We start from the raw sequence: 144,179 nt of genomic DNA, 5'->3' as shown, positions 1-144,179 counted from the left end.
CTCCCAGGGTCTGCTACGAGGCTGAAGTTGGCTTCTTATTCGCCAGCTTCTTATGCGTGTTTTTCGTTCCACCTTAAATGCTGCTGCTGTGATGTTATGTCGCCTTTCGCCTGTAGATGGCTCTCTTCGATCAGTACTAATCCGGCTGGAAAACTGTAGACATCTTCACTGAAAGGGAATATCCAAATAGCGACTGTCCAAACTATATTTTTGTATGGAATATATTTCAAAAAATCGCAAACCAATTTTAAAAACTCACCATAACACGGACTTACACTGGGAAAAGTGATTGCACTTTCTGCTTATTTCTACGGCCTCCCCCCGATTATGAAAATGTCTCACAGTTCTGACACTGACGTGTGAAAGACAATGTAACAGACTATCAAAATCCTGAAGTACAAACAATTTTAATGCACCAGTTTTTTAAATATGACCCTCTGATCTTGGCATGTCAGAATACATTGGGAAAAAGTATGGCACGAATTGCAATGGCACGCATTGTTGAGAATATCACTGACCTTGCCGATATTTGCAGGGGATACGAATGTTTTGCACATGTTGAACTACAACATGTAAAAATTGAGCTCCTTAGTCAATATCACTGGGAATGTCCAATAATGAAGTACATCAGTAGCCTCAAAGAAACTTAGACTCACACATGGAGTTTTATCTTTGTATGGAGATTGGGAGAATTAATTTATACTCTCGTTGCTCATTAGCTAAATTATTTTAAAAATATGACACAGATTTGTTTGAGAAACTTGTAATTGCCTTAAAGAGAGTCTTCTTGAAGATGTGCACCAGCTAGCTCTCCACTGTCAATTGACAGGACTTGAGAAGAAACTGTTCTCATACAACCAACATACAAATTACACATCTTAAGGAACATGAAGAGAAATCCGTGTACTAAATAACATAAAACTGTCGCTGCAAATTATCACCAAGCTGTTTTATGTATCTGACCACCTCTTTCCTACTTTGCAGCGAGCACAATTCTTTCTGTTTCTTCATTGCTATTTTACTGTCTCTTTCCCCCATGGGGAGATGGATCCACAGCCGAAACTTTAGGTCGGTTCCTGTTACTCTGTCCGATTGAAAGAGCTGTATGAAAGGCACTCCCATCTCTGCAGGAAAGTTATTGCTGCTCTCAACACAATATACTGCAGCCAAATGTGATAGCGATACTGTCACTGCCTGTGGGCCACGTGTTCCTGCTGTCAGCCTATTATGTCATGTTCATCCACACCCATAAACATTACTGCTGTAGCACAAGAGTTATAGGTGCTGTTGATAGAGCATGAATCTCTTAATCTCAGAACTGTGGGTTCAGTCCCCACATTGGGTCCCTCTGTGTCAGTTTGATCCCCCAAATCCTCCTAGCATGACCTGATGGTGTAACAGTGATACCCAGTACCCAGTGTAATTCAGCTTTCTTTCCACTTGATTCAGATTTTGATCTGAAATCATCGGCCGAACAAAAGTTTGTCTAAATCGAGGGAGATCTGCTCTCAATCAAGTATTAAACACTTCAGCATTTACTGTTTGAATACCGCACTTTGTCAAAACACTGCCGCTTCTTAAGCTAATAAGTAACGGTTTTTGAGCACGCATTGTATTGTTAATGCTTATATTAAAAAAGCATAAATTCACATAATGGAATTTGGACTGAACAAAGTAGTCCAGCCCCTTTACAACATTACATACCCACTGATTAAAGCTTAAAACTACAGTAGCAGGAGTAATAATAATGGCAAGAACATGTTTGGAGTTCGGCATTTCATTTATTCTGCGGAAACATCGTATCGGAATGAACTGCCCAAGATAAAAGAGTAATTGCGGCTTCAGATCATATTTTCCAGAGCATTGCGTTGTTCTGTTCATGCTGACTACACGCTTTAAATTTGTCATTTACTGCAAGCATTGCTTTTCCAGATTTTTCTGAAATTCCTCGCATTTGACTTGACTTGAACTTTATTGCCATATGTAACCGGTGCTGGTACAATGGAATTCTTACTTACAGAAAGTCTCTCAATTGTAAAACAAGTGTAAAAAAAACAAAACAAAGTGCAAACAGTGCATCAAGACAATGTACAAACAAACAATAGACAATGTGCAAGTAAACATGCAGACAGTTTGAATATAAACAATACAGACGTGTAAACAATGACTGGAGATGTGCAATAGATAAGAAATCATAAAGAGGTAGATGGTGATGGTGTAGGTGTGGTCCAAGGGGGATGGCTTAATGTGTTCGCCAGTCTCACTGCTTGTGGATAGAAGCTGTTGAAGAATCTAGTGGTAATTGTCCGTATGCTCTTATATCTCTTGTCTGAGGGCAGTGGGGTGAAGAGCTCATGCCCTGGGTGGTGACTGTCCTCTGTGATGGCCAGAATTCTACCACGGCAGCGGTCCTCATAGAGCTGTTTAATCTCGGTGAGACTGCAGTCGATGATCTTCTGGGCCATATTTACCATTCTCTGCAGTGCCTTTCTTTCTCGCGAAGAGGTGTTGCCATACCACACGGTGATCCCGTTGGTGAGGACGCTCTCGATAGTGCAGCGGTAGAAGTTCACCAACACATGTATTGGCATCCCCCATCGCTTGAGGCACCTCAAGAAATAAAGGCGCTGCTGAGCCTTCTTCATGATAGAGTCAGTGTTCACAGTCCAGGTTAGATCTTTAGAGATGTGAATTCCCAAAAACCTAAAGCTGGTGACTGTTTCCACTTCCGTTCCATCAATACTGAGTGGGCTGTGAGTGTGTGGCCTGTGTCTCCGAAAGTCCACTATTAGCTCTTTCGTTTTCTTTATGTTCAAGTCCAGGTTATTGCTATGACACCACCTAAGCAGCTGTACAACTTCATCCCTGTAAGTGGACTCGTCATCATCACTGATCAGTCCTATTATAGTGGTGTCATCGGCAAACTTAATGATGTGGTTGTTGCTGTGTCTTGCTGTGCAGTCGTGAGTAAATAGGGAGTACAACCTTGGACTCAGATAGCAGCCTTGTGGGGTTCCAGTGCTCAGGGTGAGTGGTGTTGATGTTTTATTGCCTATCCGCACCACCTGTGGTCTCTCGATAAGAAAGTCCAGCAGCCAGTTGCAGACAGAGTTGCACAGACCTAATCCCCTGAGCTTTGTCACCAGTTGACTGGGTATGATGGAATTGAATGCTGAACTGTAGTCCAAAAACAGCATTCTCACATACGAGTTCTTAGTGTCCAGGTGTTCCAAGGCTGTATGCAGAGCCAGGGAGACAGCATCATCCACTGATCTGTTGCTCTGGTAGGCGAACTGCAGGGGGTCCAGGGACTCTGTGATGGAGGAGTTGATGTGTGACAACACCAGCTTCTCCAGGCATTTCATCACCACAGATGTTAATGCTACTGGGCGGTAATCATTCAGGCATGCCACTTTTGTATTTTTGGGGGTTGGAACAATAGTGTTTTTTTTAAAGCAGAGCCAGCACTAAAATATTTCATTCCCGTCGCTGAATACATAGTGGAAACGGTATTTACAGCGGAATGCTGTCACACATGAAACCTTTTTGTTTTTCGGTTCTGAAGTTTGAAAATGAAAATAAAACGGGGGTCACCTCATAGGCTTGAAAGAACTCCAAGCAGCATAAAAACCCGCGAATTCTCACAAATTGTGCTGCATTGTGCTGCACCTTTCTTCTGCTGCTTTTTTAAATCAGCCTTAAACATTTGAATGCATACCTTACTGCTGCTAATCACATTCACGTGTTTACGAAGCTTTTTTCTGTCCGTTATGTTTTTGCTAAGCAGTTTCTCCGTTTTCCTCGTACTGTGATTGTCAGCGAGCACAACAACACTGAAACAGTGTAAAGACAGATAAAAAAGTCAGGGTAAAACGCCTGACTGTCGGGAGTGGGATTTGAACCCGTGCCTCTATTTGGAGAGCGAAACACAAAGCTTAAAAGACACAAAGCTGTGAATTTGCTGTTTTAAACCGCTTGGCTATTCTGAAAAATGCGTGCTGATTGTACCAATCGCATCCGATTTTCCGTAACTTTAGAACGATTGATATGACTGGACGAACACAATTTATGGCGTTTAGCATGACATGTAAAACGGTACTGGAGCATTCGGGTCCGGACTACCAGACCCAGAAACAGTCTTTACCCCCGCAATATCAAACTATTAAACTCCCAGCCTCTCTCACTCTCTCCTCACCTCTCACCTATGATCTGAACCTCACAGTGCCTTCTTTCTTACCAAAAACCCAAACACACATTGAAAATCTATCTCTACCATACATGTCAAAAGCTCACTCCCCATCATTTCTATCCCTTTATTTCATTCTTTTGATGCATGTTTTTGCACATAACCTGTTACCTTTTTGTTGTTTTGCACACTGCCTGTTGTTGTTTTTTGCACATCGGCTGTTGTCTCTTTCTTTTGTTATACAATTGTATTGTTGTTGTGTTTTTTTCTTTGTACTACTTATGTCCGAGAGCTAGCTAAATACCATTTCGTTATTCCATGTACCTGCGTATGAGTATAATGACAATAAACTTGAACTTGAACTTTTAACTTGAATTTGAACTTGAACTTGACATAGTCTTGCAGGCAGTATATTATATATCATATAAAAAAACCATGGTCTTCTCGTTCCTAAGTCAGATTTTTAGTGCTTTCGAACGTTACTTCCAACCTGGACTGACGGCTTACCAGATCTGTTTGTGATCAGACCATGGAGTCGGGGGCTGTACCAAGCGCAGGTTCCTTCCCAATGCTGAGGCGATCATTCAGAAGATGGGTGTGAAGAGGGACAAGCTTTGTCGACTAAAAAAAGAAGGCAGGATATGCACGAATACTAATCACTGGCGACAGTTATGCTCTCTTACTATTGAGATCCCTACATTGCGAGTTTTTTTAAGACTTTGAAACTAAAGGAAAGTGGTGACAAATGAAACAGGCACAAGTGGGGTTTGAACCCACGCTCTTCGGTTTACAAGACCGACACCTTACCACTTGGCCAACGCGCTTTTGAGTAAGCATGGGAATAAGGTTGTTCAAATTATTTTTTTCTGAATCTGGTTCACATCGCCTGGATGCAGCAAAAACAGTAAAAGGTATACTTGTCCTTAAACTTGGACGTGATGTTCTGCAGACATGTGCACAATGTCCTGTTTTCTTGCAGTGTAGACATTTTGCTGTTCACGCTCCGCATTCATCTGCTTTGTGAGTTGTTAGTCCGCACCTGTAACATGTAATGTCAGCCGTCCCCTGTTCTTCTATTTCTCTAGCATGACTGTGTCCTGCTGCTCGGCTTTTGTTTGTAAAGTTTGAGCGAGCGCCCCGTTCAGTGTCACTTTGTCACTGTGGTCAGAAAGCATTCTTGATTCTGCTTGAGCTGCTTCATGAATTCTAGCGACTGTAAGAGCTCTTTTTAAAGTCAGCCCTTCCTCCTGCAGCAATTTATAGTCTCTTATGTGCACATTTTTCCACAAGTTGATCTCTTAACGTGGAGATCAACGTGGAGTAGAGTGACAAGATCTACTTGAACATTTTCGGTTTGTGAAATGAAACACTAAATACACTACTGTAAATACAAGTAATGGACATTTAAAATAACCACAGTACAGCTAGAAGAGTGAAAGATAAAAGACTACTTAGAATGACATTCACAATAGACTTATGAATAGCACAACCGCCCGAACAGGGACTTGAACCCTGGGCCCTCAGATTAAAAGTCTGAGCTACCGACTGAGCTATCCGGGCTCCGAAAAAAAGTCAACACTGTTGGGATCCTCACAAGTCACGTGTACCATTCCCAGTAGAATGAGTGAGAAATACAGCATGACATGGGTAGTTAAGGGGCTCCCACAGTCCATCTTTCCTCACATTACTGATTTTTTTCAATAGCATTTTGACCTTTTTTCACATTCAGATTTTTTTCACATTTAATAAAATCTTTTAATCAACAACATTAAAAAGAAAACAAATGGAACATTTTTTGGAACAATAATTTAAAAAAAAAACTTTCAATGCCTTGGTTGTATACGTGTGCACACCCTTTATAAAGGGAGTTGCAACAGTGCTGAAATTTAAAGAGCATTTCTGTAGAGAAAACAGCCTTGATGTTAAGCTTAGGGAGCCTGTCTTTTAGAAATTCTATTTCTTAACACCTTGCACAGCCTCCCGCCAGACTAACAAATATTTTTTTGGAGAAATTGACTCACACACCGGAAGACACTAACGTTTATTTACGTTAGAGCATGTGAATAACAGTTTAACCGAAAAAGTTTGTAATTGTGATTTTGTTAAAATTCAATAAATCGTCTATCAACAGTTAGAATTCATTAAAAAATTGTTTTATTTCATAAACTATAAGACAATTAAGAGAGTTTATAGGTCATATCCGTCGCTTATGTTCTTTTAACTCTAGAGTTCAGGATCCAAACCCAGCTGCCGACGATTGTGTTTCTTGAATCTCTTGTAATCATCAAAAGTCGATGTGTAGTCCTTCAGTACTTTCTCGAGTTGTGCCATGGATATTTTATACGATCAATACTTGTCATGCTCTTTTGCATTTTCCTTAACAAACGGAAAAAGTTCAAGGTGTGTTTACGGCTGTGCTTCACATCTACACGAGAGCAGTACAGGACACGGAGTGAGGAGTTCGTGAAGCTTTCAGTTTAGTGCGGAGTTCAGAAGGAGGATTCGCTCGCTGAATGATCAATCAAGAAATCCCGGGTGAGATTCAACAGGTGTTTTCTGCAACAGCCACGACAAGTGTGAAGCAATCTCTGGATTTCCTGACTTTGAACTAAATTATTAGTTCAAATAATTTAGGATTTAACAGAACTAAAAGAGGTACATTTAAAATAGCAGCGCAACTCTGCAGCACGTCGATTGTGCCTGCATTTAATTTTGTAAACCTGGCTCTCTCTGAACACGAGCAAAGAGTTCTCACTCAACAGAAGATTGCGATGTGAGTACTCTAATATAAAAGCACCTGGAGATACCAGGGATTGAACCCGTGACCTAATACATGCAAAGCATGCGCTCTACCACTGAGCTACATCCCAGATGGCAAAGTTTATGGAACAGACTTAGAGATGCAAATGCTCACTGATTACACCACTCATGAAGAATGCCTGCAGTTTCCCACTTTCGCGTTTCTTCTACTACAGAGTAAATTCATAGGAATGAAGAAATAAGGAAGGAAAAATAATCGCATCGAAGCTTCAAGAGACTGGGCACAAATTAATCTGTTATTTTTGCATCCAGTTACATGGGCGACGGTGGTTGATTCCCAGACGGGGGAGTGCTTTTTTTCTACCTCCTTACTCGACTGTCTTTCAATTCTATTTTATTTGAAAGCTTTTTGCAACCTTTAAATGCTCTTGATTAAACTATCCATGGAAAAACAGCAGTACTGATGATTTAATGCAAAAGGGTGAAACAACGCCCCAACCACAGGAATGGTAACAGGAAGGATCGTGTTCTTATTTAATATGTCCTTTTGAGATGTCTTGTCAATGCTCACAGGCGGTGGAGCTGAATAATTTACTTTTAGTGGTGTTTTTAAACAAAGATGGAACACGTTCTTTCTATACCAGGAGAAAAGGAGCAGACTTTACCTTTAAGTGGCAAAAATGACACATTATCAAAGCTAATATTAATTAAAATGATATCACAACAAATGATTTGAGCCTTGAGCTTTCATTGGACGTCTGTGTCTCCATAACTTTGTAGGTGAGAGAGAGGATTGTGTTAATTTGTAGGTGCTTCTCGGAAGTGCGTTGGTGGTACAGGCGCCTTCCAAATAATTGAGTCAGGTTGAATCCCAGCCAGTGCAAACCCAAATCTTTTCAAGATAATCTGTGGTCCGCTAACACATCTTTTGAAACACTACAATAGGTAACACCCCATGTGAAACATCATGAGCATCTGTTAAACCTCTCTACCTACCCGTTCCTCACAGAGACATGACGAGGGTCTAAAGGGACATTTTGAGCCGTAGAAACATTTTATCATTCTGTACTTTCCTGTGCGGTCAGGCCAGTTCCACTTTAACTGCGCCTGACAACGGAGGTCGTTTTGAAAACAACGAGAGTAAAGGGACACTGCACGTCTGCAGAACATCACGTCCGAGTTTAAGGACAGCAAGAGATTGGAAGCTAGGGAGATTTGTGTCTGTGTTTTTATTATAGGTTCAAGAAAATCTGAATACCTTTTCAAGACGTATTTCAGAATCCCAGTCAAATCCAGTACGAATGCCGCATAGATCTGCATTGTACAATTAGTATACTGTTTGTCCGTTGAATCAAACATGCCTTATGAAGCATTTCTAAAACAGGAGAGATCGTTAGGGAATGCGTCTTCCTGTAAAAATAAAATGACTTCAATGGCACTATAAGCAGAGGTGCTCTACAGAAAAACTATAGCCAGAGATGCCAAAGAGGTCGAGATTTCACCACGTGAGAGAAAGTATCTCAGAAAACGAAGTTGCGGTCGTTTCCACGCGTTATAAAACCACTAGCTCAAACAACAAGAGCTGAAGAGCCGCTGTTGAGAGTAACACTGCCGAGCGCTCTAAGGAGCTGGCTTAAACCTCCAGTCTCTTCAGGAGCATCTGTCGGAGTCGCACTGCTACAGCGCATCTCCTTGTTAAGTATCCCTTTTATTGTTGTTGCTGCCTCCAGGCGATGTAAACCAGGTTCAGAAAAAAATAATTTGAACAACATTATTCTCCTGTTTATTTGAAGGCAAGGTGGCCAAGTGGTAAGGTGTCAGTCTTGTAAACCGAAGATTGTGGGTTCAATCCCCACCTGTACCTGTTTCGTTTGTCTCCGCTTACCTTTAGTTTCAAAGTCTTCAAAAAAAATGTAGGAGTCTCAATAGTAAGAGAGCATAACTGTCGCCTGTGATTAGAATTCATGCATATCCTGCCTTGTTTTTTAGTCAACAAAGCTTGTCCCTCTTCACACCCATCTTTCGAATGATCGCCTCAGCATTGGGAAGGAACGTGCGCTTGGTACAGTCCCCCACTCCATGGTCTGATCACAAACAGATCGGGTGAGCTGCCAGTCCAGGTTGGAAGTAACGTTCGAAAGCACTGAAAATCTGACTTAGGTACGAAAAGACCATGTTTTTTTAAATGAGTAAACGATAAAATAATATACTGCCTGCAAGACTAAGTCAAGTTCAAGTTTAAAGTTCAAGTTCAAGTTTATTGTCATTATACTCATACACAGGTATATGGTATAACGAAATGCTATTTAGCTAGCTCTCGGACATAAGTAGTACAAAGAAAAAAACACAACAACAATACAATTGTATAACAAAAGAAAGACAGAGACAACAGCCGATGTGCAAAAAACAACAACAGGCAGTGTGCAAAACAACAAAAAGGTAACAGGTTATGTGCAAAAACATGCATCAAAAGAATGAAATAAAGGGATAGAAATGATGGGGAGTGAGCTTTTGACATGTATGGTAGAGGTAGATTTTCAATGTGTGTTTGGGTTTTTGGTAAGAAAGAAGGCACTGTGAGGTTCAGATCATAGGTGAGAGGTGAGGAGAGAGTGAGAGAGGCTGGGAGTTTAATAGTTTGATAGTGCGGGGCAAAAACTGTTTCTGAGTCTGGTAGTCCGGACCCGAATGCAACGGTACCATTTTCCATATCGAACTTGAACTTGAACTTTATTGCCATATGTAACCGGTACTGGTACAATGGAATTCTTACTTACAGAAAGTCTCTCGATTATAAAACAAGTGTAAAAAACAAAACAAAGTGCAAACAGTGCATCAAGACAATGTACAAACAAACAATAGACAATGTGCAAGTAAACATGCAGACAGTTTGAATGTAAACAATACAGACGTGTAAACAATGACTGGAGATGTACAATTAATAAATTACAATGACGTAGATGGTGATGGTGTAGGTGTGGTCCGAGGGGGATGGCGAAATGTGTTTGCCAGTCTCACTGCTTGTGGATAGAAGCTGTTGAAGAATCTAGTGGTAATTGTCCGTATGCTCTTATATCTCTTGCCTAAGGGCAGTGGGGTGAAGAGCTCATGCCCTGGGTGGTGACTGTCCTCTGTGATGGCCAGAATTCTACCACGGCAGCGGTCCTCATAGAGCTGTTTAATCTTGGTGAGACCGCAGCCGATGATCTTCTGGGCCATATTGACCATTCTCTGCAGTGCCTTTCTTTCTCGCGAAGAGGTGTTGCCATACCACACGGTGATCCCGTTGGTGAGGACGCTCTCGATAGTGCAGCGGTAGAAGTTCACCAACACATGTATTGGCATCCCCCATCGCTTGAGGCACCTCAAGAAATAAAGGCGCTGCTGAGCCTTCTTCATGATAGAGTCAGTGTTCACAGTCCAGGTTAGATCTTTAGAGATGTGAATTCCCAAAAACCTAAAGCTGGTGACTGTTTCCACTTCCGTTCCATCAATACTGAGTGGGCTGTGAGTGTGTGGCCTGTGTCTCCGAAAGTCCTATCATGCTAAACGCCACAAATTGTGTTGGTCCAGTCGTATCAATCGTCCTAAAGTTACGGAAAATCGCATGCAACTAGTGCAAGCAGCACACATTTGTTCAGGATAGTCGAGCGGTTAAAAACAGCAAATTCAGATTTGTGTCTTTTAAGCTTTGTGTTTCGCTCTCCAAATAGAGGCACGGGTTCAAATCCCACTCCCGACAATCAGGCGTTTTACCCTGTCTTTTTTACCTGCCTTTACACTGTTTCAGTCTTGTTGTGCTCGCTGACAATCACAGTACGAGGGAAACGGAGAAACTATTTAGCAAAAACATAACGGACAGAAAAAAGCTTTGTAAACACGTGAATGTGGTTAGCAGCAGTAATGTATGCATTCAAATGTTTAAGGCTGATTTATAAAAGCAGCAGAAGAAAGGTGCAGCCTTTGTGAGAATTTGCGGGTTTTTATGCTGCTTGGACTTCTTTCAAGCCTATGAGGTGACCCCCGTTTTATTTTCATTTTCAAACTTCAGAACCGAATAACAAAAAGGTTTCATGTGTGACAGCATTCGGTTGCAAATACCATTTCCACGATGTATTCAGCGACGGGAATGAAATATTTTAGTGCTGGCTCAAATGCGAGGAATTTCAGAAAAACCCAGATAAGCAATGCTTGCAGTAAATGACAAATTTAAAGCGTGTAGTCAGCATGAACAGAACAAAGCAATGCTCCTTAAAAACGATCTGAAGCCGCAATTACTCTTTTATCTCGGGCAGTTCATTCCGATACGATGTTTCCGCAGAATAAATGAAATGCCGAACTCCAAACATGTTGTTGCCATTATTGTTACTCCTGCTGCTGTAGTTTTAAGCTTTAATCAGTGGGTATGTAATGTTGTAAAGGGGCTGGACTACTTTGTTCCATCAAAATTCCATTATGTGAATTTATGCTTTTTTAATATAAGCATTAACAATACAATGCGTGCTCAAAAACCGTTACTTATTAGCTTAAGAAGCAGCAATGTTTTGACAAAGTGTGGTATTCGAACAGTAAATGCTGAAGTGTTTAATACTTGCTTGTGAGCAGATCTCCCTCGATTTAGACAAACTCTTGTTCGGCCGATGTGGAAAGAAAGCTGAATTTCGCTGGGTACTGGGTATCACTGTTACGCCATCAGGTCATGCTAGAAGGATTGGGGGATCAAATTGACACAGAGGGACCCAATGTGGGGGCTGAACCCACAGTTCTGAGATTAAGAGATTCTTGCTCTATGGACTGCGCCTATATAACTCCAGCAGTAATGTTTCTGGGTGTGGATGAACATGACATAATAGACTGACAGTAGGAACACGTGGCCCACAGGCAGTGACAGTATCGCTATATTTGGCTGCAGTATATTGTGTTGAGAGCAGCAATAACTTTCCTGCAGAGATGGGAGTGCCTTTAATACAGCTCTTTCAATCAGACAGAGTAACAGGAATTGACCTAAAGTTTCGGCTGTGGATCCATGTCCACATGGGGGAAAGAGACAGTAAAATAGCGATGAAGAAAGAAAAAGATTTGTGCTCGCTGCAAAGTAGGAAAGAGGTGGTCAGACACATAAAACAGCTTGGTGATAATTTGCAGCGACAGTTTTATGTTATTTAGTACACGGATTTGTTCCTTAAGATGTGTAATTTGTATGTTGGTTGTATGAGAACAGTTTCTTCTCAATACTGTCAATTGACAGTGGAGAGCTAGCTGGTGCACATCTTCAAGAAGACTCTCTTTAAGGCGATTAGAAGTTTCTCGAACAAATCTGAGTCATATTTTTAAAATAGTTTAGCTAATGAGCAACGAAAGTATAAATTAATTCTCCCACCCTCCATTCGAATATAAAACTCCATGTGCGAGTCTAAGTTTCCTTGAAGCTACTGATGTTCGTCATTATTGGACAATCCCGGTGATATTGACTAAGAAGCTCAATTTTTACGTGTTGTAGTTCAACATGTGCAAAACATTCGTATCCCCTGCAAATATCGGCAAATATTCTCAACAATTTGTGCCATTGCAATTCGTGCAATTTGTGCCATACTTTTTCGAAATGTATTCTGACATCCCAGGATCAGAGGGTCATATTTAAAAAACTGGTGCATTAAAATTTCTTGTACTTCAGGATTTTGATAGTCTGTTACATTGTCTTTCACACATCGGTGTCAGAACTGTGAGACATTTTCATAATGGGGGGAAGGCCGTAGCAATAAGCAGAAAATGAATTCACCTTTTCTCAGTGTAAGTCCATGTTGTGGTGAGTTTTTAAAATTGGTTTGCGATTTTCTGAAATCTATTCCATACAAAAATATAATTTGGACAGTCGCTATTTATTTGGATATTCCCTTTAAGAGAAGATGTCTACAGTACTCCAGCCGGATTAGTACTGATCGAAGAGAGCCATCTACAGGCGAAAGGCGACATAACATCACAGCAGCAGCATTTAAGGTGGAACGAAAAACGGGAATAAGAAGCTGGCGAATAAGAAGCCAACTTCAGCCTCGTAGCAGACCCTGGGAGGCACGCTCAAAATAATCGCCTTTCCCAGTACTTCAGAGTCTTATTTAGACCGCTTCACTGCAATTTTATTTGATTGATGGGAGTTGTGAAGCCATAGAGCCTGAACTGCGCTTCACATTGAAATTGAAGCCATTTCTCATGTTCTCTCAGTGTCGAGGAAGCAATTGCGTGTAAAGGAGGCGACTTGAAAATGAAACGTGTAATCACCTTACAGAGGGTCTTCACAACGGGGTGCGTCAGCTAGTTCTCCATTATTGTCACTTTACTGGACGTCTGAAGAAACCTATCTACAATGAAAATACAAACTGCACAGTTTAAGGCACATGAAGAGAAATCCGTGTGCTGATTGACTCAAAAAATGTCGCTACAAATAAGCCGGGTTGATTTAATTTTCCGACCACCTCCCTCCGTCCCCTTTGCTGTTAGCACAATTCTTTCAGTGTGTTTTCTTGTATTTTCCTTGCTATTTTACTGTTCCTTTTCCCCATGTGGAGATGGATCCACCACCGAAACCGTTTTCACCCTGTGTTTCTGCACCATCAGTCTGTATGAGGAGCACAACTGCACAGCTCCAGTGGCGCAATCGGTCAGCGCGCGGTACTTATACAGCTGTGCACAGCGGAATGATGCCAAGGTTGTGAGTTCGAGCCTCACCTGGAGCAGTATAGCCTGTGTCTTTAGCTATTGAAAGCAACTGTCAAGTTTAGATACTCTTAGGTATTTGATGGAAATATATTAACATCAAACGAACAAGTAAAAGTTTATTTCGAGTCACAATCAAAGAAGGCTCCACAGCTGAAACGTTGTGTTTACTTCTATTTTCAGCATGGAATAAACCTATACTTTTCCATTTGCAACCCACGCATGCTGACGCAGCTCCCTACTTAAATTACTATCAGCTGTGTACCTCCAGTTGACCTGTACACAAATATATGAGAGGTCTACTGAGACGAGAGGAGCACTGAAGACTTGATAAAGCTCTCGCATTAGATTCTGTGTTTTTGCTGTTCCCCAGATTTGTTTTTAATGTTCTTTTTCTTTTAAAGTTGTTGCATTTGGTTGTTTTTTTTATAGTTGCTAGACTACTACAGGGATTTACCTAGGTTCCTGGAAGACTTCTTGTTTTGTGTTTGTTGTGTTTTCGGGTTACAATTTTTTTTTCTATTTATAGGACCCCACGCATTACTATGGGAGTAGATAACTTTAGTTCTTACATTGTACCTGAAATTACCACATAAACTACTACTCGGTTTTCCTTTTTTTTTATAAAAAAAGGCAAAACTAATGTTTGTTTCTCCTTGCTGCTGATTGGTAGCTACAACGGGTCAGTTGCAACAAACTGGCTGCTGAAATTTGTCAGCAGCTCTGTAGAAAACCTGTTCTCAATTGCAACGAACCTAAAATAACAGCTGCTGCCCATTAGACATTACTAAAGTAGGAGACTAAGCAGAGTAAGCGGAACAATAGATTACATTGGAACTGTCCTGAATGTAGTGGAAATAATATCGTCATTAAGTAATGAACAATTGCTTTCCAGACACTACAATTATTCACAAGGAATTTTATCAATACATATTGTATTAATAAAAGTGTAATATCGTAATAATGAAGTTTAATGCTATTTGTATTAGTAGCTGTATTACAGGTAATGCATGCACAGACTTTATTATACTATAATGAATTTTCAGGTATCCCGGGGAGAGAACTGAAATGAAGGTAATACATATTTAAAGGGGTGTAAGTCTTAAATGTGTTCTGTCACATAGGGGTGTTAATTGAATAGATTTGTTGTATTATTTAATATGATTTGACTCTACACTTGTGTTTCTCAGGAGACAGCATTAATATTGGGGATTTGCGGATACAGATAAGAAGTTGTACTATACAGGCAAATGTATGGTTACCTTAATGAAAAAAACTCTTATCATTACCCTTTTCAACATTATTATTTAAGACAGTCTTTCAGAACAGTATTCTCGTATTAGTGGCTATAATCTAATGATAAAGGTGGTGAAACAGGTGAAATGTGCGGAAAGAATTGGAGATGGAACAGGAGACTCATCCACTCGATAGAGAGCTTGGGTAGGACTGCACAAACACCGTGTCAGTGTTTAGTGGCATAATTTAAAAACAATACGTGGTTTAACAATATCAACTGCTCTACTGTGAGCTCAGCTCCACAACTAGTAATACATTGCCCACATTTTCAAATTAGATACATGTGTTTTCTACATGTATGTAATTAGTTCTTTTTTTGTTTTAACTGATTTAAAATAGAATATTTATAAAACAGACAAAGGGTTTATGTGTCGCGCTGAAATTCACACACAAGTAAGGAAAGATATCGCGCTTAGGAAGAAATCCAGAGTGGAGACGCCGGCGGTTGAAAATAGCCACATACATGCGAGGTACTGTACTGTATGTGCTCTACCACTGAACTAAACTCCCGACAACTACTGTATCTTTATCTGCGGCACTTTGTTTTAGGAAGAGTGAGGAGTCTAGAAAATGTTAGAAGAATTCAAAACAAGAGGCTCTGCTTCACTGTTTACTCAGCTTTCGTTGGACAACTAAGTAAATGACAAATATTCACTTTTTGATTAAAGAACATAAAAACACCTTTCTTCCAGCCAGATTCAAACCAGAGAACAAAGAGTTCCCAGCTGTTTCCACTATATTTCTCCGCTCTTACAGCTGAGTTATCGAAAACACAGGAAGCCCACCTTTTGTCTTACATAAAGCACAATGTAGTGCAGCGTCCTTATTTATTTAAATCCCAGTTCGAAATCAAATCTCATTCCCATAGTCCTGTTTAGTTTGAATTTAAGCAGTTAACCAGGCTTCTACTCTATACACTCCCAGAGATATTACAAAATGTTTGAGGGACATCATTAGATATAGAAATTGACTCTTTTTTTCTAGTGGGATCACATTAAACCTTTCTTTTGGATTGAGAACAGGATCATCGTGAGATTCAAAACACATCTGCCTTTTCTTCTTTCAATGACGAATGGATTATTGAGGTGCAAACATCGGTTCAAATCAAAACAAAATTGTACTATACAGTACTTCTGTTTCAGCTACCAAAATTTAGCCTTAGTTGTAAAATTCCATATTAATATTCAATATTAAGTGGATTTAAACATGCACAGTAGAGAAACAGATTAAATCTCTTCCTCCCTGGGCCACTTGCTCGCTTCTCTCACTAAACCAGCATTCCGTCTCTTTACAGCTGTTCCAAGACCCTCTTTCTGTCACAACTTTCTACATCTATTCTGACTTCACACCTCTTGATTGGCCTCTCTTTCTGTCCCCTGCTCCTGCCTCTCACTCCTCCTCCCAGCCTTTGTTCTCCCACTACTTTACCTTTGCCTACTGCCCTGTCTCTCTTACACCCGAAGAAGGCTCTACGGCCAAAACATTGTGTTATTTTTCTTCTTTTTTTCAGCATGGAATAATCCTATCTGTCAGAAGTGTTTGACTGACAATTGAGCAATATGTGATTATCTCTTATAATTATTTTTACTTATTTAATGAACAGCAGTATTGCCACTCTTATAAGTGTAATATGATTATCAGCAGCAGCAGACTGATGGTCGTGTCTACAATAGTGACCAGCTGACCAGTCTGTAGCTCTGAGCAGTGGGACTCAGATCACACAGAAGACCTGTCTGTGTGTGATTCCACACACAAGAGGCTCTGCTCTGCTGGGATTCAGCGTCTCCCACACATCTCTCGCAGACAGTCTTATAAATATAGAGTTAAACAGAGTCTGATAACAGTTATACAGTTAATTAAATCATCAAACCCGCAGAGGAACTGAGAGATCGAGTGAAAATAAAACCGAGAGCTGCTCTTCAACCTCCAGGATCAGGAGTCTGATCCTCCTGGCTTCTATTCTATAGAGATTCATTTAAAACGCTTAAAAGCACTTGTTATAGAGACCTGTGCTCCTTCTCTTTCTCTTCTGCTCCACAGGAGTATGCTTTATAACGCATTATTCTGTGAAGTAAACATTGTTTTTTTCTGTTAGTGTTTAATGAATTTCATTTCTCGGTTTGTCATTCTCCTCCTCCTGCTGTTATGAATCGCTTCTCTTAATAGCCCGGTGTGTTTTGTTTTTGGGGATGTTATATCTGTAAGAAAAGCCCCCCGGGCTCCGGACAGGAGTCTCCTCCAGCGGAGACGCACTCTGCTCTGTCAGAAAGAACGCTGTGATGTCACAGACACCAGGCAGAGCGCCGGAATCGGAGAGCGAGACCGCGGGAGACGCGCAGAGCGCACAAGGAGAGTTATTGATCACTTATATATCGACAAGCAATTAATTCAACTAAAAAAACGTAGAATAATCGATTAAGTTCACCGATTGGTGAGCACTGATTCTTTTCCCGTTCTTGACCCATTTTAAAATCTAAAAAAGAGTCAATATTTATGAATTAACATGCGTTTAGTGTTAATAATGTTCAATCTGAAATTAAAGAATGATTTGTTCAAATTATTATTTAGGAATTGTATCGTAGAGCTAGAAAATTATATTCAAAGTTAATAAATTTGTGTAAGTAACAGTTTAAATGCATTTTCCATTTGTTTACAAATCATAAGTATGGTAACCATGGCGACACGCGGCAGGTCACTGTGCCTGGCTAGATGTCTCGCCTTCGTCACAAAGTGTGGTGTGACGTCACGGACAGCAACTAATACTAATGCTAGTGCATTTATGTTAATATTAGTGAGAGTACAACTGGTAGTTTTAATACTAATGCTAGTGTTCATGTGAGTATTAATGATGATAGCACTACTGATAATTTTAGTTTTAATGGTCATATTAATGTTAATATTAAATGTAATTATAGAGTTACTGTTACAGTATTAACAGTAGCAGTAGTGTTAGTTTTAGTGATAGCATTACTGTTATTATAAGTATAAGTGTTTGTAGAGTGTATGTGAGTTTGTGGTGCTTGTGAGTGTGTGGTGTTTGTCAGTGTGTGAATGTATGTCAGTCAGTGTGATCTGTCTGTCATTGTGCAGGTGTGTGTCTGTTAGTATGTGGGTGTGTGTCTGCAAGTGTGTGGTGTCTATCAGTGTGTATGTGTGTGTCTGTGAATGTGTGCGAGTACTGTATGTGTGTGAGTGTCTGATTGTGTGTATAAATGTGCGTGGTGCCTGTGAGTGTGTGCTGTGTCTATGTGTGTGTCTGTGAATGTGTGTCTGTGAGTTTGTATCTGTGAGTGTGTGTAATGTTTGTGTGAATGTGTGTGAGTGTGTGGTTGTGTGTCTGTCGGTATGTCATAATGTGTGTGAATGTGTGGGTGTATATCTGTCAGTGTGTGTGTAGGTGGGCTTGGGCTCCATGCTGTGTCTGACAGAAGTGACCCTTCAACAGGTGTTGAGGTCCAGAGTCGCTTGAAAATTTCTAGAGCAATTTATAACTTTCTAGAGTCCAGACCAACGAACAGAAATCTGTGAGTGCTGTGTTTTTATCACTATTAGCGTATGTGGTGTCTGTGGGTGTGTGGGTGTTTGATGTGTGTGGGTGTGTGTCTATGAGTATGTGTAGTGTCTGTGTGTCTATGTGAGTATTAATGATGATAGCACTACTGAATACTAGTATTCATGTGAGAATTATTGATGATAGAGCTACTTTTAATTTTAGTTTTAATGTTAGTATTCATGTTAATATTAGTGATAATCATAGTGTTAGTGTCAGAATATTAATACTCATTGTCATGTTAGTTCTGTTATTATTGGTATTATTAGTGTACTACTAAGTTTGTGTTATTGTTAGTAATAATGATACTGTAAGCCTTAATTGCAGTGTTACTGTTGTAATATTGGCAGTATTTGTGTAAGTGTTAGTTAAAGTGTAACTGTAGGTAAGAGTGTAGGTAAGGCCCCAGCTGCCCTGTGGTGGCTCAGGGAGGGCCTGTGGGTCGAACTGGAGGGGCTGCTCTAGATTGAGGAGAGCCGGGTGCGGACCTGGGCTCAGAATGCGATGTCTTCCATCCAGCTGGACTGCCTGGAGTTGTACGATGAGGTTCTGGCCAAGTTTGGATTGGAGGCAGCATATAGATGCAGCCATTCAAAGTGCGCGGTACAGACACATACCGGAGGTAATTGGCTACGGCGTCGTGCTTGTGACGCGTGATGACGCAAAATACCGCAGTACGTGATTGGTTGACCGACAGGGGCACTCGTGGTCTGTTGGTCTGTCGTAGAAAGACTTACTGTAAACATCTTTACTGTGCCCGTTGTAGATATTGAATTTTACCACTGAAGGGAAATCTTAGTAGCTGAGCATAAAAAGAATAGGAGCATACTGTAACGCGTGTGAAGGCCATAAACGATATTAATTTTGGAACATAAACATACAGTATATAGCTGGTCTTGGTACTTTAAAGAAAAAAATACACACCAGTATTCCATTTCTCCCTAAAGATTGTAAGCTTCGAAGTCTTTAACGTGATACTGGAGTCAACAAGCATACTTTTAGAATTTGATTAAAAGGGAATATAATATGGAATCGCGTATCTCAAGAATTTAATAACGGTATGATTATATCCATGTACTGCGGCAGGGCTGTGTAGGGCTGTTTCGCCTGCCTGCTCATGCAAGCTGTCTTGTAGCCTACTGGTCTAAGTGCGTGACTACCAACTGACAGGTTGTGTGTGTTCAAATCCAGCTGGTACTGGACTTTCCATTTTTATTTATGTATTTTTTAATCGCATAACATAAACATATTACCATATGCAAACTGTACTGTATACAGTATGTATATGTATATTTAATGTCTTAACTGTGCACGTTTAATTGAATTTAAAAAAATATTTAACACGAACATTAAGCTGTTTACATCTTCCGCCTGAGAACAGTCACCCGTTGCTACCCAACGCAGAAACACAGCCACTGACTAGCAAAGAGAGGACATTAGCTACCCAATATGATAAAGAAATAAATGATTATTTTGTTTATTTCTTTTGCACATTTATTTGAACATTTCCATCGATTGTACAAGCACTTGGAAACTGTCCAATCCCTAGTTCATCAGGCATTTTACCGGTCTGGCGCCGGTCTGTGTCTTCCAGGATATAATGCCAGCGAACTCTTGTTTTTATGTCCACTATAACAGACAATCTCCTTTGCTTTTAACCGAGCGTTTAATAATTTCCTAAAATGAAAATGATTTACTTTATTTCCCTCACGGGATCAATAAAAGTATCTATCATCTGTCTAATCTATGGGACAGAATTCTGGGGTCTCCCCATACCAGAGATTATGGTAGGGCTTCAGAATGGTGATTGGCTGACACCATCTGACACCCCTCTGATTGGAGAAAAAAGATGTGCTGGTTTGCTATACATACTGTACCAGGAAGAGGATTTCTTTCTATTCAAAACGTGTATTTTAAAAGTTTAAGAAGTAAAAACCTTACAGCGTACACAGATTTCTAAACTGATCAGGATCGTTATCTTTGTCTTATGCATAATAATGTTCACCGCTCTGTCTAGCAAATTAATAATAAACTTTATTTTATATAGCGTTTTAAACAAATAAGTAATTAGATTGCTCATAAACCTAATCACTTGCTTTTTCTTTTTATTTAGGCTCAGATTTCAACTATAGATCGTATTATTAATAACCATAATAACAACCAACCAACAAAAACAACCATATAAACATAATACCAACCAAAAACATAGATAACAACCACAATACAAAATCAAATAATCAAACCATTTTACTCTCGCAAAGTCCTCCAATTATCATAATCCCGCCCCTTATGCAAAACCAAACCTTCCTCCCATCCCAGTTTATCCTGTTTATCATAAACAAAATCCACCTCAATTTTCAACATAAAGCATTACACAAAATCAATACCTCAACACTCCATACTCAACAACGATAATTCACAAACAGCCAGAACATGTAACTACACATTCCCAAACAGACCTAATTTCCATAGCCCCGCCCCTTATGCAAAACCAACATCCCTCCCCTGTTCTCTCTCTCCCCTGGCGGTTGTAATTGTTTTTATTTTCAAATAAATTTTAGCAAAGTCATGTATTTTAAAAATCTTAAGATTTTTATATTTATGTCTTTATTTAGTGGTTTCATTAGTGACAAAGGCTAAACTTTCTTGGAAAAATGTCTTTTATGTAAACCATGTTTGCTTTTAATTCATTCAGGGCTAAAATATGTTCATTGTCTTCTAATGAAAGAAGGGTTCCTTTCGCCGTAGTCGGGAGCCTAGCCTTTAACTAGTAAGTACTGTACTTACTGGGTTTTTGATGGGGGGAGGTGTCTTTCGCTGGAAATCTCGCCTCCTACTTTGAAAATACCCGTGAAACCGGTTCAATTCGTCACAGCCAGCACTCCTGCAGAGAGGGGGGTTGTACTTGCAGTGTATACAGTACACGCGTTATGCTCTTCGTTAATGTCTGTGAAGTTTTATTTAATCTCTGAGCCATACTGATTCTTCTGGAAGCCAGTTTCCGCCAGGGAGTAAAAAAAAACACACACTATGGTATTCTCTCCAGTGCAGTGCAGTTAAAAACATACCTCTGATGCTGCTCCTAAATGAATATAATTTATGACCATCAGAAGCTTTATGCTCCTTTTCTTTTTTCCAGTGGATTGAACAGGGAGAGGCATTTCATGATGTACTTTTCACTGATGAAACAACAGTGGTTCTGGAACAGTTTTCAACCAAGTCGGTTTATAAAAAGGGGAGATATGTACACGTTATTGAAGCTAAAAGTTTAGCCTTTGTCACTGATGTAACCACTAAATAAAGACATATAGAAATCCCTACGTTACAGACTGTATATGGCTGGTATTGGTAGTTTAAAGAAAAAATACACACCAGTATTCCACTTTCTCCCTAAACATTTTAAGCATCAGTCTTACATGTGGTTATTTCGGAAACGTTTGTACGTGCTCCTTCTGACCATGTTACTGTTTACTGTTACTGACCATATTAAGTTTAAGTGCCTGTGGGCACTTTTCCTGTCCTTTCATTAGAATCTTTCATTAGAAGGTTAGTCTGTTCTACTCTGAGAATGTAGAGGGGGTGAAAAGTGCCCGCGGTCATTTAATTAGTATTAAAATTCACACTGATTCCCTTGCGAAGATACGGACATAGGAATATTCGTGCGTGGTCAAAAAATGGCATAAAAACGACAAAGTGAAGGCTGTGAAAAAATTCACAATGTACTTTATACACAAAGCAAATATACCCCCCCCCACCTCTCAATTCAATTCAAGCTGCTTTATTAGCATGACAGATGGGTACAATCAGTGTTGGGTATTTACTTTGCTTTGAGATGCCACTTTTAAAGGTGATATATAAAATCAAGGCTTTAACTTGCTTTAACTCCGCAAGTCTGAGTTCTTGTGTCTGTCCTATCCGAACCCGAAAGTATTACAATATGTATCTTTATAGCAGGTGGTGTACAGCTTTTTAGTATAGATTACACTTTTCTAAAATGTATTTAAAAAATAAAATCGATTACAATCTAATCTTTCCACGTTTGATCCCAAAATAAATCTAAACGGGGAGAAAGCTATGCTGAAAGTTTATTAAGATACTTAGAAGACAAAAATATCAATTTATGTTGCAAAATTCGATCATGTTGTGATATTTAGAAATATAAATTTGTTTGGTGCGAGTGAGGTTTTATTTAATCTCTGACTCAGTGATGGCCTGACACGGTGAGGTGCGCTGACAGCTGTGTGGTGTGGCGCAGTTGTGGCCTGGCACGGTGAAGTGCGCTGGCAGCTGTGTGATGCAGTGGTGGCCGGACACGGTGAGGTGCCCTGGCAGCTGTATGATGTGCCAGGCCACAACTGCGCCACACCACACAGCTGCCAGCGCACCTCACGGTGCCAGGCCACCACTGCATCACCCACCTGCCAGCGCACCTCACCGTGCCCGGCCACCACTGCATCACACAGCTGCCAGCGCACTTCACCGTGCCAGGCCACAACTGCGCCACACCACACAGCTGTCAGCGCACCTCACCGTGCCAGGCCACCACTGCATCACACAGCTGCCAGGGCATCTCACCGTGCCAGGCCACCACTGCGTCATACAGCTGCCAGCACACCTCACTGTACCAGGCCACCACTGCATCACACAGCTGCCAGCGCACCTCACCATGCCAGGCCACCACTGCGTCACAACACACAGCTGCCAGTGCACCTCTACATACCCGACCACCACTGCATCACACAGCTGCCAGCGCACCTCACCGTGCCAGGCCACCACTGCGTCATACAGCTGCCAGCACACCTCACTGTACCAGGCCACCACTGCATCACACAGCTGCCAGCGCACCTCACCGTGCCAGGCCACCACTGCGTCACAACACACAGCTGCCAGTGCACCTCTACATACCCGACCACCACTGCATCACACAGCTGCCAGCGCACCTCACCGTGCCAGGCCACCACTGCGTCACATAGCTGCAAGCGCACCTCACCGTGCCAGGCCACCATTGCGTCACATAGCTGCAAGCGCACCTCACCGTGTCAGGCCACCACTGCATCACACAGCTGCCAGCGCACTTCACCGTGCCAGGCCACAACTGCGCCACACATATTTCAGCGCCATATATTTCATGGATATTATGGAATATAATGGATGGATATCTTAGTTATCTTTCTAGTTCACAGGTTTGCATGCATAATTTAATTTTGAAAGCCACTGAGACATCAGGTACTACTGTTGTATTTATGAAAAAGAAACAAAACAAAAACATACTAATAACTGTGCCATCCTACTCCTTAGTTAATACATTTTATTATTCATAAACAATTAACATTGTAAGCAAAATATTTTGAATTATATTTAACCCTATTTTTTCTTTAGTTTTGCATTTAACTTATTATATGATAGTCAGACTTAATGTATATTTGAACAATGAAAATATATTTTTACAAGATTTTACATTAAGCACTTAAAATTAATATGGTTAATAATAGTAAACTGTAACATGCTGTAACAAGATCGGTTAAACTGCGAAGAAAATGCTTTCAGAGAAAAGGTTACAGGTGTGAAGAACATAGATCTCCAATGCAATTTCAACCAAAACTGTTCCCACACACCCTGCCCCCACTACCATTAGAATATACACAAACATTTTAGCGTTTCATTCTGAGCAGAAGACCCTCACACCTGAAGAGTGCTGGCTGTGACGAATTAAACCGGTTTTACAGGTTTCAATCACAGACCATGTGACATGGGAGTCAGGAAACTACAGTAACACCGTATTTGATAAAGCTATAAAAACGCTATAAAATAATGTGACTTGGCACAGAACAAGTTTACAGCACAGTACAAAAATAAATGCTGACCATGACTTTAGAAGCATAAATTGCCTTAAACTCAACTTAAACACAAGCTGTCTTTAGCCCTCTAAGCTGGTTCATACAGAAATGTAGAGATCCAGGCTCAGATCACACAGCTTCATTAGCGAATACATATGCAGGACAACTAGAGAAGACGTTTTACAGAGGATGGATTTTTAGAAACATCCCATCAGACATCCCATCATATTCACAACGTGAAATCTAGAAAATAATATTATGTAACCAAAATCCGCAATATGGAAACAGAACCTGTGTAATTGTTGATAGATGACGTACTCGTAACATTTTTTCAAGACGAACTACAACATTTAAAAAATGACTTGTATGTACTTGATATCTCTAATCAATCCACGGGTCCCAGCACAAAACGAAACTAAAACACATACCGTTTTGCGCTTCTTATTAGTTGCTCAAAAGTAATTCTAAAAGTATGCTTGTTGACTCCGGTATCACGTTAGTTAAAGACTTCGAAGCTTACAATGTTTAGGGAGAAATGGAATACTGGTGTGTATTTTTTTCTTTAAAGTACCGAGACCAGCCATATACTGTATGTTTATGTTCCAAAATTAATATCGTTTATGGCCTTCACACGCGTTACAGTATGCTCCTATTTTTTTATGCTCAGCTACTAAGATTTCCCTTCAGTGGTAAAATTAGATATGAATATTCAATACTTAAACGGGCACAGTTAAGACATTAAATATACATATACATACTGTATACAGTACAGTTTGCATACGGTAATATGTTTATGTTACGCGATTAAAAAATAAATAAATAAAAATTCAAAGTCCAGCACCAGTTGGATTCAAACACACAACCTGCCAATTGGCAGTCACGCACCTAGACCAGTAGGCTACAAGACAGCTCGCATGAACAGGCAGGCAAAACAGCTCTACACAGCCCTGCTGCAGTACACGGATATAATCATGCCGTTATTAAATTCTTGAGATACGCGATTCCATATTATATTCCCTTTTAATCAAATTCTAAAAGTATGCTTGTTGACTCCGGTATCACGTTAGTTAAAGACTTCGAATCTTACAATGTTTAGGGAGAAATGGAATACTGGTGTGTATTTTTTTCTTTAAAGTGCCGATTCCTGGAACACCCCTCTGAAGTGGTTCCATAAAATCTGGTATACGGAAAAGAAAGCGTTCATAAATACAAGTGTCTTTTAATACACTCTTTGCTGTGCTCTTGAGGATCCTTGTGATATTTTAAGCTCTAGTTGAATGATAGGTGTCGCATTTTAAATATTTTTCGTAGTTAGAAATTATGAAACGCCCTGTTAAAAGCAAGGAAGTTTTTATGCCCGTTGAAGTAAAACAAAATGCCTGACAAAGTATGGCTTGGACAGATTCCAAGTGCTTGTACAAATGTGCTAAAGAAATTATACTTTGAGTATACAGCTTGTCCAAAGTCATCCATTATTAATACTATTAGTAATATCTTCAGTAAAGGCTTTGATGCATAAATATTTCTGATAAAGGTAGGTTGTGTACTTTTGTCCAACTGAGCAATCTTGCTTTCATAAAACATACCAACATTTTAATGACTGATGATTAACATGCTGTAATACACAGTTCAAAATTAAAGGCTCAAATGCTGTACATGAGAGGTTACACTCCCCCTGGCGGTTTTACAAGGCGAAGCCGGATAGTTAGTCACGTGACACACGTGAACTGCGTGATACCCCGGTGGGCGTGTCGCAGTATGCCGCGAAATACCTCACCCATTTTGAATGGCTGCATCTGTATGTGGGATTAGTGAGTCACTGAAACCCCTCCCCTTGTCCAGCTTACACCGTGGTATCGGGGCGGTACAGGGGCTGGGGCGACTCTCCTGACTCCCTCAGCTTTCCAAGATATCTGCGTCACCCCACTCAACCTGGATATCTCCCAGATCCAAGGGGAGAGAGACAGGAGCTGGGCTGGGACACCAGCCTGCTGTTATTTCAGGTGGGTGGCTGAAAAAGACACCGCTTACAGATCCATCATCCTTGCAGGTCAGCTCCTCCCATTCCTTCACCAAGATGCTGTGCTGTTCCGGGGTCGATGAGGATAAGAGCAACACTACAGAGCTGAAGAGATGGAAGGAGCCGCAAGGGGGCAAAAGGACAGCGGCACCAGTGGAGAAAGTCAGGAATGTCCGGGTTGGGAGGCACCGGTCCCTGAACACCCAGGAGCGGGATAAGGAGAGGAGGCGGAAGCTGGAAGGGTGGTTGATGGATCGGAGACAGGAGGTGCAGGAGGAGAAGGAGAGGAGGAAGCTGGAGGAGGACAGGATGAAGGTGGAGGAGAAGAGGAGGAAGGAGAGAAGATGGGAGAAGGAGGGAGAGGACAGGAGGCAGATGCTGGAGAAGGAGAAGAGGAGACGGGAGAAGGAGGAGGAGCAGAGGAGGAAGACTGAGGAGAAGCAGGAGAGGAGACACACCAAGGCAGCAGATGCAATTAGGAGGACCATGAACAAGGAGGAGCGGAGACATGCCCAGGAGGCGGAGGAGAACAGGAGGGAGGAGCAGAAGCAGGAGGTGAGATGGGAGAAGAAGGAGCAGAAGAGGTGGAAGGCCTACGCTCGGGGGCTGGAGAAACGCCTGCAGCAGGAGGAGGAGAGGAGGCAGAAGGAGAAGGAGGAATGGAGGTGAGCTCAGGAGGAGGAGAGGAGGAAGCAGCTGAAGGAGGAGAATAAGAAACAAGCAAAGGAGGAAAAGGAGAGAAGGAGATTTTGGGAAGAGGAGGAGAGGCAACAAGCAAAGGAGAAGAAGGAGAGGAAGAAACTGTTGGAGAAGCAGGAGAAGAAACAAGCAAAAGAGGAGAAGGAGAGGAGGAGAGTTTGTGAATAGGAGGTAAAGAAATAGCTGAAGAAGGAGGAAGAAAGGAGGAGAGTTTTAGAGAAGCAACAATTGAAGGAGAAGATGGAGAGGTGGAGAGTTTTGGAAAAAGAGTGTGCCCCAGAGTCCAGTATTGTACAAAATGGTATGATCTGAAGAAACGCCAGAGCACAATGTATCAATTTGGGTGACACTAACAGAAGAGGGACACAACATGTAAATTCACAAGGTTTATTTTCAACAACAAAAATGTGCTTGAAAATAATTTGACAAGGAGGAAAACTTTCATGTATGGATACAAGTATTTCCCCACTAGGTTTAAATGCAGCAGGGAACAGTATAACAGAAGGTCAGTGTCACTTGATATTGCATCACAGAGGCTGATCTCTTCTACATCATAAGCCAGTACACATAATTGTGAGGGTTTAAATTCAGAGGGAAAATAATTCTCTAAATTAAATTTTATGCTGCACAGAGAGTCTCACGTGTATGTGTAGCTCAGTTGGATCGATTGTCGTTCTAATAACTCCACGGTTGTAGGTTTGATCCCTTACAGGCCAGGAGATCTCCTTATCTTTTGCCAAAACCATTTGACCTTTCAGTCCATGGTGAAATATATTGTGTTGAAAAGATGCCACAAACTGTAGACAAATGCTAGTGCTGCAAGTGAAGAGGAAAGCATTCAAAGATTAATGAGTTTCTTATGTGGAGCGAAGATAAAGTGTCACCATTTGCATATGTGAGGCTTCCAAATCGGCTCTCTGTAAAGACGCTCAAATCCAGCCTGTTAAGTTAAAAATATTTTAGCTGGGGATCCTCAAATCAGGCGTGTAGAAAAGAGCACCGTTAAACACCATCAGGAGTGCAGAACATGTGATAAAAGTGTTCTTTAACCAAAAAGTGAAAATAGTGAATTTGTCTTTCACTTAGACGTTCATCGAAAGCTCAGTAAACGATAAAGCGTGTTTACTGAGCGAGAGACTTGTGTTCTGAATTCTCATCAGATTAACCGGTAATATAGCTACTAATAAAGGTTTACATTAATCTTAATTATTAATAAATTACACTACGTGAGTGGTGAATACTGTATGTTCGTTACTTTGTGACCATATTATTTCCACTACATTCAGAACAGTTCAAAAGCGATCAACTGTTCCACTACTGAGCTACAGATGCAGCCATTCAAAGTGAGCGGTACAGACACGTACCGCAGGTAAGATGACACGGGGTACCGCGGTGCGTGATTGGTTGACCGACAGGGGCACTCATGGTCCGTTGGTCTGTCGTAGAAAGACTTACTGTAAACGTCTTTACTGTGCCCGTTGTAGATATTGAATTTTACCACTGAAGGGAAATCTTAGTAGCTGAGCATAAAAAGAATAGGAGCATACTGTAACGCGTGTGAAGGCCATAAATGATATTAATTTTGGAACATAAACATACAGTATATAGCTGGTCTTGGTACTTTAAAGAAAAAAATACACACCAGTATTCCATTTCTCCCTAAACATTGTAAGCTTCGAAGTCTTTAACTAACGTCAACAAGCATACTTTTAGAATTTGATTAAAAGGGAATATAATATGGAATCGCGTATCTCAAGAATTTAATAACGGTATGATTATATCCGTGTACTGCGACAGGGCTGTGTAGGGCTGTTTCGCCTGCCTGTTCATGCAAGCTGTCTTGTAGCCTACTGGTCTAGGTGTGTGACTACCAACTAGCAGGTTGTGTGTTTGAATCCAGCTGGTGCTGGACTTTTCTTTTAACAAACATTTCTTCGAAAAAATAGGTAAGCGTTATTATGGACAAAAAATTGACTTTTATATTTCAAAATATCGCAACATGATCGATATTTGCGATATTTTGAACATATCTTCCCTTCTGACAGCGGTTCCTGCTTCTAGTGTGTGTGTGTGCAACAGAGTAAATTTTTATAGAGAAATGGAGGCTGGACAGTATGCGTTACAATATAAACATTTTTATTGATTTAAATCATGTTCTGATTTAAATTGCAAAAGCGTGTTTAATTATGTGTTTTTTAATCATAATCAGGCTAATGCATTTCTACATTTTCTGTATGAACCAGCTTAGAGGTTCATACAGAAAGACAGCTTGTGTTTAAATTGAGTGTAAGGTAATTTATGCTTCTAAAGTCATGGTCAGCATTTATTATTGTACTGTGCTGTAAACTTTTTCTGTGCCTAGTCACATTATGTTATAGCGCTTTTATTGCGTTATTAAATCCGGTGGCGCTGTGTGTTAGTTTCCTGACTCCCATTATTTAAACTGCGACACTGATCATTCATCTCTAAATAAACTTTATTTTATATAGCGTTTTAAGCGAATAGGTAATTAGATTGCTCATAAACCTAATCGCTTTTTCTACATAAACACACCGTGATTGCTCTCTGAAAATGCTTTTCCTTTATTTTTAAAGTAGGCTCAGATTTCAACTATAGATAGTATTATTATAAACTTTCTTGGAAAAATGTATTTTTTTTGTATTAACTAAGGAGTAGGATGGCACAGTTATTAGTATGTTTTTGTTTTGTTTCTTTTTCATAAATACAACAGTAGTACCTGATGTCTCAGTGGCTTTCAAAATTAAATTATGCATGCAAACCTGTGAACTAGAAAGATAACTAAGATATCCATCCTTTTCTAATGGTGGCAAAGTGGTTAGCATTGCTATCTTGCAGCACTGGGGTCCTAGGTTCAATTCCTGCCGTTTTCTGTGCTTTCTCTATCCTGCTAGATTTGCAATTATTCTGAAAATTTTCATCTTGAAATAACTCATTTCTAAATACCTTTTTCACTGTTAACATCTTGCAGCAACTCTGCGACAAAATATACACTCTGACAGTTCATCCTGCTACCAACATTAAATAAAACAAATCTTAAGATTTCTATATTTATGTGTTTATTTAGTGGTTTCATTAGTGACAAAGGCTAAACTTTCTTGGAAAAATGTATTTTATGTGTTGCGGAAAAAACTGACTTTCTTTAACAAAATATGTTTACAAATCCTTTCAACTGGCATTTTCGTAGTTAAAAATTATGGAACGCTCTGTTAAAAGCAAGGGAGTTTTTATGTCCATTGCAGTTCTTTTGCAACATGAATATAATTATATCGTTATTAATTTCTTGAGATACGCGATTCCATATTATATTCCCTTTTAATCAAATTCTAAAAGTATGCTTGTTGACTCCGGTATCACGTTAGTTAAAGACTTCGAAGCTTACAATGTTTAGGGAGAAATGGAATACTGGTGTGTATTTTTTTCTTTAAAGTACCAAGACCAGCTATATACTGTATGTTTATGTTCCAAAATTAATATCGTTTATGGCCTTCACACGCGTTACAGTATGCTCCTATTCTTTTTATGCTCAGCTACTAAAATTTCCCTTCAGTGGTAAAATTCAATATCTACAACGGGCACAGTAAAGACGTTTACAGTAAGTCTTTCTACGACAGACCAACGGACCACGAGTGCCCCTGTCGGTCAACCAATCACGCACCGCGGTATTTTGCGTCATCGCACGTCACGATGCACGACGCCGTAGCCAATTACCTCTGGTACGTGTCTGTACCGCGCTCTTTGAATGGCTGCATCTGTATACGTTGCCGCGACATATAATTAACGTCGAATTGCAACCATAAAATTGCCGACATTAATAAACGCATATATATTACGTTGAAAACACATCTAACACAGTATCTGAGGCTTTTTACTGTTAATGTCTTGTGTACCGCAACTAGGAGTATACGGCAATCTGCATAGTGTACAAAGTAAATTATTTTAGCAGTAATTACTTTATTTACGCGTGTATACTAAATATAGTAAATATACTCCCACCCTACATCGACATTAAAAGAAATAAAGGAGCACAAAATGCGTTACTTGAAGAATGCATATGCAAGGCAGGGGGCCAGGAGATCTGGACCCTGAAAATAATACGTTTCTGGTTCTAACTGTTAGGACAATTAGACAGGGTTTGCAAATGGTGGACAAAAATCGTCTTAACTTCCATTGTAATTTTTTTTTTTTCTTGGAAATGCAGAAGTTGTGCATTTTAGAATTTATATTTGAATCAAAATGTGGTTTTGTGCGTTAATGTAATTAGTTTGTGTTTGTCATTACTATACTGTATATTGCCATGTTACCAGAATTTGTAGCTGAAGTTTAAGACTAGTTGTGTTTTTTATGATTATTGCCCATATGTTGATTGTTGATCGATTGTATACAATGTATAATTTGAAATACATATTTTTCAGGTGTGAATGTGTATTTTCTGAATAAATTTCTAAACCAAATCATTGGCTTGATTTACTAGTTTCTACACCTGTAAAACCTATCTTTGATGTATAATAGACCTCTAAAGTTATCCGTATAATAGACCTCTAACCATATACGTATAATAATCCTCTAAAGTTATCCGTATAATAGACCTCTAAATTTATCCATATAATAGAACTCCAACCATTTATGTATAATGAACATCTAATCATAGACGTATAATTGACGTATAACAATAGACGTATATTAGAATTTCATTCTAGACGAATTGCAGACCACATTTATACGTCTAAGGTATGCATTTAAGACATATATTATACGTCTTTTGCCCACTGGGGTGTATCAGGCTCCGCTGCACAGCAGCGTAAGTATAAGTGTATAGATGAAACCTTTAATGTATTGTTCAGTTTCAATCAAAATGCTTTACTACTACAAGAGAGAAGTATAGTAAGAAGGATGGAACAAAATGTATGATTTATTGGAAGAAAACGTTTTTTTTTATTTATAAGCTCATGTCATCCAGCTCTAATACAAAAGCGACTCGCATCTTCAGGCCTTTTTTTGTTTGTGATCATTAATTTCTTTAGTTATAATCAACATTGAACTTTTTTAAAAATTAAACGACAACAATCAAACACGCAGACAAATTTTTAAAAAGTATTAGGAGTTGACAGGGTGCCCCTTCGGAATAGTCATCAGAAAATGTGAGAAAAGGAGAGTTACGTACAGTAAGCTCTCATACACAGTATTCGACATTGGAATCTGATTACAAAAAAAACTACCTGTCTCCCCAGCATTTATCGGTGCTGTTGTTCTCTGAGTTCTCTTAAGAAATACCAAATTATCTCCTAATTGCGACTCGCTCGCTGAATGATCTCTCAAGAGATCCAGAGTGAGATTCAACAGGTGTTTCCTGCAACAGCCACTGCAAGTGTGAAGACGTTCTCTGGATTTCCCGAATATGACGTTAAATTAGTTCAAATCATTTACCAGGCTTCCCAAGTACAAAAAGGCCCAAGGACTCCAGCAGTCTTACAACCACTGTCCTGTTTGCCTCACCAGACACGATCTCTATTCTGTTGTAATCCACGATGACCCCATTCTTCAGGTGATTTATCATGTCCTTCCTCGCCTGTTGAGAGGCCATCCTGATCACCTCTGCCAAGGCGTGCTTCATACACGCCCTCTTCAAGTGAGCAGGAAGCTGATCAAAAGTATTCAGGCACATCTTGCACACCAGAGGAATCCTTGCAGGTTTCCTTTGAAAATAAATAATATAATTTGTGTATAGAAACAAGCTAAGACTGATTTCTTAAATTATCCTTAATTTTCTCTCTCATAGTTTGAGCATAATGATTTTATTGTATTTATATCAGAATTGCTCATTGCTCCAAACAAAATAATGGCTTAATATAAAAAAGTGAACTCTTACTTGGTCTCAGTCACAGACTTTCCAATAGGAGCCATTGTGGAGTTCAAAAACTGCTGGTCCTAGAAGTGGGGTAGGAATTTTATGAGATAAATTGAATTACAACAGAAGGACTGGCTGAGGGAACACTGGAATATATACAAATTCCAACTAGTGAGGAGTCCATATAGACACAGGTACCTTTCATATTCAGTATAAGATGGAGAGATGAATTGGCCCTGAAAATTCACTGCAATGAGAGACTGCTCCTGCCACTGTATATGAACAAACATACATGCTCATATTCATTTGCAGTTACATTATTGCAATGAATCTGTATCCAAAAAAAGATGTGCTCCATCTCGTCAGTAGATTGGATTCCAAAACTGATTTGGGTCAATATACATTACCTTAGAAGATAAGGTACAGTCTACTGTAGGGAACCATCAACTTAGAAAGCATCGGCCTTCCCTGGGGGGCAGGTAGGTGCAAAAGATAAACCTTTATCCTATCTTTATCTTAAGATAAGTGGCCAAGCAGTATTTTTCCAAATTTCACCAAGCTCATCGTGTTGCCATAGTAGACAAAGTTCTATAAAATGTTAAATAACTTTAAAAAAGCATCTTGGTCTTTCAATGCTGTACAAGGTGAATTAAACTGTCCCTGGTAATGCAAAGTAATGAGAAGCATCCCAGAAACTTTATCTCTAGAAACATTAGCTGTTTTATATCATGTAATTTAGTGTGATGTTGTCAGAATTAAAGGACATTATCACAGACAGAAATTGGTTCAGTTGAATCTAAAAAACACAGCTAAACATGGGTTTAAATGTAAAATAGAAGTCTTACCTCTTGTCAAAAGATTTAATTCAAGAAGTGAACCTCAGATCCTTCTTTGAAAAAAGTAAGTTAAAATGAAAATGATTGTTAAAAACTGGGCTTTCAATAAATGACAAGTTTAATCTAATACTGCTCTGATCATGGTAGCAGGAAGGTGTGTAAATTACTCTGTACCTTCTCCCCAGCTGTCTGAAAGACTGACCATTTCCAGAGATGGCTGTTGAAAGCCACTTTCTACTAAAGTTAAAGTTCTACTAAATAATCCATGTAAGCCATGTTACACCTCATTCACCTTGTTTTTTTTATTTTAACCCTGAGATTATAGAGGTGTAATACCTATGGTACCCATATTCACCCTTTATTTAATACGCCATAAATTTAATATGCATTCTTAAATACTAGAAAGAGCTCTCAATAAATTAAATGCCCCATTGAACTGGCCCTGATTATACAATGCAAGGAGAAGTCTTCTAAGCCAATACTTGTAACCAGAAAGAGGCTTTATTTCAATTGTACAATATACAAAACAATACCATTTAACACAAAGATATATTCCACACCTCAGCATGCACATGATGAGATTCTTGATATTAGATTAGAAAACAAATATCAATGCACTGAGAGAGGCTTATTAATAAAGATGCATCTGCCTGACTGCATATTAGTTTTAAAAGGTTATCAGATGTAAAGTCTTACCTCTTGATCGTAGTGGTGATTCAATATCCAGGACCTTAGTCAAGTCTCAGAGTTACTGTACCTCCTGTCTCGATTGCAGGTGAAAAGTGAAAGGTATATTGCACTCAGCAGAAAGTTACCCCGAGCAAAGACTCCACCCCTCCCAGAAAACAGCACTCCCCTTTGGCAAAGCAGTGGGTGGAGGAAGCCTTTGCTACCATTATCAAACACAGAAATTGCATTAAAATTGCAGAAAAGCATTAACATCCAAAGTACCTGTCTTAGCTGGGGCAGGAAGTTTACCAAGCCACCTGAAAGAATTACCATTTCCAAAGATGTCTGTTGTAATTTACACACCTTGCCCCAAGGTCCAGTCAGTCAAAAGCATCTTTATTAATAAGCCTCAGTGCCTTGGTATTTTTTACTAATCTAATATCAAGAATCTCACCATGTGCATGCTGAACTGTGGAATATATGTATTGTTTTATATACTGTAAAATCGAAATACCACCTCTTTCTGGTTACTTATAATTTATTGCATAATCAGGGCCAAATAAAACTAAATCAGTGTCACCTGCTGGGTTCAAAATGCCTTCGGGGGACACCAAATAGGAGGCACTGGACTATAAATACCCATCCATGTTATAACACACTCACCAAGGGTTTTTTAGTTTAACTCTGAGCTTTGAGAGATTTACTACCTATGGTACCCATATTCATCCTTTATTTAAGGGAAGTACACATCCTAGACACACAGGAAACTCCCTTGCCCCAAGGGAAGACCGATACTTTGGATGGTAATGATTGAACCTGGCTTACAACAGACATCTTTGGAAATGGTAATTCTTTCAGATGGCTAGGCAAACTACCTGCCCCAGCTAAGACAGGTACTTTGGATGTTAATGCTTGAAACTAGACATCTTTGGAAATGGTAATTCTTTCCGAGGGCTTGGGAAAATCGATTTCTTTTGATGCACCTGCACTGTTGAATATACTTTAAACCCATGCTTAGCCATGTTTTTAAAATTAAATTATAACGATTTATGTGTTTGATAATGGTAGCAAAGGCTTCCTCCACCCACTGCTTTGCCAAAGGGGAGTCCTGTTTTCTGGGAGGGGTGGAGTCTTTGCTCGGGGTAACTTTCTGCTGAGTGCAATATACTTTTCACTTTTCACCTGCAATCGAGACAGGAGATACAGTAACTCTGAGACTTGACTAAGGTCCTGGATATTGAATCACCAATACGATCAAGAGGTAAGACTTTACATTTTTACTTTTAAATGCATTTGCTGATAACCTTTTAAAACTAATATGCAGTCAGGCAGATGCATCTTTATTCTTAAGCGTCTCTCGGTGCATTGATATTGTTTTTACTAATCTAATATCAAGAATCTCATCATGTGCATGCTGAGGTGTGGAATATATCTTTGTGTTAAATGGTATTGTTTTGTATATTGTATAATTGAAATACAGCCTCTTTCTGGTGACAAGTATTGGCTTAGAAGACTTCTCCTTGCATTGTATAATCAGGGCCAGTTCAATGGGGCATTTAATTAATTGAGAGCTCTTTCTTGTAGATATGAATGCAGAATGGATACAGATTAATTGCAATAGTGTAACTGCAAATGAATATAGATGAGAATGTTCACTTTTTTATGAAACCATTATTTATTTTGGAGCAATGAGCAATACAATAAAATCATTATGCTCAAACTATGAGAGAGAAAATTAAGGATAATTTAAGAAATCAGTCTTAGCTTGTTTCTATACACAAATTATATTATTTATTTTAAAAGGAAACCCGCGAGGATTCCCCTGGTGTGCAAGATGTGCCTGAATACTTTTGATCAGCTTCCTGCTCACTTGAAGAGGGCGTGTATGAAGCACACCTTGGCAGAGGAGATCACGATGGCCTCTCAACAGGCGAGGAAGGACATGATGAATCACCTGAAGAACGGGGTCATCGTGGATTACAACAGAATAGAGATCGTGTCTGGTGAGGCAAACAGGATAGCGGTTGTAAGACTGCTAGAGTCCTTGGGCCTTTTTGTACATGGGAAGCCTGAAGACACATTGGCAAGGTGAGATATTTTTAATTTGTAAGGCTTCTGTAGTTTCTTTTTGAAATCATTGTTACAACATATTATGTAAAAGCATCTACCTGTATTCCAGTGGCCCTGAGCAAGAGGCCGCTGTCCAGGAGGAAGAGATGCCAGAGGCTGCTCCAGAAACTGAAGCAGAAGCGGAGGAGGAAGGGGAAGATGGGGAACAGTAAGACTCTCTGCTCAATAGGGTTTCTAGTGCTTTATTTTTTATTTGCGCGTTGTATGTATAAAAATTGATTTTGTTTCACAGAGGCAAAAAAAAATGTAGCCTTAATTGGGATGTCAGTGAATTGGTAGATATACATAGTCACACGGGGCCACAATTAAAGCTATTTTCTCCCAGAAGCCAACTAAGAAAACGGAAACACTTATAATACATGTAATTGTCCATGTGTCTTATATCTACAGGGTGTCAGTTAAAGGTAATCTAAAAGCTCTCCGAAAAAAGAGTTGCCCTGGCTGGACTTTACAGAAAACACTCTTGATTCTCCTCTCCTGGCTGGCTTTAAACAATACCTTATCCAGGGCCTGGGAATGGTAAACTGCTCCAAGGAGGTAGGTATTTGGTACATGGGTTTTACTCGGCTTAAACTTCACATACCATGGATGTTGGTCATAAAAATAATGACTTTCTCTATATATGTTTTTCAGGTTGAAAATGTCTCCAGGTTCCTGTTTTTTATGGATCCATCGGAAGTTTCCTTAAGTTTTCTGAAGGACATTCCCAAAATGCAGACATTTGTTTCCCAGTTGAAGATGACTGGGCTGTCTCACCAGACCATTGCAGATTATATCATTAATATCATCAGATTCCTGCTCTTCATCCTAAAAAACACTAACCTGCAAGTGGAGGATCCCAGTCTAGCTAAGAGTTTAATAGACTTACATTTCTTCTCCATCTATATCAACAGCGTCATCGCTACTGAGCGCTAAAGGCAGGTCCTGGCAATACAATATTCTTTAGAAAACATTTTTCAAACTATTGCCACTACCATACGTAAAGTAAAAGATACCGATTGCACGCAACTAATAAAATCTCTTTTCCAGGGACGTTGTAGCTAGATGCAAATTACAACCGAAAATGTATCAGCTTTAAAATTTTCTTTTGGATCCACAGGACGATCAGCACGAGACTCAAAATATACCCATGTTTGATTGTACAGCATAGATTGTACAGCATTTATGTTTATATTTATGTTAAAATGAAGGTAAATATCTCAAAATATCAACATCCAACTTCACAGTGCTAACGTAACAATGCTTGTCAAATTCTCAAACAAATCCGCGTTGTATTTCTAAACGATTTTAGCAGAGGACGCAACAGGAGTATAAATGATATCTCCCGCCAGCCCTTTAAAGATACTTTTCCATGGGTGAATATGGTTGTCTAGGGAGTTGCGGTGTTGATCATTACTGTACTTACCCGGTCTCAAGTGTTGTTGTTGGACACGGGCAAAATACTCGCATTTTCGGCCAAAATAAAGAGGGTTAAGGTTTCAGCTTTAGCGGAGGCAGTGTTTACATTGACAATAATAAGACTACCGTCCCTGGGTGGGGTTGAACCACCAACCTTTCAGTTAACAGCCGAACGCGCTCGCCGATTGCGCCACAGAGACTGATGAGTGCGACTTTTCTCCATTCGCACCTTTCCGGTCAAAAAATAAACATTGCTTGCATTTTCTTGCCAGTCGGCAATATTCCTTCTGCTCTGATAGCCAAGAATTCAATTTCATTTTTCACAAGCTGTATGAATTTCTTGAAAAACAAGTTGTTGCAGAAAGGAAATGCATTCATGCTTTAAACTAAATCAAGCCCTATGCGGTTGTCCAAGATGGTAGTTTCTGCACAAAAAGACAGGAAGAAAGGCACAGCTGGGATGTGGAGCCAGGATCTCCAGTTAACGAGACAGGTACTTAAATCGACTCAGCTACGGTGCCGGCAGAATTCTCCTCTTTTATAGCCGCTTGGACACACCGCTCTGAGCCATTTGCGTTCACGAAGCCCTGAGTCTGCCGGCTGAGCAAGCTGCCTCCTTTACACGGAACAGGAGCCCTGACCGTAAGAGAAATGAAGAGAAATGGCTTTTATTGGGCACTTTTCATGTCCAATGCTCTTGACATCTCCCAAGGGGGACAGAGTTCATTAACGACACTTTTCCTTTCTTTCTTCTTTGTGTACACTTTGATGAAACAAAACGAGAAATCATGTAAGGGAAAATGTCTTTTTTCATGGAGAAAACATGCACCAGGAAATGTTGTGTTTAGAAGAAGTGAGTTAACATGAAACGTGACCTAATTTACCGGAGCAAATGCTCACCAAGCAAGATCTGCTTTACTACTAGAGAGAAGTAGAGTGAAAGACGTGATCATTTCACGCCGCTGTGGAACGAAACGCTTTTGTCTTGGAATTCTAAATCAATTAGAAATTCAGAGCGACACATAAAGGCTTTGTCTGCTTAAAAGTGATGATTTTTTAAAACTAAAAAAAAATGTAGAAAACACGTTTCTCACTTAGAAATTTAAGATGGGGGTGGGGTATTACTAGTAGTGGCACTGAACTCACCATGGTGCAATTCATTTACGTGATGGGCTAGTGGTTTAATGGATAACGCGTCTGATTTCGGTTTATAAGATTGTCGATTCGACTTCTACCGGGGTTGTGTGATTCAAATCAGGCTCCTCAGAAATAGATGTCTGTTATGTAAATGAACCCCATCTGAAAGCAAACGTTGGGTCTGGGTTCCTTTTTTTCCTGCTTGAAATAGCAAATCGTTACAAAAAAAAAAACACCAACTAATGTCCAATAGTCCAATAGTTAGTCATTTAAGTAAACATGAATATACTGTAAGGTCTTGGTACATGGGAGTGGATTTCAACCACAATTAAAAGAAGGGCAAATTATAATTACAGGCTTCAGACACTTTTTCATACAAAAGTGACCAAACACTCCCTAACTTTCAGGTTGGCTTGAACCTGTAACAGAAAAGCGGTTGAAACTTCCATTCTCTGATGTCACTGTCTCTAAAGTCGGATGTGATGTTTCGCGGATGTGCAGTGTGCCTTTTCTCTTGTCGTGTTCAAGATGAAATGCTGCATAAGATCTTGACTGGGTGTTCTGTACTGTTCTGTTACTTCATTTGGATTACCTAGGTGGTGTACAGCTAAAACCCAACTGCATGGTGTAAATTCCAGGTTCGGCACCAGCAGCACATCAGCTGACCTCAACATGATTTGAACACGCAACCTTCTGATCTGGAATCAGACACGCTACCATTGCGCCACGAGGTCACTTGCAACAAGTGCTTTTAATTCACCCAAAGAGAAAAATCAGCGTCCCTGAAAAAGATTGTTTTCATTCTCTCCTGTGAGGAGCGCCGCTCTTCCAACGAGGGTCTCTTCTTCCCAGACCACAGATTATTCTTCCCGCCCGGCTCTCTCACAGAGAGCAGACACACCGTCTCCACTAATGTGTTTACTACATCTATAGATCTGACCCCCTACAGCCCCGATATTCCTGGACAGGATATTTACCACCAGCCTGGTGAACTTCTCATCTTGACCTCTCCCAGGAGGAGCACAATTAACACAGAATCCTCTCTCCATTTAGCAAATAACACAAAACACTGTTTACCTGTCAAGACAGAAAACCAGGCTGCTCCAGGTGAGGCTTAAACTCACAACCTCGGCATGAGTCCACTGAATATGTCATTTTACATGGCCTGAACCAGGAAAGAGATTGGAAGTCAAGAAGTTATGGTTTTGTTTTAATACTTGCCTACTCTTTTAATTTTTCGGTCAAATCTTTTATTTGGGAGTACTTTCAATGGATGTTAATCTTTGTCCCGATGCACGATTCTGGGCCATGGTGTGTCTTGAATAATGTTCTTATAGGCTTCAGTTTGGAAAAGTGCGGTCTTAAGAAGCTACCGAAACCGCTAATGGTTACATAACACTTAATGCAAAAGCAATGTTCGGGTTTGAAAAAAAATATTACTTGCTATGAATACAAACACTGTTACAGGAGGCGTGTTAGGGCTATTTTAGCTTAGATCATCAATTCATCTTACATTTCTTCTCCATCTATATCAACAGCTCTCCATCTATATCATCGCTACTGAGCGCTAAAGGCAGGCCCTGTCAATACAATCTTCTTTAGAAAACATTTTTAAAACTATTTCCACTACCATACGTAAAGTAAAAGATTCTAATTGCACGCAACTAATAAATTATCTTTTCCAGGGACGTTGTAGCTAGATGCAAATTACAATCAAAAAAATCAGTATCAGCTTTAATATTTTCTTTTGGATCCACAGGATGATCAGCATGAGCCATCAAAGAGCCTGTAGCCGCAAGAAGTTTAAAAGCGCACAAGTGATCTGTCTTTGGTCAAAGGAATTGCTGGAGCAGTAGGACGCAGAGCAATATCTAGCAGCTGTAGACAATGTTTGGGGAAGAGATAATTCTGTTTTCAGCACAGGGAGTGAGAATGAGCTCAGTCCGGCTCCCAGCAGAATCCATTCTGGTTTGGTTACTGTCAGACTGTGCGTCTGAGGCTCTTTGGATCGCAACGTGAAAAAAAAAAAAAAAAAAAACATTTGCTCACATCTTGTGATTTCCACGAGAGGAAGAGAAGAAAGCCTTTGTTAGCATTTGTTTAAAAAATAAGTTCACAATATGATAAAAAACACAGAAAGCACAAACGTAATAATATAATGATACAAAATCAATACCAAATCATAAAGCCAATTAAGTACCTATCCTTTGAAAACAGTGACATTTGTATCTACTTTTGAATTACAAATCAGACAGCGTAGTCCCTTAATTCAAAAATCAGATCTTGGCCAAAACAAGACAACCAGATGTTAGCTGAATTCGGAACAAGAGCCTCTGCTTCATCGTTTATTGAGCTTTTGATCAACGTCTGAGTGAAAAAGATTCGCTGTTTTAACTATTTGATTAAAGTTCACAAAAGCACCTTCCTTCGAGCTGGAGTCGAAACAGCAACTTAAGAATTCCTAACTGTTTCTAATCCAGTCAACCGCGCTACCAACTGAGCTATCGAAGGGATTTAAAGTGCTCCTCTCTGGCACATATTGCCCAATGTAATGAAATATTCCGGGTACTTAAATTCCAGTTCGACATCAAGTTTCCAACTCGTTTCCTTAGTCTTGTTTACCTTGAATTTAAGCCACTGAAGTGGCGAGGCTTATTAATAAGGCAGAATTAAGTGTTTCTGAGCTTTCCCAAATTAGGCCTCATTTCTCTGTTCATCTCTGTGGTGCAGCCACAGAGAAACTATTCATGCAGGCTGATTTAAGGTTTCCTTTAATAAGGGACAGCTCCCAAAGGGGGATGCACTTAGCTAAGCCTGGCTATCATGATCAATGGTCATCCATTGGCGCCTATCTGTCTAGGGAGTGCGAGATGGACATCTGGATTGCATTCCTAAGTGTCAGGAGTAAGTGACTCATATCTCACCTTGATCAACCAATCAGGGACTGGTAGGGCCGAGTAACCCACGTGGGACTCTGATGCCCATGGAACTTTCAGCCAATCAATGAGCTGAAGTTCCTCCAGGTAAAAACAGGCAACACAGAGATTCAGACAAGATTGAGATTCAGATTCAACAACTCTAAAGGGAATTCAAAGGAGAATCCCAAGGGCAGGACATTCTCGCAGCGTGCCTCCTGACCATCCTGAGACTCAGCCCGGACAACCACGGAACGGCCAGTGTGTCCGAGTGACAGAACTTTCCTTTGTTCTAAGAGTCTAGAGTGGAGGTTGCCAGAGAGTAACCAGCAGCAGGCCTCGTGAACAGGTCGGAACTGTGGACAGCTGAATCACTATTCAGAACTAGCTCTTCATCAGGAACGAACCAGTCCTCTTCCTGACTTGCTGGGACCCACAGTCATCTTTTCTCCTGTGCACAAACTTTGCTAGTTAAAGCCAACAGTGAGCATCAGCAGCGCACCGTCGCAAGCCGCACAGCACAGCCTGGCACCGAGCCAGAGAGCGCGGATTGGACAGCAACAGCCTGCAACTGTTTCTTTGTGCCCGCAGGAGATCTGAATCCCCAAAAATTGGATGAGTATTCAACTTCAATGCATTACAGCTCGAGAATTCAATTGTTATCCAAACCAGTTGATATCAATTTAATTCCTAAGAGTTATGTACTTGTTTTGAGTATCTAATGTAGAAGTTGTAACCAAGTTCACTTTACGAAACGGTCTTAATGAATGATATACTGAACGTATGTCCTCTTGATATGTGTAACACTTTGTAACTGATTGAATATATACCTTTTGTATTCTGATAACCCTCTCGATAAGATCTGTTAGGTTTATATGCATATTCTATGTATTAATAAATGTATCCTCGTGTATTAGTACCTGTGTGTGTGCGTTGTTTGAGTTATGTCGCATGGTTGGACTCTAAAGCCATCAAAAGAATCAACTTTGTGATTTACTGCTACAATTAATAATTGTCTCAGTAAATGCCCAAACCCTACAGAACTGGTGCCTTCAGAGAGCCACTTTTCTTACATATTTGGCGTCCCTGAACCGGTCTTAATCTACACCACAAACCAGAATTCTACTGTATAATCTTCCGGGGATGTTACAAAATGTTTGATGGGGCATCAATCATTACAGGCGGAAATTCACTCCTTTTCTTTTCTCGAGGCATCATATTAAATGATCCATTTCATTTGGATCAAGAAGAGGATCACCATGAGAAATAGAACAAACTGTTTGATTCTGTCTTTATTGGGAGCTGTATCACAGCTAATGCATGTAAAGCCTTCAGTATGTGATAGTGAGAGCTCAGTTATGCCAGGGAGTGGGAGTGAAGAGAACTGAACTGAAATTTAGTAAATTCATATATAAATAGAGTGTAAATCATCAAAGTGTTCTGTCACTTAAAGCTTATTACAACACTACCAGGAGTGGGGATTGAACCCATGTGGGCATTTGTCCATTGGATCTTAAGTCCAACGCCTTAACCACTCGGTCACCCTGGTCTACAGCGATATGCTTTTCAGTTGTTTAACATTTAAATATGATTCAACAATTAAAAAAAATTAAACCACGAAACCTCTTAGAGTTGCGAGAATAATTCATTTGTGTATAAAATACATTGTGAATGCTTTCTCAGCCTTTACTTTTTCGTTTTTATGACATTTTTTCATAAAAATGTCATAAACATTTTTTCAACGTCAATATATATCGTTCGGTTACCAAATCGCTAACCAGTGTTATTACCCACTGTTACTCTGAACTCGGAAGTAAATACATTATTCATGAATTAAATTGATAAATTGATAAATTGATTGTTGAGGTACAATTGAATTCTCGAGACGCAATGTAGAACATGGGGTTTACTTATCCACTGTGTATGGATTTGGAATCTCCCGGCACGAACACCAAACCAGTTGACAGGCTCTGTTGCAGCCTCTGTTGCAGCGGTTGTCCAATGGGCGTTGTGTCAGTGTCCTCTGGCTACCGGCCAACCAGTCAAGGTGCAGCTCGGAGTAGGACGGACGGAGGAATCTGACTGCGGCGCGCAGGGCAGTCATTGCTCCGAGGGCATCTACCAGGAGTCCTGCTGGCTAGTAGAAAGTCTCTACGCACAGAGTGTGACCGCGAGTCCTCACAAGTCACTCTTTTGCCTGGGAAGAAGCTGGTTCGTTCCCGGTCCAGCGCTGCTTTTGAATAAGCTATTCAGGTTGTCGACGAGGGTCCAACTGTAGGCTGCCGTTGATCAAGCGGAGCATTCATGTTGGTAGAATTCTGAGTACGTACGGGATCCTCGGCCTCGCCCTTAGAACAAAGTCCAAGTCCTTTTGCAGACAACAGCAGTTGACACGTGATTGTCTCTGAGGATGCGCGAAAATGGCCAAGGAGAGCCCCGATCTGAGCTTGCGCTCCCTTTTTGACCAAGACACAGATGTGTGCTGATTGGTTGAGAGTTTGGCGGGCATTGGAGACCCACATGGTATTACCACGCCCTGCCAGTCCCTGATTGGTTGGTCAAGATGAGATATAATTCACTTACTCTTGACACTTAGGAATGCAGTCCAGATTTCCATTCGGCACTCCCTAGACTGATAGGCGCCAATGGATGACCATTGATCATGATAGCCAGGCTTAGCTAAGTGCATCCCCGTCTGGGAGCTTGTTCCTTATCAAAAGAAAACATCTTAAATCAGCCTGCATGAATACTTTCTCTGTGGCTGCACCACAGAGATGGAGGGTGAGATGGGACCTCCTTTAGGACAGCATACCAACGCTTAATTCTGTCTTATTAACAAGCATTGCCGCTACAATAGCAATTCAAATACAACAGCCACACTGCTGAAACCATATGTTTTACACACCAGACAGGCCCCCTAACCTCATACAACCTTGCTGTGGCTGTGACCCCTTTCTTTATTTTTTTATGATTTTCTGAAGGTAACACTACAGGTAATACATTGGGATAGGTGGGTCTTCTTCATGGCTCAATAGAAATTCAAATACAACAGCCACACTGCTGAAACCATATGTTTTACACACCAGACAGGCCCCCTAACCTTATACAACCTTGCTGTGGCTGCGGCCCCTTTATTTATTTTGTAATGGTTTTTTTCAATTTGGCACCATTAGACAGCCTGTACATGGGGATAGGAGGGTGCTATTCACGAGTCAATAGCTCTTCAAGCACAACAGCCACAGTGCTGCAACCAGGTGTTTTACACATCAGACAGCTCCCCTAACCTTATACATGCTTGCTTTGAGTTGTGGAACATTTCTTTATTTTTTAATGATTTTTTTACTGTAATCAAGTGTTGTGCTCATTAATAATAATAATAATTGCTTACACTTATATAGCGCTTTTCTGCACACTCCACTCAAAGCGCTTTACAGGTAATGGGGACTCCCCTCCACCACCACCAATGTGCAGCATCCAGCTGGATGATGCGATGGCAGCCATAGTGCGCCAGAACACTCACCACTATCAGTGAGGAGGAGAGAAGAGAAATGTAGCCAATTCAAAGAGGGGGATTATTAGGAGACCATGATTGGTAAGGGCCAATGGGGAAATTTGGCCAGGATGCCAGGGTTACACCCCTACTCTTTTCAAGAAACGCCATGGGATTTTTAATGACCACAGAGTGTCAGGACCTCAGTTTTACATCTCATTCGAAGGAAGGCGCCTGTTTACAGTATAGTGTCCCCGTCACTATACTAGGGCATTAGGACCCACATGGACCGCAGGGTGAGCCTGGTCAGTACCTGGATGGGAGACCTCCTGGGAAAAACTAAGGTTGCTGCTGGAAGAGGTGCTAGTGGGGCCAGCACCACCATTAGGCAGGCCTCCTGACCTTTCACAGTCATGCTTTGTTGTGTGAAACTTTAATGATCTTTTTAGGATTTTTTGAACATGGCAACTTCCACCGAGATGGGTGGGGGGTGTCGGGGTGCTCTTCAATAGCTTTTTCATCTATACACACAAACGGATGTAACGAAGATGCTCAGAACCTGTCACGCAGGGGCTGACTGCTGAGGATAGGGATCCAATGCGGTGCCCTTGGTAGGGTTGGCGCGAGACACAGGCGTAGTCGGAGCAAACAGGCAGGGGTCCGAGTCCGGGAAGGCGTATGTCGAAGAAAACTCAGTCTTCACTCAGGTTGGGAGATTGTCAACAGAGATCTTTAATACAATCAGCTGAAGGGGAGCATATCACAGAGAAAGGGTTTCCCCTAGCACTCAAGACATGCTCACTGGACTGAAGTTATACTTTCCTTTTTTATACATTAAAAGTAGGCAATCTGTTTCAATTTTCTCTGGTTGAATGGGTGTGAGGAGTCACAGGCTTTAGTTTGCACCTAAGACAGTGGTCTTAGGTGCGAACAGAAAACCTTTCCCACGCATAGTCACTGTCCTGACCTTTTGGCTCGGTCTTCCACACGTAGCACAGGCGTAGGCACAGAATCGACAGGCGAAAGTGTAGTCGAGGGACTGGCAGGGGTCGGAGTCCGGGAAGGCGTAGAAGTTGCGTCGGTGTGGATTCAGAAGTCAGAGGCGTAAACGAAGAGACAGGCTGGGGTCAGGATCCGAGAAAGCATAAAACAGGCGAAGGTACAAAATCGAGTGGCTAAAGCGGTAGTCGGAAAAGCGGGGTCGAGGTCCAGGGGAGAAGTCGTAGTAAGGCAAAGGTGTAGTTAGTACGTAAGCTCCTGGAGAAAATCTCAATCGTGAGCAATGACCGGGGGGCAGATGAGGGTTTAAGTAGAGGACTGATTGACACGTGCACGTTTGGTACGGGGAGAGCTCGTAAGAATGCGGGAGCGCTTGCCTGCGTGAGGGAGATTCGTGGCAAAACCAACAGAATCAACCTGAACTCACAGAAAAACAAGAATGCCCCCGAGACACCTGCACCCCCCCCGGACCACTCTGGTATTAACACCCCCAAACCCATCCATAACAGCTAACAAGACACAGAATTGGTGCAACCCTCCAACCTGGACCAAGAGCAGGATGGGACAAGAACCTGCACCACACTACGCACCCCTCATCCAGACCAGCAGGACAGCCAGACCACAGACAGCACCATCATGTAACCCCCCTGTTCATTCCAACAGAAAAGCCGAACTGACCCCCACCAGCATGGCGACGCTGCAGCTCTGGTCACACCAGCAGGCCCAATGGGCTCAGAGCTGGGGGACATACAGATGCAGCCATTCAAAATGCGTGGGCGATACCGCATTATTTTCCGGTATGCTGTACGCAGTCTACCGCAAGCTACCGGTAAATACTGCGAGTTACCGGTAAATACCGCTAGTTACCGTAAATTCTCCTATAATATGACAAGCAAAATAATAGTATCCGGAATTTCGGCAAGGTGGAGCTAATAAAGCTCAACCTCTCATGTTTGAGCTGTGGCCATCAAAGTCTTTAACGAAGATATTACTAATAGTATTAATAATGAATGACCTTGGACAAGCTGTAAGTGTAAACTCAAAGTATTGCCCTGGTCAACATTCTTTTTTTCATTGACCGTCTTTGTAAAAGTAACACCACAGCATTTCGCAATCACGCATTTGTTTCCAATCATGCAAAGTACAGTAATTTTTGAGAATCGATTCACCATGCCTTTCACATGCTCATAAAAGAGATTGATTTAGGAACATAAACATATTACTGTATGAAAACTGTACTGTATACAGTATGTATATGTATATTTAATTTCTTAACTGTGCCCGTTTAAGTATTGAATATTCATATCTAATTTTACCACTGAAGGGAAATCTTAGTAGCTGAGCATAAAAAGAATAGGAGCATACTGCAACGCGTATGAAGGCCATAAACGATATTAATTTTGGAACATAAACATACAGTATATGGCTGGTCTCGGTACTTTAAAGAAAACATACACGAAACATGGTTTCATTATGACCAGAATCGGTCTTGAGATATTTTTAACTTGATTTACAGTATTTGAGAGGTATGTCTTAACACCGATACTACAGTACGTAAATACTGCTCACGTATATGTTTCTAGGTTTATATTATGCATTTCATATGGTCAAATTACTTTTGAGCAACTAATAAGAAGCGCGAAACGGTATGCGCAGGGCGTTTTAGTTTCGTTTTACTGGGACTCTGCTTTAACAATGTCGCCGTGGATTGATTAGAGATATCAAGTACATACAAGTCATTTTTTAAATGTTGTAGTTCGTCTTGTAAAAATGTTACGAGTACATCATCTATCAACAATTACACAGGTTCTGTTTCCATATTGCGGATTTTGGTTACGTAATATTATTTTCTAAATTTCACGTTGTGAATATATGATTTGGGCAAACAGAGCCGCAAAGAAGTACATTATGGGTTGTTGTTTTTTTTTTTTGCAGTTTTATCTAGAACAAGAGATGCTTAAACCTTTGTCTGATTCTTGTGAAACTATCCACACGACAGTTACAGTACCTAGGAGTTGACTTCAGTGATGTCACTGATGGGATGTTTCTAAAAATCCATCCTCTGTAAAACGTCTTCTCTAGTTGTCCTGCATATGTATTCGCTAATGAAGCTGTGTGTTCTGAGCCTGGATCTCTACATTTCTGTATGAACCAGCTTAGAGGGCTAAAGACAGCTTGTGTTTAAATTGAGTGTAAGGCAATTTATGCTTCTAAAGTCATGGTCAGCATTTATTATTGTACTGTGCTGTAAACTTGTTCGGTGCCTAGTCACATTATTTTATAGCGTTTACTACTAACTACTAACTACTAACTAATACTAGCTAATTAAAACAAACCAGAAACGTGTTGTTCTGTCTAATGACATTACAAGTGGAAAGATTACAGATTTTAATCGTCTTTAATTTTGTTACGTTATACATTTTAGAAACATTTCATCCATACAAACACCACAAAACTATTTTCGATTGTATTTCTGAATAGTATGTTACACTTAGTTCACTGTTTTAAATACATCTAATTAAGAAAGTTAGGTGTTAGCATAAACTATTAGCAATCAATAATATTAAATTAAGCACTGTAATAAGCTGTTGCACTTTCCCCCGCATCTTTATATATATTTAAGTATATTTAAGTATATAATAAGTCTGACTATCATATAATAAGTTAAATACAAAACTAAAGAAAAAATAGGGTTAAATATAATTCAAAATATTTTGCTAACAATGTTAACTGTTTATGAATAATAAAATGTATTAACTAAGAAGTAGGATGGCACAGTTGTTAGTATGTTTTTTGTTTTGTTTCTTTTTCATAAATACAACAGTAGTACCTGATGTCTCAGTGGCTTTCAAAATTAAATTATGCATGCATACCTGTGAACTAGAAAGATAACTAAGATATCCATCCATTTATAATGGTGGCGAAGTGGTTAGCATTGCTATCTTGCAGTACTGGGGTCCTAGGTTCAATTCCTGCCATCCTGTGTGTGTGGGGTTTACATGTTCTCTCTGGGTTACATGGTTTTTCTCCATATGTGTGATATGACTCCCTCTCGCACTCCAAAACATACTGGTAAGTTAATTGGTTTATGGGAAAACTGGCCCTGGTGTGTGTGTGTTTGTGTCTGTCTGTCCTGTGATGGACTGGCGCTATAGCCAGGGTGTATTCTGCCTTGTGTCCGTTGCTTACTGGGATAGGCTCCAAATCCTCTGTACTGGATAAAGAGATTAGAAATGGATGGAAGTAAAGGCACTGGGTGGATGGAACTATACACAGGGTTAGAAACCCACTATGAAATGGCAGCATCTCACTGAGAATAAAATATCTTATAGTGCTGGCTTAACGAAAAAGCCTTTCCACCTCTCTTGCACATCAGTATCCATACCTAGTTATTTAAACAAATTGCCTCTAATTATAAACATCTTAATATGCTGGCTCTGTGGATCCGCATCAGCTATGTTTGCCCATTCCTTCAATTCATGTGCATCCAACACACAGTTCAATGCCAGCAACTACACATAATCTAAAATACAATCCTTATTTCAGTATCTATGTAAACATATAGTCTGTTAACTTCATCATCTTCATCAAAAGTATGCCTAACCCCATTAGGAAGTGTTCTTGTTATAAGTGTATTCCTCAGCTTTCCCCAAATTATCTTCTTCTTGCCAACATCTCTAGTCTTTTATCCTGCAATAACTCAGCCAACACTTAAATCTCCAAAAGCTGCTTGTGTTAATTTCTTTAAATCACAAATATCATGTGTAAATACTGGCCATGTAATACTCTGCATTGTGGAATAATAGTTTATTTTAAAGGGAACTAGAGAAATCAAGAAAGGCTTTTTTTCTAGAATTAATAAATGCACATCCTGTTCACTGGGGAAATTAAATCCACACTGAGCAATCTTCAATATGTTCAGAATATGACAGCAAGAATCCTATCAGGGATGCATTATACCTGTTTTCAAGTCCTTGCACTGGTTACCTATCAGATTTCGAGTCAACTTCAAAATCCTTATCCTCCTTATATACTGTCCTACAACTGTTATTATTGATCACCGAATTATTGTACTTGACATGACTTCATCCAGCCTTTCCTGAACGTCTATGACAGGCAGAGAGAGTGCTGTTTCTGGTCCGATCTTTTGCAGCTGAAATTTCACTGTTTTAAACGAACAAGAAATTAGATTGCTCAAAAATCAGTTATTCTATATAAACACAGCGTAATTGCCCTCCGAAAATCCTCTTTTTCTTGTTCGTTTTAGAGACCTTGATTGAAACTGATTTTAGATGTCAGAAAGGATTTATTTTCTCTGTATTTCCTACATTGCTTTGTCGAGATTTTAACTTTATATCTAACTTTATATCTAGGCTCAGATTTCAACTATAAATCGTACAGTAATTAATAGCAGAAAATACTGATGTTTTCCGCCCTCCTACCACAAAAATATGTTTTGTAGTTGGGATTAACTTTATTTCGTACGCGTAGCTACTCCGATTCGGACACCGAACAGTTAAAGATGGCGGCAAATCAGACACCCAGAGAGGGGGGGGGGGCGTCTTCTCGCCTCCATAACTAAAATGCCAAATAGGAATGGCTTAAGCGACATACACAGTTGTGTAACTGACAGTTTGAGGTAGCCTATCGTGTAAATTTCGCTGTCTGCCCCAAAGTCATGTGACTGATTTTTCGCCCTGTTTCGTTGGTTAAACGCAATGATCACAAGCACCACCATGGTAACTGGGATGTGTAGTTTTTAATTCCGTTTGAATTATAACTGTACGTACTGTCTTCATATTTGGCCAGGGCTTTAAAGAGAAGGCGCGCCAAAAAATTTTGGTGCCGTCGTCTCAACTTTAAAGGTACCCCCGTGCTGGAAGAATTTGACCTCGGAACGTTTGCCCAGCGTAGTTATAGTGGACATAAAAACAAGAGTTCGCTGGCATTATATCCTAGAAGACACAGACCGGCGCCAGACCGGTAAATGCTTGATGAACTAGGGATTGGACAGTTTCCAAGTGCTTGTACAATCGATGGAAATGTTCAAATAAATGTACAAAAGAAATAAACAAAATAATCATTTATTTATTTATCATATTGGCTAGCTAATGTCCTCTCTTTGCTAGTTAGTGGCTGTGTTTCTGCGTTGGGTAGTTTCTGAGACTGTTCTCAGGCGGAAGATGTAAACAGCTTAATTTTCGTGTTAAATAATTTTAAAAAATTAAAATTCATTCTATACAGCAATCACATATTTGGGTACCGTTTCATAAAACTTTCATGCTTAAAATGTTAAGGGAGAAATGGAAGACTGGTGTGTATTTTTTCTTTAAACTATCAAGACCAGCCATACACAGTACAGTTTATGTACATACAGTAATGTTTATGTTCCTAAATTAATATCGTTTATGACCTTCAGATGCGTTATGCTCCTCTTCTTTTTATGCTCAGCTACTAAAATTTCCCTTTAGTGGTAAAATTCCATATAAATATTCAAAACTAAGCGGATTGAAACGTGCACAGTAAAGACATTAAATTATTAAATCTTTTCACTACCAACCAATGCACCACGAGTGCCCCTGTCGGTCATTTTGGCCAGCCAATCACTTACCGCGGTGCCCTACGGTGCCCTGCGGGTTGGTTACTGTACCGCGGGTTTTTAACGCTCATTTTGAATGGCTGCATCTGTATTTCACTTCAGCCTTTCACTCTTGCTTCCTTCCAATGAGGACGGAGCTGCGGGAGAAAGGGCGCTATAGAGAATCGCTATGGAGAGCTGCTGCTGTGCATTGACATCTGAGCTATGTGGAAAACGATCTCAATACAATTCTGAAAAACGCGACACCCTGAACGCCAGCCGAACAAGTCTCCACAGCCGAAGCGCTGTGTCTCTTTTCAGCTGGCGATAAACCTTTCCTCGATCCTTTGCGGACTTGTAAAACTGTTCCTGATCAGAATAAAAAACGCTCACGCTAATACACAAGCACCCGTGTCTCGCCAAAGCTGACAAATAAACAGACGGACAAGCCGCACTGCACGTGTGAACAGGGGAATGAGCGAGCGAGCGGGGATAGGGCGCCTCCTGCGCTTAAAAGCTTACAGCACCTGGTATTCCCAGGCGGTCTCCCATCCAAGTACTTACCAGGCCCATCTCTGTTTAGCTTCCGAAACCAGACGAGATCAGGCGTGCTCAAGGGGGTGTGGCCATAAGCGAGAGCAAGGCTCGCTGGCACCCTTCTTATAGAGAGGACAGCTCTGTCACCTCTTTTACGACGCTGCTTTTTTTCCCTTGCGTTTTTCTCTTCTTCCCACGTTCTCTCTCTTCACTGCCTTCGTCCCCGCTCTATTTCACTTCAGCCTTTCACTCTTGCTTCCTTCCAATGAGGACGGAGCTGCGAGAGAACGGGCACTATAGAGGATCGCTGTGGAGAGCTGCTGCTGTGCTTTGACATCTGAGCTCTGTGGAAAACGATCTCAATACAATTCTGAAAAACGCGACTCCCCGAACGCCAGCCGAACAAGTCTCCACAGCCGAAGCGCTGTGTCTCTTTTCAGCTGGCGATAAACCTTTCCTCGATCCTTTGCGGAGTTGTAAAACTATTCCTGATCAGAATAAAAAACGCTCACGCTAATACACAAGCACCCGTGTCTCGCCAAAGCTGACAAATAAACAGACGGACAAGCCGCACTGCACGTGTGAACAAGGGAATGAGCGAACGAGCGAGGATAGGGCGCCTCCTGCGCTTAAAAGCTTACAGCACCTGGTATTCCCAGGCGGTCTCCCCTCCAAGTACTAATTAATCCCAACCCTCTTTAGCTTCCAAGATCAGACAAGATCAGGCGTGCTCAAGGGGGTGTGGCCGTAAGTGAGAGCAAGGCTCACTGGCACCCTTCTTATAGAGAGGACAGCTCCGTCACCTCTTTTAAGACGCTGCTTTTTTTCCCTTGCGCTTTTCTCTTCTTCCCACGTTCTCTCTCTTCACTGCCTTCGTCCCCGCTCTATTTCACTTCAGCCTTTCACTCTTGCTTCCTTCCAATGAGGACGGAGCTGCGGGAGAAAAGGCGCTATAGAGGATCGCTGTGGAGAGCTGCTGCTGTGCTTTGACATCTGAGCTCTGTGGAAAACGATCTCAATACAATTCTGAAAAACGCGACTCCCAGAACGCCAGCTGAACAAGTCTTGAAGTGGAAATCTAATAAGTAAATTGATTCTTAAAATGTAGAGAGCTTTGCAAAAAATATATTGGTGCTTTAAGATAATATATTTCAAGGATGTAAATGCTGTGCTACAGTACGTGCAGAATTTTAGAAAACAGTGCATCAACAAAGTACACTGTTTAGGTTACTTTAGAAGACAATGTACCAAAACAATATTTCCTGTCTGGGTCGTTAGAATTAGCTGAAAGTAACTGATTAGCTTTGAATAACAAATCTAGTGCTTCTTCTCTCGCTTTTTGATGTCATCTGTTTTCTCTTAGGGAAAGGGGAACTTTTAGAAGGGACAAAGCGCTGAGCTTTTTTACAGCGCATCGTCTTTTAAAAACCCTGTACTGCTTGTAACAAATTGAGTCTCTGGTTGCACTTTGCGAAGTGGCAGCAGGGCTTGCAATATTGAAATAAAGACCTTATTCAGGTGAGAACTCTCTCTTGTGGCTTCCTTGATAGTTCCATGACAATTTGAGGGCTCGTCCGGGATCAGAAACCTGAACGCGAACGGCTGCTGAAACTCCATCCGTCCCTGACAATTTTAGTAAAATTGGACGAACCTCGGAGAATAAATTGTTTATCCTGCCAGAGACGCATCTGGAGAATTGGCAGCTGTCTGACGCCAGTAAGTGATCCTTAAAAATTAATAGTTTGAGAAGCGAGCCACAGGGGTGTTCTCACGCGGGTTTGATGAGTCTGGGACTCATATAAAGAACTTATCTTAACACAGACGTATGGTTTTTGCTCTGCGGAGTAGTTGATGTGATAAGGTTCTAAGTAAGGCATCGATCGGTAAAAATGGGAAATTAAAATTCAAAGATGAAAATGGGACAGAGCAGTCCAGCAAAAGTACATGTACGACAAATTCAGAGAAACAATTATAGCCTGGGTTAGAGTAAAAAAAAATGTTTTATGTTCATGAACTGTAAAGCTAGGGTAATAGGTGTAAAGGAACTTGCACATAATTTATAAATGATAATTAGGGGCCCATAACTATGAAGGATCTTTGTAAGTGAATCAGAATGGACAGAGGAAAGTTGAATTAGGAAAAAGAAGTTTCCTGAAGAAGGGGAAACTTAGAAGAGAAGGAGAAGAAAGGAAAGAAAGTGAATTGGAATACTTATGTAATGGAAAGAGGAATCACAGAAATAATGGGAAGCTTAAAAAAAGACTAGTCTTGAAACTAAAGAACAGCAAGCTGCAGCTAAAGTCATGGCCATGCCTTCTAAAAAGAAAAAGTCTCCACCGAAACTAGAAAGCGGTCCGGAGCCAAAGCCTTTTCACTTGTTTGTGAAATGCCAATGTGCACTTTTACAGGTCCAGTAGGAACTCCAGCATATGTACATTGACATTGGTCTCCTAGTGAATTATTTGCATTAGTTAAGTCTTTTCCTAAATTGCCTGATGACCGTAAAGAATTTCGAAGAAAGCCAAGCCTTGTTCTTGATTGTCTTAAGCCTAATTACAGTGACATAACCTTGTTGCTAGATCATATTGTTCCTAAAGGTTTACAACGTCCTCTAAAAAGGAGGAGGCAGATTGGCGGATACGTGACCCAAATGATGAAGAAGTATCCATCTAAATTAATCCACACGGACATGGAGAGGAAAAGTTAGGCGCCCGCTTCTAAAAAGAGGTAAGGACTCCTCTTTTCTAAAAAGTCCCTTGTCCTCTCCATGTTGCTGTGGTGCTGAAGCAAGTACAACAGAAAAATGAGTTAATGGTGTATATGTTTTTAGATGCCTGTTTTGTGAAGGTGGGGTAGAAAAGGAGGGATTGCTGAAGGAATAGCGTCTCGCCCTGCCCGTGCGAAACAAACCAGGTGTTGCATCCTGGTACACGACTGCAGTACGGCTGAAGGTAGTAACTAGAACTGTACTTGCAGAAGAGCCGAAAATGGTAACTCGATTCAACTGTGTGTTTAAAGCCAGGATTTGGAACCTGGTCCGTGTTCCCGAATTGTGATAGTTCGTCAGTTTGTCTCGACTGGGGGGTTCCGCGGGGCGAGTGGGGGACATGAAAATGGTTTGGTGTGAAGAAAAAAAAAAGTTTGATTAATCCAAAGTGAAACTTAAAAGAAATATGTCAGACGGAATTTAGGCTGAACAGGAATGTAGAAAAGTGTATGAACATTTGGATAAAAATAAACAATATTTAGAGGAATATTTGAGAATTCAACAGAATGTCATAGATGAGACGCAAAAATCTCTGATGGAAAAGCTAAAAGCAATGGCTGAACGAAACAAAGTTATATATGCAGAAAAAGAAACAGCAAAAGAAGAAATAGAACGCCTTAAGAGAGAATCTAGGAGAAGGGTGGGAATTAGTGTGGAGATTTTTGAAAGAGCATTACCCACCGAAAACTGATTAGAGAAAAGTAACAGCATGTCAGCAGAAGGAAGTGAGGATGTTTCAGATTTTACAGAAAGGTTTATAGCTTTATGGATAGTATACTCGGGGTTAGCCGATGAGAAGGAAGTGAATGAAGATACTTCCACAGTAATAAAACAAATTTACTTGAGTGGGTTAAAACCTGATGTTGCCAAGAATGTGCAACTATGCTTTCCTGATATTACGAACAGAGACAGATGTGATTTAATAACTCGCGAAGCATGCATGCAGAAGTGCGAGCGCTGCAAATGGGTGGTAAAAAGACTCTCAAGGAGGAGAAAAGGGAGCCGCCAGTTTGTCGAAATTATTGTGCGACTTTAATGTTATACCGAGATATAAAACCCCAAAGACAAAACTACTAATAAGCTGGTGTGCAGTTACTTAAAAAAAGGTGTTTTTTGTAGAAATTGTAAGAAAGAGGCTTGATTTCACAATTAAAGAACATGTCAGAAGCTGAAACGAGAGCCGTGCGTGAACTAACAGTTTTAATCTAGTAAACCTCTCTGTAGCCTTCTTAAATTTATCTCAGGATTTAAATAAAAGTGAAATAATCTTAACTGTAACCAGAAACTGGGGGACACAGGAGCACAGCTGTCCTGTTTTTAAACTAAAACAGCATAAAGATGTGATATAAAGTTTTCTAACGGGTAACAGGAGGCTACAGGAGAAGGGGTGCAAGGGTTGTGTTTAAAGCAAATATAAGCTGTCACAGTCTGCTTGGGAAAAGATGTACAGTTTCAACTACTGATGTGGGTGGGGGACACCCCAGACCTATTTTAGGCCCAGACTGCAGCATTTTATAAGGAATTACTGCATGAAATAGCATTTATGTGAACTAACTCAATAGAGTTATGTGATATTGTGATTGTTTTACCTAATTAGGGAATCCATAAGGCCGGGCTTCTCGAAGTATTGGATCTAAAGAGGAAAAAAAGGAGTATAAAACCAACTACATGATAAAGCCAGGGTGAGCATGGAGATAGGCATCGTCTGGTGGGTTATTATTATTCAGGACCCCTTGATGCGGTGGCCAAGGGGCCGTGTTTATGTGTTGTGCAGGCTACCTGCCTGGCTGTATAAACTGTGAATAATCTGGTGTAGAACTAGCAGACCGAATGAAAATATTTAATTGAAACTTGTAAATATGCTAAATGGAAAATTGTAGCAATTTATATAGACTGTATATATACATTTGGTGTATGCCACAATTTTGGATAGCAGTGAAGGAATAGGGATTTCCCCAACATGGCAGGGACTCCAGTCAAGAATGCTGGGTTTGTCTCTGAACTGTTAGAAGCTTTGCAGCTACTGACTGAAGTAGCTGTGGTAAAGTATAAATCACATAATAAAGAAATGTTTCCAGTAACTCGAGGGAACAACTTTACAGATGTAGCTGTCAGGTGCACAGTCCTGGTAGAACAGGAGTCTGAGACCCCTGTGAGACCTCTGTTGGTGAAAAGGGGACAGCTACAGGATATTCAGGCTGAGGCCTCTAAAGCAGAGAAAAGGACATGGTTTGAAAAGAGTGTGGTGCTGCCAGCACACTGGACGCTCTGCATGCCCTCACAGCCTAATGCCCTTTGTAGCTCGACTAATGCACTCTGTCGGACACCTGGGTGTGAGTCAAATGGTATGCCGGTTACCCAAACCTGGGTGGGGACCATGTTTGAAGCAGTAGCCACTTATGTGGTATCTCAATGTGATGCTTATCAAAGGAACTCAACTACAGTTCAGGTGCAGGTGCTACAGCTAAAAAGGCCTGCTCCTGAGAAACCTTTCATGCAGTAGCAAATGTTTACAACCTTGGCTCTTATAATCTGTTTTCCCAGTGGGTTGCTGTCACTGCCTCTGTGTCTACCAAACACTTGATGATGGAGATAAGCCCTTGGTGGGCACTGCCCTACCGCATGTATTATGATCAAGAGACAGGCTGTGGCTGGATTATTCGGGGTGAGATGGACTGAGATCACCCTCAGTCTGCTGGAACAGTGGAATGAAGGAACAGAAAAGATTGACTAGACATCAGACTGAAGGAACGCCATGGGATGCGGCTGGATCAAACAGAACTGTGTAATAGAGCCTGTTTGATATCATCACAGGCCAATCAATGAAACTTCCTGGAGGGATGAATTTGGCTAATGGATTGTTGAATTTGCTAATTCTCTATTGTAGTATTGTAGGTTGTTAATTGAAGTGGTGCACGGGGCTGGTGAACAGGTGCTGGACGCTTGGAGACCTCCAGTAGAGGGAAGACACGATCTGATACCTGGCGAGTGGGTGTGGGTGAGGAAGATATACCCTGCCAGATGTTGCAACCCTGCTGGGAAGGACCATATCAAGTGCAACTGACTACCGACTCTGCCATCTGAGTGACAGGATGAGATCGCTGGATCTACGCATTGCACTGACACCGAACCACTGCACCAGAGACTGAGTGAACATTATTATATTGTCACTGTTTCTGTGTTTGTTGAGCTTCCTGAGGGGGGGTGACAGTGTACCTGTTAAGTGTAAGGAGTTTTACTTTTATAAATGGGAGTAATCCCCTTTGATAGAGGTGATTATTTAGGTTTATTGGCATGGGTAAATAGCCCTGCTTTTAGTCTGAGTGTAACTCAGATGTATTAGAATGGAAATAACTGTATGCTCCTCGCTATAATCACAGTTTTAGGCCATTCTCTATTAGGGTGATAGACAGCTGTTTAGGTGAGCAAAGACTAAACAGTACTTGTATTCTAGACAATTATTAGCAAATTAATGACTTAGCAAAGCACATCTATGATGAAGAAAAATACATAGCATAATTAGAATCCAGATGATTGAGGCATTGGTGCATGGCTACTGTCTGTGCTAGGAACCTGGAGAGGGTCTCTGGTTCAATACATATTTGTGTGTCTGGTATTATTCGTTATAATCATACTGTTAATATCCTGCTTGAAAAACATGTGGACTAAAGCTGCTGCTTCTGTGCTAATTGTACGCCCTGAAGGGATCAATATAGTTTTAAGGGGGGGTTACCCTTGGGAGTGATTCCCCTAGATGCACATTATTATTATGATTTGTTTGTTCATAATAAGATGTTTTGCAGGAACGGGCCAATGAGAAATTTTACAACTTCAGCTAGAATTGTTCTGCAAAATGGCACAGCTGAGGCAGTGGAACAATGTGTAGATTTTTCTAAGAGTTATTACTCTTCTGGTGAAAGACTTCAGGAAAAAGAAGTGGTGTTCACTCAGGTGGAGGGGGCCGTACCACGGCTGCTGACCACTGCAACTGCTGTGAAAGTCACGGAAAGGGTGCCCTGAATTCATGCTTCCCACTGTAAAAAGGTCACAAACGAACTGAGCAAAGCGCAGGAGTGATGTCTCCACAGGGATAGATGGGGATCACATGCTTGGGACTGATGTGCCCAGCCTTTTTCCTTTTTATGTGGAAGCCTGTCACCACCCAGAAAGAGGAAGAATCTAAATGCGAAGCCTCTTTGTATACAAACTGGCTGAATGAAACTGATAATGAGGGGGATATGAGTAATTTGTGGTATAAACTTATAAATCATACTGTAAAGTTAAAGAAATTTAATGCATCTTGTTATGTATGTGCTTTAATGCCTCATTCTACAGCCTCACCCCTTTCTCTCCTGGTTAGAATCACTGTTTGGGCCAGGGGGAATGTTTTTCTTTAAGTTACTAACACCGATTATAGTAGCTGTGATACTTGTCTTCCTGTTTTTGTGTTGCTGTACGACATATATTATTCCAATGCTTTGAAATATGGTAATGAATATGTTTGCGCATCAGTATGTTCTGATAAGAACGCAAGAATCCGAAGTATGGGAGCCTCCCGGGAGTCCATATTGTAATGCCCTCGCCTGGTGGTGAGGAGGAAGCGCCCCTAGGCGCTCGTAGTACCGCTGGGCATGCTGGGAGTGGTAGCCGGGGAGAGTCTGAGGGTCAGCACGATGACCAGCGGCTGACCCTACCTGTGTAAATAATGTCCTAGTAGTTCTAGTGCCCTGTGTAGTCTTGTAAAAGTATAGTGTGTTATTAGGTAATTACCACCCTAACTATGTGTACCTGTTCCGTCAGTCTCCTCATGTGTGTGTATATCCTGTGTTTGGTTTTGTGTTAATGCTTGTTTGTTAATCGCGTCTTCACTCGCCCTTTGTTCTGAAAAGAACCTGCAAATGCTACAGTATTTACTTTATAAACACCAGTATTGACACTTTGATCAGTATATTTATTATTAGTAGCCAGTCTTATAAATTTACAATTTAGATTAAATCTGGTAACAGTTTTACAGTTAATTTAAATCATCAGACCACTAATGGAACTGAGAGCTGGGTGGAAATAAAACCAGGATACACATTTTAACCTCCAGGATCAGGAGTCTGATCCTCCTGGCTTCTTTACTCTGAAGATTTGTGTAAAACTCTTAAAAGCGCTTATTTCAGGGACTCGTGCTTGTCCTCTACTGCTCCACACGGGTACGCTTTGTAACACAATAATCTGCGATGTAAACTTTTTTTTTCTGTTTAATGAATTTTATTCCTAGGTTTGTCGCTCTCCTTCTCCAACTGTGATGATTCGATTCTCTTCACAGTCCGGTGTGTTTTTTTTTTGGGGGGGAGATTTTATATCTGTAAGAAAAGCCCCCCGGGCTCCGGACAGGAGTCTCCTCCAGCTCTGCTTTGTCAGAAAGAGCGCTGTGACGTCACAGACAACAGCCAGAGCGCCGGGATCAGAGAGCGAGAACGTGGAAGGCGCGAGGAGCGCACGCAGGAGAATTATTGATCACTTATGTATCGACAACCAATTTATTCAACTGAAGGACCATAGAATAATCGATTAACTTCACTGATTGGTGAGTACTGATTCTTTTCTTGACCCTGTTTAAATATCTAGAAAACAGTCAATAAAGACTGTATCGATCAATTACCATAGTGCGTTTAGTGTTAATAATGTTCAATCCGAAATTAAACAATGATTATTCATATTATTATTTAGGTAACTCTATCCTAGAGCTAGAAAATTATATTCCAAGTTGATAAATGTATGTAAGTAACAGTTTAAATGCATTTTTTCCAGTGTTTATAAATCATAAGTATGGTAACCACGGCAACAGCCGGCACGTCACTGTATGTGGCTAGGTGTCTCGCATTCGTCACAGAGAGTGTATGTGACGTCACGGGCAGCAACTAATACTACTACTAGTGTATTCATTTTAACATTAGTGAGAGTACAACTGGTAGTTTTAATGGTAGTGTTCATAACAAAGTGTGAGTATTAATAACAAAGCGCTTGTTTGTTAATCGCGTCTCCACTCGTCCTTTGTTCTGAAAAGAACCTGTAAATGCTACAATATTCTTTACTCAGCAGCTTATTAAAAACAGCTCCCGTGATGTTCAAACCGATTTTTTACACAGAACACTGACACAGCTTTGCGTTCTGAATCTCTTTTTCTCGTGCGTTTATTTTATGTGGCACAATGCACTGGGATAAGGGTATTCTGTTCACAAACCAATAGCATTTAAACCACAGCACCCACAATCCTGCAAGTAAGTGTTTTGCACACTAAGCAGAGAGCACTGTCTTCCTCGTTAGTATAGTGGCGAGTATCCCCACCTGTCACGCGGGAGACCGGGGTACATCAGGACGGCCACAACGCAAAGTACTGACCCCTATACGATCACGGCGAGTTACCGATACACACGTGACAGGGCGGAAAAGGCTGTGCTCTCTTCGTGTGACATAATTTGGAAAAGTCCTGATGTTGCATTTCAACTGAGCCCCAGTATACATCGACCCTTGGACACTCTGAGTGACAACTCTCTTGCGTGTTTTCTCATATTTATGTAGTTTGCTTGCATGATGCCCAGAACAGCGGGGTTGTGTGCTCCCATATGGTCTAGCGGTTAGGATTCCTGGTTTTCACCCAGGCGGCCCGGGTTGAAAACTCCATACCCCCGGTATGGGAATGTGTCAGTTTTGCCTCCTGCTTTCCAAAAGATCAGCACCGTGTACGAAGGAGCTGCATTAAAACTACTCGAACGTGCAAAACGTGCGAGAAGAGGGGGCGCTTGTTTCCAACTGAAACTTCTCGCGTGTGAGACGAGCTGATCATCGCTGCAGAAGGTGGGAGGGTTACTCTGGTAGACAGGGCTGACCTTCGGCAATAGGATTTATACTCTCCAAGATGATATTTGCACTTTCTGGAGAGGCGATTTTCTCCACTTCAGTAGCCCGATTTCGTCGATTGCGTGGAGAGGGCTGTAGAATGTGGCGCCGCCTTTCCTGCTCCGTCCATGACAGGCGTGCTGGTCTCTGGAGAGAGAGCATGGTCCATCAGCGCACTCCAATAAAGGCACTGGAAGCAGCTGAATCGCATTGGCGAAGCTCAGCGCTGGGCCGCTGGGCACGTTTTACCACCGTTCCCGTAGTGTAGTGGTTATCACGTTCGCCTCACACGCGAAAAGTCTCTGGTTCGAAACCGGGTGGAAATAGACTTCTTTTGTCGCCACGCACAAAAGGGGATTGGGGATTCGCCTAGCGCTGTGATCGAACAGACCCACTCACCTCTTAGTGTGGCAGGATCTGCACAGTGCATGTCGCAGCGCATCCTGCTTTCACTTCAATGCGCGTCCTGATGTACCCCGGTTTCCCGCGTGACAGGTGGGGACAGGTGACAGGTCCTATACTAACGAGGAAGACATCGCTCTCTCCGACCCCGGCATCGTGTCCCGACCCACCGTGCTGGAAGCCGACGCGTCCTCTGATTCCTTTACGGAGCAGAAATGACAACCGAGGAGCCGAGAGATCATTTCAGCATTTCGCGTCTGAACGGAAAACACAGACGACCAACTCGGAATGACTTGCCTTTGACGCTTTTCAAAGCCTTCTTTGTGGACGACGACTGCACCGCCTAGCAGATACAAATGGGTTGTACAACTTTGTACAACTTTGAACTAGCTTTGTACAACTTTGAACTAGCAAATGGAAGAGGGCTAAGCCCCCTCTCTTTTAGCCCAGGTTCGATCTGTCTCCCAGAATCACCAGGGCGAACACACACCCGTGCCGTTGAAGTGCTCTGCTTCACATTAATATACATACTTAAAACAGTATATACAGTGCCTTGCGAAAGTATTCGGCCCCCTTGAACTTTTCAACCTTTTGCCACATTTCAGGCTTCAAACATAAAGATATACATGTTTTATTTTATGTGAAGAATCACCAACAAGTGGGACACAATTGTGAAGTGGAACGAAATCTATTGGATTTTTGAAACTTTTTTAACTAATAAAAAAATGAAAAGTGGGGCGTGCAAAATTATTCGGCCCCTTTACTTTCAGTGCAGCAAACTCACTCCAGAAGTTCAGCGAGGATCTCTGAATGATCCAATGTTGTCCTAAATGACTGATGGTGATAAATAGAATCCACCTGTGTGTAATCAAGTCTCTGTATAAATGCACCTGCTCTGTGATAGTCTCAAGGTTCTGTTGAAAGCGCAGAGAGCATCATGAAGACCAAGGAACACACCAGGCAGGTCCGTAATACTGTTGTGGAGAAGTTTAAAGCCGGATTTGGATACAAAAAGATTTCCCAAGCTTCAAACATCCCAAGGAGCACTGTGCAAGCGATCATCTTGAAATGGAAGGAGTATCAGACCACTGCAAATCTACCAAGACCTGGCCGTCCCTCTAAACTTTCAGCTCAGACAAGGAGAAGACTGATCAGAGATGCAGCCAAGAGGCCCATGATCACTCTGGATGAACTGCAGAGAACTACAGCTGAGGTGGGAGAGTCTGTCCATAGGACAACAATCAGTCTTAAACTGCACAAATCTGGCCTTTATGGAAGAGTGGCAAGAAGAAAGCCATTTCTCAAAGATATCCATAAAAAGTCTCGTCTAAAGTTTGCCACAAGCCACCTGGGAGACACCCCAAACATGTGGAAGAAGGTGCTCTGGTCAGATGAAACCAAAATCGAACTTTTTGGCCACAATGCAAAACGATATGTTTGGCGTAAAAGCAACACAGCTCATCACCCTCAACACACCATCCCCACTGTCAAACATGGTGGTGGCAGCATCATGGTTTGGGCCTGCTTTTCTTCAGCAGGGACAGGGAAGATGGTTAAAATTGAGGGGAAGATGGATGCAGCCAAATACAGGACCATTCTGGATGAAAACCTGTTGGAGTCTGCAAAAGACCTGAAACTGGGACGGAGATTTATCTTCCAACAAGACAATGATCCCAAACATACAGCAAAATCTACAAAGGAATGGTTCACAAATAAACGTATCCAGGTGTTTGAATGGCCAAGTCAAAGTCCAGACCTGAATCCAATCGAGAATCTGTGGAAAGAGCTGAAAACTGCTGTTCACAAACGCTCTCCATCCAACCTCACTGAGCTCGAGCTGTTTTGCAAGGAAGATTGGGCAAGAATTTCAGTCTCTCGATGTGCAAAACTGATAGAGACATACCCCAAGCGACTTGCAGCTGTAATCGCAGCAAAAGGTGGCTCTACAAAGTATTAACGCAAGGGGGCCGAATAATTTTGCCACCCCACTTTTCATTTTTTTATTAGTTAAAAAAGTTTCAAAAATCCAATAGATTTCGTTCCACTTCACAATTGTGTCCCACTTGTTGGTGATTCTTCACATAAAATAAAAAATTTATATCTTTATGTTTGAAGCCTGAAATGTGGCAAAAGGTTGAAAAGTTCAAGGGGGCCGAATACTTTCGCAAGGCACTGTATAATCACATCTCATTACATTTTGACACGGTACCAGTTATATAGCAACAATTTATTTTTTTCTGGTGCAAATCACATTCTTTACTTAAACATGATAATGTTTTTCACAGTTTCTTGAGATATTGACCTATGCTCTCAATTTCCCACAGATTTTCTGCTTCCTCCCTCCCTTCTCTCCACAGATCTCTGAGGTAATAGTTCTCTCGGGTGAAGAACAGGGCCAGGCTACCTGCTGCCTTGACTGGGACCTCGATGCCTTTGAACAGCCCCATGTTCCTCACTCTCCACAGGGCGTCTTTCCCACTGTTCACCACGGCCCAGATCCTGTCAAACACGTCAGGAGGAAGTTTGACAGGAGAGATGCCGTTGTAGCGGCAATGCTTGTTAATAAGACAGAATTAGGCGGTGGTATTCTGTCCTAAATGAGGCCCCATCTCACCCTCCATCTTTGTGGTGCAGCCACAGAGAAAGTATTCATGCAGGTTGATTTAAGATGTTTTCTTTTGATAATGGACAGCTCCCAGATGGGGATGCACTTAGCTTAGCCTGGCTATCATGATCAATGGTCATCCATTGGTGCCTATCTGTCTAGGGAGTGCCGAATGGACATCTGGACTGCATTCCTAAGTGTCAAGAGTAAGTGACTCATATCTCACCTTGACCAACCAATCAGGGACTGGCAGGGCGTGGTAATACCACGTGGGTCTCTAATGCCCGCCAAACTCTCAACCAATCAGCACACATCTATGTCTTGGTCAAAAAGGGAGCGCAAGCTCAGATCGGGGCTCTCCTTGGCCATTTTCGCGCATCCTCAGAGACAATCACGTGACAACTGCTGTTGTCTGCAAAGGGACTTGGACTTTGTTCTAAGCGCGAGGCCGAGGATCCCATACGTACTCGGAATTCTACCAACGTGAATGATCCACTTGATCAACGGCAGCCTACAGTTGGACCCTCATCGACAACCTGAATAGCTTATTCAGAAGCAGCGCTGGACCAGAAACGAACCAGCTTCTTCCCAGGCAAAAAAGTGACTTGTGAGGACTCGCGGTCACACTCTGTGCATAGAGACTTTCTACTAGCCAGCTGGACTGCTGGTAGATCTCCTCGGAGCAACGACAGCCCTGCGCGCCGCAGTTAGATTCCTCCGCCCGTCCTACTCCGAGCTGTACCTCAACTGGTTGGCCGGTAGCCAGAGGACGCCGGGACAACGCCCATTGGACAACCGCTGGAACAGAGGCTGCAACAGAGCCTGTCAGCTGGTTTGGTGTTCGTGCCGGGAGATTCCAAATCCATACACAGTGGATAAGTAAACCCCATGTTCTACATTGTGTCTCGAGAATTCAATTGTACCTCAACACAAGTTGTTATCAATTTAATTAATGAGTAATGTATTTACTTCCGAGTTTAGAGTAACAGTGGGTAATAACACTGATTAGCGATTTGGTAACCTAACGATATATATTGACATATATTCTCTGTTGTGTATCTCTTTGTGTTTGCATCTCTTCGAGATTATATACCTTGTATATTGATAACCCTCACAGTAAGGTCTGCAGCTCGTATCCAGGCAGACTAGTATATGTTTGGTGCACAATTTATATTAATAAATGTATCTAGTGTATTGAACCCGTGTGTGTGCGTTGTTAGTTGTTCTGACGATTGATTTTCTAAAAGCCACAACGAACAACCTCGTGATTACTGCTACAATTAATAATTGTCTCAGTAAACCCATCAAACCTCTACAACCACGATACACCACCATAAACTATATTAATTTAGGAACATAAACATATAGTGTAAACTGTATATGGCTGGTATTGGTAGTTTAAAGAAAAAATACACACCAGTATTCCACTTTCTTCCTAAACATTTTAAGCATCAAAGTCTTACATGTAGTAAGATTTTACCACGTTTCGGAAACGTTTTTACATGCTCCTTCTGACCATCTTAACTTTATATACTTTGTGAAAAGTCATAAGATATTAACATTTTCTGTGAATGTGCTCGTTATCGGAGTAAACAAAAGCATACTTTTAGAATTTGATTAATAGGGAATATAATATGGAATCACGTACCTAAAGAAATTAATAACGATATAATTATTTTTATGTACTATAGCTCAAATAGTAGTATAATACACTTTCTATGGATACATGTGCTTCTACACAACGCAGAAGCACATCCACAAGTAACATTACCTAGCTAAGAGAAGACATTGGCTAGCCATTATGATAAATACAGTGGAAAAAAGCAATTGGGAAAATAAGACCTGCTGATCTGTTATACATACCAGGAAGAGAACAGAATATGATTTTTTTCTGTTCGAAACGTGTGTTGTCTTTATGAAATTCATGTATTTTAAACGTTTAATTAAGAAGAAAAAAACTTACAGAAAGATACTAAGCTGATCACGAGATAGAAAGATCACCCGTTTTTCGCGCATAAAAAATGGCTATAAACTGGGTGAACTGTTATTAACTGGAGTCAACTGGGTGAAAACACATAATATGAACATGAAACAAAACAAAAAATAAAAATAAGATACAATACAGACATTACAGACATTAAAACCGGTGTCATGGAAATATAACTATCAAGGAAGCCACAAGAGAGAGTTCTCACCTGAGTAAGGTCTTTATTTCAATATTGGGAGCAACCAGAGACTCAATTTGTTACAAGCAGTACAGGGTTTTCATAAGACGTTGCGCTGTAAAAAAGCTCAGCGCTTTGTCCCTTCTAAAACTTCCACTTTACCTAAGAGAAAACAGATTACATCAAAACACGAAAGAAGAAGCACTAGATATGTTATTCAAAGCTTATCAGTTACTTTCAGCTAATTCTAACGACCCAGACAGCATATATTGTTTTGGTACATTGTCTTCTAAAGTAACCTAAACAGTGTACTTTGTTGACGCACTGTTTTCTAAAATTCTGCACGTACTGTAGCACAACAATTACATCCTTGAAATATATGATCTAAAAGCCCCAATATATTTCTTTGCAAAGCTCTCTACATTTTAAGAATCAATTTACTTATTAGATTTCCACTTAAAGACTTGTTCGGCTGGCGTTCGGGGAGTCGCGTTTTTCAGAATTGTATTGAGATCGTTTTCCACAGAGCTCAGATGTCAAAGCACAGCAGCAGCTCTCCACAGCGATCCTCTATAGCGCCCTTTATCCCGCAGCTCCGTCCTCATTGGAAGGAAGCAAGAGTGAAAGGCTGAAGTGAAATAGAGCGGGGACGAAGGCAGTGAAGAGAGAGAACGTGGGAAGAAGAGAAAAACGAAAGGGAAAAAAAGCAGCGTCGTAAAAGAGGTGACGGAGCTGTCCTCTCAATAAGAAGGGTGCCAGCGAGCCTTGCTCTTGCTTACGGCCACACCCCTTTGAGCACGCCTGATCTCGTCTCATCTCGGAAGCTAAACAGGGATGGGCCTGGTTAGTACTTGGATGGGAGACTGCCTGGGAATAGCAGGTGCTGGAAGCTTGGAAGCGCCCTATCCCCGCTCGCTCGCTCATTCCCCTGTTCACACGTGCAGTGCGGCTTGTCCGTCTGTTTATTTGTCAGCTTTGGCGAGACACGGGTGCTTGTGTATTAGCATGAGCGTTTTTTATTCTGATCAGGAACAGTTTTACAAGTCCGCAAAGGATCGAGGAAAGGTTTATCGCCAGCTGAAAAGAGACACAGCGCTTCGGCTGTGGAGACTTGTTCGTGTAGGGAAAACCGGTTCAGGGACGCCAAATATGTAATCATAGTGGCTCTCTGAAGGCACCAGTTCTGTAGGGTTTGGGCATTTACTGAGACAATTATTAATTGTAGCAGTAAATCACAAAGTTGATTCTTTTGATGGCTTTAGAATCCAACCATGCGACATAACTCAAACAACGCGCACACACAGGTACTAATACACGAGGATACATTTATTAATACATAGAATATGCATATAAACCTAACAGATCTTATCGAGAGGGTTATCAGAATACAAAAGGTATATTCGATCAGTTACAAAGAGTTACATATATCAAGAGGACATACGTTCAGTATATCATTCATTTAGACCGTTTCGTAAATGAACTTGGTTATAACTTCTACATTAGATACTCAAACAAGTACATAACTCTTAGGAATTAAACTGATATCAACTGGTTGGGATAACAATTGAATTCTCAAGCTGTAATGCATTGAACTTGAATACTCATCCAATCTTTGGGGATTCAGATCTCCTGCGGGCACAAAGAAACAGTTGCAGGCTGTTGCTGTCCAATCCGCGCTCTCTGGCTCCGTGCCAGGCTGTGCTGTGCGGCTTGCGACGGTGCGCTGCTGATGCTCATTGTTGGCTTTAACTAGCAAAGTTTGTGCACAGGAGAAAAGATGACTGTGGGTCCCAGCAAGTCAGGAAGAGGACCGGTTCGTTCCTGATGAAGAGCTAGTTCTGAATAGTAATTCAGCTGTCCACAGTTCCGACCTGTTCACGAGGCCTGCTGCTGGTTACTCTCTGGCAACCTCCACTCTAGACTTTTAGAACAAAGGAAAGTTCTGGCACTCGGACACACTGGCTGTTCCGTGGTTGTCCGGGCTGAGTTTCAGGATGGTCAGGAGGTTTGCTGCGAGAATGTCCTGCCCTTGGGAGCCTTCTGCTCCTGGGCCGTCCTGCCCTGGAATTCTCCTTTGAATTCCCTTTAGAACAGTCCACAGAATCCTCTCCAGAATCTTACTGAATCTTGTTGAATCTGAATCTTGTTGAATCTCACAGGCTCTCTGTGTTGCCTGTTTTTACCTGGAGGAACTTCAGCTCATTGATTGGCTGGAAGTTCCATGGGCATCAGAGTCCCATGTGGGTTACTCGGCCCTACCAGTCCCTGATTGGTTGATCAAGGTGAGATATGAGTCACTTAGTCCTGACACTTAGTAATGCAGTCCAGATGTCCAACTGGCACTCCCTAGACAGATAGGCACCAATGGATGACCATTGATCATGATAGCCAGGCTTAGCTAAGTGCATCCCCCCTTGGGAGCTGTCTTTATCAAAAGAAAACATCTTGCATCAATGGTTTCTCTGTGGCTGCACCACAGAGATGAACAGAGAAATGAGGCCTAATTTGGGAAAGCTCAGAAACACTTAATTCTGCCTTATTAATAAGCCTCGCCGCTACATTCGGCTGGCTTTCGGAAAGTCGCGTTTTTCAGAATTGTATTGAGATCGTTTTCCACAGAGCTCAGATGTCAAAGCACAGCAGCAGCTCTCCACAGCGATCCTCTATAGCGCCCTTTCTCCCGCAGCTCCGTCCTCATTGGAAGGAAGCAAGAGTGAAAGGCTGAAGTGAAATAGAGCGGGGACGAAGGCAGTGAAGAGAGAGAACGTGGGAAGAGAAAAACGCAAGGGAAAAAAAGCAGCGTCGTAAAAGAGGTGACGGAGCTGTCCTCTCAATAAGAAGGGTGCCAGCGAGCCTTGCTCTCGCTTACGGCCACACCCCCTTGAGCACGCCTGATCTTGTCTGATCTCGGAAGCTAAACAGGGATGGGTCTGGTTAGTACTTGGATGGGAGACCGTCTGGGAATACCAGGTGCTGTAAGCTTCTAAGCGCAGGAGGCGCCCTATCCCCGCTCGCTCGCTCATTCCCCTGTTCACACGTGCAGTGCGGCTTGTCCGTCTGTTTATTTGTCAGCTTTGGCGAGACACGGGTGCTTGTGTATTAGCGTGAGCCTTTTTTATTCTGATCATGAACAGTTTTACAAGTCCGCAAAGGATCGAGGAAAGGTTAATCGCCAGCTGAAAAGAGACACAGCGCTTCGGCTGTGGAGACTTGTTCGGCTGGCGTTCGGGGAGTCGCGTTTTTCAGAATTGTATTGAGATCGTTTTCCATAGAGCTCAGATGTCAAAGCACAGCAGCAGCTCTCCACAGCGATCCTCTATAGCGCCCTTTCTCCCGCAGCTCCGTCCTCATTGGAAGGAAGCAAGAGTGAAAGGCTGAAGTGAAATAGAGCGGGGACGAAGGCAGTGAAGAGAGAGAACGTGGGAAGAAGAGAAAAAGCAAGGGAAAAAAAGCAGCATCGTAAAAGAGGTGACGGAGCTGTCCTCTCAAAAAGAACGGTGCCAGCGAGCCTGGCTCTCGTTTATTGCCACACCCCCGTGAGCACGCCTGATCTCGTCTGATCTCGGAAGCTAAACAGGGATGGGCCTGGTTAGTACTTGGATGGGAGACTGCCTGGGAATACCAGGTGCTTTAAGCTTTTAAGCGCAGGAGGCGCCCTATCCCCGCTCGCTCGCTCATTCCCGTTTACACGTGCAGTGCGGCTTGTCCGTCTGTTTATTTGTGAGCTTTGGCGAGACACGGGTGCTTGTGTATTAGCGTGAGCGTTTTTTATTCTGATCAGGAACAGTTTTACAAGTCCGCAAAGGATCGAGGAAAGGTTTATCGCCAGCTGAAAAGAGACACAGCGCTTCGGCTGTGGAGACTTGTTCGGCTGGCGTTCGAGGAGTCGCGTTTTTCAGAATTTTATTGAGATCGTTTTCCACAGAGCTCAGATGTCAAAGCACAGCAGCAGCTCTCCACAGCGATCCTCTATAGCGCCCTTTCTCCCGCAGCTCCGTCCTCATTGGAAGGAAGCAAGAGTGAAAGGCTGAAGTGAAATAGAGCGGGGACGAAGGCAGTGAAGAGAGAGAACGTGGGAAGAAGAGAAAAACGCAAGGGAAAAAAAGCAGCGTCGTAAAAGAGGTGACGGAGCTGTCCTCTCCATAAGAAGGGTGCCAGCGAGCCTTGCTCTCGCTTACGGGCACACCCCCTTGAGCACACCTGATCTCATCTGATCTTGGAAACTAAACAGGGATGGGCCTGGTTAGTACTTGGATGAGAGACTGCCTGGGAATACCAGGTGCTGTAAGCTTTTAAGCGCAGGAGGCGCCCTATGCCCGCTCGCTCGCTCATTCCCCTGTTCACACGTGCAGTGCGGCTTGTCCGTATGTTTATTTGTCAGCTTTGGCGAGACACGGGTGCTTGTGTATTAGCGTGAGCGTTTTTTATTCTGATCAGGAACAGTTTTACAAGTCCGCAAAGGATAGAGGAAAGGTATATCGCCAGCTGAAAAGAGACACAGCGCTTCGGCTGTGGAGACTTGTTCGGCTGGCGTTCGGGGAGTCGCGTTTTTCAGAATTGTATTGAGATCGTTTTCCACAGAGCTCAGATGTCAAAGCACAGCAGCAGCTCTCCACAGCGATCTTCTATAGCGCCCTTTCTCCCGCAGCTCCGTCCTCATTGGAAGGAAGCAAGAGTGAAAGGCTGAAGTGAAATAGAGCGGGGACGAAGGCAGTGAAGAGAGAGAAAGTGGGAAGAAGAGAAAAACGCAAGGGAAAAAAAGCAGCGTCGTAAAAGAGGTGACGGAGCTGTCCTCTCAATCAGAAGGGTGCCAGCGAGCCTTGCTCTCGCTTGCGGCCACACCCCTTTGAGCACGCCTGATCTCGTGTGATCTCGGAAGCTAAACACGGATGGGCCTGTTTAGTACTTGGATGAGAGACTGCCTGGGAATACCAGGTGCGGTGCTGTAAGCTTTTAAGCACAGGAGGCGCCCTATCCCCGCTCGCTCGCTCATTCCCCTGTTCACATGTGCAGTGCGGCTTGTCCCTCTGTTTATTTGTCAGCTTTGGCGAGACACGGTTGCTTGTGTATTAGCGTGAGCGTTTTTTATTCTGATCATGAACAGTTTTACAAGTCCGCAAAGGATCGAGGAAAGGTTTATCGCCAGCTGAAAAGAGACACAGCGCTTCGGCTGTGGAGACTTGTTCGGCTTGATTTTCCCCTGGAGAAACCTTTTTATGGACACACATCGCATCTATTACACATGTAGAACTAAATATAAAGATAAAACTTTATATAAGAAGTCATGACATATCACACATGACGAAGTCTGGTCCAGAATAAACAGTTTACACTGACCCACCTTTATTTACCCTGGTCACTCACTTCTATTAACTGTTTAACTGGGTAACAAATTAATATTTGTTTCAATTTGGGATCTACACCTGGGAGCCCTGAAATGTTGGCCAGAGGGGAGAAGCTGATATTCAGACGTGAGAATATATTTAAAAAAGGATCTGATGTTGTTTTTCACCTGTCTAATCAAAGCTTGTTCAAAAATTATCTGATTTAAGGACACACGAGTTTATAATCATACTCATTCCACTTTTTAACCCCGTATATATGCACAATATGAAACGTATATACACTAAATCTCACGTGTGACTCCCATAATATACATTTCTTTACGAAAATTAGGAATACTTACTACAATTATCAACCCCCCATGACGAGGCAATATTTCATACCTTTGTTTCTTTGTGGGTTCAAAGTTCTGTCCTGTCGTTTCACACGTAATGTTTTGGTAGTTATCTCAATTTTCCTTTGCAATTATCTCCAAGATCATCATCAACTTTTTGTAAAACGCTATGCACAACTGATATTTAAAGAAAGTCCTGTACCAAAACGTCTTCGTAGGGAAAGACAACTTTTTTTTTCCTTACGTTAGTCGCTACACGGTTATTCAGAAAATCCATTCACCGCCTTTAAAAAAAAAAGTTTCGTTTTTTATTGTGGTTCACTGACATTTCTGTCACAATTCTGAGGGACCCCAAATAAAATTCACTTGCCGGTATAAAGACGCCGGCGAGGATAAGACAGGTATCGAGCCACCTGCGTATCTAGCGGACGTTTAAAATAAAAAAAATGGCGTGTAATGTTGCGAAGGGCTACTGTTTTTTTTAATAGTTTGTCGATTGTAAGGGACGTGGGCCGCGACAGAAATACTGGACGCGGTGGGAAAAGGTTTATTGATGGTTTATTGTACCGCAACGTTCACAATTGACTCACCAGCAAAGATGGCGCCGAGGCCACATCGACTCCCTCCCGCCCTGCCTCGCACCGAAGCTCGAGCTGCGGAGCGCGACGCCAAACCGCCGGTCCACGGGCGCGGGCGCCGGACATAGACGTCATAAACCCTTCCGAGGCGCAGGAATTATAGATCACTGTAGTTTCTTCTGGACCCGGGTTAGGACAGTGTGCCCTCCGTGAGAGTCTTCTGAGGAAGCCAGTGTCTCATGGGTGTCCAGGCTTGGTACCATCTGTCCATCACAGGACACACAGACACACACACTCACACACCCTGGACAGGACACCAGTCCATCACAGGACACATACACACTCACTCACACACCCTGGACAGGACACCAGTCCATCACAGGACATACACACACCCTAGATAGGACACCAGTCCATCACAGGACACACACACACTCACACATCCTGGACAGGACACCAGTCCCTCACAGGACACACACACACACTCACACACCCTGAACAGGACACCAGTCCCTCACAGGACACACACACACAACCTGGATAGGACACCAGTCCCTCACAGGACACTCAGACACACACACTCACACACCCTGGACAGGAACCAATCCATCACATGACAAACACACACTCACTCACACACCCTGGACAGGACAGCACTCCATCACAGGACACACACACACACCAGGGCCAGTTTTCCCAGAAGCCAATTAGCCCAAAAGCCTGTCTTTGGACCCGGAAAACACAGGGAGAACATGCAGACTCCACACAGACAGTCCCCCCCCCCCCCCGGGTCCAGACCCGAGCCTGGAGCCCCCCCGCGCTGAACCCCTCCGTACAGACGGCCGCACACAGCTCCGTTGTTCCCGATTCCCGAGGTGATCTGTTAAAAGAAGCCGGTGTGTTGCCTCCAGGTAACATTTCCTACTGGAGTCAGGACAGGAGGCTCTTCTGTACACAGAAGGGGGTGGGGGTGGGGAACAAGCCGCCCAGCCCTGTGGTTGAAGCCGATACCCCGGCTTCTCTCCAGACACAGCTGGGTGAGCTCCTCCAGTCAGTACAGGGGGCTCTACTGCACACAGAGGGTGGCGGGGGTGTGGAACAACTCCTTTGTTCGGGGCCTTGGGGCATTCTTGTTGTGAAAGGCGCTATATAAAAAAACTGAATTGAAATTGAATCTTACAGGTTTGGGTTTTTCGGAGATCTTGTCAGAGATCTTGTCTGACGTGCCATTTCAAAAACGTAACGACACTCCTCACGTCCGAGCGCCGCCGGTCTGTGACGTAACGTATGCTTACACAACCATGACGGTTTCATCATGGACAGCACGAAAGCCCGAAAAGTGGTTGACGTTTTAATTTGGCAACGCCACGATGGATCCCAGTTTTTTTTTTTATTTTGGAGGCCAAAGAGGACAAAAAAGGAAACGTCTGGAGGTGGATCGATGATCATCTCTGCGGTTGTTCTGATGTTCTGGAAAAAACAAAACAAAAAAAAACAGCTCACTTGCCCGGTCGTGTAGTGTTTCCACACCCCACGCAAATCAACTTCTCTTCGCCCCCGGGGGCTCGTCGCCCGCCGCACCCCTCTCACGTGATAGGGGCTTCCCCCGGCTGTGACGTACTTACCCTACCCCCTTTTCCGCCAGCGTCATACCAAAGGTCGCGCTTCGGGCCGCGGCGATGTTGACGGACTGTCTTGTAGCGTGAGAAGGGTTTAAATTTCGACTTAAGGAGTTGGCCATCGTTATATTTCGCGAGGTATCATACGGGGGGAAAAAGAACATTTATATTTATCAACCTACTAGTAATACTGGCTGGATGTCACGTTCCCCAAAGTTCAGTGCCTCACTCTAATAAAGTAGAAACGCGAAATTAAACTCCTTTCGAAACGGGAGAAATCACCAGGACACGATACAACTGACGTCCGGAAAAGAAAAAAGAACTCCTATTCCCATTTGTAATGACCCCGTCGTGTTTTTCCCGGTGTGCGCTTATCTTTCGGAGACCGTTTCTCTCTGGTGTTGTTTTGCTGTTGGAATAAATGCCGAGGTGACCCTTCTGTGTGGAGTCTGCGTGTTCTCTCCAGCGGGTCGTTTCCTCCACCGCTGGGGCTGGTCGAACAGGGGTCTCCCAATCGTCACAGAAGTGTGTGTCGTTTTGGGTGGTGGTGGTGGGGGGTGCATCGGGGATACTGCGCCCCGAGGGGGTGACCTCTCACCTTACTCCGGACGAAGGGAGAAGACCTGTACCTTCACGAGTCCGGGTTGTGAAAACTTCTTCTGGCAGTTCAAAACGTTTCGAAGGGACTACAGCGCTACCCTGTTTTCCATTTGTATTGTGTATTATTAGACAGTCATAAGTATCTGTACTGATCACAGAGTCCCCCTCTCACTGCCAGGACTGAAGACCAGTGCAGCACGAATAATAATAATAATTAATAAGTCTGGACTCTCCACTCAGAGCTCCTCCCAGGTCAGGGGGATCCCCTCCAGCCCCCCCAGTGTGCAGCCCCTACCTGGATGATGCTCCAGTCTGCTCAGCACACAGCAGCTCTCAGTGGGGAGGAGAGCAGAGGGATGGAGCCAGTTCAGAGAGGGGGGTGATAAGGAGGCCATGATGGGTCAAGACCAGGGGGGGAATCAGGCCAGGACACTGGGGTAACACCCCTACTCTTCTCCAGAAACACCCCGGGATTGTTAACGAGCACAGAGAGTCATGACCTCGGTTTTACGTCTCATCCGAAGGACGGCGCCTGTTTACAGTCCAGTGTCCCCCGTCACTATACTGGGGCATCAGGACCCACACAGACTGCAGGGTGAGAGCGCCCCCTGCTGGCCCCACTCACACCTCTCCCAGCAGCAACCTTAGGGGGGGGAGAGGGAAAAAACCAAAAGCTAAACAGATTTTTTTTTTAAAAAATGTATTGATGCTTAACAAAAGGTCATCAGTCCAGTCTGGGGCCCCTCAGCTTCAGTCCAGACCAGTCTGGGGCCCCTCAGCTTCAGTCCAGTCTGGGGCCCCTCAGCTTCAGTCCAGTGCAGTCTGGGGTCCCTCAGCTTCAGTCCAGACTGGGGTCCCTCAGCATCGGTCCAGCACAGTCTGGGGTCCCTCAGCTTCGGTCCAGCACAGACTGGGGTCCCTCAGCTTCGGTCCAGTCTGGGGTCCCTCAGCTTCGGTCCAGCACAGACTGGGGTCCCTCAGCTTCGGTCCAGACTGGGGTCCCTAAGCTTCGGTCCAGCACAGTCTGGGGTCCCTCAGCTTCGGTACAGCACAGCCTGAGGTCCCTCAGCTTTGGTCCAGTCCAGTCTGGGGCCTCTCAGCTCCAGTCTAGTCCAGTCTGGGGCCCCTCAGCTCCGGTCCAGTCCAGTCTGGTGTCCCTCAGCTCCAGTGCTGTCCAGTCTGGGGTCCCTCAGCTTCAGTCCAGCACAGTCTGGGGTCCCTCAGCTTCGGTCCAGCACAGTCTGGTGTCCCTCAGCTTCGGCCCAGCACAGACTGGGGTCCCTCAGCTTCGGCCCAGCACAGTCTGGGGTGCCTCAGCTTCGGTCCAGCACAGTCTGGTGTCCCTCAGCTTCGGCCCAGCACAGACTGGGGTCCCTCAGCTTCGGTCCAGCATAGACTGGGGTCCCTCAGCTTCGGCCCAGCACAGTCTGGGGTCCCTCAGCTTCAGTCCAGACTGGGGTCCCTCAGCTTCGGTCCAGCACAGTCTGGTGTCCCTCAGCTCCTGTCCAGTCCAGTCTGGGGTCCCTGAGCTTCGGTCCAGCACAGTCTGGGGTCCCTCAGCTTCGGTCCAGTCTGGTGTCTCTCAGCTCCGGTCCAGTCCAGTCTGGTGTCCCTAGGCTGCAGTCCAGTCGTCTGGTGTCCCTCAGCTCCGGTCCAGTCCAATTCAGTCCAGTCCAGTCCAGTCCAGATCTTAGCAGGCACAGAACCAGGAAAGGAACCTGGAAAGAATATTGTTATTGCAGGTGTGAGGGACACCGACACAGACGTCACCATGACATCAAACAGCAAGAGGAGACTCCTCCTTGAATCACAGACACGACCGGGCGGCGCCCCCCTGTCTGCTCACCTGCACCTCCTCTTCCTCTTCTTGTCCTTCCCGGCAGCCTGCTCCTCCTCTCCTGAGCTCTTCCTCTCCTGAGCTACGGTCTCCGCCGCCTCCATCGGCTCGTCCTGATCTTCTGTCTCCACTGACACGCACCTCAGGGACTTCAAAAAGACGCATCGGCGCTTCTGAAGCAGAGACAGGAGAGTCACGTTAAGAGTCAGACTGGATACTCCAGTACATGAACACTACACTGAGAGAGAGAGGGGTTGATACAGACATACTGACTGGGCACTCCAGTACATTAACACTGCACTGAGAGCGAGAGTGGTTCATACAGACACACTGACTGGACACTCCAGGACATGAACACTGCACTGAGAGAGAGAGGGGTTCATACAGACACACTGACTGGACACTCCAGGACATGAACACTGCACTGAGAGAGAGAGGGGTTCATACAGACACACTGACTGGACACTGGACAGGAGTAAAGAGAGGATCAGAGCATTACCCACCTTCTTTTTCTTCTGTCTCACAGGAGGTGGCGATTGGTCCTCCTCTTGCTGGAGTCCGTGGAGGGAGAGAGGGGGCAGGAGAGGGACAGCACAGGGAGAGAAAGAGAGAGACAGGTGAGTCAAGTGTCCCATGAGCACAGAGACTCTGCTGAGATCACACTCGCAGTGAGTGAGCCTGGGTGTAGCCCACTAATACTGACCCACTGGACACCACATGACAGAGAGGAGGAGGAGAGAGACACACTGCCTGGACACCACATGACAGAGAGGAGGAGAGAGACACACTGAGGACAGAGAGGAGGAGGAGAGAGACACTGACAGACAGGGCTGAAAGAGAGAGAGACAGAGAGGCAGGGACAGGCAGACAGCAGGCCGAGAGAGACACTGACAGACAGGGCTGAAAGAGAGAGAGACACTGAGACCCAGGGACAGACAAGACGGCAAAACTCCACCACAGACAGGACAGGGGGCAGGGTGGGACCAGCACTGACCTCCTTCCTCTCTCCTGCCGGAAGAGCTGTCTCCACCTCCTCTTCCTCCTGCAAGTCAAGAAACAGGCTGAGAGAGTGACGGGCTGGCGGGACATCGGCGAACAGAGCTGAAGGCAGAGAGCAGAGGAGACAGGCCCAGCTGGGACAACGCAGGACAGACAGAGAGACAGACAGGGAGACACACGGAGAGACACAGGGAGAGAGACCCATTTGGGATAACGCAGGACAGACAGAGAGCAGGGAGACACACGGAGAGAGAGAGGAGGGAGGGAGACACAGCTGGGACAATGCAGGACAGACAGAGAAACAGGCAGGGAGACACACGGAGAGACACAGGGAGAGAGACCCAGCTGGGACAACGCAGGACAGACAGAGAGCAGGGAGACACACGGAGAGACACAGGGAGACAGGCCCAGCTGGGACAACGCAGGACAGAGAGAGAGCAGGGAGACACACGGAGAGACACAGGGAGACAGGCCCAGCTGGGACAACGCAGGACAGACAGAGAGCAGGGAGACATGGAGAGACTCAGACAGAAGGACAGAAAGACAGAAAGAGAGAAGTACAGACGGACAAAAAGACAGAGAAAAGGACAGATGGACTGATGGACAGAAAGGCAGAGAAAAGGACAGAAAGACAGATGGACAGATGGACAGAGAAAAGAACAGAAGGACAGAGGGACAGATGGACAGAGGGACAGATGGACTGAAGGATAGACGGACAGAAGGACAGATGAACAGACAGACGGACAGACGGACAGACTCTGCCCCACTTGCCTCGTCAGACATCTCAGCCTCTCTCCTTGCCCTCTGCACTGGGGAGCCCCAGGCGGGGCCTGGCGGGGCCGGGCGGGCGATGGGGGGCAGGACGGGTGGGGGCAGGGGCAGGGGCACCGCCCCGGGCAGCAGGGGGGGCTCGAGGGGCATGGCGGGGATGAAGGGGGGGCAGCGGGGCGGGGTGGGCAGGGGCCTGAGGGGGCCGGAGGGGGGGGCCGGGGGCAGGGAGCGGAGGGGGCTCTCGGGCGAGGAAGGGGGGGACACCGAGCGGAACGAGCTGGGTGAGCCCGAGGGGGACGAGCCGGGCGACCCCGGGAGCTCCAGCTGCAGCTCGGCCGCGCTCTCCAGCTTCTGGACGAACTCGGGGAAACACGAAGACACCACGGGATTCTGTCCAGTGGGGAGAGGGGGAGACACAACGCAGGGGGGATGAGGAGCAGAGACTACGCCTGGACAGGTGAGTGTGTACAGTGTGTCCAGTAAGAGTCTGGACAGCTGAGTGTGTACAGTGTGTCCAGTAAGAGTCTGGACAGGTGAGTGTGTCCAGTGTGTCCAGTGAGAGTGTGGACAGGTGAGTGTGTACAGTGTGTCCAGTAAGAGTCTGGACAGGTGAGTGTGGACAGTGTGTCCAATAAGAGCCCAGACAGGTGAGTGTGGACAGTGTGTCCAGTGAGAGTCTGGACAGGTGGTTGTGTACAGTGTGTCCAGTAAGAGTCTGGACAGGTGGGTGTGTACAGTGTGTCCAGTAAGAGTCCAGACAGGCGAGTGTGTCCAGTGTGTCCAGTAAGAGTCCGGACAGGCGAGTGTGTCCAGTGTGTCCAGAAAGAGTGTGGACAGGTGTGTCCAACAGTAAGAAGCTGTCTTACCCTGTAACCTAGCTCAGGGGTGTTAGGGGGTGCTCTGTCTCCTCCCCAGATCTCACCTTCAGCTCTGGTGAAATGACGGACCACTAGGAGACGCTGGAAACGAGGACACAAGACAGAGGTTAGGTCCACAGAGCTCACTCAATCACTACAGCAAGCAGAGACCTCTCGGCCATCAGGACTGTGGGGGTCAGAGTGGGGAGCTGTAGGGTATCGGGAGTTTAGGGGTCAGTGTGGGGAGCTGTAGGGTATCGGGAGTTTAGGGGTCAGTGTGGGGAGCTGTAGGGTATCGGGAGTTTAGGGGTCAGTGTGTGGAGCTGTAGGGTATCGGGAGTTTAGGGGTCAGTGGGGGGAGCTGTAGGGTATCGGGAGTTTAGGGGTCAGTGGGGGGAGCTGTAGGGTATCGGGAGTTTAGGGGTCAGAGTGGGGAGCTGTAGGGTATCGGGAGTTTAGGGGTCAGTGTGAGGAGCTGTAGGGTATCGGGAGTTTAGGGGTCAGAGTGGGGAGCTGTAGGGTATCGGGAGTTTAGGGGTCAGAGTGGGGAGCTGTAGGGTATCGGGAGTTTAGGGGTCAGTGTGGGGAGCTGTAGGGTATCGGGAGTTTAGGGGTCAGAGTGGGGAGCTGTAGGGTATCGGGAGTTTAGGGGTCAGTGGGGGGAGCTGTAGGGTATCGGGAGTTTAGGGGTCAGTGTGGGGAGCTGTAGGGTATCGGGAGTTTAGGGGTCAGTGGGGGGAGCTGTAGGGTATCGGGAGTTTAGGGGTCAGTGGGGGAGCTGTAGGGTAGATGTGGGCCACCGGGCCCACCACAGGACGGCCGGTCCAGTCTCGCGGAAGGCGACCGGGTCAGACTTACGGAAAAGCACCGGGACTTGGGCCGGGACCTCTCCTGCTGCCAGTCCGGGTTCGGCCTGACCGGTGTGACCTGTGAAGACGCCAAACAGCCCATCTCCGAGACAGCTCTGACCAAATAGCCCAGCCCAGTCGTGTCGAGACTAGGGGCCTTGGGTAGTCTCTACAGTGTGTCCAGTGAGAGTGTGGAGAGGTGAGTCTCTACAGTGTGTCCAGTGAGAGTGTGGACAGGTGAGTGTGTACAGTGTGTCCAGTGAGAGTCTGGACAGGTGAGTCTGACCAGTGTGTCCAGGAAGAATCTGGACAGGTGAGTCTCTACAATGTGTCCAGTGAGAGTCTGGACAGGTGAGTCTGACCAGTGTGTCCAGTAAGAGTCTGGAAAGGTGAGTGTGTACAGTGTGTCCAGTAAGAGTCTGGACAGGTGAGTCTCTACAGTGTGTCCAGTGAGAGTCTGGACAGGTGAGTGTGTACAGTGTGTCCAGTAAGAGTCTGGACAGGTGAGTCTCTACAGTGTGTCCAGTGAGAGTCTGGACAGGTGAGTGTGTAGAGTGTGTCCAGTAAGAGTCTGGACAGGTGAGTGTGTACAGTGTGTCCAGTGAGAGTCTGGACAGGTGAGTGTGTACAGTGTGTCCAGTAAGAGTCTGGACAGGTGAGTCTCTACAGTGTGTCCAGTGAGAGTCCGGACAGGTGAGTCTCTAAAGTGTGTCCAGGAAGAGTGTAGGACGTCCAGAGGCAATCTGTGCTCTCAGAAGGCCATAATGCACCTGCAGCTTGGTTTTCCTCGGACCTGCGACCCTGTCTCTTGAGCCGAGGCGTGTCCTCAGTCAAGATCACCACTGGAAGTGTCTCTCCTCGTCTGGAGGTGTTACCGTGAGACCTGGTCTGTCAAGCGCTTTGTGCTGCTATGTGTGTGAAAGGTGCTCTATCAGTGAAGTTTATTATTATTATAATACAGCGAGCGCTGCTGGGGGTGGAGAGGACAGTCGGAGGAGGGCTGGACGCTGGACGGTGGGCGGGAGGGGTGGACTTACGACGCCTCGCAGGGCCCGGGTCCTGCTGCGACCGCGCACGGCCGTGCGGCATCTCTGTCGGTCCATCGTCCTGCAGAGACAAGCAGAGTCACAGAGGGGAGGGGAGGGGGCGGAGCCACACAGCCAGAGTATCAGCTTTGTTCCCCACCCCCGCCGCCCTCTCTGTACAGAAGAGCCTCCTGTCCTGACTGGAGGAGCTCACCCAGCTGTGTCTGGAGAGGAGCCAGAGTATCAGCTTTGTTCCACACCCCCGCCACTCTCTGTGTACAGTAGACCCTCCTGTCCTGACTGGAGGAGCTCAACCAGCTGTGTCTGGAGAGAAGCCAGGGTATCGGCTTCAACCACAGGGCTGGGCAGCTTGTTCCCCACCCCCACCACTCTCTGTGTAGAGGTGCACCTCCTCTCAATATCTTTTTACAGCACGATCACACCCATAAGAGTGGATTAACGGAAAAAAAAAACAACTTATTTCTCAACTTATTTTGTTATTTCTCGACAGCGGCATTTTTAACTGACTTACCGATTTCACGGGGATACTTCAGAGTGAATCTGAAGCTGAAACTATTATTTGATTGAAGTCGAAGTAACCCGCAAATCTTTTTTGGAAGAAACACGTGTTTAGAAAGCGCTATATAGTCCTTTCCTCCTCCTCTCTCTTCACTCCTCTGAGCTCACGGGGCTCCGGCGCCGTCCCCCCCCCGCTAGATTCCGCCGCTCTGTGACGTCAGGCGGCTCATTGTGACGCCCCCATGATGTCGCCCCCGACGCGCTCACGGCTCGGCCGCGAAACAAAAATGGCCGACAGTTTTCGCGGTTGTTTTTTTTTTAGGTGGACATTTTATTTTTCCAACTCTCAGCGGCCAGCCGGGTGTCCCTGTACGACCCCGATAGTCGCCACCTCGGACAGGCAGGGGAAACGGGTCCAGCTGTTTCCGGCCCAAGGGTTACAAGAGCTGCACTTGAATTTAAAGACAAAATCACGTCGAGGGCGCATTCAGCACCCCCACGTCCAACACGGGTTTCCGTGGGGTTTGGTTCAGTGAAATTAGCACCCCCCCTACCCCCAAGTCAAAGAAAGACCAACCTCCACCCCCCTCTAGCGGCCAAGGGCGGAAATTTCGGGCCACGCCACGTCCAAAAACCACGGGTTCCCACCCCCCCCCCCCGTCCTGCGGGGAAAAGAGACGGCATTTTCTTTTCCGAGCGCTGCGTGGGACCTCACGACCCCCCCCCAAAAAAAACGGGCTTCGCAGATGAGGAAAACCAGGCACGTCGACTTCTCTACAACACCACCTGGCCGTTTCTGTTTCAGACCGTGGTAAAAAAATAAATACAATTTCGCCTCTCACCGACCGCCGCGCAAAAAAAACACAACTTCACGCTACAGAAACGGCCTGTGTGAGGGGGGGAACGGGAAAAAATAAAACCTGCGTGTTTTCGGCAGAGTAAGCTCAGCGGGGAAACTCCCTGAATCTCGGGGTTGCTTCTTGAACCCCGAAAACGACCTTTTTTCTCTCTCTCGTTTTCTTGGTGTCTGGGACGTTCACGAACTCCGCCGCGTCGGTGCGATTCCCAGCGGGACTTGAACATAACCCCCCCCCGTGGAGCCACAGGGCTGAGCTTTTACTGCCGTGTCCCGCTTTCACTCTGGCGATGAAGGAGGGAATCAAGGAGGAGAATTAATATTGTGATCCACCAGTCCATCACAGGACACACACACACCCTAGACAGGACACCAGTCCATCACAGGACACACACACCCTGGACAGGACACCAGTCCTTCACAGGATACCAGTCCATCACAGGACACACACACACACCCTGGACAGGACAGCAGTCCATCACAGGGCACACACACACTCACACACCCTGGACAGGACACCAGTCCATCACAGGATGTTCAGTGCCTCTCTCTAATAAAGTAGAAACAAGACATTAAACTCCGTTCAAAATGGGAGAAATCACCAGGACACCATACACCTTGCTCCAGACGATGGGAGAAGACCTGTACCTTCATGAGTCCGGGTTGTGAAAACTTCTTCTGGCAGTTCAAAACGTTTCGAAGGGACTACAGCGCTACCCTGTTTTCCATTTCTATCGTGTATTATTATACAGTCATAAGTATCTGTACTGATCACAGAGTCCCCCTCTCACTGCCAGAACTGAAGCCCAGTGCAGCACGAATAATAATAATAATAATTAATCCGTCTGGACTCTCCACTCAGAGCTCTTCCCAGGTCAGGGGGATCCAGTGGGGAGGAGAGCAGAGGGATGGAGCCAGTTCAGAGAGGGGGGTAATTAGGAGGCCATGATGGGTCAAGACCAGGGGGGGAGTCAGGCCAGGATACTGGGGTAACACCCCTACTCTTCTCCAGAAACACCCCGGGATTGTTAACGAGCACAGAGAGTCAGGACCTTGGTTTGACGTCTCATCCGAAGGACGGCGCCTGTTTACAGTCCAGTGTCCCCCGTCACTATACTGGGGCATCAGGACCCACACAGACCGCAGGGTGAGCGCCCCCTGCTGGCCCCACTCACACCTCTCCCAGCAGCAACTTTGGGGGGGGGGGGGAGGGAAAAAACCAAAAGCTAAACAGATTTTTTTTTTTAATTTTTTATTGATGCTTAACAAAAGAACAAAAATTACAAGCTTCAGTTCCAGACTGGGGTCTGGGGTCCCTCAGCTTCAGTCCAGTCCAGAATGGGGCCCCTCAGCTTCAGTCCAGTCCAGTCTGGGGCCCCTCAGCTCCAGTCCAACCTGGTGTCCCTCAGCTCCAGTGCAGTCCAGACTGGGGTCCCTCAGCTTCGGTCCAGCACAGACTGGGGTCCCTCAGCTTCGGTCCAGCACAGTCTGGTGTCCCTCAGCTTCGGCCCAGCACAGACTGGGGTCCCTCAGCTTCGGTCCAGCACAGTCTGGGGTCCCTCAGCTTCAGTCCAGACTGGGGTCCCTCAGCTCCAGTCCAGTCCAGTCTGGTGTCTCTCAGCTCCGGTCCAGTCCAGTCTAGTCCAGTCCAGATCTTAGCTGGCACAGAACCAGGAAAGGAACCTGGAAAGAATATTGTTATTGCAGGTGTGAGGGACACAGACACAGACGTCACCATGACATCAAACAGCAAGAGGAGACTCCTCCTTGAATTACAGACACGACCGGGCGGCGCCCCCCTGTCTGCTCACCTGCACCTCCTCTTCCTCTTCTTGTCCTTCCCGGCAGCCTGCTCCTCCTCTCCCTCGCTCTTCCTCTCCTGACCCACGGTCTTCGCCGCCTCCATCGGCTCGTCTTGATCATCTGTCTCCACCGACACGCAGCTCAGGTAGTTTAAAAAGACGCACCAGCGATTCTGCAGCAGAGACAGGAGAGTCACGTTAAGAGTCGGACTGGACACTCCAGGACATGAACACTGCACTGAGAGAGAGAGAGGGGTTCATACAGACACATGACTGGACACTCCAGTACATGAACACTGCACTGAGAGAGAGAGGGGTTCATACAGACACACTGACTGGACACTAGACAGGAGTAAAGAGAGGATCAGAGCATTACCCACCTTCTTTTTCTTCTGTCTCACAGGAGGTGGTGATTGGACCTCTTCCGGCTGGAGTCCGAGGAGGGAGAGAGGGGGCAGGAGAGGGACAGCACAGGGAGAGAAAGAGAGAGACAGGTGAGTCAAGTGTCCCAAGAGTACAGAGACTCTGCTGAAATCACACTCGCAGTGAGTGACACCGACACTAACCAGCCTCAGGACAGCACTGCTAGAGCACCACAACCCAGACTCAACCACATCACAGCACAGATCAAACAGCAATATCTCACACACTGGGACACACACACACAAACACAACATAAACTGGAATGCTACAGAACCTTAAACAGACAATACACACTAGCTGAATATTTGACCAAAATAAAAAATAACAAACAGAAACAGACCCTGACGAATTACAGGCTCAGTGACCACAACCTGGCCATAGAAACTGGGCGACACAGGCAGACCTGGCTACCCAGAGAGGACAGGCTGTGCTCCCACTGCCAGCGGGGAGAAATAGAGACAGAGGTGCACTTCCTACTGCACTGTGACAGATACTCTGGGATTAGAGAAACATTCTTCCCGAAATTCAGAAATCTAATCCCAAAGTTCCCACACCTGCCAGAATCACAACGGGTCCCAATCCTACTGGGAGAGGGAGGAGGGAACTCAGTTGATCTGGCAGCCCAGTATGTGATCTCCTGTCACAGCCTGAGGAACAGTGAGTCTGTCTCCCAATAATGCTCCAGCCGCCTACAGTATATGTCAATATTTTATAATATGTCTTTGTTGTAAATGTCTGTAACATGTCTGCTTTACACAGAGAGTGGCGGGGCTTGGATGTCAAGGCCTGACGATACCGCATTATGCAGAGAGTGGAGGGGTGGGATGTCAGGGCCTGATGAGACTGCTTTATGCAGAAAGTGGAGGGGTGGTTGTCAGGGCCATACGACACTTTTTTACGTAGATAGTGGCGGGGGTGGGATGTCAGGGCCATACGAAAGTGCTTAACGCAGTGAGTGGCGAGGCTGGGATGTCAGAGCCATACGACGGTGCTTTACGCAGAGAGCAGAGGGGGTGGGATGTCAGGTCCTGAAAACACTGCTTAAAGCAGATAGTGGAGGGTTGGGGTTCAGGGCCATATGACACTGCTTTATGCAGAGAGTGGCAGGGGTGGGATGTCAGGTCTTGGCGACACTGCTGTATGCAGAGAGTGGCAGGGGTGGGATGTCAGGGCCATACGACAGTGCTTTATGCAGAGAGTGTAGGGGGTGGGATGTCAGGGCCTAACAACACTGCTTAACGCAGAGAGTGGAGGGGTGGGTGTCAGGGCCGTACGACAATTCTTTATGCAAAGAGTGGAGGGATTGGTGTCAGGTCCATACGACAGTGCTTTACGCTGAGAGTGGAGGGGTAGGGATGTCAGTGCCTGATGAGACTGTTTTATGCAGAGATTGGAGGGGTGGGTGTCAGGGCCATACGACACTTCTTTACATAGACAGTGGTGGGGGTGGGATGTTAGAGCCTGAGAGCACTGCTTAACGCACAGAGTGGAGTGGTGGGTGTCAGGGCCATATGACAGTTCTTTAGGCAGAGATTGGCAGGGGTGGGATGTCAGGACCTGACGATACTGCTTTATGCATAGTGTGGGGGGGTGGGTGTCAGGGCCTTACGACAATTCTTTATGCAGAGAGAAGAGGGATTGGTTTCAGGGCCATACGAAAGTGCTTAACGCAGACAGTGGCGGGGTTGGGATGTCAGGGCTTGACAACATTGCTTTATTCAGAGTGTGGAAGGTTGGGTTTCAGGGCCATACGACAGGGGTTAACGCAGAGAGTGGCGAGGGTGGGATCTCAGGGCCATACGACAATTCTTTACGCAGAGAGTGGAGGGATTGGTGTCAGGCCCATATGACAGTGCTTAACGCAGTGAGTGGCGAAAGTTGGAATGTCAGGGCCATACGACACTTCTTTAGGTAGAGAGTGGCGGGTGTGGGATGTCAGGGCCTGACGATACTGCTTTACGCAGAGAGTGGCAGGGGTGGGATGTCAGGGTCTGATGAGACTTCTTTATGCAGAGAGTGGAAGGGTGGGTTTCAGGGCCATACGACAGGGGTTAACGCAGAGAGTGGCGAGGCTGGGATGTCAGGGCCTCACGAGACTGCATTATGCAGAGAGTGGCTGGGGTGGGATGTCAGGGCCTGACGATACTGCTTTTCGCAGAGAGTGGCGGGGGTGGGATATCAGGGTATGAAGACACTGCTTTATGTAGAGAATGGAGGGGTGGGTGTCAGGGCCATACGACAATTCTATACGAGAGAGTGGCGGGTTTGGGATGTCAGAGCCTGACAGCACTGCTTAACGCAGAGAGTGGAGGGGTTGGTATCAGGGCCATACAACACTTCTACACAGACAGTGGCAGGGGTGGGATGTCAGGGCCTGACGATACTGCTTTACGCAGAGAGTGGAGGGTTAGGTGTCAGGGTTATACTACAGGGGTTAATGCAGAGAGTGGCAGGGGTGGGATGTCAGGGCATGAAGACACTGCTTTATGCAGAGAGTAGCGGTGGTTGGATGTCAGGGCCATACGACAGTGATTTACGCAGAGAGTGGCGGGGTTTGGATGTCAGGGCCTGACAATACTGCTATACGCAGAGAGTGGAAGGGGTTGGATGTCAGGGCCATATGACGGTGCTTTACGCAGAGAGTGGCAGGGGTGGAATGTCAGGGCCTGATGAGACTTCTTTATGGAGAGAATGGAAGGGTGGGTGTCAGGGCCATACGACAGGGGTTAACGCAGAGAGTGGCGGGGGTTAGATGTCAGGGCCTGACGATACTGCTTTACGCAGAGAGTGGCAGGGGTAGGATGTCAGGGAATGAAGACACTGCTTTATGTAGAGAATGGAGGTGTGGGTGTCAGGGCCATACGACAATTCTATACGGAGAGAGTGGCGGGTTTGGGATGTCAGAGCCTGACAGCACTGCTTAACGCAGAGAGTGGAGGGGTGGGTATCAGGGCCATACGACACTTCTTTTCGCAGAGAGTGGCAGGGGTGGGATGTCAGGGCCTGACGATATTTCTTCATGCAGAGACTGGAGGGGTGGGTGTCAGGGCCATATGACAGTGCTTTAGGCAGAGAGTAGCGTGGGTCGGATGTCAGGGCCTGACCATACTGTTTACGCAGAGAGTGGCGGGGGTGGGATGTCAGGGCCTGACGAGACTGCTTAATGCAGAGAGTGGAGGGGTGGGTGTCAGGGCCATACGACACTTATTTACGCAGAGAGTGATAGGGGCTAGGATGTCAGGGCCTAAGGATACTACTTTACGCAGAGAATGGTGGGGGTTGGATGTCAGGGCCACACGACAGTGCTTTATGCAGAAAGTGGTGGGGGTGGGATTTCAGGGATTGACGACACTGGTTTATGCAGAGAATGGAGAGGTGGCTGTCAGGGCCATACGACAATTATTTACTGAGAGAGTGGCGGGGGTGGGATATCAGGGCATGAAGACACTGCTTTATGTAGAGAATGGAAAGGTGGGTGTCAGGGCCATACAACAATTCTTTACTCAGAGAGTGGCGGGGTTGGGCGGTCAGGGTCTGACAACACTGCTTAACACAGAGAGTGGAGGGGTGGGTGTCAGGGCCACACGACACTTCTTTTCACAGAGAGTGGCGCTGGTTGGATGTCAGGGCCATACGACAGTGATTTACGCAGAGAGTGTCAGGGGTGGGATGTCAGGGACTGATGAGACTGCTTTATGCAGAGAGTGGAGGGGTGGGTATCAGGGCCATAAGACACATCTTTTCGCAGAGAGTGGCGGGGGTGGGATGTCAGGGCTTGACGACACTGCTTTATGCAGAGAGAGGAGGGGTGGGTGTCATGGCCATAAGACACTGCTTTATGCAGAGAGTGGAGGGGTTGGTGTCAGGGCCATACGACACTTTTTTACGCAGAGAGTGGAAGGGATGGGATGTCAGGGGCTGACGGTACAGATAGTGGCGGGGGTGGGATGTCAGGACTTGACAACATTGCTTTTTGCAGAGATTGGAAGGTTTGGTGTGTAGCGGCAATGCTTGTTAATAAGACAGAATTAAGTGTTGCTGGGCTTTCCCAAATGAGGCCCCATGTCTCTGTTCATCTCTGTGGTGCAGCCATAGAGAAACTATTAATGCAGGCTGATTTAAAGATGTTTTCTTTTGATAAGGGACAGCTCCCAACGGGGGATGCACTTAGCTAAGCCTGGCTATCATGATCAATGGTCATCCATTGGCGCCTATCTGTCTAGGGAGTGCCAGATGGACATCTGGACTGCATTCCTAGGTGTCAGGAGTAAATGACTCATATCTCACCTTGATCAACCAATCAGGGACTGGTACGGCCGAGTAACCCATGTGGGACTCTGATGCCCATGGAACATTCAGCCAATGAACGAGCTGAAGTTCCTCCAGGTGAAAACAGGCAACACGGAGGGCCTGAGAGAATTCTGTGGACTTTTCTAAAGGGAATTCAAAGGAGAATTCCAGGGCAGGATGGCCCAGGAGCAGAAGGCTCCCAAGGGCAGGACATTCTCGCAGCGCGCCTCCTGACCATCCTGAGACTCAGCCCGGACAACCACAGAACGGCCAGTGTGTCCGAGTGCCAGAACTTTCCTCTGTTCTAAGAGTCTAGAGCGAAGGTTGCCAGAGAGTAACCAGAGGATCCACCCGAGGTTAGCATCAGCAGGAAGCCTCGTGAACAGGTTGGAACTGTGGACAGCTGAATCACTATTAAGAACTAGCTCTTCATCTGGATCGAACTGGTCCTCTTCCTGACCTGCTGGGATCCACAGTCATCTTTTCTCCTGTGCACAAACTGTGCTCGTTAAAGCCAACACTAACTAGCCGGTCAGTGAGCATCAGCAGCGCACCGTCGCAAGCTGCACAGCACAGCCTGGCACCGAGCCAGAAAGCGCGGATTGGACAGCAACAGCCTGCAATTATATCTTTGTGCTCGCAAGAGATCTGAATTCCCAGAGATTGGATGAGTATTCAACTTCAATGCATTCCAGCTCGAGAATTCAATTGTTATCCCAACCAGTTGATATCAATTTAATTCCTAAGTTATGTACTTGTTTTGAGTATCTAATGTAGAAGTTATAACCAAGTTAATTTATGAAACCGTCTAAATGCATGATATACTGAACGTATGTCCTCTTGATATCTGTAACTCTTTGTAACTGACTGAATATATACCTTTTGTATTCTGATAACCCTCTCGATAAGATCTGTTAGGTTTATGTGCATATTTTATGTATTAATAAATGTATCCTCGTGTATTAGTACCCGTGTGTGTGTGCGTTGTTTGAGTTATATCGCATGGTTGGATTCTAAAGCCATCAAAAGAATCAATTTTGTGATTTACTGCTACAATTAACAATTGTCCCAGTAAATGCCCAAACCCTACAGAACTGGTGCCTTCAGAGAGCACACTAGAGGTGTCAGGGCCATTCGACAGGGGTTAATGCAGAGAGTGGTGAGGCTGGGATATCTGGGCCATACGACAGAGCTTTACGTAGGTCAGGATTGGTGTCAGGCCCATACGACAGTGCTTAATGCAGTGAGTGGCGAGGCTGGGATGTCAGGGCCATACGACAGTGCTTTACGCAGAGAGTGGAGGGGGAGGGGTTTTAGGGCCTGACAACACTGCTTTACACAGAGAGTGGAGGTGTGGGTGTCAGGGCCATATGACAGTACTTTAGGTAAAGAGTGGCAGGGGTAGGATGTAAGGGCCAGACCATACTGCTTTACGCAGAGAATGGCGGGGGTGGGATGTCAGGGCTTGACGACATTGCTTTATGCAGAGAGTGGCGGGGGTGGGATGTCAGGGCCATACGACACTTCTTTACGTAGAGGGTTGGCAGGGGTGCGATGTCAGGGCCTGACAACACTGCTTAACGCAGAGAGTGGCGGGGTTGGGATGTCAGGGCCATACGACAATTCTTTACGCAGAGAGTGGAGGGATTGGTGTCAGGCCCATACGACAGTGCTTAACGCAGTGAGTGGCGAGGCTGGGATGTCAGGGCCATACGACGATCCTTTACGCAGAGAGTGGAGGGAGTGGGATGTCAGGGCCTGACAACACTACTTTACACAGAGAGTGGAGGGGTGGGTGTCAGAGCCATTTGACACTGCTTTAGGCAGAGAGTGTCGGGGGTGGGATGTAAGGGCCTGACCATAATGCTTTACACAGAGAGTGGCTGGGGTGGGATGTCAGGGCTTGACAGCACTGTTTTATGCAGAGAGTGGTGGCGGTGGGATGTCAGGGCCATACGACAGTGCTTTATGCAGAGAGTGTAGGGGGTGGGATGTCAGGGCCTAACAACACTGCTTTATGCAGAGAGTGGCGGGGGTGGGATGTCAGGGCCTGGCGAGACTGCTTTACGCTGAGATTGGCGGGGGTTGGATGTCAGGGCCATACGACAGTGCTTTACGCAGAGAGTGGTGGGGGTGGGTGTCAGGGCCATATGACACTTTTTTATGCAGAGTGTGGAGGGATGGGTGTCAGGGCCATACGACAGTGCTTTATGCAGACAGTGGCGGGTGTGGGATGTCAGGGCCTGACGATACTGCTTTAAGCAGAGAATGGCGGGGGTGGGATGTCAGGACATGAAGACACCGGTTTATGCAGAGAATGGAGGGGTGGGTGTCAGGGCCATACGACAATTCTTTACGGTGAGAGTGGCGGGGTTGGGATGTCAGGGAATAAAGACACTGCCTCTTGCAGAGAGTGGAAGGGTGGGTGTCAGGACCATATTAAAGTGCTTTAGGCAGAGAGTGGCGTGGGTGGGAGGTCAGAGCCTGAACAAACTACTTTACGCACAGAGTGGCGGGGGTGGGATGTCAGGGCCTGACGATACTGCTTTACGCTGATAGTGGCGGCGTTGGGATGTTAGGGCTTGACGACACTGCTTTATGCAGAGAGTGGAGGGGTGAGTGTCAGGGTCATATTGCAGTGCTTTAGGCAGAGAGTGGCAGGTGTGGGATGTCAGGGCCTGATGAAACTGCTTTACGCAGAGAGTGGCGGGGGTGGGATGTCAGGGCCTGACGAGACTGCTTAATGCAGAGAGTGGCAGGGGTGGGATGTCAGGGCCTGACCATACTGCTTTACACAGAGAGTGGCGGGGGTGGGATATCAGGGCCCGATGAGACTGTTTTATGGAGAGAGTGGAGGGGTTCGTGTCAGGGCCTTACGAAAGTGCTTTACCCAGTGAGCGGCGAGGCTGGGATGTCAGGGCCATACGACAGTGATTTACGCAGAGAGTGGCGGGGGTGGGATATCAGGGCCCGATGAGACTGTTTTATGCAGAGAGTGGAGGGGTTGGTGTCAGGGCCATATGACAGTGCTTTAGGCAGAGAGTAGCGTGGGTCGGATGTCAGGGCCTGACCATACTGCTTTACGCAGAGAGTGGCGGGGGTGGGATGTCAGGGCCTGACGAGACTGCTTAATGCAGAGAGTGGCAGGGGTGGGATGTCAGGGCCTGACCATACTGCTTTACACAGAGAGTGGCGGGGGTGGGATATCAGGGCCCGATGAGACTGTTTTATGCAGAGAGTGGAAGGGTGGGTATCAGGGACATACTACACTTCTTTTCGCAGAGAGTGGCAGGGGTGGGATGTCAGGGCCTGACGATACTGCTTTACGCAGATAGTGGCGGGGGTGGGATGTCAGGGCTTGACGACACTGCTTTATGCAGAGAGTGGAGAGGTGTGTGTCAGGGCCATAGGACAGTGCTTTAGGCAGAGAGTGGCGTGGGTGGGATGTCAGGGCCTGACCATACTGCTTTACGCAGAGAGTGGCGGGGGTGGGATATCAGGGCCCGATGAGACTGTTTTATGCAGAAAGTGGAGGGGTTGGTGTCAGGGCCTTACGAAAGTGCTTAACGCAGTGAGCGGCGAGGCTGGGATGTCAGGGCCATACGACAGTGCTTCACGCAGAAAGTTAAGGGGGTGGGATGTCAGGGTCTGACAACACTGCTTAACGCAGACAGTGGAGGGGTGGGATGTCAGGGCCATACGACAGTGCTTCACGCAGAGAGTTAAGGGGGTGGGATGTCAGGGCCTGACGATACTGCTTTACGCAGATAGTGGCGGGGTTGGGATGTCAGGGCTTGACGACACTGCTTAACGCAGAGAGTGGAGGTGTGAGTGTCAGGGTCATAATACAGTGCTTTAGGCAGAGAGTGGCATGGGTGGGATGTCAGAGCTTGACCATACTACTTTACGCTGATAGTTGCGGCGTTGGGATATCAGAGATTGACGACACTGCTTTATGCAGAGAGTGGAGGGGTGGGTGTCAGGCCCATACGACAGGGGTTTACGCAGAGAGTGTGGGGGGTGGGATGTCAAAGTATGAAGACACTGCTTCATGCAGAGAGTGGCAGGGGTGGGATGTCAGGGCCATACGACAGTGCTTTACACTGAGAGTGGCGGGGTTGGGATGTCAGGGCCTCACGATACTGCATTATGCAGAGAGCTGAGGGGTGGGTGTCAGGGCCATACGACACTTCTTTACGCAGAGAGTGGAAGGGGTGGGATGTCAGGGCCTGACGAGACTTCTTTATGCAGATAGTGGAGGGGTGGGTGTCAGGGCCACACGACACTTCTTTTCGCAGAGAGTGGCGGTGGTTGGATGTCAGGGCCATACGACAGTGATTTACGCAGAGAGTGGCGGGGGTGGGATGTCAGGGCCTGATGAGACTGCTTTATGCAGAGAGTGGAGGGGTGGGTATCAGGGCCATACTACACTTCTTTTCGCAGAGAGTGGCAGGGGTGGGATGTCAGGGCCTGACGATACTGCTTTACGCAGATAGTGGCGGGGGTGGGATATCAGGGCTTGACGACACTGCTTTATGCAGAGAGTGGAGAGGTGTGTGTCAGGGCCATAGGACAGTGCTTTAGGCAGAGAGTGGCGTGGGTGGGATGTCAGGGCCTGACCATACTGCTTTACGCAGAGAGTGGCGGGGGTGGGATATCAGGGCCCGATGAGACTGTTTTATGCAGAGAGTGGAGGGGTTGGTGTCAGGGCCTTACGAAAGTGATTTACGCAGAGAGTGGCGGGGGTGGGATGTCAGGGCCTGATGAGACTGCTTTATGCAGAGAGTGGAGGGGTGGGTATCAGGGCCATACTACACTTCTTTTCGCAGAGAGTGGCAGGGGTGGGATGTCAGGGCCTGATGAGACTGCTTTATGCAGAGAGTGGAGGGGTGGGTATCAGGGCCATACTACACTTCTTTTCGCAGAGAGTGGCAGGGGTGGGATGTCAGGGCCTGACGATACTGCTTTACGCAGATAGTGGCGGGGGTGGGATATCAGGGCTTGACGACACTGCTTTATGCAGAGAGTGGAGAGGTGGGTGTCAGGGCCATAGGACAGTGCTTTAGGCAGAGAGTGGCGTGGGTGGGATGTCAGGGCCTGAGACTGCTTTATGCAGAGAGTGGAGGGGTGGGATGTCAGGGCCATACGACAGTGCTTCACGTAAAGAGTTAAGGGGGTGGGATGTCAGGGTCTGACAACACTCCTTAACGCAGAAAGTGGAGGGGTGAGTGTCAGGGCCATATGACAGTGCTTTAGGCAGAGAGTAGCGTGGGTCGGATGTCAGGGCCTGACCATACTGCTTTACGCAGAGAGCGGCGGGGGTGGGATGTCAGGGCCTGACAAGACTGCTTAATGCAGAGAGTGGAGGGGTGGGTGTCAGGCCCATACGACAGGGGTTTACGCAGAGAGTGGCGGGGTTGGGATGTCAGGGCCATACGACAGTGCTTTACACTGAGAGTGGCGGGGTTGGGATGTCAGGGCCTCATGATACTGCATTATGCAGAGAGTTGATGGGTGGGTGTCAGGGCCATACGACACTTCTTTACGCAGAGAGTGGCAGGGGTGGGTGTCTGGGCCATAGGACAGTGCTTTAGGCAGAGAGTGGCGTGGGTGGGATGTCAGGGCCTGATGAGACTGCTTTATGCAGAGAGTGGAGGGGTGGGTGTCAGGGCCTTACGAAAGTGCTTAACGCAGTGAGCGGCGAGGCTGGGATGTTAGGGCCATACGACAGTGCTTCATGCAGAGAGTTAAGGGGGTGGGATGTCAGGGTCTGACAGCACTACTTAACACAGAGAGTGGAGTGGTGGGTTTCAAGGCCATACGACACTTCTTTTCGTAGAGAGTTTCAGGGGTGGGATGTCAGGGCCTGACGATACTGCTTTACGCAGATAGTGGTGGGGTTGGGATGTCAGGGCTTGACGACACTGCTTAACGCAGAGAGTGGAGGGGTGAGTGTCAGGGTCATATTACAGTGCTTTAGGCAGAGAGTGGCGTGGGTGGGATGTCAGAGCCTGACCATACTACTTTACGCAGAGAGTGGCGGGGGTGGGATGTCAGGGCCTGACGATACTGCTTTACGCTGATAGAGGCGGCGTTGGGATATCAGGGATTGACGACACTGCTTTATGCAGAGAGTGGAGGGGTGGGTGTCAGGCTCATACGACAGGGGTTTACGCAGAGAGTGGCGGGGGTGGGATGTCAGGGCCTGACCATACTGCATTATGCAGAGAGTTGAGGGGTGGGTGTCAGGGCCATACGACACTTCTTTACGCAGAGAGTGGCAGGGGTGGGATGTCAGGGCCTGATGAGACTGCTTTATGCAGAGAGTGGCGGGGGTGAGATGTTAGGGCCATACGACATTGCTTTACGCAGAGAGTGGTGAGTGTGGGATGTCAGGGCCTAACGATACTGCTTTAGGCAGAGAGTGGCGGGGGTGGGATATTAGGGCATGAAGACACTGCTTTATCTAGAGAATGGAGGGGTGGGTGTCAGGGCCATACGACAATTGTTTACGCAGAGAGTGGCGGGGTTGGGATGTCAGGGCCTGACAACACTGCTTAACACAGAGAGTGGAGGGGTTGGTACTAGGGCCATACGACACTTCTTTACGCAGAGAGTTGCAGGGGTGGGATGTCAGGGCCTGACGATACTGCTTTATGCAGAGAGTGGAGGGGTGGGTGTCAGGGCCATACGACACTTCTTTTCGCAGAGAGTGGCGGTGGTTGGATGTCAGGGCCATACAACAGTGATTTACGCAGAGAATGGCGGGTGTGGGATGTCAGGGCCTGATGAGACTGCTTCATGCAGAGACTGGAGGGGTGGGTATCAGGGCCATACGACACTTCTTTTCGCAGAGAGTGGCAGGGGTGGGATGTTAGGGCCTGACGATCCTGCTTTACGCAGATAGTGGCGGGGGTGGGATGTCAGGGCTTGACGACACTGCTTTAAGCAGAGAGTGGAGAGGTGGGTGTCAGGGCCATACGACAGTGCTTAACGCAGTGAGCGGTGAGGCTGAGTTGTCAGGGCCTGACAACACTGCTTAACGCAGAGAGTGGAGGGGTGAGTGTCAGGGCCATATGACAGTGCTTTAGGCACAGAGTGGCGTGGGTGGGATGTCAGGGCCTGACTATACTGCTTTACGAAGAGAGTGGCGGGGGTGGGATGTCAGGGCCTGACGATACTGCTTTACGCAGGTAGTGGCGGGAGTGGGATGTCAGGGCATAAAGACACTGCTTCATGCAGAGAGTGGATGGGTGGGTGTAAGGGCCTGACAACACTGCTTAACGCAGAGAGTGGAGGGGTGAGTGTCAGGGCATGAAGACACTGTTTTATGTAGAGAATGGAGGGGTGGGTGTCAGGGCCATATGACAATTCCTTACGCAGAGAGTGGAGGGGTTGTGATGTCAGAGCCTGACAGCACTGCTTAACGCAGAGAGTGGAGGGGTTGGTATCAGGGCCATACGACACTTCTTTACGCAGAGACTGGCAGGGGTGGGATGTCAGGGCTTGATGATACTGCTTTATGCAGGGAGTGGAGGGGTGGGTGTCAGGGCGATACGATACTTTTTTACGCAGAGAGTGGCGGTGGTTGGATGTCAGGGCAATACGACAGTGATTTACGCAGAGAGTGGCGGGGGTGGGATGTAAGGGCCTGATGAGACTGCTTTATGCAGAGAGTGGAGGGGTTGGTGTCAGGGCCTGACAACACTGCTTAACGCAGAGAGTGGAGGGGTGAGTGGAGGGGCCATATGACAGTGCTTTATGCTGAGAGTGGCGTGGGTGGGATGTCAGGGCCAAACGACATTGCTTTACACAGCGAGTAGCGGGGGTGGGATGTCAGGGCCTGAAGGTACTGCTTTACGCAGAGAGTGGCGGGGGTGGGATGTCAGGGCTTGACGACACTGCTTTACGCAGAGAGTGGCGGGGGTGGGATGTCAGGGCTTGACGACACTACTTTATGCAGAGAGTGGAGGGGTGGGTGTCAGGGCCATATGAAACTTTTTTACGTAGAGAGTGGCGGGGGTGGGATGTAAGGGCCTGACGATATTTCTTTATGCAGAGAGTGTCGGGGGTGGGATGTCAGGGCCTGAAGATACTGCTTTTCGCAGAGAGCGGTGGAGGTGGGATGTCATGGTTATACGACAGTGCTTTTTACTGAGAGTTGTGGGGGTGGGATGTTATGGCCATAAGACACTGCTTTATGCGGAGAGTTGAGGGATTGATGTCAGGGCCATACGACAGTGCTCCACTCAGGCCTCTGCTTGAATTTGTACTCCTCCTCTCTCTCCCTATCTCTAGCTCTCCCTCTCTCTACCTCTCTCCCTACCTCTCCCTTTTCCCCTCCCTACCTCTCTCCCTACCTCTACCTCTCCCTCTCTGTGGGGCCAGCAGGGGGTGCTTTACCCTGCGGTCTGTGTGGGTCCTATTGCCCCAGTATAGTGACGGGGGACACGATCTGGCCCACCAGCGACGAGCAGGTTACCAGATCTAGATAAAGGGGGCAACTCTTAGTCGTATGAGCTTAGTCACACATCGCAGCAATTAAAAAAACAAAACAAACATATTATGTCTGTTACTAACGACTTTTTTTTCCTACATTGAAAGTCTCTTTCCTGGGTGATTTTCTAGCACGACTGGGGCTCTTCATTTCTCCTCTGTGTCTCATCGTGGGCGGATTTGAAACAGACCACAGAACCTGCCGCTGCAGTTCTCTCGGTTAGGGGCTCTCATCCTGCATCACCAATCTTCCACAGGAGGGACGGAGCTGGATTTCTGTCTGGAAAATAAACTCCAGAGTGAGAGAGAGAGAGCAGAGAGGGGTAGGGAGAGGTAGAGAGAGGTAGAGCAGTAGAGAGGTAGAGAGAGGGAGAGAGGTGGAGGGCGAGGGAGAGGGAGAGTGGTGGAGAGAGAGGGGGTTAGGGAGAGAGGGAGAGGTAGAGGTAGGGAGAGAGGTAGGGAGGGGAAAAGGGAGAGGTAGGGAGAGAGGTAGAGAGAGGGAGAGGTAGAGGTAGGGAGAGAGAGGGAGGAGGAGTACAAATTCAAGAAGGAGAAAATCCACAACACAACACAGGCGTCGGCATGCGTGGGCTACAAAAGGAACAAGTAAAATGTTTCCTCAGGGCTGAAAAGAGAAGGAAGGAAAACACACCGTTGCGGCGCTACGACACGATGACGCCGAGCCAGTTGAGCACAGCAAACCCAACCTGTTCTCACAAGTTGCTTGCACTTCAGGCGAAATAAAAGCTGCTGAGATAAATCAGGAAAGCGGTAACTATTAGGACTGCTCACTGTTCCTCAGGCTGGGACAGGAGATCCCTGCTGTAGATCACACACTGTATTATTATTATTGAGAGACAGGCTCACTGTCTGTTCCTCAAGCTGGGACAGTGGATCACACACTATATTATTATTACTGAGAGACAGGCTCACTTTCTGTTTCCCAGACTGGAACAGGAGATCACACACTGTATTATTATTATTGAGAGACAGGCTCACTGTGTCTTCGTTTGGGCTGGGACAGTAGATCACACACTGTATTATTATTATTGAGAGACAGGCTCACTGTCTGTTCCCCAGGCTGGGACAAGAGATCACACACTGTATTATTATTGAGAGACAAACTCACTGTCTGTTCCTCAGGCTGGGACAGCAGATCACACTGTATTATTATTATTACTGAAAGTCTGGCTCACTGTTCCCGAGGTTGGGACAGGAGATCCCACACTGTATTATTATTATTTAGAGATAGACTCAGTCTTTTCCTCAGTCTGGGACAGGAGGTCACACACTGTATTATAATTGTTGAGAGACAGACTTACTGTCTTTTTCTCAGTCTGGGACAGGTGGTCACACACTATATTATTATTGAGAGACAGGCTCACTGTCTGTACCTTAGGCTGGGACAGTAGATCACACCGTATTATTATTATTAATATTATTGAGAGTCTGGCTCACTGTTCCCCAGGCTAGGACAGGAGATCCCACACTGTATTATTATTATTGAGAGACAGGCTCACTGTCTGTTCCTCAGAGTTGGACCGGAGATCCCACACTGAATTATTATTATAGAGAGACAGGCTCACTGTATGTTCCCCAGGCTGGGTCAGGAGCTCACACAGTATTATTATTGAAAGACAGTCTCACTATCTGTTCCTCAGGCTAGGACAGGAGATCACACACTGTATTATAATTATTGAGAGACAGGCTCACTGTCTGTTCCTCAGTCTGGGACAGAGGATCACACACTGTATTATTATTATTTAGAGACAGGCTCACTGTCTGTTCCTCAGAGTTGGATAGTAGATCCCACACTGAATTATTATTATAGAGAGACAGGCTCACTGTATGTTCCCCAGGCTGGGAGAGGAGATATCACTGTATTATTATTATTGAGAGACAAACTCACTGTCTGTTCCTCAGGCTGGGACAGGAGATCCCACACTGTATTATTATTATTTCAAGACAGGCTCACTGTTTGTTCCTCAGTCTGGGACAGGAGATCCCACACTGAATTATTATTATTGAGAGACAGGCTTACTCTCTGTTCCTCAAGCTGAGACAGGACATCACATACTGCATTATTATTGATTGACAGGATCACTGTTCTTCGGGCTGGGACAGGAGATCACACACTGTATTATTATTATTTAGAGACAGGCTCACTGTCTGTTCCTCAGAGGTGGACAGGAGATCCCACACTGAATTATTATTATAGAGATACAGGCTCACTGTATGTTCCCCAGGCTGGGTCAGGAGCTCACACAGTATTATTATTGAGAGACAGGCTCACTGTCTGTTCCTCAGGCTGGGACAGGAGATCACACACTGTATTATTATTATTGAGAGACAGGCTCACTGTCTGTTCCTCAGGCTGGGACAGTAGATCACACTGTATTATTATTATTATTATTATTATTATTATTATTATTATTATTATTATTGAGAGTCTGGCTCACTGTTCCCCAGGCTGGGACAGGAGATCCCACACTGTATTATTATTATTGAGAGAGAGGCTCACTGTCTGTTCATCAGACTGGGACAGGAGATCCCACACTGAATTATTATTATTGAGAGACAGGCTTACTCTCTGTTCCTCAGGCTGAGACAGGACCTCACATACTGTATTAATATTATTGAGAGACAGACTCACTGTTTTATCCTCAGTCTGGGACAGTTGGTCACATACTGAATTATTATTATTGAGAGACAGGCTCACTGTTCCTCATGCTGGGACAGTAGATCACACTGTATTATTATTATTATTACTGAGAGTCTGGCTCACTGTTCCCCAGGCTGGGACAGGAGATCACACACTGTATTATTATTATTGAGAGACAGGCTTACTCTCTGTTCCACAGGCTGAGACAGGACATCACATATTGTATTATTATTATTGATTGACAGGCTCAGTGTTCCTCAGGCTGTGACAGGAGATACCACACTGTATTATTATTATTTAGAGACGGGCTCACTGTCTGTTCCTCTGGCTGGGACAGGGGATCACACACTGTATTATTTTTATTGAGAGACAGGCTCACTGTCTGTTCCTCAGGCTGGGACAAAGGATCACACACTGTATTATTATTGAGAGACAGTCTCACTGTCTGTTCCTCAGGCTGGGACAGTAGATCACACTGTATTATTATTATTAATATTATTGAGAGTCTGGCTCACTGTTCCCGAGGGTGGGACAGGAGATCCCACACTGTATTATTATTATTTAGAGATAGACTCAGTCTTTTCCTCAGTCTGGGACAGGAGGTCACACACTGTATTATTATTGTTGAAAGACAGTCTCACTGTCTGTTTCTCAGTCTGGGACAGGAGATCACACACGGTATTATTATTACTGAGAGAAAGGCTCACTGTCTGTTCCTAAGAGTTGGACATGAGATCACACACTGAATTATTATCATAGAGAGACAGGCTCACTGTATGTTCCCCAGGCTGGGTCAGGAGATCACATTGTATTATTATTATTGAGAGACAGTCTCATTGTCTGTTCCTCAGGCTGGAGCAGGAGATCACATACTGTATTATTATTATTGATTGACAGGCACATTGTTCCTCAGGCTGGGACAGGAGATCTCACCCTGTATTATTATTATTGACAGATAGGCACACTGTGTTGTCGTTTGGGCTGGGACAGGAGATCACACGCTGTATTATTATTATTGAGAGACAGGCTCACTGTCTGTTCCTCAGGCTGGGATAAGAGATCACACACTGTATTATTATTATTGTGAGACAGGCTCACGGTCTTTTCCCCAGGCTGGGAGAGAAGATCACACTGTATTATTATTATTATTATTGAGAGTCTGGCTCACTGTTACCCAGGCTGGGACAGGAGATCAAGCACTGTAGTATTATTATTGAGAGACAGGCTCGCTGTTCCTCACGCTGGGACAGAAGATCACACACTTTATTATTAATGTTGAGAAAGAGGCTCACTGTCTGTTCCTCAGGCTGGGACAGGAGATCATACTGTATTATTATTATTGAGAGACAAGCTCACTGTTCCTCATGCTGAGACAGGAGATCACACTGTATTATTATTAGTGAGAGACAGGCTCAATGTCTGTTCCTCTGGCTGGGGCAGGGAATCACACACTGTATTATTAGTATTATTGAGAGACAAGCTCGCTGTCTGCTCCTCAGGCTGGGACAGGAGATCACACACTGTTGTAGTGTGCTCTCACGAGGCACCAGTTCTGTAGGGGTTTGGGCATTTACTGGGACAATTATTTTTGTGGCAGTAAATCACAAAATTGATTCTTTTAATGGTCTTAGAATCCAACCATGCGATATAACTCAAACAACGCAAACACAGGTACTAATACACGAGGATACATTTATTAATATATAGAATATGCATGTAAACCTAACAGATCTTATCGTAAGGGTTATCAGAATACAAAAGATATAAATTCATTCAGTTACAAAAAGTTAAACATATCAAAAGGACATAAGTTCGGAGACATAAGATCATTCATTTAGGAAGATGCGATGGACAGAGCTCAGAGGGCGCACCTGGTTGGCTTTCCTTCTGAGTGACGTTCCTGCAACACTCTCCCGCTACTCTTGGTGCGCTCATGCCGCAACACAGGAAGGCTGGAGCAAGTGGGTGTGGGCTCTGCGCACTGCCGAAATAGCTCAGTTGGGAGAGCGTTAGACTGAAGATTTAAAGATCCCGGGTTTCGGCATTTTGTTTCATCGCGCCCTTTGTTCCTCTCTCCAGCGCCCCCTGCCTAAAGCGACGCGTCCCTTTCTCAGCCCGAAACGCAAGCGAGACACCAGCAGCGGTCCCTGCAGGTTTCCGTAGTGTAGCGGCTATCACGTTCGCCTAACACACGAAAGGTCCCTGGTTTGAGACCGGGCGGAAACAGCCTCGTTTTGCACGCTCCTGTACTTCACAGAGGCCTTGAGCGACCGGTCATTTGTTCCCAATGTATTTCCGGTGCCTTCGTGCACTCTTGTACCAAACGCACGTTCCTTTTGTACGCGGAGCCGGTCATTTGCAATTGGGCTGTGCCAACAGACCAGGACGAGCTCTGTCGGCTCAAAAGCAGCGCAGGACCTGCAAGAACAACAGAAAGATTAGCATCCAGCGGGGGCCTCTTAGTGAGCCCAAGATCTCATCAAGAATCGGCTCCAGCAACAGGGCTGGGCGCATTGTTCCATTTTCCGACCACTCTCGGTGTAAACAAGTCCCTCCTGGTCTCTGCTTGAAATGCACTTTCCTGCGTTTGCTTTGGTGTAACTGGCTTCCCCTGCATGGGCGAATGTGAAGAAGATCCTTAGTAAGTCATTGAAGAAAACCGAGAAGAGGTCGGAGTGGCCTCTGTCGTTCATCAACGATCCAGTCAGGCAGTACTCCTCTGCAAAGCGCCGTTCGTTCACATCGATTGGCTTTTTTTTGCCTTAATTCGTGCAAGTAGTAAAAGCAGACGCCCCTATTCTGGCGTGACCTGGATTCGAACCGGGGTTGTTGCGGCCACAACGCAAAGAACTGACCACTATACGATCACGGCGAGTAACCGATACACACGTGGCAGGGCGGAAACGGCTGTGCTCTCCTCGTGTGACATAATTCGGAAAAGTCCTGACGTTGCATTTCAACTGAGCCCCAGTATACATCGACCCTTCGACACTCTGAGTGACAACTCTCTTGCGTGTTTTCTCATATTTATGTAGTTTGCTTGCATGATGCCGGGAACAGCGCGGTTGTTCGCTGCCATATGGTCTAGGGGTTAGGATTCCTGGTTTTCACCCAGGCGGCCCGGGTTTGACTCCCGGTATGAGAACGTGTTGGTTTTGCCTCCTGCTTTCCAAAAGATCAGCACCGTGTACGAAGGAACCGCATTAAAACCACTCAAACGTGCAAAACGTGCGAGAAGAGGGGGCGCTTGTTTCCAACTGAAACTTCTCGCGTGTGAAACGAGCTGATCATCGCTGCAGGAGGAGGGAGGGTTACTCTGGTAGACAGGGCTGACCTTCGGCAATAGGATTTATAGTCTCCAAGATGATATTTGCACTTTCTGGAGAGGCGATTTTCTCCACTTCAGTAGCCCGATTTCGTCGATTGTGTGGAGTGGGCTGTAGAATGTGGCGCCGCCTTTCCTGCTCCGTCCATGACAGGCGTGCTGGTCTCTGGAGAGAGAGCACGGTCCATCAGCGCACTCCAATAAAGGCACTGGAAGCAGCTCAATCGCATTGGCGAAGCTCAGCACTGGGCCGCTGGGCACATCTTACCACCGTTTCCGTAGTGTAGTGGTTATCACGTTCGCCTCACACGCGAAAGGTCCCTGGTTCGAAACCGGGCGGAAACAGCCCTCTTTTGTTGCCACGCACGAAAGGGGATTGAGGATTCGCCTAGCGCTGTGATCGATCAGACCCACTCACCTCTTAGTGTGGCGGGATCTGCAGAGTGCATGTCGCAGCGCATCCTGCTTTCACTTCAATGCGCGTCGTGATGTACCCCGGTCTCCCGCGTGACAGGTGGGCACAGGTGACAGGTCCTATACTAACGAGGAAGAAATTCCTCTCTCCGACCCCCGGCATCGTGTCCCGACCCACCGTGCTGGAAGCCGACCCGTGCTGTGATCCCTTTATGGAGCAGAAATGACAACCGAGGAGCCGAGAGATCATTTCAGCATTTCGCGTCTGAACGGAAAACACAAACGACCAACTCGGAATGACTTGCCTTTGACGCTTTTCAAAGCGTTCTTTGTGCACGACGACTGCGCCACGTAGCAGATACAAATGGGTTGTACAACTTTGAACTAGCAAATGGAAGAGGGCTAAGCCCCTTCTCTTTTAGAGCAGGTTTGATCTGTCTCCCAGAATCACCAGGGCGCACGCACACACACACCCCCGTGCCGTTGAAGTGCTCTGCTTCATTTCTAAGGGCAACTCAACATTCACTCCTACCCCGAGTGCAGAAAAGACAGCGTCCGCAGCAACAACAGCTCAGGTCTCTGCACAGGAGCTAAGCTGCCCCCATCTGCTCTGCTCTGCGGCTCCTCCGGAGTGGAGTCCTGCCTGGAGCCGTGTTTGCAGGCGGCAGCTCCCCGCGCCCTGTCTGTGCGTCGTGTCCAAGAGCTCCTGGGAGGAAGAGAGAGCCCTCCCACTCGGGGGCTTTTCCACGGTCTGTGTGAGGAGGGGCGGGTGTGTCCAGTAGCTTATCGAGCGGAAGCCTGGGGCGGCGGAGAGCTGTGATCGTGCAGACCTTGAGGTGTCACCTCTTTGTCTGCTTTCCCGCCCCCCCTCCGCCCAAGCTCTGCTCCAAAGTAGCCCGGCAACCCCTCACACCTGCACGTGTCACAACCTAAGGTGTGGTCATGAGACACCCATGGGGTGTCGTTCTGTTCTTGCTAATTGTTTCCTGCCCGTCGCAGGCAGGAGTCCATGCGAGGAAGATGCGCTGGACAGAGCTCAGAGGGCGCACCTGGGTGGCTTTCCTTCAGAGTGACGTTCCTGCAACACTCTCCCGCTACTCTTGTTGCGCTCATGCCGCAACACAGGAAGGCTGGAGCAGGTGGCTGTGGGCTCTGCGCACCGCCAAAATAGCTCAGTTGGGAGAGCGTTAGACTGAAGATCTAAAGGTCCCTGGTTTGATCCCGGGTTTTGGTATTTTGTTTCATCGCGCCCTTTGTTCCTCTCTCCAGCGCACCCTGCCTAAAGTGACGCGTCCCTTTCTCAGCCCGAAACGCAAGCGAGACACCAGCAGCGGTCCCTGCAAGTTTCCGTAGTGTAGCGGCTATCACGTTCGCCTAACACGCGAAAGGTCCCCGGGTGGAAGCAGCCTCGTTTTGCACGCTCCTGTACTTCACAGAGGTCTTGAACGACCGGTCATTTGTTCCCAATGTATTTCCGGTGCCTTCGTGCACTCTTGTACCAAACGCACGTTCCTTCTGTACGTGGAGCCGATCATTTGCAATTGGGCTGTGCCGACAGACCAGGACGAGCTCTGTCGGCTCAAAAGCAGCGCAGGACCTGCAAGAACAACAGAAAGATTAGCATCCAGTGGGGGCCTCTTAGTGAGCCCAAGATCTCATCAAGAATCAGCTCCAGCAACAGGGCTGGGCGCATTGTTCCATTCTCCGACCACTCTCGGTGTAAACAAGTCCCTTCTGGTCTCTGCTTGAAATGCACTTTCCTGCATTTGCTTTGGTGTAACTGGCTTCCCCTGCATGGGCGAATGTGAAGAAGATCCTTAGTAAGTTGTTGAAGAAAACCGAGAAGAGGTCGGAGTGGCCTCTGTCGTTCATCAACGATCCAGTCAGGCAGTACTCCTCTGCAAAGCGCCGTTCGTTCACATCGATTGGCTTTTTTTTGCCTTCATTTGTGCAAGTAGTAAAAGCAGACGCCCCTCTAGGGAGCCTGTCAGCACCCGGAGTTTTTCCCCTTCTGTAAGCTCTCCATAGCCTCTCAGCTCTTCTACTGTCAAATCCTCCTCAAGTACTTCCCTATCTTCTTCACTCAAAATGTTTTCTAGCTTTGAGGTAAAAAAATGAATTTCTTCATCCTTTACCTCTGTAGAGCTGTACAGTCTTGTGTAGAAGTGTCACGCCCTATGCAGCCAGAGGGCGGTCCTTCTCTGTCCTGTCCCTTGTTTCTGGTCTGCTGTCCTTCCTGTCCCTCTCTTTCCCTTTGGCTAAATATTTCCGGGTCTTGCACTCTGTCCTCGCTCAGCACTGACGTTTGGATGTCCTGAGACCCGCCTAGCACCAGGGCGCCCCACGTCCGCTCCCTGAGGGCACAGGTTTATATACGGCATTCCTGAACTCTTTTCACTAATGAGCCCGGGCCTTTTTCCTGTCTCGCCGCTACGCATATGGGTCTTTTTCTGCCCTCCTGCTACCCACGGTTAGGCCCCTTGGACGTCCGTGACAAGAAGGCCTCAATGCAGGAGAGGATAGCACTCGGCTCTGTACTCTCTCTTCCCTCCTCATCAACTACACTTTCCATGACAGACTTGGAGCCTACCACTTTCCTGAAAAAGAAGCGAGTACACTTCTCATTTTCTTCTAAGAACTGCACTCAGCTTCTTAACAGCACTCCTCGACTACTTTCTTCGGCTATGCTCCGGATGTCCTTTTTTAAAAGGGTGATATCCTCGAGCACATCGAAGCCACTGTGCAGCATCGTGTAGAGACGCTGCAGCTGCCTCTGTTTCCTGGCTAACACTCCTCTCCGTCTGGCAGCCTTCCTTCCCTCAGCCATGAAAAAGGCCTTTGTCCTCACCTTCACCTCCACTCTCCTACTGACCCGTACAGACACTGCAAGGACAGCCACTGTGATAGTTTCTCCTTGTAGCGGGATACTACCCCCTCGTTCTCTAGCAGCTTTGTGTTGAGTTTCCAGAGGCCTGGGCCAAAGAAAGTCCCGCCCTGGAGTTCCACTCTACACCCTAAAGCTTGATGATCTGAGAAGAAGACAGGCTGAAGAGTGACCCCAACAACTTTCACTCTCTCTGAGGCAAAGCAATAGTCAGTTCTGGAGCTGCTATTCCTCCCTGACCATGTATATCCTGCTGTTGTGGGATATATACATCTATATGTGTCTGAGAGTTTAAAGTCTTGAACTAAGTTTTGCAGGGCCAGTGAGCTGGAATCCAATTTTATCGGCCTTTTGGCTAAGGTCAAGTTCAAGTGGCATGCCGGCAGTTCCTGTCTTTCCAAAGTTCTAGAAGGCGATCGAAGATCCTGAAGAGTGCTTGAGCTGGTATCGCCCTAGGTTGAGCCTAGGGGGTTAAGGCCAAGCAGCAGCTGAGCTGGGTGGGATCCGGCAGCAACGTTCTCTCTCTCTGCTCTCTCCTCTCCCCTCCCCCTTTCTCTCTCTCTGCCTCCTTGGCCTCTTGGCTGGGAATAGGTACTCGTGGCCTGCCCGCGGTGCTTACTTTCTTCCTCGAGACTCGGAAGCGCTATCCGCTCCCTCTCTCTCTCTGCCTCCTTGGCCTCTTGGCGGGGAGTAGGTACTCGTGGCCTGCCCGCAGTTCTGACTTTCTTCCTCGAGACTCGGAGGCACTATCCGCTTCCTCTCTCTCTCTCCTCCTGCGCCTGCACCTAGCTGGGCTTTGCCCACAAGGACAAAGGCCAGGGCTCCCTTGCTGCTCCTTTAGCAGCTAAACCCTCCTCTCCACAGGACCTTGCTCTCTCTCTTTCTCTCCTTTTTTCTTTTTTCTCCTTTCCAGATGGCAGACAAGAAGACACTGATCCGGTTCCACTGGACCAAGAAAACAGAGATGATGCCAACTGCGAAATCCTTTTTCATTACCTTCCTGAGAGGGATCCTGCAGTTGGTGGCCAGAGATCTCTACTGCCTGCAAGACAAGAAGGCAGAGAGATACATGGGGGCCTACATGGCCACGGACGCCTCATATGAAAAGGCAACGAAAATGATCAGAGAAAAAGGTAAGCACCCCGGTTTCTCTGTTTTCAGGCCGGAGCCCTTTGAGGAAGACAAACCAGAGGACCATCACAGTCCTCACATACAACCCCTACGAACCAATGGAACTGGTAACAGCGTACCTAGGGAGGTATGTAACTGTGGTGGGCAAACCGACGGAGATCAGGGACAGTTGCGGCGTCTGGTACGGCAAACGCCAGTACCGAGTCCTCCTGAAAGAGGACCCAGAGGGCGTCGACGGTTTCCAGCACTCCCCGGCCCACTTCAACAATGGAGCCGACGAGGGGTACCTTTACTACCCCAGGATGCCACAAGGAGAACACGTGTGACATCGTCAGATGTCACAACTGTAACAAAGAGGGGCACCTGGCTAAAACCTGCCGGGCAGCCAAAAAGTGCAACGGATGCGGCGCCGAGGGACACCTCCTTCACCAATGCAAGGTAAGCAAACCTTCGTTTGTGCAGGTGGTGGAAGCCGGCCGGCAGAAACCGGTCTCAAGACAAAGGGAGAGAGGTGAGAACAAAGAACCCGCACCTCCCCTGCAGAGAACCGAAACTGCCGAGGCCACACCCCAGCCGCACCAGTGCCTCAAGATGGCCGCCAGGACGACGGACAAAATGGCTGACCGGAGAAAGGGCCCTAATAACTCCCAGCAAGAAGGGAAAGAGGATCCACCTTCGGAAGGACAAAAGAAAAGAGTGGTAAGGGAGAACAGTTTCCTAGTCCTAGAGGAAACTGAACTTTCTTCCCCCGAGGCCCAGGAACAACCGGAGGAGGCAGCCCAGGAAATGGAAACCCTCCCCCCCGAGGCCCAAAGACGACAGGAACTGACAGCCCAGGAAACAGAACCCCCCTCTCCGAGTCCCACGGACAACAGGAGGAGGCAGCCCAGGAAGAGGTAACCCCCTTCCCCGAGTCCCACGGACAACAGGAAGAGGCAGCCCAGGAAGTCGGAACCCCCTCCCCCAAGGCCCAGGAGCAACTGGAGGTCCCCGAAACTCCTGGAGAAAGGGAAGAAAAAAGCCTTCCCGAAGCGGTGGTGGAGAGTATCCTCAAGGAAGACGAGGATTACTTTGGAGCCGCCCTGGAGCCGGGACTGATGGTAGGGCTGGACCTGTCCAACATGTTTACCTTTCAGTCCCCAGCGAGACCTGGAGGGAGCCCAGCATATTCCCCCCAGGACCCGAACGAGAGGAGTTACATCTAGGCTAAACAGTGCCCAGATGTAGACTCCCAAGTTTTCCACTGTAAGCACAAAGAGAGGGGGTTCAACTTTCACTTGTTTAATCATGACTGTGAAACTTACCTTTCTAACAACTAACGTGAGAGGGCTAATAGACCCGTTGAAAAGACGGGGAGTCTTTCATGATCTGGCCTCAAAGTCTTTCTCAGTTTGTTTCTTACAGGAGGTCCACCTGAAGGATGAAAGTGACAAGCTGACATTCACCAGGGAATGGACGAAGGGAGAATCATGCTGGAGCGTAGGAGGGTCCACTCTTCCGGAGTGGGAATCCTCCTCGGAAACCCAGAGATGACACTGGTTTCCTCCTTCTCGGTGGTGCAGGGCCGGATCCTGGTCGCAGACATCGACTGGAGGGGGCAGAAGTTGAGAGCAATTAACGTCTATGCTCCAACAGAACCCTCTATCCTGAAGGAAGTGTTTGCCGACCTGGCCAGCTGCTGCACCACCAACAGACAGGTGGTGCTTGGCGGGGACTTCAACGTCGACCGGGAGAAGGGGAGCGACGCTAGCTCGGCAGAGCTGGAGTCGCTACTCAAGCAGTTCTCCCTGGTAGACAGTTTCAGACGGTGCCGCCCTAACGACGCCGGAACGACATGGAAAAACTCCCGGGGAGTGTGCAGCCGCCTGGACTACATCTTTCTGCACACAACCTGCTCCCTGGAGTTGGCGACGATGTCCCCGGAGTGGTATTCCAACCACGAGCGCTTGACAGTGGTGGCTAACACCAACCTGCCGGCATTCGGTCGTGGGTACTGGAAGCTGAACCGGGAGATACTGAAGGAAGATGACTTCAAGGCACTGTTTCATAAAGACTACGCGAGCTGGTTCGATCTGAGAGACGGCTACAGCTCCATGGTGGAATGGTGGGAGTCGGTGAAAGACAGGACCCGAACCCTGGCACAGACGTACTGCAGACGGAAGGTGGCCAGGGAGAGGAAGGAAGCTGCACGACTCCAGAGACAACTAGAGGAGGAGTACAGCTCGGCTAACGGGGGAGGAGCCTTCAATTCAGCCCAGAAAAAGAGGGTGATCCACGGCCTGAGACGGGGAGATGGAGAGGAAGTGCTGGACGAGAGCGACAAGGTAGAAGCAGCCACCGCTTTCTACACAGAGCTCTTTTCAGAAAAGCAGACGGAGGTGGAGGCAGGCGATGCTTTTCTGGAGGAGCTGAAGGCACGAGTACCTGAGGAGGTGAGGGAGGACTTGGAGGGTCCGATCGCGGCCGAGGAGCTGAAGGCGGCGCTCTTGTCCATGGAGAATGGCAAGGTGCCGGGGCCGGACGGACTCCCCAAGGAATTCTACACCTGCTTCTGGGACACCCTGGTGGCAGATCTGGTAGAAGTGGCGCAGGAGATCTTCCGCCGGGTGAAACTCGGAGACACCATGAGGGAGGGCATCATCTCCCTGCTCTTCAAGAGCCCTTAGCAGAGACGGTGTGACGGGACCCTGGAGATACCGGGAGGCGCGGGGGAAACCCAGAAGATCTCCCAGTACGCCGACGACACGACGCTGTTCCTGAGGTCGGACAGGGGGTTGAGGAGGGCCCTGCAGGTCATGGACCAATACTCCAGAGCCTCGGGGTCGAAACTCAACCGCCGAAAGAGCAAACTGAAGTTTTTCGGGCCCTGGAAGTACAGGACGACGGCGCCGGAGGGTCTCGTGCTCTGCACGGAGCCCCTCAATATACTGGGGGTTTCCTTCCAGAGCCAGGACAACGAGACCAACAACTAGACCAAGAGGATCGCCAAGGTGAACGCGAAGCTGGGTCTGTGGAAAACGCGGTCGCTGTCCTACACAGGGAAAGTGATGGTGTTGAAAGCAGACATCCTGCCGGCTTTGGTTTACCTGGCGGTGGTGTACCCGCTGCCGGCCAGACTCAGACGAGCGCTGCAAGGGATGATCTTCGGCTTTGTCTGGGGCGGCAAGTATGAGTACATCACGGATGTGTCAGCCGGTCGAGGAAGGGGGTCGAGATGTCCCACATTTTCCCATGAAACTCGACTGCATCTTCTACTGCAACCTCTGTCGGGCGCTGCGGGAGCCCATCGGACCTCAGGAGGAGGACGAAGCGCCTAGTCGCCAAATGGGGTTTCCCCACGGCGAGGGAGCGCTGGAAAGGACTTTGGGCCCTATACAGGGATTAAAGGACAATAGCAAGCGGTAGGTTTGGAGGGACTCTCTTAATTGCACAAATCCGCCCCCACTTGCAAAGATTGATAACGGACAATCAATCTCCGTTCCGCCATTGTTTTTTATTACATGGAGTGTTAATATGTGTGAGATGTTCCTTTTGAGATGTTTTTTTTGCGGAATAAAGTATATTTTGTAGAACAAAAAAAATACGTTTTTGTTTCTGGAGCAACTGTTAGATGAAATGTGCTAATATGTAACCTAACTCCAGTGTGAATAACTAGAAGATGGTAGCAGCTCCATTCCAGACCAAGGGAGCTTTGAGATTGGCTGGGCCAGATATCGCATTTGCATATCTGATTTGGAAATGTAACACTAAACCCCCTTCTTGCATGGATTTAACTTGCACCCAAGAGTCCCCTACTGTGTATTGCTACTTATTTTTTGGTGGTGATTACCAGTTGACAGGTTTTTTTTGTTGAATTATAAATGGTTTTGTATTATCACCCTGAATGGCCTGTACTCAAGGTTTGGTAGGGTATGTGTTTTCATTTCATTTACCAAATGGAATTTTTGCTCTTTTAGTATTTGTCTAGAAGGCTTTCTGAAGTCAGGAAGCCCATTTATTTGGTGAAAAAAGATTCTGTATTAATATTAATATTTCTCATACAACATAAATAGGGTCTTTTATGAATAAAAAGATCTTGCACTTGGAAATCTTGATAAAGCTCTGTGCTTCCATACACTCGAGCAGTTTTGATTCCTAATACTTGACCTTAGGTGTGGGAACGGGTCTTTTTTGCCATTTGATTTCCAATTGATCAGCACAGTATAGAAAAGTTTAGACCCATAAAGCAACCTCAGCAGTGACAAATGTCACTGGGTCACTTGGGTTTATACGTCGGGGTCCGGTAGTGAAGCTCTGCTCCTGTTTAGCCTCCGAAGCCGTACAGGGTGCAAACGTTTCATATGTTGCTGTTGTGAATGCCTGTGGAGTGTATCTTATTTGCCTTGAGTCCTGGTTATCTCTCTCCCCCTTCCCCCCTCTCTCCCTCAATTCAATTCAATTCAAGGTGTTTTATTAGCATGACAGATGGGTACAATCAGTGTTGGGTATGTATATTTTGATATTTACACCCGGCGCGGCACCCAGGGAGCGTCTGCATTTATAACTTAGTTTTTAAAATTAGTCAAGCAATATGAAGCATCTCCTTTTACTTTTAAGTCCCTTAAATACATTGAGCACAGCTTTCTCACCACTTAAGATTGTTTTTTGATACCATCCTTACAAAAAGCAGAAACTTTCCGATTTCCGGTATCTCTTTAGTTAAAGACTTCAATGCTTAAAATGTTTAGGGAGAAATGGAATACTGGTGTGTATTTTTTACTTTAAAGTACCAAGACCAGCCATATACAGTACTGTATGTTAATGTTCCAAAATTAATATCGTTTATGGTCTTCACACGCGTTACAGTATGCTCCTATTCTTTTTATGCTCAGCTACTAAGATTTCCCTTCAGTGGTAAAATTCAATATCTACAACGGGCACAGTAATGACGTTTACAGTAAGTCTTTCTACGACAGACCAACGGACCACGAGTGCCCCTGTCGGTCAACCAATCACGCACCGCGGTACCCCGTGTCATCTTACCTGCGGTACGTGTCTGTACCGCTCACTTTGAATGGCTGCATCTGTACGTCGGGGTCCGGTAGTGAAGATCCTGTTTAGCCTCCGAAGCCGTACAGGGTGCGGCCCTGGCGCTTCAGCGCGTACACCACGTCCATGGCGGTGACGGTCTTCCTCTTGGCATGCTTGGCGTGCTCGGTGCAGGTGGCATTCTCCAGGAACACCTTCAGCACCCTGCGGGCATCCTCATAGTTCAGCCCGGAGATCCGCTTCACTCCCCCACGGCGAGCCAGGCGGCGGATGGCGGGCTTGGTGATTCCCTGGATGTTGTCACGGAGAACCTTACGGTGACGCTTAGCGCCTCCTTTCCCGAGTCCCTTTCCGCCTTTGCCTCTTCCAGACATCTTCTAGTTATCAGCTGTGAACACGACACACACTGCTCATCTTTGATGTATAATAGACATCTTTCTTTGATGTCTATTATGCATCAAAGAAAGATTTTTATAGGTGTAGAAACTAGTAAATAAAGCCAATGATTTGTTTTAGAAATGTATTCTTAAAATATACAATTATTCACACCTGGACAATATGTAGTTCAAATTATACATTATATACAATATTGTATTCAAATGTCTAATCATCATAAAAAACACATCTAGTAAACTTCAGTTACAAATTCTAGAAACATGGCAATATATATAGTAATGACAAACACAAACTAATTACATGAACACGCTAATATTTAACTCAAAACCACATTTCGATTCAAATATAAATTTTTAAAATTTACAACTTCTTTATTTCCACTAAAATATTATTAATGTAGCACAAACGCTACTTTCTAATAAAGACAGTGTCTACTGTTTTGTGTCTACTGGTGGTCCTCCTCTCGATACTAATGAAATGTTTAATATGATCCCTCGAGAAAAAAAAGGAATCAATTTCCGCCTGGAATGATTGATGCCCCATCAAACATTTTGTAATATCCCTGGAAGTTTATACAGTAGAATCCTGGTTCGTGGCTTAAATTCAAGGTAAATGAGACTAAGAAAACGAGTTGGAAACTTGATGTCGAAGTGGGATTTAAATCACCCATTTCATTTTTCATTTTACTTCATTGGGCCAGAGAGCAATGCTGCAACATCCCTTTGATAGCTCAGTTGGTAGCGTGGAGGACTGTAGTGGAGTTAGCAGGGAGTCTTTAGGTCGCTGGTTTGATTCCAGCTCGAAAGAAGGTGCTTTTCGTGTACTTTAATCAAAGAGTTAAAAAAGCGAATCTGTTTTATTCAGACATTGATCAAAAGCTCAATAATCGACGAAGCAAAGGCTCCTGTTCCGAATTCAGCCCACGTCTGATTTTCTTGTTTTGGCCAAGATCTGATCTTTGAATTAAGGGACTACACTGTCTGCTTTGTAATTCAAAAATACATACAAATGTCAAGTTTTTTGTAGATATAAAGGTGTTCTCTGTTTTCAAAGGATAGTTACTTAATTGGCATAATGATTTGGTATTGATTTTGTATCGTTGTATTATAAAGTTTGTGCTTTCTGTGTTTTCATCGTATTGTGAACTTATTTTTTTAAACAAATGCTTACAAAGGCAAACACGGCACACATCTGTTTATACAGTGTACCAGCGGTGAATTGTACATTTGTATTAAGTACAAGCTACTGTGCACTTCTGGGAGTATAACAGGTTCGATATAAAGTGGCAAAAATATAAAAGGGGAAAATACCCCAGACTGCATGTAAAGCCCTCGTTGTGACTGTTTTAGATAAAATGGCGTACTATGCACAAAACGTTGCAGAAACACAATCTGATATTTTGATACAGGTAGGCCAGTGCTTCCAAAGCATGCAGGTGTAGAACAGGACTTAATGCATTTTTATACAAAAATTTGTATTCTATATTCTGGTCGCTTGCAGATTAGAATGGCATATGTTTAGCAATAATATTATTTATGGTACCTGAAAGTTTCAGGTTGTTGCACAAAGCTAAGGTATGCGTGATTAATAATCATCATCATCATCATTATTGCTTACACTTATATAGCGCTGTTCTGGATACTCCACTCAATGCGCTTTACAGGTAATGGGGACTCCCCTCCACCACCACCATTCTCCTGAATGATCACAGAGAGTCAGGACCTCGGTTTTATGTCTCAGCCGAAGGACGGCACCTGTTTACAGTTTAGTGTCCCCGTCATTGTACTGGGGTATTAGGACCCGCATGGACCGCAGGGTGTGCGCCCAGCAACAAAAACCAGACGTGTGTCGGGCTCGGCTTCGAGCAGGACAATGACGTCACGGGGACAAAGTAGAGGAAATCAAAACGGTTCTATAAAAGACCTGTGTCAGCTGTTGGTTTGCACTCTGGACTCTGGATGAAACCTATACACCTATACACTTAGGTGTGTTCAGTTTAAATCAAAATGCTTTACTAATACAAGAGAGAAGTATAGTATGAAGGATGTGACAAATGCATGATTTCTTGGAACAAAACGGTTTTTATTTGCGTTCGAAATGAAGCGGAATTTTAGTGCGACACACAAACCCTTTGTCTTTTTTAGAGTGATTTTTAAACAGACAAAAATGTAGAAAACGTGTTTTTTTTAGCCCTACAATAGCAGGGTCAGTGACGTAATGAATAACGCGTCAGGCCTCGCGTCAGAAAATTATAGGTTCGACTGCCGTCTGGCTTGTTGAGTTTATACCACTTACATTCTTTTATATAAATGAACTGCACCTGAAAGCTATAGAAAACACTTTGGGTAAGTTGTCTGCAGCCTCATGCGAATTTTCGACAACTTACCCAAAACACTGTACTGTCTGGAGTTCAGCTCCAGCTCTGAACTCAATTGCAATGAAAAACCATGCGTAACAAAACTGGAGAACAGCTGAACTTGTGTTCAGTTCGGTGATGAGGGTTCAGAACTGTCCTTGTTGTAATTAGCACGAACTGCACAGGCAATGAATCAGACCATGTCAATTAATCTGATCAGTGTAGGAAACATTAATGTAGAATTATTAATAGGTTTATTAGTTAGTTCAGGTTTACCCACCTGAACTAATGTAGAATTATTACTTGGTCTGTCTCTTGTTTGTATATAAATGAATGTCTCTGACAACTTAATGTTAGTTTTACGATGTAGGTCAGGCGTTGACATATGCACGAGTATACGAAATGTCTCACTCCTGATTCAACTCATGTTCTATAGGAGATTGGCGATTCCTCCTGTTTCTCGTACAACCATATCAGAACAGAAGCCCGTGTCACCCAGCTCTGATTCAAGATCAACTCGCATCTTTATCCCTTTTTTGTTCGTGATCATTATTTTCTTTAGTTATGATCAATATTGAACTTTTTCTAAATGAAATGACAATAATCAAACATGCAGGCAGATTTTTTAAAAGTATTCGGAATTGACAGGGTGCCCCTTTGGAAAAGTCGTCAGAAAATGTGAGAAAATGAAAGTTATGTAAGCTCTCACACAAAGCATTGAAGATTGGAATCTGAGTGTAAAAAAGCTACCCGTCTCCCAATGATAGGCAGGGATACACACCATGACTCGAATAGACTCAGCAAACTTTAACACCTATGATATTACGAGTGCTTTGCACGTGTCGAATTTCAAGAAGGAACTACTACAACAGTTGTGGACATAATTCATTACCACCGGCAAAGTCCAATGCCGGCAACTTCTGAGAAAATAATGTTCACTCATGGAATTTGGTCTTTGAACAGCTGGCGGGAAAATTCATTTATACTCCTGTTGCACCCTCAGCTGAACATGTTAAAATAACAACGCAGATTTGTTGGAGAACCTGGAAAGAATTATTGGGTTAGCACTGTATGTATTCTGGTATATTTACTTTAATTTTAGCTGAGGATGCGTGGGGGGCTATTATACCTTGTGAAACACGCAAGGAACTGTAAAAAAGGCTGGTATTTGAAAAAAAATTGGCGATCACAAGAAAACCACAATTTATGTGGTATTATCATCAATATCCTTCAAAATCTATGTTCAAATGAAGGATTTAAAGAAACTATGAAAAAAGCAACAGTAATAGCAGAGGATTCTGATTTTTGCTCTTCAAGTCAGTAGATCGACGTAGAGTTGCGCCCCTACAAACAGCACAAAGTATGAAACCCACCTCTTTCGTTATTGCTACGTCTGTGCCGGTGAAAGTAGCATTTGTGCTATTGAAAGCTTCTCGGAAGATGAAGGTGCAGTCACTTCCACATGTCAGGATATCATTAGATCCGACGACAAGAGCCGAAGCCCCCGGCATTTTCCAAGCCAGCAATGTGAGGAAGATGGATATGGAGGAAGGTAGCGTGGCCGAGCAGTCTAAGGCGCTGGATTTTAGGCTCCAGTCTCTCTGGGGGCATGGGTTTGAATCCCACTGCTGCCAAATGTTAGTGTTTTAAGACCTGCAATACGATCAGTAAAAGCGCTTTTTGTTAGCCCAGTGGGCATTGATTCGTCGAATATACGTATATTTACGGCGAAATTACGTCTATACGTATATATACGTCGCCTAGACGTATAATCAACGTCGAATTGCAACCGTAAAATCGACGACATGAATAAACGCATATATAACGTCGAAAACACATCTAACACAGTGCCTGAGGCTTTTTACTGTAAATTACGAAGTAAATTATTTTGGCAGTAATTAATTTACACGTGTATAATACATATAGTATAATAAATTAATTATAATAAATTAATTACTGCCAAAATAATTTACTTCGTGCACTGTGCAGAGTGCCGTATACTCCTAGTTGCGGCACACACGATACATACAGTAAAAAGCCTCAGGCACTGTGTTAGATGTGTTTCGACGTTATATATGCGTTTATTCATGTCGTCGATTTTACGGTTGCAATTCGACGTTCGACGTTGATTATACGTGACAGAACACTTTGAAGATTTACACTCTATTAAAATATGGATTTACTAAATTTCAGTTCTCTTCACTCCCTGGGATAACTGAACTCTCACAATCGCATACTGAAGGCTTTGCATGCATTAGCTGTGATACAGCTCCTAATTAAGACAGAATGAAACTCTATCAATAATAAGTGACATGTTTTAAATAAACGCGTATTGATAAACTTCATTATTAATAAAAGTGGTGTGACGGGAAAGCAAATTAAATATTACAATGATATTCCAAGCAACTGTTGTGTGCCGGAGCCAAATGTCGTCCACTGTAGGCTTTGTAAATTGTTTAAAAATTGTAAGTGAAGGTCAAAACTTATTGTTGAGATAATCAACAATTTGTTGATTCCTGCAGTTACAGATTAAAATGTGAGAAGATTTTCTCTGGGTTTATATCTGTCCGAGTGCCTGATGTGAATATGCTGAACGTAGTGTCTTTGATTTATGTACTCAAACAACCAAAGAATCCTATTCTCTTCCTCCTATGGTTTGTCAAACGTGATTTTTTCAAATTGGGTGTGATTTCTTTTAGTCTTTTGCTCCTGTACTAGAGCAGTAATGTTTCTAGACGCCCATGAACATGTCACATTTCTACACGTAGATAACACAAGATAACACGTACACAAGAACGGATGTAACAGTACAGGACATAAAGTGAGGAATTCGCGCAGCTTTCAGCTCAGTGCGGAGTCCAGAGGGAGGACTCGCTTGCTGAACGATCTCTCAGGAAATCTCAGTTGAGATTGAACAGGTGCTTCTTCAACAGCTACGACAAGTCGGAAGACTCATTGAAGTCTGAAGAGATCAGCCTCTGTGACGCAGTGTCCAGTGACACTAACTAACAGTCATAGTGTTCTCTGCTAATGTAAAGGGTCAATGTTGATTTAGGTGAATGTAAGGTTTCTTTCTTGTAAAATATTTTCGACATTTTTTGCTGCTGAAAATTAATCTTGTGCATTTGAATGAATTCTGAAATTGTCACCTAATTCTATACATTGTTTCATCAGACTAGAACATTTAGAGGAGCCCAATTGCATTAATTAATTGCATAGTGATAGTATTTCTTGCCGTTTAAATACTTCAGTCAAAACTGTAGAGAAGTTGCTCCTGTTTTCACCATTATAAGAACTGTGATGCACCAGTATTATTTGCTCTCATAAAAGTATTGTAATTGTATTGTTCTGTTCCGTTACAGCCTTGAGTGACACAAATCTTCTCCTTTACTGCACTACACTTCTCCAGAGGCCAGTTCAGCACACAAGGATCCTCAGTCAAACAAACACTGCAATCACTTGATAAATGCCATTTCCCATCCTTTCTCTTAGTGTTGGCGCTACTATTGTATGCAAAGGAGGCGACTTAACAATGAAAGGTGTAATCATCTTAAAGAAAGTCTTCATGAAGGAGTGCATCGGCAAGCTCTCATCTGGTAATTGACCGGCCTTGTGAAGAAACCAATCTCATTCAACAACCATACAAATTCAACAGCTTAAGGCACATGAAGCACAACTCGTGGGCTAACTGACACAAAACAATGTCACTTCACATTATCCGCAAAGCTGTTTTGCTTGTTGACCACCTCTTCCTACTGTATATTACAGTGAGCACATACTGTATATTTCAGTTCCTTCTCTTTTATTTTCCTTACTATTTTACTGTCCCTTTCCCTCATGTGGAGATGTATCCACAGCCAAAACCCTGTTTCACCCTACGTTTGTGCCAGTTTTACAATTGGTGTAGGAGCCTGCCTTAGAGAGGTCCAGCGGCACAGTTGGTCAGTGTGTGGTATGCATGTAGCTGTGCACAGTGGAGTTATAATGAGGTTGTGTGTTCAAGCCTTCCCTGGAACGTTTTCCACCCATAAAAAGTTAATTCGCCGAAGTAGTTTCACTGTGACTTTGCAGGTAAAATATTCTTAATGAGAATAATATTTTGTATGCGATAAATAACTGAACTAGAAAATATTGGAGAGAAATGGCTTGTCACACTACTCGCAGCAGGCACTCAGACAGAGAAATGTCCTGTCATTAAAGAAAATTCATGAAGAAGAGGAGTGACATCATTGCAAAGGCGATATTTTCTGATGTCTGTTTTGGTTAATTAACATTTGCGTGGGAATTACTTCTGTCATTATTACTAATACTGATAAAAACAGAGAACTCACAGCTCTCTGGACGTTGGCCTGGACTCTAGAAAGTCTTTTTATTTGCAAGCGGAACTCAACACCTGTTGATGGGTCACTTCTGTCAGACACATCAGTGGAACCCAAGCCCACCTACACACACATTCACACACACTGATAGATATACTGTACACCTACACTCTCACACACATTTACACTCACAGACACATCACACCTTTATACACACAATAAGACACTCACACACTCACATATATACACTCACAGACTCACAGATACACAAATAGACACTATATACGCACATAGACACCGCATACACTCTTAGGTACAGATACACTATAACTAACACTAATGCAGATACTGCTAATATTACAACAGTAACACAATCACCAAAACTTACACTATCATTGTTACTAACACTGACAAAAACTACTACTAGACTAATAATACTTATAATAACAGTAATACTCTCATGAAAACTAACATGATGATGAGTGTTAATACTCTGACACTAACACTATAAGTATCACTAATATTACATAAATACTAGCATTAAAACTAAAACTATCAGTAATGCTATCATCATTAATACTCACATAGACACTACACACACTGACAGACATGCCCACACATACACTTACAAATATAAAACTACACGCTGACAGACACCACACACTCACGGACACAAACCATACACACACATTCTCAGGCATGCATTCACAGAAACAAATAGACACTACGCATACTCCTAGACACACACTTATAGACACCAAACACTCAGAGACCCCACACGCTCACACAATAACAGACACAACAAGCTCACAGACACATACCTACACACTCACAGGCACACAGCCCACACACACACAGACACCACACACTTCCAGACACGCACCCACACACGCACAGATACTACAAACACACTTATCTACAGATACACAATAACTAACACAAATATAAATACTACTTATACTTCAACAGTAACACTATAATTATAATTAATATTAACATGAATATGAACATTAAAACTAAAACAATCAGTAGTGCCACTGTCATGAATACTCACATGAACACTAGCATTAAAACTACCAGTTGTAATCTCACTAATATTAACATGAAGACACTGATATTAGTATTAGTTACTACCCGTGACGTCACACCGCTCTCTGTGACAAATGCGAGACAGACGCGAGGAGTGATGGGGCGCCTGTCGCCGTGGTTACCATTCTTATGATTTATAAACACTGGAAAAATGCATTTAAACTGTTACTTACATACATTTATGAACTTGAAATATCATTTTCTAGCTCTAGGATACAGTTACCTAAATAATAATATGAATAATCATTGTTTAATTTCGGATCGAACATTATTAACCCTAAACGCACTATGTTAATTGGTCGATACAGTCTTTATTAACTGTTTTCTAGATACTTAAACAGGGTCAAGAAAAGAATCAGTACTCACCAATTGGTGAAGTTAATCGATTTTTCTATGGTTCTTCAGTTGAAATAATTGGTTGTCGATAGATAAGTGATCAATAACTTTTCTCTGTGCGCTCCGTGCCTCCCGCGGTCTCTCTCTCTGATCCCAGCGCTCTGGCTGGTGTCTGTGATGTCACACCGCTTATTCTGACAGAGCATAAGTGTCTCTGCTGCTTTTGTGTGTCTTTTTCATGAATGCCAGAGGTACTCGAAATGTTGCAAAAAGAAAAGCGTTTTTTTTTTGTTTTGTAAAAAAGTGACTGCTGATTTTTATTTTATACAGGAAACGCATGCATGTTGAAACACTATTTAAATTCTATAAATAATTGAGAAATAATAAAGCAAGGAAAACATGATATATGTAAAAATACAATTTGATCACATAATTTACTTCATTACCTCTGGTGGTTACATTTTTTTTCTGTTGTGTTTTTTTCTCTTGTACATGTTTCTGATCTTCTGGTTGTAGTTATATTTGTAAATTCTATACGTTTAATAATTTTTTAAAAATAGTGCATCTCTGCTGGAGGAGACTCCTGGTTTTCAAACAAAAATAACATCTCCAAAAAAACTAAACCGGGCTGTGAAGAGAGCCGATTTATAACAGTTGGAGAAGGAGAGCGACAAACCGAGGAATGAAAATCATTAAACAGAAAAAAAATAGTTTACTTCACAGATTAATGCGTTACAAATCGTTCCCATGTGGAGCAGTAGAGAATGAGTACGAGTCCCTAAAATAAGCGCTTTTAAGGGTTTTACACGAATCTTCAGAGTATAAGAGCCAGGAGGATCAGACTCGTGGTCCTGGAGGTGTATACTGGTTTTATTTCCACCAAGCTCTCACATCTATAGGTAGTCTGATGATTTCAATTAACTGTATAACTGTTACAAGACTTCATCTAATTGTACATTTATAAGACACTTGTGAGTGAAGCTGAATCCCAGGGCTCGTATGAAATCACACACAGACAGATCTTCTTCTGTGTGATCTGAGTCCCACTGCTCAGAGCTACAGACTGGTCAACTGGTCACTATTGTAGTCACGACCATTGGCCTTTGGCTGCTAATAATCAATATACTGATCAGAGTGTCAATACTGGTGTTTATTACATAAATACAAAGATAATTCCACACTCACTTGTGTTATAAAACACTTAAAAAACATGTTTGGAGGCTGATATACAGTAAAGAAAGTAATACTGAAGGGTTGGAAGTCCTGGAAAGGGTTAATAGAACCTTCTTGCTTTCGACCTGGAACAGAGCCCACAGCTGCCAGATCAGTGACCCCTGAGCCCAGTTCACAGAGAGGAGAATCAGGAGCTCTTATGTCTCTAAGAGGGCTGGGAGAAAGGAGAAAAGGGGGAAATGTGACATGAGTCCAGGCTGTTCTGTTTGATATTGTTCATGTAGCAGCACTGATTGTCTGATTATCTTCTGGTTCTGGATTGTGAGGATAGAGAGCAGTACGGAGTTGAGCTTCTGTCTGAGTGTGAGTCTGAGCTGTGAATCTGACTGAGAAGAGAATAATGATTTTTTATTCTGCTTCTGAGAATTTTTCTTCTTTGCCAAGTGGTGTTACATCCCCTTCAGATACTCTGCACAGACTGCCAGAGTGAGAGAAGAGGAGAGAGAGATGGACAGATAAGAGCACACACAGCGAGAGAGACATACGTCTTGATTTACTTTGAAGCAAGTGTTCATTTCTTTTCTGGAACAAGTTGTTTCTGAACTTCAAGAAATTCATACAACTTCTGAACCTTGCTTATCAGGACAGAAGAAATGCTGCAAAAAAATGCTGGTGATTTTTTCTCCTTTTAAAGAAAAGTGGAGAAAAACAACAGCAGTGCATCTTCGTCAGTTTGATTTAGCTTAATACAAGTATTCACTTCCTTTTCTGTAGATTACAGCCTGCGAAAGATGAAATGAAGTTCTTGGTTACTCTTGGTCAGTGCAGAAGAAATACTGCCAGCTGGCAGGAAAATGACAGTATTTTATTTAACTACAAACACTTGAGTTGTGGCTCCAGCTGGATTTGAACATGCAACATGTGACATGGGTTTTAGGAACCTAACCCACAGCACCACCAGAAAGGACAAGCAACAGTAACGTGTCCTTGTGCAGCTGTTAAACAAAGGGCTGGTGGGTCAAACGCACTCAGGGATGCGCTTCATTAAAGATGATGGTGAACCTGATGGTGTGCTTATCAATCATGCATAAAATGTACATAGCAGAGAATGGTTTTGATCCATCAACCTCTGGGTTATGGGCCCAGCACGCTTCCACTGCGTCACTTTGCTGTTGGCTGTCATACTGTGGTTCAACACAAGTGCTCCATCTTTGCTTTCTAAAAGTGCGCCCGAGATGAAAAGTTTCAACGGTAAACGCAGTCACTTTGAGCACTTGGTCTTTTATAGTACGAATCATCACACGCTGCTCTACATGGGCGTGTCTTCAAGATCGTTGAGAACCAAAGCTTCTGCTTTCCGAGGCAACTGATTCTTTCATCGTTAATTCCCAAATCTTCAATGAGAATCAGTGAAACGAAAACCAAGCGCATGTACACACTCGCGTCCTAGCGTGAAAAAAATGATGGAAGCATTTGAGAAATAACAAGAGTAGTCTGAACAGCTCCGGCCTATGAACTGCTCTACAAAGTGATCGCTACCTCCACACCCAGTTTATAACACTGAAAATAATGCAGGAAGCCCAGTAAAGTTCTAAAACCAGTGGTTTTCTCAAAAGTAAAATCTTCATCTTTTAAATATTGTCATCCATATATTTTCGTTTTTCTCTTTTTCACATTACACGCTTTCGAGGAATAGACTGTCTTGTAATGAAGGCTGCATTAGAAAATGTGTATCTAAATTAAAATCGGGTTTATGACTTTTGCGTTATTCAGCTTTCTTAGCGCTTGGGTCTCGATTCAGATATTGCAATGAAAGCAACATGGGAGTAAGTTTTCCTTTTCTAAATCAAAGGTGATCTGCTCACAAGGAAGTATAAAAACTTCAGCGTTTACTTTTTGAAGACCGCAAATTGTCGAAACACTGTTGCTTCATAAGCTAATAAGTAACGTTTCTGAGCACGCATTGTATTACTAATGCTGTTATTAATAAAAAAAAGCTTCAATTCACATAATGGAATTTGGATGGCTCAAAGTAGTCTATTCCTTGTACAACTTTACTTGCCCGCTGAGTAGATTTTAAAGCAACGGCAGCAGAAGTAGCAGTAATAGCAACAGCGTGGTTAGAGTGTCACAATACATATTCTTCACATATTTGAAATATTTTTATTCGGGTTCGCCTAATACACGGTGCAACCCATACCTGCAGCAGAATGCTGTGGCACATTAAGTCATTTTGTTTATCGGTTGTAAGGATTGAGGAGCGTAATACAAATCGAGCAAGCGAAAATAAAATTAAACAGGAGTCACTTTTTGGATAGCTAATCCATTGTGCTCTGCTCGTCTAGGAGCTCGTCTAAGCTCCAATTCTGCCGTGACCCGGATTCAAACCGGGGTTGTTGCGGCCACAACGCAAAGTACTGACCACTATACGATCACGGCGAGCTACAGAGACATACACAGCTCCGACCTCTTCCGCCCCTGAATAGGATGGGTGAATTGAATAGCATTCAATTCACATCGAATATCACTGGCGAAGCTCAGCGCTGGGCCACTGGGCACGGTTTCGCACTTTTTCCGTAGTCTACTGGTTATCACGTTTGCCACACACGCAAAAGGTCTCCGGCTCGAAACAGATCGGCTTCTTTTGTCGCCACGCACACTGTTTGGGGATTCGCCTAGCGCTGTGATCGAACAGACCCATTCACCTCTTAGTGTGGCGGGATCTGCACAGTGCATGTCGCAGCGCTTCCTGCTTTCACTTCAATGCGCATCCTTATGTCGAGTCGTGTGCCGTGCAGATGCTCTGAAAGCGAGAGCAACGAAAAGGTGTACGGCGCTGTGAAAGCCAGTCCTTTCTCTAAGGAGGTAGAAGAAGATCGACTCCCCGTCAGGGAATCAAACCCCGGTCTCCCGCGTGATAGGCAGGGATACTCACCACTATACTAACGAGGAAGACATCACTTTTTTTGACCACCGGCATCGTGTCCCGACCCACCGTGCTGGAAGCCGACGCGTGCTGTGATTCCTTTACAGAGCAGAGATGACAACCGAGGAGCCGAGAGATCATTTCAGCATTTGGCAGCAATACAACATTTCGAAAACACAAACGACCAACTCAGAATGACTTGCCTTTAACGCTTTTCAAAGCTATCTTTGTGCAAGACGACTGCGCCGCCAAGCAGATACAAATGGGTTGTGGCATGAAAATGCAAGCGATGTTTATTTTTTGACCGGATAGGTGCGAATGGAGAACATCCTCATTTGTCAGTCTCTGTGGCGCAATTGGCGAGTGTGTTTTGCTATTAACTGTAAGGTTGGTGGTTCACACCCACCCAGGGATCCCTTCCTTAATATTGTCAATGTAAACACTGTCTCCGCTAAAGCCGAAACCTTAACTCTCTTTATATTTGCAGAAAATGCGAGTCTTTTGCTCATGTCCAACAACAACACTTGAGACCGGGGAAGTCCAATAGTGATCAACACCGCAACTCCCCAGAAAACCATATTCACCCATGGAAAAGTATATTTGAATGGCTGGCGGGAGATATCATTTATACTCCTGTTGCGTCCTCTGCTAAAATCGTTTAGAAATACAACGCGGAATTGTTTGAGGACTTGACAAGCATTGTTACGTCAGCACTGTGAAGTTGGATGTTGATATTTTGATATATTTACCTTAATTTTAACATAAATATAAACATAAAAGCTGTACAATCAAACACAGTTATATTTTGAGTCTCATGCTGGTCGTTGTATGGATCCAAAAGCAAATTTTAAAGCTGATACATTTTCGATTGGAATTTGCATCTAGCTGCAATCGGTATCTTTTACTTTATGTATGGTAGTGGAAATGTATTTTTTAAATGTTTTCTAAAGAAGATCTCATGAAGTATTGCCAGGACCTGCCTTTAGCGCTCAGTAGCGATGACGCTGTTGATATAGATGGAGAAGAAATGTAAGATGAATTGATGATCTAAGCTAAAATAGCCCTAACACGCCTCCTGTAACAGTGTTTGTATTCATAGCAAGTAATATTCTTTTTCAAACCCGAACGTTGCTTTTGCATTAAGTGTTATGTAACCATTAGCGGTTTCGGTAGCTTCTGAAGAGCGCACTTTTCCAAACTGAAGCCTATAAGAACATTATTCAAGACGCACCATGGCCCAGAATCGTTCTTCGGGACTAGGATTAACATCAATTGAAAGTACTCCCAAATAAAAGATTTGATGGAAAAATTGAAAGAGTAGGCAAGTATTAAAACAATGCCATAACTGCTCGACTTCCAGTCGCTTTCCTGGTTCAGGCTTTGTAAAATGACATAATCAGTGGAGTCATGCCGCGGTTGTGAGTTCAAGCCTCACCTGGAGCAGCCCGGTTTTCTGTCTTGACAGGTAAACAGTGTTTTGTGTTATTTGCTAAATGGAGAGAGGATTCTGTGTTAATTATGCTCCTTCTGGGAGAGGTCAAGTTGAGAAGTTCACGAGGCTGGTGGTAAATATCCTGTCCAGGAATATCGGGGCTGTAGGGGGTCAGATCTATAGTACATCACCGTCTCCACTGATGTAGTAAACACAGTGGACAAGAGAAAAGGCACACTGCATATCCGCGAAACATCACGCCCGGCTTTAGAGACAGTGACATCAGAGAATGGAAGCTTCAGACCTCCTTTTTGTTACAGGTTCAAGTAAACCTGAAAGTTAGGGACTATTTGGTCTCTTTTGTTTGAAAAAGTGTCTGAAGCCTGTAATTATAATTAGCCCTTTTTTAATTGTGGTTGAAATCCACTCCCATGTACCAAGACCTTACAGTATATTCATGTTTACTTAAATGACTAACGCCATTGGACATTAGTTGGTGGTTTTGTTTTGTAACGATTTGCTATTTCATGCAGGAAAGAAAGGAACCCAGACCCAACGTTTGCTTTCAGGTGCGGTTCATTTACATAACGGACATCTATTTCTGAGGAACCTGATTTAAATCACACAACCCCGGTAGAAGTCGAATCGACAATCTTATAAACCGAAATCAGACGCGTTATCCATTAAACCACTAGCCCGTCACGTAAATGAATTGCACCATGGTGAGTTCAGCGCCGCTCCTAGTAATACCCCACCCCCATCTTAAATTTCTACGTGAGAAGCGTGTTTTCTACATTTCTATCAGTTTTAAAAAATCATCACTTTTAAGCAGACAAAGCCTTTATGTGTCGCTCTGAATTTCTAATTGATTTAGAATTCCAAGAAAAAAGCGTTTTGTTCCACAACGGCGTGAAATGATCACGTCTTCTCTTTTGTAGTAAAGCAGACCTTGCTGGGTGAGTATTTGCTCTGGTAAATTAGGTCACGGATCATGTTAACTCACTTCTGCTAAACACAACATTTCCTTATGCACGGGAGTGTGTCTTTGTACAGCTGTTAAACAAAGGGCTGGTGGTCAGGGACGCGCTTCGGATTGTTTCGATGTAAACATAATCTCCGCTAAAAACCCTCTTGAACTTTGCAGGAAATGTGCGTGTTTTAAACCATTTTCACGTGTGGAATTTTATCTTCAGCTGGCTGTAGTTAGAATGCCTTATACACCCGTTGTTTATCCTTAGCAAAAATATTTTAAAATTATAACAGAGTTGTTGGAGAACTTGACAATCCTTGACAATCATTATTAAATGAGCACAGTACAGTGCAGTACAGCACAGTGGTGGCCTGACACGGTGAGGTGCGCTTGCAGCTATGTGATGCAGTGGTGGCCTGGCACGTTGAGGTGCGCTGGCAGCTGTGTGATGTAGTGGTGGTCGGGTATGTAGAGGTTCACTGGCAGCTGTGTGTTGTGACGCAGTGGTGGCCTGGCACGGTGAGGTGTGCTGGCATATAATGAATATATTCATGTGCATCCAACACACAGTTCAACGCTAGCAACTACACAAAATCTAAAATATGAGCTCTACTTGCCACTTACAATACCAACAGTACCAGCTTACTTTAGTAGTGACATTTTCATGGATCTTTTTAACAATAAAATTTACAACATCAGACTTCAGACACAATTTAACAGGCCTCAAAAAAGTCTGGTACAAACATTTTCAGCATGGTGAAACATGGTGAACATTTCCACCACTGCGTCACACCACCCAGCTGCCAGCGCACCTCACCGTGCCAGGCCACCACTGCATCACACAGCTGCCAGCGCACCTCACCGTGCCAGGCCACCACTGCATCACACAGCTGCCAGCGCACCTCACCGTGCCAGGCCACAACAGCGTCACACCACACAGCTGCCAGCGCACCTCACTGTACCAGGCCACCACTGCGTCACACCACACAGCTGCCAGCGCACTTCACCGTGCCAGGCCACCACTGCGTCACACCACACAGCTGTCAGCGCACCTCACCGTGCCAGGCCACCACTGCATCACACAGCTGCCAGCGCACCTCACCGTACCAGGCCACCACTGCGTCACAACAAACAGCTGCCAGTGCACCTCTACATACCCGACCACCACTGCATCACACAGCTGCCAGCGCACCTCACCGTGCCAGGCCACCACTGCGTCACACATATTTCAGCGCCATATATTTCATGGATATTATGGAATATAATGGATGGATATCTTAGTTATCTTTCTAGTTCACAGGTTTGCATGCATAATTTAATTTTGAAAGCCACTGAGACATCAGGTACTACTGTTGTATTTATGAAAAAGAAACAAAACAAAAAACATACTAACAACTGTGCCATCCTACTCCTTAGTTAATACATTTCATTATTCATAAACAGTTAACATTGTTAGCAAAATATTTTGAATTATATTTAACCCTATTTTTTCTTTAGTTTTGTATTTAACTTATTATATGATAGTCAGACTTAATGTATATTTGAACAATGAAAATATATTTTTACAAGATTTTACATTAAGCACTTAAAATTAATATGGTTAATAATAGTAAACTGTAACATGCTGTAACAAGATCGGTTAAACTGCGAAGAAAATGCTTTCAGAGAAAATGTTTCAGGTGTGAAGAACATAGATCTCCAATGCAATTTCAACCAAACCTGTTCCCACACACCCTGCCCCCACTACCATTAGAATATACACAAACATTTTAGCGTTTCATTCTGAGCAGAAGACCCTCACACCTGAAGAGTGCTGGCTGTGACGAATTAAACCGGTTTTACAGGTTTCAATCACAGACCATGTGACATGGGACTCAGTAAACTAAAACACAGCACCACTTGATAATACCTAACCAAAATCTGCAATATGGAAACAGAACCTGTGTAATTGTTGATAGATGATGTACTCGTAAAATTTTTACAAAACGAACTACAACATTTAAAAAATGACTTGTATGTACTTGATATGTCTAATCAATCCACAGGTTCCAGCACAAAACGAAACTAAAACGCATACGGTTTCGCGCTTCTTATTAGTTGCTCAAAAGTAATTTGACCGTATGAAATGCATAATATAAACCTAGAAACATATACGTGAGCAGTACTTAAGCACTGTAGTATCGGTGTTAAGACATACCTCTCAAATACTGTAAATCAAGTTAAAAATATCTCAAGACCGATTCTGGTCGTAATGAAACCATGTTTCGTGTATGTTTTCTTTTTCATCTTGAAATAACTCATTTCTAAATACCTTTTTCACTGTTAACATCTTGCAGCAACTTTGCGACAAAATATACACTCTGACAGTTCATCCTGCTACCAATATTAAATAAAACAAATCTTAAGATTTCTATATTTATGTCTTTATTTAGTGGTTTCATTCGAAGCTTACAATGTTTAGGGAGAAATGGAATACTGGTGTGTATTTTTTACTTTAAAGTACCGAGACCATTCATATACTGTATGTTTATGTTAAAATTTCCCTTCAGTGGTTAACTTAGATATGAATATTCAATACTTAAACGGGCACAGTTAAGACATTAAATATACATATACATATTGTATACAGTACAGTTTGCATACGGTAATATGTTTATGTTACGCGATTAAAAAATAAATAAATAAAACTGGAAGGTCCAGAAGCAGCTGGATTCGAACACACAACCTGTCAGTTGGTAGTCACGCACCTAGACCAGTAGGCTACAAGACAGCTCGCATGAACAGGCAGGCGAAACAGCCCTACACAGCCCTGCCGCAGAACACGGATATAATCATACCGTTATTAAATTCTTGAGATACGCGATTCCATATTATATTCCCTTTAAACAAATTCTAAAAGTACGCTTGTTGACTCCGGTATCACGTTAGTTAAAGACTTCGAAGCTTACAATGTTTAGGGAGAAATGGAATACTGGTGTGTATTTTTTTCTTTAAAGTACCGAGACCAGCTATATACTGTATGTTTACGTTCCAAAATTAATATCGTTTAAGGCCTTCACACGCGTTACAGTATGCTCCTATTCTTTTTATGCTCAGCTACTAAGATTTCCCTTCAGTGGTAAAATTCAATATCTACAACGGGCACAGTAAAGACGTTTACAGTAAGTCTTTCTATGACAGACCAACGGATCACGAGTGCCCCTGTCGGTCAACCAATCACGCACCGCGGTACCCCATGTCATCTTACCTGCGGTACGTGTCTGTACCGCACACTTTGAATGGCTGCATCTGTACATAAACAATGCAGTAAAAAAATGTCTCATCAAGTATTTAATCATTAGGTATAACAGTTTCCCTTTAGGCCTCTGAAAACACCACCTTCTACCTTGTGAATACCAGTACCTCCTAATTGTCTAAAGGCTTTATTTATTAAGAGCATGACATTAAAAACTGCTCAACTTTACAGCTGCATGTTTGCTTGCAGCATTCCAATACCTCTCAAGCAGTGAAAACAAATAACCTGCTGCAAAGCTGCTTATCATGGAGAAAAAAATCTCAGTTACATTCCCAGATCATAATCATTAGCTTTCCCAGCTGCAAATAACTACAGGTGCAAACACTCAAAACAACCTGCTGAAACATGAAACCAAGGAATTGTCTTCAGAGATGTTTATTGTCTGGCATACCTCAGGATAACACAAAACCTTCCATACAGCCAGAACTATACGGTGTACTGAGAAGAGAGCTAATATACAAAAAGAAATCATTTTCAGACCACCATGACAGCAGAACATGAACCCTGTACTGTGCACTTAAAACTTGAAGATAACGATTTGTGTGACAAACAAATTAACAAAGTCCCTATTTATCCTAACAAGGTCCCAAACCTGAATTTAAGAATAAAATATCCTTTGCGGGATGATATTTCCCAAAGGCAGATGACCCCACCTGTTGCTTTAAACGAAAAAGGTTTTGTAGAGTAACAACTTCTTTCAACATCAGGTTTGCCCTCGCTAACAGCAGGCTTTCCAGCTATCGTTTGTTTGGTAAATATGGATTTACAAACTGCATTATTAACCAAACCATAAAAACAAACCTCGACACCGACACGTTAATCGTTTAAACCTTTATGCAAAAACAACAAAGGAATCATATCTCGCCACTTGGCAGGGTGTTATGATGAAATCATGTCTTTGTTGTTGGGGCAACTTTTTTGGTAGTAATATGATGATTAATATTACTAAGTAATATTCTTTAGTATAAAAGTTTTTTATTATTGTTATAGAGAAACATGATCAGATTTTCCCTGGTTCAGAAAAAAGACGATTCAAATCTGTAATCTTTCCACTTGTATGTCATCGGAAAATACAAGAAGTTTCTGCTTTGTGCTAAGACATTAACGAGTACAACCCCCCTCTCTGCGGGAGTGCTGGCTGTGACGAATTAAACCAGTTTCACAGGTATTTTCAAAGTAGGAATTACAGTACTTACTAGTTAAGAAAGCTAGGCTCCTCAATGAAATCGCTTTAACATGCTAATGCGTTGGTGTAACAGTCCGGGTGTGCCAAGCTTCCAATGTCAACTCGACTCGATTGGAAGACAATGAACGTATTCTAGCCCTAAATGAATTAATAGCAAACATGGTTTACATAAAATACATTTTTCCAAGAAAGTTTATAATAATACGATCTATAGTTGAAATCTGAGCCTAAATATAAAGAAAAAGCATTTTCAGAGAGCAATCACGCTGTGTTTATGTAGAAAAAGCGATTAGGTTTATGAGCAATCTAATTACCTATTCGCTTAAAAAGCTATATAAAATAAAGTTTATTTAAAGATGAATGATAAGTGTCGCAGTTTAAATAATTTTTGTAGTAGGGCTTGGACAGATTCCAAGTGCATTTTTGCAATTTACGTTGCATTGTCCAATGTGCTGCTGTAATACAGTTTAAAATACAGTAAGTCTAAACTGCATCAGCTTTATTTATGGGTTGCAAATTAGAAAAATTTAAAAACCGCACTCAAAATGCAATTGAGAGCTTTCTGGCAATAGGAGACACCCAAATTAATAATGTAACATGCCACTGTTTGTGCATGAACAAAGTTATACTGCAATTTTGCTTAGATACGCGATTAAAAAAAAATATATTTTTTGAATCCCCGGCGGAACACATTCCATAAGAATCAGCGGTTTTATATATCGCCTTTAAACACATATATCTAAACACGAGTTTACGATTTAAATCAAAATGCATTTTTGTAACGCATAGGTGACAATTCATTGTTATTAAAAATACTTAAATTGGATCATGTTGTGATATTTAGAAATATAAATTTGTTTGGTGCGAGTGAGGTTTTATTTAATCTCTGACCAAGGGAAATGTTTCATTTTTTCAAAGAAATGTTTGTTAAAAAATAAAGTCATAGTTCCATGGGATTCAATCACAAACCATGTGACATGGGAGTCAGGAACATAACCCACAGTGCCACCGGCGCAGTCACATGCAGAGTGCCGAAAAAGCACTACAGAAACATTATACACAGAAGCATAAATTACCTTACACTCAATTTAAACACAAGCTGTCTTTAGCCCTCTAAGCTGGTTCATACAGAAAATGTAGAGAACCAGGCTCAGAACAAACAGCTTCATTAGCGAATACATATGCAGGACAACTGGAGAAGACATTTTACAGTGGATGGATTTTTAGAAACATCCCATCAGTGACATCACTGAAGTCAACTCCTAGGTAACTGTCGTGTGGATAGTTTCACAAGAATCAGACAAAGGTTTAAGCATCGCTTGTTCTAGATAAAACTGCAAAACAAACAACAACCCATAATGTACTTCTTTGCAGCTCTGTTTGCCCAAATCATATATTCTCAACCTGAAATTAGAAAATAATATTACGTAACCAAAATCCGCAATATGGAAACAGAACCTGTGTAATTGTTGACAGATGATGTACTCGTAACATTTTTACAAGACGAACTACACCATTTAAAAAATGACTTGTATGTACTAGATATCTGTAATCAATCCACGGCGATATAGTTATAGCAGAGTCCCCGCACTGCATTAAAACAAAATGAAAACTAAAACGCCCTGGGCATACCGTTTCGCGCTTCTTATCAGTTGCTCAAAAGTAATTTGACCGTATGAAATGCATAATATAAACCTAGAAACATATACGTGAGCAGTATTTAAGTAGTATCGGTGTTAAGACATACCTCTCAAATACTGTAAATCAAGTTAAAAATATCTCAAGACCGATTCTGGTCATAATGAAACCATGTTTCGTGTATGTTTTCTTTAAAGTACCGAGACCAGCCATATACTGTATGTTTATGTTCCAAAATTAATATCGTTTATGGCCTTCACACGAGTTACAGTATGCTCCTATTCTTTTTATGCTCAGATACTAAGATTTCCCTTCAGTGGTAAAATTCCATATGAATATTCAATACTACAACGGGTACAGTAAAGACGTTTACTGTAAATCTTTCTACGACAGACCAACGGACCACGAGTGCCCCTGTCGGTCAATCAATCACGTACCGGGGTACCGCGCGTCATCTTGCATCAAAATGCGCGTCGCCGTAGCCAATTACCTCCGGTACGTGTCTGTACCATGCACTTTGAATGGCTGCATCTGTACCTTACTGCTGCTAATCACATTCACGTGTTTACGTAGCTTTTTTCTGTCCGTTATGTTTTTGCTAAGCAGTTTCTCCGTTTTCCTCGTACTGTGATTGTCAGCGAGCACAACAAGACTGAAACAGTGTAAAGGCAGGTAAAAAAGACAGGGTAAAACGCCTGATTGTCAGGAGTGGGATTTGAACCCGTGCCTCTATTTGAAGAGTGAAACACAAAGCTTAAAAGACACGAAGCTGTGAATTTGCTGATTTAAACCGCTCGACTATCCTGAAAAAATGTGTGCTGATTGCACCAGTCGCATCCTATTTTCTGTAACTTTAGAACGATTGATACAACTGGACTAACGCAATTTGTGGCGTTAAGCATGACATAGAAAACGGTACCAGAGCATTCGGGTCCAGACTACCAGACTCAGAAACAGTTTTTACCCCCGCACTATCAAACTATTAAACTCCCAGCCTCTCTCACTCTCTCCTCACCTCTCACCTATGATCTGAACCTCACAGTGCCTTCTTTCTTACCAAAAACCCAAACACACATTGAAAATCTATCTCTACCATACATGTCAAAAGCTCACTCCCCATCATTTCTATCCTTTTATTTCATTCTTTTGATGCATGTTTTTGCACATAACCTGTTACCTTTTTGTTGTTTTGCACACTGCCTGTTGTTGTTTTTTGCACATCGGCTGTTGTCTCTGTCTTTCTTTTGTAATACAATTGTATTGTTGTTGTGTTTTCTTTGTACTACTTATGTCTGAGAGCTAGCTAAATAGCATTTCGTTATACCATATACCTGTGTATGAGTATAATGACAATAAACTTGAACTTGAACTTTAAACTTGAACTTGAACTTGACATAGTCTTGCAGGCAGTATATTATTTTATCATTTACTCGTTTAAAAAAACACTGTCTTCTCGTTCCTAAGTCAGATTTTTAGTGCTTTTGAACGTTACTTCCAACTTGGACTGACAGCACACCAGATCTGTTTGTGATCAGACCATGGAGTCAGGGGCTGTACCATTTTGAAGTTGAAGTCATTTTATTTTTACAGGAAGACTCATTCCCTAACGATCTCTCCTGTTTTAGAAATGCTTCATAAGGCGTGTTTGATTCAACGGACAAACAGTATACTAATTGTACAATCCAGATCTATGCAGCATTCGTACTGGATTTGACTGGGATTCTGAAATACTTCTTGAAAAGGTATTCCGATTTTTTTGAACCTATAATAAAAACACAGACCTGAAACTCCCTAGCTTCCAATCTCTGATGTTGCTGTCCTTAAACTCGGACGTGATGTTCTGCAGACGTGCAGTGTCCCTTTACTCTCGTTGTTTTCAAAACGACCTCCGTTGTCGGGCGCAGTTAAAGTGGAACTGGCCTGACTGCACAGGAAAGTACAGAAGGATAAAATGTTTCTACGGGTCAAAATGTCCCTTTAGACCCTCGTCATGTCTCTGCTAGGAACGGGTAGGTAGAGAGGTTTAACAGATGCTCATGATGTTTCACACGGGGTGTTACCTGTTGTAGTGTTTCAAAAGATGTGTTAGCGGACCAAAGATTATCTTGAAAACATTTGGGTTTGCACTGGCTGGGATTCAAACCTGACTCAATTATTTGGAAGGCGCTTGTACCACCAACGCACTTCCAAGAAGCACCTGCAAATGATCACAATCCTCTCTCTCACTTACAAAGTTATGGAGACACAGACGTCCAATGAAAACTCAAGGCTCCACTCTTTTGTTGTGATGTCATTTTAATTAATATTAACTTTGATAAGGTGTCATTTTTGCCTCTTAAAGTTAAAGTCTGCTCCTTTCTTCCTGGTATAGAAAGAATGTGTTCCATCTTTGTTTAAAAACACCACTAAAAGTAAATAATTCAGCTCTATCGCCTGTGTGCATTGACAAGACATCTCAAAAGGACATATTAAATAAGAACACGATCCTTCCTGTTACCATTCCTGTGGTTGGGGCGTTGTTTCACCCTTTTACGTTAAATCATCAGTACTGCTGTTTTTCTATGCATAGTTTAATCAAGAGCACTTAAAAGATGCAAAAAGCTTTCAAATAAAATAGAATTGAAAGACAGTCGAGTAAGGAGGTAGAAAAAAAGCACTCCCCCGTCTGGGAATCAACCACCGTCGCCCATGTAACTGGATACAAAAATAATAGATTAACAGTTAATTGTCCTAACAGTTAGAACCAAAAACCTATTATTTTCAGAGTCCAGATCTCCTGGCCCCCTGCCTTGCATATGCATTCTTCAAGTAACACATTGCGTGCTCCTTTATTTCTTTTTATGTTGATGTAGGGTGGGACTTCAGCACCGCAGCTAGGAGAAAATTATATAATATTACTTCCCAAATAAATGATGATTAATATCTTCTTTAGTATAATCTAAAAAATGAACGGTTTACTAAGCTCACAGCTGAAATAAATGTATAAAATTTGGCTTGCATCATAGCAGTTGAGAAATAAAGTCTGTCCTAATTAAAGAGTACCCAAAGTTTGAAAGTACAACATAGAATAAGAATAGAGAAACAGCAAAACGATTTTGTGTCATCTTCCCCATTCACACTATTTTATGTGCCATTTTTTGCTTATTCACGTACTATTTTAATCAAAATAATATTAAGGAAGATCTGTATGTATTCAGATAGTATTATTATTGTTCATACTTACTCGTCAAAAGAGGATTGCTGAGATATTTGCGGATATACTTCTACGTTTGAAAAACGTGTCCAAAACGGTGACCAACGAATACTAGCAATGCATTGTGGTATATAACCGGAAAATATGCTGGGTTCGATATTTTCTCAACGTATGCGTTTATTAATGTCGTCGATATTATGGTTGAAATGTAACATTGATAATACATCGCGGCTATGTGCCCCCTGCTATGAGCTGATGTGCAATTTTAACGCATGCAGTTAGTAAGGATCGGTCACTGTTGTATGGTATTATATATAATGACATTATGGAATAGGATGGGGACAGGCCTGGCATCACGGGGGGAGGGAGGAATGTCGCCCCTTCAGTTTGAGCAAAAAGATTTACCTAACTTAATTTGCGCCCTAAAAAAATAGTTGTACTTTGTCAATGGTCAGACAACACTAAATGACACGAACAGTCACTCAGTCTGTTTGATGAGCAGGAGGGCTATCCGTCCAGGAACTGCACATATCACTGTCGTTATTGAGTGTCAACATTACGATCCTGTTTGCTCAGGTGGACCGATTCCTTGCAGTAGTTTATCATTATACTTAAAATCGTTATATAACTAGGACTAGTTATAGCAGTCTGTGATTTCTGTTGGTTTTACAACATTTTTTTCTTAACGATTCAGAACGTCCATGTAGCTGCAAAAATGAACGCTATGGTACTAAAATGGTACTTTTTGCTCCAGGCAATACAAACCGTGAGAGTGACGAAAAATGTGAAACTGAACTTCATCGCAAATACCAGATTGCTAGTCGTTATCTTCTATCATGAAGCACTAATCAATGGCATAGCTGCGAGATTTCATTTGGGTAGCTGCACCGTACAGCTCCGTTTCAACCGAAATATCACCCCCCCTCAGAATTTCAGACGCCCCCCTACAGATTTTTCCCCGGGCACCGCGCACTGATGGGGACGGGGTGTCCAGGAAATGGTATCAACTTTTCTCAAGAAAATAAAAATAGAAACTCTATAGGCACTCAAACATTTTACTGTTTTTTTCAGGCAGGTGGCGAGACCCCCTCAGCAAAACCCTTGTATGCCAAGCAGTGGGCATTGATTCGTCGAATATACGTATATTCACGGCGAAAATACGGCTATACGTATATATACGTCGCCTCGACGTATAATCAACGTCGAATTGCAACCGTAAAATCGACGACATTAATAAACGCATATATAACGTCGAAAACACATCTAACACAGTGCCTGAGGCTTTTTACTGTAAGTATCGTGTGTGCCGCAACTAGGAGTATACGGCACTCTGCACAGTGTACGAAGTAAATTATTTTCGCAGTAATTAATTTATTATATTTACTATATTTATTATACACGTGTAAATTAATTACTGCAAAATAATTTACTTCGTACACTGTGCAGAGTGCCGTATACTCCTAGTTCCTTCTACGCTCTCGTTCTGTTGTCTCGCGATGTCTACTCACTGTACTACATTTAGCATGACTTCTTGTTGCAGTTGAGCTCAAAGCTGGAGATGATCTCCATATTCTACCGCAGTAACAAGTCCGAAACGTAGGACACAGCACACACTTTTTAAGTGAACTCAGGTTGTTAAAAAATTAAACCAGCGACCTGTCACAGAAACGTACCCCAGTCTCCCGCGCAACAAGCAGGGGTACTCAGCACTATACTAACGAGGAGCGCTTGTCTGCAGCTGAGCGTCAGCTCTGTTTACTGTCGGCAGTCATTTCCTCATTTCCAAAGACTTTTTCACCTGCTCTCAGCTTTTAAAGACGGTCATAAACGCTCAAGAAGTAATTCATGTCAGTTGGAAGTCTGTTTCTGTTGTCTCAGCTCTTGATAAAGAAAAGCCGTGCGTGGGAACTCCCTCTCTGAAGACGTTTGCCGTCAACCTGCGAGGGAGAAGAGCCATCAATCACCGAGGCAACCACTGAGACAATTAACATTAAACACGTGAAATGCGAGATGTTGTGATCTTTTCCCGCTTAAGGCTTCTATCGTTTCTACTCTAACGAGAAAGACCTCTTTATTAGAAGTGAGATTTTAACAAACGTCTCCAGGGGTAACTGCGACCTGAATGCAACGCCATATTGCCTGTGGTACTTATAATGAAGTATATATTTTATTTCTTTCTACTCGTTGATAAGAAAAAAAGTGAAATCTTGTAATTAGGGATATGTCTTTTTTTCATGGGGAAAACTACCCCGAGCAAATGTAAAGTTTAGAGCAGCGCTCAATAAAAATGATCAGAACCCAAAAGCGCTTCTTATGCGGATCAGTATATTCCGATACTACTGGTTCTGCAGAAGAAATAAGAAAAGCCGAACTCAAAGCAGAAATGTGTTGCCATTACGGGTACTCTGTCTGCAGCTGCTTTAAGATCTACTCACACCGTGATGCCATTAAGGCTACCTAGTTAAAAAAAACTTATCGTCACCTTTTTGAACGTGATTATTAGACACCCGTTAAATCTCAACCGAGGTTTCTTGAGAGATTGTTCAGCGAGCGAGTAATAAAAAATTACTTCGCTTCCAACCTCTGCTGTCACTGTAAACTCGGACGTGATGTTCTGCAGATGTGCAGTGTGCCTTTCCTCTTGTCGTATTCAAGAGTACTCACTGTGTGAGCTCCTTACTGCGTGTTCTGTACTCTACTGTGATTTAATTTAGATAATTAAGTGGAGTAGAGTGACAAGATCTACTTGAACATTTTCGGTTTGTGAAATGAAACACTAAATAGACTACTGTAAATACAAGTAATGGACATTTAAAATAACCACAGTAAAGCTAGAACAGTGAAAGATAAAAGACTATTTAGAATGACATTCACGATAGATTTATAAACAGCACATCCACCCGAACAGGGACTTGAACCCTGGGCCCTCAGATTAAAAGTCTGATGCGCTACCGATTGAGCTATCCGGGCTCTGAAAGCAAGATGACTCTGTCGGGATCCTCGCAAGTCACGTGTCTCTTGTGCGGAAGCGCAGTCATATCTGACCCGTCTGGAATGACCACTGACAGACTTTATCCAAAAGCGACGGCACCACTCCCACTAGAATGAGAGAGAAATACAGCATGACATGGAGGGTCAAGGGTCTCCCACAATCCATCAAGTGGAAAGAAAGCTGAATTACGCTGGGTACTGGGTATCACTGTTACGCCATCAGGTCATGCTAGGAGGATTGGGGGGATCAAATTGACACAGAGGGACCCAATGTGGGGGCTGAACCCACAGTTCTGAGATTAAGAGATTCATGCTTTATGGACTACGCCTACATTATATAACTCTTGTGCTACAGCAGTAATGTTTCTGGGTGTGGATGAACATGACATAATAGGCTGACAGCAGGAACACGTGGCCCACAGGCAGTGACAGTATCACTATCACATTTGGCTGCAGTATATTGTGTTGAGAGCAGCAATAACTTTCCTGCAGAGATGGGAGTGCCTTTAATACAGCTCTTTCAATCGGACAGAGTAACAGGAACTGACCTAAAGTTTCGGCTGTGGATCCATCCCCACATGGGGAAAAGAGACAGTAAAATAGCGATGAAGAAACAGAAAGATTTGTGCTCGCTGCAAAGTAGGAAAGAGGTGGTCAGACACATAAAACAGCTTGGTGATAATTTGCAGCGACAGTTTTATGTTATTTAGTACACGGATTTCTCTCCATGTTCCTTAAGATGTGTAATTTGTATGTTGGTTGTACAGTATGAGAACAGTTTTAAAGTCCTGTCAATTGACAGTGGAGAGCTAGCTGGTGCACATCTTCAAGAAGACTCTCTTTAAGGCGATTACAAGTTTCTCGAACAAATTTGTGTAATATTTTTAAAATAGTTTAGTTAATGAGCAACGAGGGTATAACTGAATTCTCCCACCCTCCATTCGAAGATAAAACCCCATGTGCGAGTCTAAGTTTCCTTGAAGCTACTGATGTTCGCCATTATTGGACATTCTCGGTGATATTGACTAAGGAGCACAATTTTTACTTGTTGTAGTTCAACATGTGCAAAACATTCGATCCCCTGCAAATATCGGCAAGGTCAGTGATATTCTCAACAATTTGTGCCATTGCAATTCGTGCAATTCGTGCCATACTTTTTCGAAATGTATTCTGACATGCCAGGATCAGGGGGTCATATTTAAAAAACTGGTGCCTTAAAATGTCTTGTACTTCAGGATTTTGATAGTCTGTTACATTGTCTTTCACACGTCGGTGACAGAACTGTGAGATATTTTCATAATCGGGGGGGAGGCCGTAGAAATAAGCAGAAAGTGCAATCACCTTTTCCCAGTGTAAGTCCGTGTTATGGTGAGTTTTTAAAATTGGTTTGCGATTTTCTGAAATATATTTCATACAAAAATATAGTTTGGACAGTCGCTATTTGGATATTCCCTTTCAGTGAAGATGTCTACAGTTTTCCAGCCGGATAAGTACTGATCGAAGAGACCCATCTACAGGCGAAAGGCGACATAACATCACAGCAGCAGCATTTAAGGTGGAACGAAAAACACGCATAAGAAGCTGGCGAATAAGAAGCCAACTTCAGCCTCGTAGCAGACCCTGGGAGGCACGCTCAAAATAATCATCTTTCCCAGTACTTCAGAGTCTTATTTAGATCGCTTCACTGCAATTTTATTTGATTGATTGGAGATGTGAAGCCATCGAGCCTGAACTGCGCTTCACATTGAAATTGAAGCCATTTCTCATGTTCTCTCAGTGTCGGGGAAGCAATTGCGTGTAAAGGAGGCGACTTGAAAATGAAACGTGTCTTCACGACGGGGTGCGTCAGCTAGTTCTCCATTATTGTCAATTTACTGGACTTCTGAAGAAACCTATCTACAACGAAAATACAAACTGCACAGTTCAATGCACATGAAGAGAAATCAGTGTGCCGATTGACTCAAAAATGTCGCTACAAACAATCTACCAGGCTGATTTACTTGTCCGACCACCTCCCTCCGTCCCCCTTTGCTGTTAGCACAATTCTTTCAGTTTCTTTTCTTGTATTCTCCTTGCTATTTCAGTGTTCCCCATGTATAGATGGATCCACAACCGAAACCGTTTTCACCCTGTGTTTCTGCACCGTCAGTCTGTATGAGGAGCACACTTCGCACAGCTCCAGTGGCGCAATCGGTCAGCGCGCGGTACTTATACAGCAGTGCACAGCAGAGTCATGCCGAGGTTGTGAGTTCAAGCCTCACCTGGAGCAGCGTCTTTAGCTACTGAAAGCAACTATCAAGTTTAGATATTATTAGGTATCTGATGGAGATAAATTAACATCAAACGAAGAAGAAGTCGAGTCACAATCAAATAAGGCTCCACAGCTGAAACATTGTGTTTCCTTCTCTTTTCAGCATGGAATAAACCTTGACTTTTTCCTTTGAAGCCCATGCATTCTGACGCAGCTCCCTACTTAAATTACCAGCAGCTGTGTTCCTCCAGCTGACCTGTACACAAATATATGAGAGAGGTCTACTGAGACGAGAGGAGCCCTGAAGACTTGAAAAAGCTCTCGCATTAGACTGTGTTTTGTTGTTCCCCAGATTTGTTTTTAATGTTCTTTTTCTTTTGAAGTTGTTGCGTTTTTTTTTTGTAGTTGTTAGACTACTACAGGGATTTACCTAGGTTCCTGGAAGACTTCTTGTTTTGTGTTTGTTGTGTTTTCGGGTTACAATTTTTTTTTCTATTGATAGGACCCCACGCATTACTATGGGATTAGTTAACTTTAGTTCTTACA

At 44.3% G+C, this 144,179-nt stretch overlaps 1 protein-coding gene, 11 non-coding genes and 6 pseudogenes across 12 annotated transcripts; 10 read left to right on the top strand and 8 right to left on the bottom strand.

Moving 5' to 3' along the window:
• Positions 1-4,938: 4,938 nt before the first annotated feature.
• trnat-ugu (transfer RNA threonine (anticodon UGU)) lies at positions 4,939-5,010 on the bottom strand. Its single transcript has one exon. It is a non-coding gene; the product is annotated as a tRNA-Thr (tRNA).
• Positions 5,011-13,583: 8,573 nt separating this feature from the next.
• On the top strand, positions 13,584-13,677 carry trnai-uau (transfer RNA isoleucine (anticodon UAU)). The gene is made up of 2 exons: positions 13,584-13,621; positions 13,642-13,677. It is a non-coding gene; the product is annotated as a tRNA-Ile (tRNA).
• A 22,619-nt stretch (positions 13,678-36,296) lies between these two features.
• LOC138243386 (proline-, glutamic acid- and leucine-rich protein 1-like) lies at positions 36,297-83,007 on the bottom strand. The gene is made up of 7 exons (XM_069198952.1): positions 82,785-83,007; positions 82,265-82,334; positions 81,238-81,306; positions 80,389-80,481; positions 79,616-79,912; positions 77,839-77,925; positions 36,297-36,350 (listed from the first exon to the last, which is right to left on the bottom strand). Exons 2-7 carry the CDS (start codon positions 82,328-82,330, stop codon positions 36,297-36,299), a joined length of 666 nt encoding a protein of 221 aa, XP_069055053.1. The 5' UTR covers positions 82,331-82,334; positions 82,785-83,007.
• On the bottom strand, positions 38,085-38,158 carry trnan-guu (transfer RNA asparagine (anticodon GUU)). The gene has a single exon. It is a non-coding gene; the product is annotated as a tRNA-Asn (tRNA).
• Positions 39,758-39,829, bottom strand: trnaw-cca (transfer RNA tryptophan (anticodon CCA)). The gene has a single exon. It is a non-coding gene; the product is annotated as a tRNA-Trp (tRNA).
• On the bottom strand, positions 43,477-43,559 carry trnal-uaa (transfer RNA leucine (anticodon UAA)). The gene has a single exon. It is a non-coding gene; the product is annotated as a tRNA-Leu (tRNA).
• LOC138218677 (5S ribosomal RNA) lies at positions 52,593-52,711 on the bottom strand (annotated as a pseudogene).
• Positions 68,215-68,333, top strand: LOC138219126 (5S ribosomal RNA; annotated as a pseudogene).
• LOC138218137 (5S ribosomal RNA) lies at positions 70,305-70,423 on the top strand (annotated as a pseudogene).
• LOC138218828 (5S ribosomal RNA) lies at positions 70,960-71,078 on the top strand (annotated as a pseudogene).
• On the top strand, positions 71,614-71,732 carry LOC138218947 (5S ribosomal RNA; annotated as a pseudogene).
• LOC138219262 (5S ribosomal RNA) lies at positions 72,270-72,393 on the top strand (annotated as a pseudogene).
• A 21,890-nt stretch (positions 83,008-104,897) lies between the features above and the next one.
• Positions 104,898-104,970, top strand: trnav-cac (transfer RNA valine (anticodon CAC)). The gene has a single exon. It is a non-coding gene; the product is annotated as a tRNA-Val (tRNA).
• A 1,230-nt stretch (positions 104,971-106,200) lies between these two features.
• Positions 106,201-106,273, top strand: trnaf-gaa (transfer RNA phenylalanine (anticodon GAA)). Its single transcript has one exon. It is a non-coding gene; the product is annotated as a tRNA-Phe (tRNA).
• A 6,717-nt stretch (positions 106,274-112,990) lies between these two features.
• Positions 112,991-113,048, top strand: LOC138243723 (U7 small nuclear RNA). The gene has a single exon (XR_011192341.1). It is a non-coding gene; the product is annotated as a U7 small nuclear RNA (small nuclear RNA).
• Positions 113,049-126,118: 13,070 nt separating this feature from the next.
• trnah-gug (transfer RNA histidin (anticodon GUG)) lies at positions 126,119-126,190 on the bottom strand. The gene has a single exon. It is a non-coding gene; the product is annotated as a tRNA-His (tRNA).
• Positions 126,191-141,288: 15,098 nt separating this feature from the next.
• Positions 141,289-141,361, bottom strand: trnak-uuu (transfer RNA lysine (anticodon UUU)). The gene has a single exon. It is a non-coding gene; the product is annotated as a tRNA-Lys (tRNA).
• Positions 141,362-143,557: 2,196 nt separating this feature from the next.
• On the top strand, positions 143,558-143,651 carry trnai-uau (transfer RNA isoleucine (anticodon UAU)). Its single transcript has 2 exons — positions 143,558-143,595; positions 143,616-143,651. It is a non-coding gene; the product is annotated as a tRNA-Ile (tRNA).
• The last annotated feature ends 528 nt before the right edge of the window (positions 143,652-144,179 follow it).

The sequence above is a fragment of the Lepisosteus oculatus genome, chromosome 14 (assembly GCF_040954835.1).
Source record: "Lepisosteus oculatus isolate fLepOcu1 chromosome 14, fLepOcu1.hap2, whole genome shotgun sequence".
NCBI classification, from domain to species: Eukaryota; Metazoa; Chordata; class Actinopteri; order Semionotiformes; family Lepisosteidae; genus Lepisosteus; species Lepisosteus oculatus.
This window is presented reverse-complemented; position numbering and strand designations above follow the sequence as displayed.

Bases quoted from the DNA above. Each gene is read 5' to 3' on its own strand.
- LOC138243386 (XM_069198952.1), bottom strand. From the start codon at position 82,330: ATGGACCGACAGAGATGCCGCACGGCCGTGCGCGGTCGCAGCAGGACC. The intron at 77,926-79,615 runs GTCCTGCCCCCC...TCTCTGCTTCAG, and splicing joins CCCTGCCCCTGCCCCCACCC to AAGCGCCGATGCGTCTTTTT. The intron at 36,351-77,838 runs GTAGCTCAGGAG...GCCTGTTGAGAG, and splicing joins CGATGGAGGCGGCGGAGACC to GCCATCGTGATCTCCTCTGC.